The sequence below is a fragment of the Neoarius graeffei genome, chromosome 17 (assembly GCF_027579695.1).
Source record: "Neoarius graeffei isolate fNeoGra1 chromosome 17, fNeoGra1.pri, whole genome shotgun sequence".
NCBI lineage: Eukaryota > Metazoa > Chordata > Actinopteri > Siluriformes > Ariidae > Neoarius > Neoarius graeffei.
This window is the reverse complement of record NC_083585.1, coordinates 41,295,346-41,402,589: the sequence shown is the minus strand read 5'-3', so window position 1 is coordinate 41,402,589 and position 107,244 is coordinate 41,295,346. Positions and strand designations below refer to the sequence as shown.

General features: G+C 41.2%; 5 protein-coding genes across 11 annotated transcripts; 2 read left to right on the top strand and 3 right to left on the bottom strand.

Annotated features, from left to right (window-relative positions):
* The first annotated feature begins 13,900 nt into the window (after positions 1 to 13,900).
* On the top strand, positions 13,901 to 26,122 carry slc46a1 (solute carrier family 46 member 1). Of its 2 annotated transcripts, XM_060944232.1 has the most exons (6): positions 13,901 to 14,326; positions 19,538 to 19,929; positions 20,090 to 20,550; positions 22,399 to 22,482; positions 22,588 to 22,744; positions 22,968 to 26,122. In XM_060944232.1, the coding sequence occupies exons 1-6, from the start codon at positions 14,012 to 14,014 to the stop codon at positions 23,020 to 23,022; spliced, it is 1,464 nt and encodes a 487-aa protein (XP_060800215.1). In that variant the 5' UTR covers positions 13,901 to 14,011; the 3' UTR covers positions 23,023 to 26,122. The 2 variants fall into 2 exon arrangements, with proteins under 2 accessions (XP_060800215.1, XP_060800216.1); XM_060944233.1 differs by lacking the exon at positions 22,968 to 26,122 and having other exon boundaries at positions 22,588 to 22,748.
* Positions 26,123 to 30,903: 4,781 nt separating this feature from the next.
* On the bottom strand, positions 30,904 to 39,162 carry sarm1 (sterile alpha and TIR motif containing 1). 2 transcript variants are annotated; one of them, XM_060944230.1, is made up of 9 exons: positions 39,005 to 39,162; positions 38,164 to 38,770; positions 37,043 to 37,661; positions 36,464 to 36,676; positions 36,158 to 36,249; positions 32,338 to 32,664; positions 31,947 to 32,136; positions 31,745 to 31,866; positions 30,904 to 31,188 (listed from the first exon to the last, which is right to left on the bottom strand). In XM_060944230.1, exons 2-9 carry the CDS (start codon positions 38,616 to 38,618, stop codon positions 31,047 to 31,049), a joined length of 2,160 nt encoding a protein of 719 aa, XP_060800213.1. In that variant the 5' UTR covers positions 38,619 to 38,770; positions 39,005 to 39,162; the 3' UTR covers positions 30,904 to 31,046. The 2 variants fall into 2 exon arrangements, with proteins under 2 accessions (XP_060800213.1, XP_060800214.1); XM_060944231.1 differs by having other exon boundaries at positions 38,164 to 38,586.
* A 7,532-nt stretch (positions 39,163 to 46,694) lies between these two features.
* Positions 46,695 to 59,347, top strand: vtna (vitronectin a). The gene is made up of 8 exons (XM_060898137.1): positions 46,695 to 46,755; positions 54,449 to 54,568; positions 54,693 to 54,926; positions 55,258 to 55,397; positions 57,143 to 57,299; positions 57,422 to 57,574; positions 57,653 to 58,144; positions 59,226 to 59,347. The coding sequence occupies exons 1-8, from the start codon at positions 46,695 to 46,697 to the stop codon at positions 59,345 to 59,347; spliced, it is 1,479 nt and encodes a 492-aa protein (XP_060754120.1).
* Positions 59,348 to 61,697: 2,350 nt separating this feature from the next.
* Positions 61,698 to 74,197, bottom strand: scarf1 (scavenger receptor class F, member 1). Of its 2 annotated transcripts, none has more exons than XM_060944228.1 (11): positions 73,877 to 74,197; positions 73,570 to 73,628; positions 73,317 to 73,418; positions 70,198 to 70,729; positions 68,108 to 68,326; positions 66,279 to 66,407; positions 66,086 to 66,189; positions 65,881 to 65,989; positions 65,639 to 65,763; positions 63,498 to 63,623; positions 61,698 to 63,402 (listed from the first exon to the last, which is right to left on the bottom strand). In XM_060944228.1, the coding sequence occupies exons 1-11, from the start codon at positions 73,984 to 73,986 to the stop codon at positions 62,324 to 62,326; spliced, it is 2,694 nt and encodes an 897-aa protein (XP_060800211.1). In that variant the 5' UTR covers positions 73,987 to 74,197; the 3' UTR covers positions 61,698 to 62,323. The 2 variants fall into 2 exon arrangements, with proteins under 2 accessions (XP_060800211.1, XP_060800212.1); XM_060944229.1 differs by having other exon boundaries at positions 73,570 to 73,602; positions 73,877 to 73,983.
* A 197-nt stretch (positions 74,198 to 74,394) lies between these two features.
* Positions 74,395 to 106,421, bottom strand: rilp (Rab interacting lysosomal protein). 4 transcript variants are annotated; one of them, XM_060944224.1, is made up of 8 exons: positions 105,722 to 106,421; positions 95,986 to 96,112; positions 94,109 to 94,230; positions 91,013 to 91,207; positions 82,632 to 82,792; positions 81,471 to 81,593; positions 81,289 to 81,375; positions 74,395 to 76,759 (listed from the first exon to the last, which is right to left on the bottom strand). In XM_060944224.1, exons 1-8 carry the CDS (start codon positions 106,031 to 106,033, stop codon positions 76,633 to 76,635), a joined length of 1,254 nt encoding a protein of 417 aa, XP_060800207.1. In that variant the 5' UTR covers positions 106,034 to 106,421; the 3' UTR covers positions 74,395 to 76,632. The 4 variants fall into 4 exon arrangements, with proteins under 4 accessions (XP_060800207.1, XP_060800208.1, XP_060800209.1 ...); XM_060944225.1 differs by having other exon boundaries at positions 95,986 to 96,109; XM_060944226.1 differs by lacking the exon at positions 105,722 to 106,421 and adding an exon at positions 104,401 to 104,534.
* Between the last annotated feature and the right edge of the window lie 823 nt (positions 106,422 to 107,244).

Below are 107,244 nucleotides of genomic sequence, written 5' to 3'. Positions count from 1 at the left end.
ACTCCTTGCATGTTGATAAGAGTGTATTTCACCAGCCATCAACTTGTGGCACAGTTATTACAAGAGGCAGATTTAGTTCCTTGATGTTTAGCCTTTAATAGGCTTTACAGAACATGAGTAATATCTTATTGCCTTGTGAAAAATAGCTTAGCTTCTTGTAGCCCTGGAAATATCAAGTTCAAGGTGAGTCTAAATCATCTAATCCTCAAATCCAAGTCAAATCCAAAGTCCATAAACAGCTATTTAAGAAGATTAGATACTGAAGAAAGAGGGCAAAAAATAGAAAACTGTGAATGAATTATCTAAATGCCGACCCATCAGTGACGAGGAATAAACTCATCTCATCTCATCTCATCATCTCTAGCCGCTTTATCCTGTTCTACAGGGTCACAGGCAAGCTGGAGCCTATTCCAGCTGACTACGGGCGAAAGGTGGGGTACACCCTGGACAAGTCGCCAGGTCATCACAGGGCTGACACATAGACACAGACAACCATTCACACTCACATTCACACCTACGGTCAATTTAGAGTCAGCAGTTAACCTAACCTGCATGTCTTTGGACTGTGGGGGAAACCGGAGCACCCGGAGGAAACCCACGCGGACACGGGGAGAACATGCAAACTCCACACAGAAAGGCCCTCGCCGGCCACGGGGCTCGAACCCGGACCTTCTTGCTGTGAGGCGACAGTGCTAACCACTACGCCACCGTGCCGCCCTGAGGAATAAACTGTAAATTAAATTGTATTGGATATTAAATTACCAATTATTAAAACAAAAGAAGCCTAAATGTATAAACAAAACGAATGGGGTAAGTGAGTCATGGCTGTGTGTGCCTTCTCATTCAAAACCGATGCATTACTCATGGAGCGCATTTATCAACACTAGTTTTCACCCACAAGTGGTTTATTAATTGCGACCAGCAGAAAAACAGAACACAGTGGCACAATTAATTATTTAACCAGCCATTAATATTGCACATGTGCACTTGTATCCCAATTGCTACTCTTATGACTATTGACAAAATCTAGTGAAAGTACATTTTCTGTACAAGGTATATGAACCAAGTAGCTAAAATATAAAATCTGCAGTATAAAAATCACTCCCTCAACAAATTTTAACAAAACATGTTCTAACAGCATAATAAAGCCTTGGATTTACATTTTTCATAAACTACAAACCCATCCATCCATCCATCCATCATCTGTAGCTGCTTATCCTGTGCAGGATCACAGGGAAGCTGGAGCCTATCCTAGCTGACTATGGGCGAGAGGCGGGGTACACCCTGGATAAGTTGCCAGGTCATCACAGGGCTGACACATAGAGACAAACAACCATTCACACTCACATTCACACCTACGGTCAATTTAGAGCCACTAATTAGCCTAACCTGCATGTCTTTGGACTGTGGGGGAAACCGGAGCACCCGGAGGAAACCCACGCGGACACGGGGAGAACATGCAAACTCCACACAGAAAGGCTCCCGTCGGCCACTGGGCTCGAACCCAGAACCTTCTTGCTGTGAGGCAACAGTGCTAACCACTACACCACCGTGCCGCCCTGAGGAATAAACTGTAAATTAAATTGTATTGGATATTAAATTACCAATTATTAAAACAAAAGAAGCCTAAATGTATAAACAAAACGAATGGGGTAAGTGAGTCATGGCTGTGTGTGCCTTCTCATTCAAAACCGATGCATTACTCATGGAGCGCATTTATCAACACTAGTTTTCACCCACAAGTGGTTTATTAATTGCGACCAGCAGAAAAACAGAACACAGTGGCACAATTAATTATTTAACCAGCCATTAATATTGCACATGTGCACTTGTATCCCAATTGCTACTCTTATGACTACTAAAATATTGACAAAATCTAGTGAAAGTATATTTTTTGTACAAGGTATATGAACCAAGTAGCTAAAATATAAAATCTGCAGTATAAAAATCACTCCCTCAACAAATTTTAACAAAACGTTCTAACAGCATAATAAAGCCTTGGATTTACATTTTTCATAGACTACAAACCCATCCATCCATCCATCCATCATCTGTAGCTGCTTATCCTGTTCAGGATCACAGGGAAGCTGGAGCCTATCCCAGCTGACTATGGGCGAGAGGCGGGGTACACCCTGGATAAGTTGCCAGGTCATCACAGGGCTGACACATAGAGACAAACAACCATTCACACTCACGTTCACACCCACGGTCAATTTAGAGTCACCAGTTAGCCTAACCTGCATGTCTTTGGACTGTGGGGGAAACCGGAGCACCCGGAGGAAACCCACGTAGACACGGGGAGAACATGCAAACTCCACACAGAAAGGCCCCCGTCGGCCACTGGGCTCGAACCCAGAACCTTCTTGCTGTGAGGCAACAGTGCTAACCACTACACCACCATGCCACCCATAAACTACAAACCTAAATACATAAATAGAAATACATAAAAAAACAAACAATCTCTGGTTTGAGAAAATGTTACCTGTAAACATGTAGTAGAATTTAGCTAGAAGTCATTTACCACATTAGCAATGTATAGTGTATTTCTGATTAGTTTAAAGTGATCTTCATTGAAAAGAACAGTGCTTTTCTTTCAAAAATAAGGACATTTCAAAGTGACCCCAAACTTTTGAACGGTAATGTATATCTTTAAATAGACTTTAAAGGCTGGTATTTTACACTGATGCATTAGTTGTCGATGAGAATGTTACTGGAAAGTAAACATCTAAAAATATCTAGTAGGTGAACACAGATAAGAAATTTCAACAAAAGCCTTGATCTGATCAGCCAAGAGTGTTGAGGAGAGATAGCTTGAAATGATTTATCCTCAGAATGCTGACGGGGAATAGATTGTGGCAAATAGTTTGGCACCTGATTGTGGCATGACAGAGCCTGAGTACACAGCTCTCTGATAAAGCCGGTGAACTCAGACAACACTCACAGATCTCTCATTCTCAGTAACTGCACTGCAACATGTTAACACCGCTGTTGCATGTTTAAACTGACAATTTACAACAGGGTGGTGAAATATCAGTAAATAAGCACACTTCTTTCCTACAGTGTTTGAACATCTTCCATTTGGTATCGTGTGCTGACAGAAACAAATATATTGGCATTTCTCTGACTTCAGATTCAGGTATGCAGAAGATGGATATAAACATCAGTTCAATTAAAAATGATTTATGGTTTCATGAATCATAAAATTATCCTTGCAGCAGCTGGATTTATGAACTTGGTGATTCACTTTCAGCTCAAGGTGAAATGAATAAAATATTATGTAGCTTTTAAAAGAAGTCCAAACAGCTGCCAGGATGTGCAGCAAAACTCCTGAATGAATGAAGTCACAATAACAAGAGCATCCATGCCAAAGACAACTTGTTTTTGACTCTAAGATTCCCGTTCTTGGTTGGCAGGAGTGGAACCCAATGTGATCTTCTGCTGTTGCATGCTGAAACGCTTTTCTGCAAACCACGGTTGTAAAAAGTGATTATATGAGTTACTATATCCTTCCTGGCAACGCGAACCAATCTGGCCATTTACCTCTGACCTCTCTAATCAACAAGGCATTTGTTTCCACCCACAGAACTGTCGCTCACTCAGTGTTTTTTGTTTTTCGTACCATTCTGTGTAAACTCTAGAGACTGTTGTGTGTGAAAACCCCAGGAGATCAGCAGTTTCTGAAATACTGATCTCCATCTGGCTCAAACCAACACCGATGCCACAGTGAAAATCACATTTTGAGATCACAATTGTTCCCATTCTGATGTTTGAAGTGAACATTAACTGAACCTCTTGATTTGTGTCTGCATGATTTTATGCATTGTGCTGCTGTCAAGGGATTGGCTAATTAGATAACTGCATAAAACAGCGGGTGTATGGGTGTTCCTAATAAAGTAGCTGGTGAGTGTTCATATACTGTCCACTCTTTTTTAATCTGATTTGATATATAACAGCTGACCTTATATATTCTGTTTAGTTGTATTCATCAGCTTCTTAAACCTAAATATTTATTGAACATGTATTATAATATCCCTGACTTTGTGACAATGTTATTTGTTAAAATGTTACACAAATAAAACTAATTAATCCTGAGCTCTGTCCCAAAGTTCTGTGCAGGCTCTTGCTGTGTCTGTTTGGGTTTCCTCTGGGTTCTCCAGTTTCCTTCCATCTCCCAAAAACATGCCATTACCCCTAGTTGTGAATGTAGGTGGGTATAGTGCCCTGTAATGGACTGGCCTCCATGATCTAGTGTTCCTGGGATAGATTCTGGAGTCATGGTGATATTGGATAAAGTGGTTACTGAAGCTGAGATGAAGTGAACTGAACTGAATTGAATTGGGGCAGTGTGGTGGTGTAGTGATTAGCACTGTCACTTCACAGCAAGCATGTTCTGGGTTTGAACCTGCCGGTCAACTTTGACCTTTCTGTATGGAGTTTGCATTCTCCTCATGCCTGAATGTGTTTCCTCTGGGTGCTCCGGTTTCCTCCCACACTCCAAAGACATGTTGATTAGGTTAACTGACTACTCTAAATAAACCTATGAGTGTGAATGGTTGTCAGTTTCTCTGTGTTAGCCCCATGATAGATTGGCAACCTGTCCAAGGTGCATGGCACCTCTCACCCAATATCAGCTGGTATTGGTTCCAGCTCACCTGCAACCTGCAATGGATAAGCAGTATAGAAAATTAATGAATTGAATTTACAGTAGTATACAGTTTGAGATCCACTTCTTTGGATTTAAAATGAAAGTGGGTATTGCTGTGTTTCAATTTACTTAAATTTATTTATATACGGCTTTTAACAATGGACATTATCACAAAGCAGCTTTAAGGAAACCTGGATATCCAGTATTGTGCAAAAGTCTTAGGCACATGTAAAAAAAAATGCTGTAGACCACAAATAGCTTAAAAAATAATGAAATGAAATGTTTCAACATTAAAAAAAATACTATAAGCAGCAGTAAGTCATAATAAATGAAACAAAGTCAATATTTGGTGTGAGACGGCCCTTGCTTTAAAATAATAGTAATCTCTGGTACAATGAGTGCAGTTTTATGCAGAAATGAGCTGTAGGTTTTACTGAGCATCTTACAGAACCAGCCACAGTTCTTCTGGACACTTTGTCTCACACACTTCTTAATTTTGCACCAAAACCCAGTAGCTTTCATTATGTTTTCTTTTTTAATCTGAAAAGTGCTCTCTTATGTAATATTCTGCTCAGATGCAAACATTTTTTTTCTGCAACATCTAATTTTGTGCTGGAAAATGAACATTTGGACTCTAAATGTAGATAATGTAGAAGTCATAAAATAGATATCTATAACAAAGTTTGTATAAAAAAAATAGGGTGGCTAAGACTTTTACACAGTGCTGTAGATTTAAATTTGTCCCTAATGAGCAATTCAGAGGAGATGGTGGGAAGGAAAACCTCCCTGAGAGGTCATGAGGAAGAAACCTTGAGAGGAACCAAACTCAAAAGTGAACCCCTTCTCTTCTGGGTGACATTGGATCGTGCAATTATGAGTCATTGCTCATTCCCAGCTGTATACTATCGAGTCACCCAGTGCTACATTTATTGAAAAGATTGAGTTTGAGCATCAGGATCTTTTTTTTTAACTTGTTTCATTTGAATTTTAAATTTAACTGTACAGTATAATATCAAAGTGATGTTATTTACTGTTCACTGATTGAGACTTGAGCGTAAAATGTTTTTAGCAAGTGCAGGCTTTATGCATGGTTTTTTTTTGTTTGTTTGTTTTGTTTTTTGGCTACCCAAAGAACATGGTACCATCCACAGCAGCAGCGAATGATTCTCCAGTGAAGGAGTGTTTTGTTTTTTGGCCCCCTCTCTTCAGCCCTCCCTCCAAACCCATGAACATGAATGCACAATGCCTGATTACTGCTGGAGGGCAAGCCCAATGAGACAGAGCGTTGGAGAAGGAGAGTGGTGCATCACTGTCGTATCCCACTACCTCATGTCTTATTCACATGTAAGAAAACACCTAACATTATCATAATGAATGTATACAACAAACATGGCTATAGCAGTACAACCCCGATTCCAAAAAAGTTGGGACAAAGTACAAATTGTAAATAAAAACGGAATGCAATAATTTACAAATCTCAAAAACTGATATTGTATTCACAATAGAACATAGACAACATATCAAATGTCAAAAGTGAGACATTTTGAAATTTCATGCCAAATATTGGCTCATTTGAAATTTCATGACAGCAACACATCTCAAAAAAGTTGGGACGGGGCAATAAGAGGCTGGAAAAGTTAAAGGTACAAAAAGGAACAGCTGGAGGACCAAATTGCAACTCATTAGGTCAATTGGCAATAGGTCATTAACATGACTGGGTATAAAAAGAGCATCTTGGAGTGGCAGCGGCTCTCAGAAGTAAAGATGGGAAGAGGATCACCAATCCCCCTAATTCTGCGCCGACAAATAGTGGAGCAATATCAGAAAGGAGTTTGACAGTGTAAAATTGCAAAGAGTTTGAACATATCATCATCTACAGTGCATAATATCATCAAAAGATTCAGAGAATCTGGAAGAATCTCTGTGCGTAAGGGTCAAGGCCGGAAAACCATACTGGGTGTCTATGATCTTCAGGCCCTTAGACGACACTGCATCACATACAGGCATGCTTCTGTATTGGAAATCACAAAATGGGCTCAGGAATATTTCCAGAGAACATTATCTGTGAACACAATTCACCGTGCCATCTGCCGTTACCTGCTAAAACTCTATAGTTCAAAGAAGAAGCCGTATCTAAACATGATCCAGAAGCCCAGACGTCTTCTCTGGGCCAAGGCTCATTTAAAATGGACTGTGGCAAAGTGGAAAACTGTTCTGTGGTCAGACGAATCAAAATTTGAAGTTCTTTATGGAAATCAGGGACGCCGTGTCATTTAGACTAAAGAGGAGAAGGATGACCCAAGTTGTTATCAGCGCTCAGTTCAGAAGCCTGCATCTCTGATGGTATGGGGTTGCATTAGTGCGTGTGGCATGGGCAGCTTACACATCTGGAAAGACACCATCAATGCTGAAAGATATATCCAGGTTCTAGAGCAACATATGCTCCCATCCAGACGACGTCTCTTTCAGGGAAGACCTTGCATTTTCCAACATGACAATGCCAAACCACATACTGCATCAATTACAGCATCATGGCTGCGTAGAAGAAGGGTCCGGGTACTGAACTGGCCAGCCTGCAGTCCAGATCTTTCACCCATAGAAAACATTTGGCGCATCATAAAACGGAAGATACGACAAAAAAGACCTAAGACAGTTGAGCAACTAGAATCCTACATTAGACAAGAATGGGTTAACATTCCTATCCCTAAACTTGAGCAACTTGTCTCCTCAGTCCCCAGACGTTTACAGACTGTTGTAAAGAGAAAAGGGGATGTCTCACAGTGGTAAACATGGCCTTGTCCCAACTTTTTTGAGATGTGTTGTTGTCATGAAATTTAAAATCACCTAATTTTTCTCTTTAAATGATACATTTTCTCAGTTTAAACATTTGATATGTCATCTATGTTCTCATCTCATTTTCATTATCTCTAGCCGCTTTATCCTGTTCTACAGGCAAGCTGGAGCCTATCCCAGCTGACTACGGGCGAAAGGCGGGGTACACCCTGGACAAGTCGCCAGGTCATCACAGGGCTGACACATAGACACAGACAACCATTCACACTCACATTCACACCTACGCTCAATTTAGAGTCACCAGTTAACCTAACCTGCATGTCTTTGGACTGTGGGGGAAACCGGAGCACCCGGAGAAAACCCACGCGGACACGGGGAGAACATGCAAACTCCGCACAGAAAGGCCCTCGCCGGCCACGGGGCTCGAACCTGGACCTTCTTGCTGTGAGGCGGCAGCGCTAACCACTACACCACCGTGCTGCCCCTCATCTACAGTATGTTCTATTCTGAATAAAATATGGAATTTTGAAACTTCCACATCATTGCATTCCGTTTCTATTTACAATTTGTACTTTGTCCCAACTTTTTTGGAATCGGGGTTGTATGTTTGCAATACAGAATGTCTTCTGGAAGCCTCTGGTCGCATGCAGTGAGGTAGGCAGGTAGGTAGACAGGCGGGTAGGTCACCCAATCATTTCTTTAGGACCAAATGAAATGACTGTGTGGCTTTTTACATCCCTGTGACGGCCAGAGTATTTGATTTATGAGAATGTTGCTGGGATGTAAAGAGATTTTTTTTTTAAATAACAAAAATGCTTCTTATTACCGACTCTAGCTTAATTATTTGTGCATTTGAGTTTGGGATAATCCAGCCTTTACATATCATACAGTATAGCCTTCTGTATTTTTAAAAATGTAAATGTTTGTAAAGTTTTATTAATGTCTTACTTTTAGTAAAGTTATTTGTAAATGATTTCAAAGGCCAAACAGAACTAAAAATCCCTCCAGATTTATAGTTTTGATAATGCTGATTTTCTTCATGGAACTGTTGGTAAATGCCAATCAGTCATAAATGGCCAAGCACATTCATGGCACAGATTACTTACACTTACTGATGCCCACAACACTCAATAAAATGCATTCATTTAGTGTAACAATTGAAATTAATTATTTTAACGATTTGTAATAATCTTACTTGAACTAAAATTAAAGGTCTCACTTAGTGAAACATAAAATAGTCCTGATCATGCAGTGGAGTGACGTGGCATGTCACTTGACACCTGGTTACACTAAGAACACCATTAAGCATTAAACACAGAGGCAGAGTTTGTTCTTCTGTACTTTTTTAAATTGGTTTAGTGAAAATTTAGCACATGGTGTGAAGCAGTTTTATCAGCGAGACACTTTGGGACATTGCATTAGTGATCTCACTTCTGATGACACCTTTGTTGTTTATTTAATTCAAAGGCAGCATGTTATTGCTACACATGAGGAATGACTTTGACCTCAGGGTCCTAGCCAGTCATTACCGCTTGACTATGGTTCACTTAATCTGCAACAGTAGCTACTTCTGGACCCACAAAGCTATAGTCACAGTAGAAGCTAGAGACAATAATCAGTGACAATAATTATTAGTGCTTTAATTCTAGTGTATGCTGCTTTAGTACAAGTGTGTCAGATGCAGCAGCACTGCTGGGGTATTCAGTAACGAAGGGGGAAGCCATGGCCTAATGGTTATAGAAGTAGTTTTGGGACCAAAAAGGTCACTGGTTTGATTCCCTGGACCAGCAGGAATGGCTGACATGTCCTTGAGCAAGATACCTAACTCCCATCTGCTCTGGGTATGTTGTATGTCACTCTGGATAAGAGCATCTGCTAAATGCCATTAATGTAATGAAATGGATTATTTCCTACAAGAAAGAATCACAATCTTTTTACAATTTTTACAAAAACAGAGGTCTTCTGTTTTAGGTGGTCTATTTTTCCAAGGCTATAGATAATGGAGGACTTGAGAAACAAACAAACAAGCAAGCAAATATAAAACTATTTCTTTCTAACCTTTGTTTGAGTAAGACCAGCTACTAATATCTCACAATCAACCAAAGTTAAGCCCAGTCATATAGGGTCTAGGGGCCACTGGTTTTAAGTCTCTGCTATTGCAATACCTGGCCCCCTGATGGGACAGTGGAATGTAATTTTGCTAGATCTGTTCCTCTAGCCACAAAAGTTGTACAATTTTTAGAGCCAGTACGACTCACTCACCTGTAACTCACCTGCCCAGATTTCACATGCTGAAGATTATCCACAAGGAGGCACTATTACCCTGTAAGTATCCTTTGTGTGGCTTGTAGACAAAACCCACTGGAAAACCAGCAGATGTAACATCAGTCACAGTGTGTACTCATATACACCGATCAGCCATACAATTAAAAACGCTGACAGGTGAAGTGAATTATGTTGTTACAATGGCACTTGTCAAGGGGTGGGATATATTAGGCAGCAAGAGAGCAGTCAGTTCTTGAAGTTGATGTGTTGGAAGCAGGAAAAATGGGCAAGTGTAAGGATCTGAGTGACTTTGACAAGGGCCAAATTGTGATGGCTAGATGACTGGGTCTGAGCATCTCCAAAATGGCAGGTCTTGTGGGTTGTTCTAAGTAGGCAGTGGTTAGTACCTACCAAAAGTGGTCCAAGGAAGGACAACCGATGAACCTGCAACAGGGTTAAGGGCGTTGAAGGCTCATTGATTCACATGGGGCACAAAGGCTAGCCCATATTGGTTCAATCCCACAGAAGAGTTACTGTAGCACAAACTGCTGAATCAGTATCAACTTTTGTTGTATGTCACTCTGGATAAGAGCATTTGTTAAATGCAATGTGATGTGTCCTGTATTGGATTAACATCTCATCCAGGGTCTATTCCTGCCTTGGCCCTTGGGGATGGGCTCTGGCTCCAAGGAGACCAAACCAGGATAAATCAGTTTATGAAAGTGATTGAGTGAGTCTTTATGTTTGTCAGGTCAGGATAGGTAGATCTGTACTTTATTCAAATAGATTTGGTGTTAAGTACATTTTAAAGGAGTCGTCTGTAATCTTGTAATGGAGAACCTGAAGCTCCAAAGCTTGCTTTGAAAACAATGAAGTAGTGCTTCCAAAAGCAGTGATTTGAAGCTTGTACTGAAGTGCCAAAGTCACGTGATCAAGTGATGACCAAAGCTTCATTTTGTACACACCCACATGTGTACAGTGATTCAGAAGCATTTAAACCTGGTTCAAACCACTATTACCCCTTTTCGACCAACAGGGCATGGGTTCTTGAGACGGTTCCGTTCAGGATTCATTGAACCTTGGTGCCAAGTAGTGAATCAGCCCACGTTTTCACCAGTTTTGAGTGGAACCATTGTAATCAAGGATGCATCATGAACAGAGGGCATTGCATAATGCACAACAGGAGTAAACAGTAGTAGCAAGATGGCAGAGCACATTGATTACCTGCAAACTTTTGTTCTGTTATTGCAGATATTTGTTTTCAGTCCATTTTTTTCTGAAGATGTATCCTTTTCTGTTGCGTTCTCCATCACCGTGCTCTGCTTCCTCTCCAAACTAATGATACACCCACTGATGTTGTCACAATTCGCACTGGAAAAACCAGCTATAGTTTGGTTCTAGCTGGGAACCAACTTTTCAGGTTCCAAACCAATTTATTGTTTGTTGAAATGCTCTGAAAGGTTCAAAATTTGGTGTGCGTACAAGAACCACCCTTATCAAAAAGAAGTATACTTAAGTTAATTTTATTAAGCATACTTAAGTAAAGTTAAAGTATATTTTCTTAAGTATACTTTTGTGTACCAAGTATACTGATATCAATGTACTTACAGTATACTTGTAAGTAAACTAATCTAATACTTCTTGGGACTAAATTGGCCCACTTTTAGTTTATAAAAAGTATACTTTAAGTCTAAGAGAAGTACATTTTGAGTATACAACTAGTATTTTTTATTTTGTACTGCAAGTATACCACAAGTAAACTTATATACTAATAGTTTACTAGTTCTATACTTGTAGTCCACGCTTTAGTTTACAAAAGCATACTTCATAGTGTACTGGAAATATACTGTGAGTTTGTTTTATACTTCTAGGCCACTTTTTAGTTTACTAAAGTATACTTTGTAGTATACTGGAAATATACTATTGGTTTACTCGTTACACACTTCTAGTCCATGTTTTAGTTCATAAAAATATACTTTATACCATATTGGAAATATACTATTAGTTACTGTTTATATACTGTACATCTAGTTCACCTTTTAGTTTTGAAGTATACTGCAATTACCCTTCTAGGTATACTATTAGTTTTCTAGCCCTAACCCTTACCTCATGCACACTACCAGTAGACAACTTAAGTGTTTTGTGCCTTAAGTTATAATGAAGTTATAAAGGTAAGAATTCACAAAATAACAACAGATACTCAGGATTAAGAACATATTCATTTTCTTTAAAAATCAAAATTTAAAGCAACATTGTATTAAATGCCAAAGTATAAAAACATAGCAATGATGACTGAAATTGACATCCAAGCTCTAAAGAAAAAGAAATAAATTAAAAAATTTAATTATCCCACTCAGGAGAAATAAAAAAAAAAACTTATATGGAACCACAGACATACTTAAGAGTCAGCAATGTTGAAGCATAACTACAGGACAAGTACACTTAAAGATAAGGCACAAATATTGTAATACTTTATTACACTTTTGTTACGTATATCTTGATCAAACATTTAAGTATAAGCTTAATATACTTAGATTTTTCAATATACTTTTCAGTATAAGCCAAGTATAACTTCCCATCCCATCCCATTATCTCTAACCGCTTTATCCTGTTCTACAGGGTCGCAGGCAAGCTGGAGCCTATCCCAGCTGACTACGGGCGAAAGGCGGGGTACACCCTGGACAAGTCGCCAGGTCATCACAGGGCTGACACATAGCCACAGACAACCATTCACACTCACATTCACACCTACGGTCAATTTAGAGTCACCAGTTAACCTAACCTGCATGTCTTTGGACTGTGGGGGAAACCGGAGCACCCGGAGGAAACCCACGTGGACACAGGGAGAACATGCAAACTCCACACAGAAAGGCCCTCGCCGGCCACGGGGCTCGAACCCGGACCTTCTTGCTGTGAGGTGACAGCGCTAACCACTACACCACCATGCCGCCTCAAGTATAACTTTATTAAGTATATCTCTGATAAGTAAATAAAAAATAAACTGAAAGCATACTCTCTTATTTTTAGTTTAAAAGAAGTATACTAGAAGCACACTTGAATAAACATTTTTTGTAAGGCCGAACCTGTTCCCTGTTGGTTGAAAAGGGGTATATGTGGCGTTTGCATGTGTATCAAGTGCTTTAGTTTTACTAAAGTTTTACTGATACAAATGAAACAAACTAGTCTCCTCTGTTCCATGTGAACATTTTTTTTCAAGGGCAGGGGAGATTGTTAATAAGAAAAGGAACAGATTGAGCCCCAAGACTGTTGAATAAATACTTTTCTTAAATAACATGTCCTACTGTCACACAAGCAAGTTTATCCATCAGCCCCATAAGCAGAATATATTCTGTTTTTACTTATGTTAAATCAGTCACATATGTGAACAGGAACAAAAACTTATGTATTGGCCTCTGCTATTATTTATTGTACCATTAGGGGCCGCTAGCGTGCACTGTGTTAAACAAAGCTTCGAGTAATTAATTTTTTTCAGAATGAGAATCACTTTAATAATCCTGAGGGGAAACTGAGTACATCTGCAGTTGCTCTTACACTCAAGTAAAGAAAAGAAATTACAAATTATGTAAAACAGATATGTAAAACGCATGACATATAAACTGTGACTAAACTCCAGCTTTAAACATAATGACCTTACACAGTCTTTGTTTTGTGTTGTTGTACGTGTATGAGTTTTGATTTCGATAATACTCAATAAATACCCAGTAGGTACATTACAGCTGTTAAAGTTTGCTCTTTTCTCCTTCTTTATTGTCAGAAGTTGCATCACGTGAGCTTCAGGCCATTGTCACGTGACCTGATAAAGCGCACTATATTGCAGTGTGTGCGTCTTTGAAATCATGTGGTTAAAATAGACTTAGAAACACGTTAAAATATTACAAACTGTAGTTTTAGAAAATTTATAATGACCTTATTTTGTATATAGGTGCGGGGGGGTTGTTGTTTTTTTTTTTAATAAAATGTATTTTAATTGAAAGTCAGTTTAAAATTAAAACCTGTCAGTGTAAAGTATTAACCAGAATACACAGACTGGGAAAACTAGATTTATTGTTGTCAAAGAGGTTTTCTGTCCTTTACTGTTTGTCACGTGACCTGCCAAAGTACAGCTGATAATAGAGCGGTTATAAACAACTGGAGTTTCTGCAGCTGCAGAGAGAAACTTTAACTTTGGAAGGAAGGAAGAAGGAGGAGGAGGAATAATAATAATAATAATGGTTGGGTTAAAAATAGTATGAGGCGTTACTAAGGGACATATGTAGGGAATGTTTTGAGTGGCTGTGGTGTATAATCATGGAGGAAGACTCGGATACAAGAGAAATTCTGTCGCCCGAGTCTTGGAGGCCGCTGGAGGAGCAGCAGGAAGAGCAGGAGGAGGAGGAGGAGGAGGGAAGCCGCTCTGGCTGTTCGGGCTCTCCGCCGTTCCCATGTCCGTTCTCGGTGACTGTCGAACCCGTGCTCTTCCTCTCCATGTTCTCGCTGGCACTGCAGATGCCCCTTTACACGCAGTACCTGTGGGCTCGCATCAGTGAAGATGTGGGCTATAACGACACCAGAGAAGGAGGAGGATGTAGGAACTCTTCTACTGAACACGACCCGCTCCAGAAGGTAGTTTCATGAACAGACGCATGCGCATAAGTTACGCAGACTGACGCACACAGTGCACTTGGGCTCACGAGCGCCGTGGCGTCTTCACACCTGGTCCCCTTTAAAGGAACCAGACTCAGTCCTCTTTAAGTGGACCAAAAAGTGGACCCACAGAAAAATAACTCAGTTCTTTTTGTGTTCACACTGTGAATTTATTACAAAGAGGACTGGGTTCTCTTTCTGGTCCAGTTAAGCTTTGATGGGGCCTCAGTCCTCTTTCTGTTCACACCAGGTCCTCTAGAGCCCTCAGACCCCTAGTGCACGGAATTCTGGGTAATTTTCTCTTGAATCAAAATGTCTGCTGCCATGCTTGCCCTGCTGTATTCTTTGATCAAAATATTGCGGATTAAGGAAAATAAATTTATTTATTTATTTATTTATACAGTGGTGCTTGAAAGTTTGTGAACCCTTTAGAATTTTCTATATTTCTGCATAAATATGGCCTAAAACATGATCAGATTTTCACACAAGTCCTAAAAGTAGATAAAGAGAACCCAGTTAAACAAATGAGACAAAAATATTATACTTGGTCATTTATTTATTGAGGAAAATGATCCAATATTACATATCTGTGAGTGGCAAAAGTATGTGAACCTCTAGGATTAGCAGTTAATTTGAAGGTGAAATTAGAGTCATGTGTTTTCAACGAATGATATGACAATCAGGTGTGAGTGGGCACCCTGTTTTATTTAAAGAACAAGGGTCTATCAAAGTCTGATCTTCACAACCCATGTTTGTGGAAGTGTATCATGGCACAAACAAAGGAGATTTCTGAGGACCTCAGAAAAAGTGTTGTTGATGCTCATCAGGCTGGAAAAGGTTACAAAACCATCTCTAAAGAGTTTGGACTCCACCAATCCACAGTCAGACAGATTGTGTACAAATGGAGGAAATTCAAGGCCATTGTTACCCTCCCCAGGAGTGGTTGACCAACAAAGATCACTCCAAGAGCAAGGCGTGTAATAGTCAGCAAGGTCACAAAAGACCCCAGGGTAACAACTGAAGGCCTCTCTCACATTGGCTAATGTTAATGTTCATGAGTCCACCATCAGGAGAACACTAAACAACAATGGTGTGCATAGCAGGGTTGCAAGGAGAAAGCCACTGCTCTCCAAAAAGAACATTGCTGCTGATCTGCAGTTTGCTAAAGATCATGTGGACAAGCCAGAAGGCTATTGGAAAAATGTTTTGTGGATGGATGAGACCAAAATAGAACTTTTTGGTTTAAATGAGAAGCGTTATGTTTGGAGAAAGGAAAACACTGCATTCCAGCATAAGAACCTTATTCCATCTGTGAAACATGGTGGTGGTAGTATCATGGTTTGGGCCTGTTTTGTTGCATCTGGGCCAGGACGGCTTGCCATCATTGATGGAACAATGAATTCTGAATTATGCCAGCAAATTCTAAAGGAAAATGTCAGGACATCTGTCCATGAACTGAATCTTAAGAGAAGGTGGGTCATGCAACAAGACAACGACCCTAAGCACACAAGTCATTCTACCAAAGAATGGTTCAAGAAGAATAAAGTTAATGTTTTGGAATGGCCAAGTCAAAGTCCTGACCTTAATCCAATCGAAATGTGGAAGGACCTGAAGCGAGCAGTTCATGTGAGGAAACCCACCAACATCCCAGAGTTGAAGCTGTTCTGTACAGAGGAATGGGCTAAAATTCCTCCAAGCCGGTGTGCAGGACTGATCAACAGTTACCGGAAACGTTTAGTTGCACAAGGGGGTCACACCAGATACTGAAAGCAAAGGTTCACATACTTTTGCCACTCACAGATATGTAATATTGGATCATTTTCCTCAATAAATAAATGACCAAGTATAATATTTTTGTCTCATTTGTTTAACTGGGTTCTATTTATCTACTTTTAGGACTTGTGTGAAAATCTGATGATGTTTTAGGTCATATTTATGCAGAAATATAGAAAATTCTAAAGGGTTCACAAACCTTCAAGCACCACTGTGTGTGTATATATATATATATATATATATATATATATATATATATATATATATATATATATATATGATTCCGCGCTTATGGGTACTAAAATGGGGACATGAACTTATTTTTAAAAATTCACCTAAAACCATCAGGTCACAAAACATGTAATCTTTAATGAATGATATGTTAAAAGATAACTTTAATTTTCTGAGATGTAATAAAAACATATTTATATGCCAAAGTCAAGCCTATGAGTTCCAAAATGATGTCTGTTACATTACTTCTGTTACGATTGTCCATCTCGCGTCTGTTACAAATTAATTACAATCTAGCTATATACCATGTTAATCTTATTGAAAGAATGTGTATGTTTATTCTACTACACATGTTTATTAATTATATTTCCTAAAACATCACCTTCCTATGTTTCAAAAAGTAATTCTACATTGTTAAAATTGAGAATATATATGTCCACAACACTTCTGTTACGTTCTGACTTTGGCATATAAATATGTTTTTATTACATCTCAGAAAATTAAAGTTATCTTTTAACATATCATTCATTAAAGATTACATGTTTTGTGACCTGATGGTAAAAAAAGAAATGGTTTTAGGTGAATTTTTAAAAATAAGTTCATGTCCCCATTTCAGTACCCATAAGCGTGGAATCACTCATATATATATATATATATATATATATATATATAGTTACATTATTGTGGCCGACTCGTCAGTCAGTAAGTTCAGAGAACTGTAAAGCGGCTGTGGTAAGTTCCAAAAGGAAGTTGAGTTTCCCTGCTACAGTCACGTGACCAACTACGGCAAACGAAGAAGGTTAAACTACAGTGAAAAAGGCGAAGTGAACCCGGTGCGCTCTTTGTTCACAATGCGCAGATTAGGCGAACCGTACCGTTGATTTTTAGCGAACCGTACTGAGACCACCTCCTGAGGTGGTCTCAGTTCGGTTCGCTTTAAAGGGGTCTGGGTACGGTTGGAGTGTTCACATATGCGCAAAAAATGCTGAGTCATCGATCTGAGTTCGGTTAGATGGCTGAAAGGGACCAAGTGTGAAAACACCCTCAGTTTAAGCGCACTATATAGTGTGTGAAAGCATTTTTTTCCTGCACTCTATTATGGTCTGCTGTAAGACCACTGAAGAGTAATTTGTGTTGTTGTTGTGGGCGGCACGGTGGTGTAGTGGTTAGCGCTGTCGCCTCACAGCAAGAAGGTCCGGGTTCGAGCCCCGTGGCTGGCGAGGGCCTTTCTGTGCGGAGTTTGCGTGTTCTCCCCGTGTCCGCATGGGTTTCCTCCGGGTGCTCCGGTTTCCCCCACAGTCCAAAGACATGCAGGTTAGGTTAACTGGTGACTCTAAATTGACCGTAGGTGTGAATGTGAGTGTGAATGGTTGTCTGTGTCTATGTGTCAGCCCTGTGATGACCTGGCGACTTGTCCAGGGTGTACCCCGCCTTTCGCCCGTAGTCAGCTGGGATAGGCTCCAGCTTGCCTGCGACCCTGTAGAAGGATAAAGCGGCTAGAGATAATGAGATGAGATGAGACTATTGAAAGATCACCAGTACCAGAGCATATTTTGTGGCTCTCTCAAGCGCTTGTTAGTAAAGGTGACCTATTGAAAAATAAACTCTCTTAGACCTTTACAAACTGAGATCAAGTACAAGTTAAAAAGGCATGTTTGCAACCCCACACTGAATTCAAAGTCAATTCAAATTTTGTCACATACAGGTACACAATCCTGCATAGTACGACATGCAATGAACTGCTTAGTGCAATAATGCTCTGAAAGTAGTATAGCTGGGGGAGGAAAGAAACAGTAAAATAGGATATAATCTCATCTCGTTATCTCTAGCCGCTTTATCCTGTTCTGCAGGGTTGCAGGCAAGCTGGAGCCTATCCCAACTGACTACGGGCGAAAGGCGGGGTACACCCTGGACAAGTCGCCAGGTCATCACAGGGCTGACACATAGACACAGACAACCATTCACACTCACATTCACACCTACGGTCAATTTAGAGTCACCAGTTAACCTAACCTGCATGTCTTTGGATTGTGGGGGAAACCGGAGCACCCGGAGGAAACCCACGCGGACATGGGGATAACATGCAAACTCCGCACAGAAAGGCCCTCGCCGGGCACGGGGCTCGAATCTGGACCTTATGCTGTGAGGCAACAGTGCTAACCACTACACCACCGTGCCGCCCTAGGATCTAATAAATAGAATAAAAATAAAATGGGAACAGACGATTCTGCATAATATACAAGGAAATACACACACATACATACATTATATAGATATAAAATACACACACACACACATATATATTGTGCATGTATTTTATATATACACACACACACACACACTCACTGTGTGGGCGGCAGGGTGGTGTAGTGGTTAGCACTGCCGCCTCACAGCAAGAAGGTTCTGGGTTCGAGCCCAGCAGCTGGCGAGGGCCTTTCTGTGTGGAGTTTGCATGTTCTCCCCGTGTCCGCGTGGGTTTCCTCCGGGTGCTCCGGTTTCCCCCACAGTCCAAAGAAATGCAGGTTAGGCTAATTAGTGGCTCTAAATTGACCGTAGGTGTGAATGTGAGTGTGAATGGTTGTTTGTCTCTGTGTCGGCCCTGCGATAACCTGGCGACTTGTCCAGGGTGTACCCCGCCTCTTGCCCATAGTCAGCTGGGATAGGATCCAGCTTGCCTGCGACCCTGTAGAACAGAATAAGCGGCTACAGATAATGGATGGATGGATATACAGTACACTGTGTGTGTGAGAGAGAACTATAATAAGATGCACAGAGATAGTTTGCAATAGAAATGTACTGTATATATTGCACTGTAATGAACTGAAATGAAATTGCATGATGAGGTGAGAGAGATGGGGGTTGATGATGAGGGTGAAGTGTTGACGAGACCTGCACACACCACACCACGCTGCACCTTTTTATGCCAGTGTCAGTGGGTTGCATTGAGAAAGAAATTATCCAAAAACCTCATGAAAATGAATGAACTGTATCTTGTCTGTGTATGTACCTGATGCACAGTTTGAACATTTTAAAGTATTTTTCTTTTAAATTGTTGGCTGCAGAATAAGCAGAGATCTGTAGGATCCCCACAAACTAGCCAATTAAACCAGGCTTCAGCAGTGCTGAAAATGGAAACAAGGAAACAAACACTGTAATTAATGTTTGTTTTTGTTTTTTTCCATTCAGAAGGTGGAAACTCTAACTTCACACTGGAACTTGTACATCAGTCTGGGAGGTTTTCTTGTGGGCCTTTTCGTTGTGATCCTTGTCGGCTCGTGGAGTGACCGAGCAGGACGGCGTCTCGTCTTGATTCTTCCCAGTATAGGCCTGGCTGTCCAGGCTACTGTCTACCTGATAGTCATGTACCTGAAACTGCCTGTGGCCTGGTTCCTATTGGGACGAATCTGCAGTGGCCTGTCTGGGGATTTCAATGCCATTCTGGCTGGCTGCTTCGCTTATGTGGCTGACATCAGTGACAAGCATTCTCGCACGTTTCGTGTGGCAATACTGGAGGCATGTCTGGGCATCGCTGGCATGTTTGCAAGCATAATTGGGGGCAAATGGCGACATGCGCAAGGGTAATGTCTGTTTTGTTCAGTGTAGTTTTTTCAAATAAACTGTTCTGTGCCTTAAACTACAAAGTAATTTTAATGAAACTCCCTCATAGATCGAGAATTGGGTTTTGTTAAAAACATTAAATATTATGTTTTTATAAACAAGTTTTGTTACTGATTTTAGGTACATCAACCCCTTCTGGCTTGTGCTGGCAACAAACCTGGCTACGGCCCTCTATGCTTACCTCTTCGTACCCGAGTCCGTGACTCCTGACCCTGGGGTGAAGCTCTTCTCCACCCGGCACCTCAGAGCTGTCTATAATCTCTATGCATCTGGAGGGAAGGGAGGACACAGGACCAGACTCTGGCTCTACACCCTCTGCTTCTTTCTGGTGATCACTGTGCATTTCGGCTCCCGGGAGCTGTACGTGCTCTATGAGCTGAGCACACCTCTGTGCTGGGATTCTGAGTTGATTGGGTATGGCTCAGCTGCTCAGCACATGACCTACCTCACCAGTCTGCTAGGCCTGAGGATCTTGCAGTGCTTCCTCGATGACTCCGGTGTGGCCATCCTTGGCCTGGTGTCCAACATGGCTGGTTTGGTGGTGTTTTCAATGGCAAATACTACAGGTCTCATGTTTACAGGTAACATTTTCTCAAACCAGAGATTGTTTTTTTATGTATTTCTATTTATGTATTTAGGTTTGTAGTTTATGGGTGGCATGGTGGTGTAGTGGTTAGCACTGTTGCCTCACAGCAAGAAGGTTCTGGGTTCGAGCCCAGTGGCCGACGGGGGCCTTTCTGTGTGGAGTTTGCATGTTCTCCCCGTGTCTACGTGGGTTTCCTCCGGGTGCTCCGGTTTCCCCCACAGTCCAAAGACATGCAGGTTAGGCTAACTGGTGACTCTAAATTGACCGTGGGTGTGAATGTGAGTGTGAATGGTTGTTTGTCTCTATGTGTCAGCCCTGTGATGACCTGGCAACTTATCCAGGGTGTACCCCGCCTCTCGCCCATAGTCAGCTGGGATAGGCTCCAGCTTCCCTGTGATCCTGAACAGGATAAGCAGCTACAGATGATGGATGGATGGATGGGTTTGTAGTCTATGAAAAATGTAAATCCAAGGCTTTATTATGCTGTTAGAACATGTTTTGTTAAAATTTGTTGAGGGAGTGATTTTTATACTGCAGATTTTATATTTTAGCTACTTGGTTCATATACCTTGTACAGAAAATGTACTTTCACTAGATTTTGTCAATAGTCATAAGAGTAGCAATTGGGATACAAGTGCACATGTGCAATATTAATGGCTGGTTAAATAATTAATTGTGCCACTGTGTTCTGTTTTTCTGCTGGTCGCAATTAATAAACCACTTGTGGATGAGAACTAGTGTTGATAAATGCGCTCCATGAGTAATGCATCGGTTTTGAATGAGAAGGCACACACAGCCATGACTCACTTACCCCATTCGTTTTGTTTATACATTTAGGCTTCTTTTGTTTTAATAATTGGTAATTTAATATCCAATACAATTTAATTTACAGTTTATTCCTCGTCACTGATGGGTCGGCATTTAAATCATTCATTCACAGTTTTCTATTTTTTGCCCTCTTTCTTCAGTATCTAATCTTCTTAAATAGCTGTTTATGGACTTTGGATTTGACTTGGATTTGAGGATTAGATGATTTAGACTCACCTTGAACTTGATATTTCCAGGGCTACAAGAAGCTAAGCTATTTTTCACAAGGCAATAAGATATTACTCATGTTCTGTAAAGCCTATTAAAGGCTAAACATCAAGGAACTAAATCTGCCTCTTGTAATAACTGTGCCACAAGTTGATGGCTGGTGAAATACACTCATCAACATGCAAGGAGTTGCATAACCAGGCTTTTTAGATTCATACACTACTGTTCAAAAGTTTGGGGTCACTTTGAAATTTCCTTATTTTTGAAAGAAAAGCACTGTTCTTTTCAATGAAGATCACTTTAAACTAATCAGAAATCCACTCTATACATTGCTAATGTGGTAAATGACTATTCTAGCTGCAAATGTCTGGTTTTTGGTGCAATATCTCCATAGGTGTATAGAGGCCCATTTCCAGCAACTCTCACTCCAGTGTTCTAATGGTACAATGTGTTTGCTCATTGCCTCAGAAGGCTAATGGATGATTAGAAAACCCTTGTACAATCATGTTAGCACAGCTGAAAACAGTTGAGCTCTTTAGAGAAGCTATAAAACTGACCTTCCTTTGAACAGATTGAGTTTCTGGAGCATCACATTTGTGGGGTCGATTAAATGCTCAAAATGGCCAGAAAAATGTCTTGACTATATTTTCTATTCATTTTACAACTTATGATGGTAAATAAAAGTGTGACTTTTCATGGAAAACACAAAATTGTCTGGGTGACCCCAAACTTTTGAACGGTAGTGTACTTCATACATATTTACTCCACACTGCTATCAATATGAACTGTGTGAATCTCTGTTTTCCAGGATATGGCCTGTGTTTTCTCATTATGGCTTCAACCCCAGTCCTGAGATCCAAACTGTCCAAACTAGTGGACCCGTCAGAGCAAGGTAGAGTGTAAATCTGAACCAGAGCACAGTGTGATGCCAATAAAAGATCAATTAGAATTAAAGTGTCTTTGTTCTAGGAGTGATGATGTGTGTAAATGCTCTTAGGTGCTCTCTTTGCATCGGTGGCTTGTGTAGAGGGTCTCTGCTCACTGGTAGCCAGCGGAGTCTTTAACTCGCTCTACCCCGCCACCTTACACATGATGAAGGGCTTTCCTTTCCTCTTTGGAGCCATACTCCTTCTCCTTCCTGCTGGAATAATTGGGTAAGATCAAAAGGGAGGTACGACTGCACCTTGGCACAGAAAATAATCAAGTGCTTCATTTCCCCTCTGTGATCTGTGTCCGGTAATGGATTTTGATTATGGTCTGGTTAAAACTGTACTCTGTCATAAAAGGGTTAAAAGATGCTGGAATCACTGTTTGGTTAAATTATTGCACTGTTTCATGCCACTTCAGCTGTATATTTGTATCCTTGTATCTTCTCAGGGCCTTGTGGTACAGAGAGAAGAGGATGAACAGTGGAGAAACTGCAGTGAACTGACACTGGCTGTGCAAAATCCTTGACCTTAAAAAGGAGGGCTGGTCTACACACACCTGTTAAAATGTCCGTTTTTGTGACTAGAGGGGGTTAAACCAAGATAAAAAGTTATCATTTATAGCGTACAAAATGAAGTGGAAAACAATCAGAAAATTTTTAGAGAAAAATACGAAAAAGTTACAATGGTAGTATAAGTGTGCACACCCTTTTTAGCTCCTCTGGCTGTAAGGCTGATGAGCTGTTGCCATGGCATGGCATCCGTCCATCCGTCATCCACAATTCAGTTAAATCATATCTCCTCTGTCAATTCTCCACGGATTTCCGTTCCGATTTATTTTGTTTGAAATAACTCCTCATTCTGCACAAAACCTTGTCATTGTTTTGTCAAATTTTTTGCTAATGAGTTAGTAATTAGGCCAAATTAACAAATTTCCTAAGCCTCTCACTAGAATTTTATCTCCTCTCTGATTTCTCATCCGATTCCAGATCTGATCGATGTTCTAGGTAAGTTACTCAGCTTTGCATCAGGCCTCATCACAGCATCCCATCATGGATTATTTTCGTATAACATCACACCCCATGGTATTTTATTGCTTACGTGTTACCCAATATTCCATATGATATGAAGTCATTGGCTCATGAGCACTATAATGGAGCTGTAGCATTAGAGTCTGGGATTACAGAGTTACACGGTGTCTGAGTGCACGGCCTGTACAAGTCCCTTAAAGAGACTCAAGTGACAGCGGGAGTCTCAGCACAGAGCACAGGTTTCCTCAAACACAGAGGTCAGCTCTCGCTGGGGTTGTTTTTAAGGCAACAACATGGATCATGATCATCTGCCATGTCGACTTGTCCTATTTGATCAGTACAGAATTTCCAGTTCTCACAAGCTCAGAGAAGGAGGGACAGTTTCATAAAGTAATTGAGCAAAAATGCTGTGTGCAATAGGTGTAAAAGTGAACTCTCTGTTGATAATGTGGAAACGAAAGTGCCTTTGCTTCCTGTTTGCTATGAAAGTATAACCACACTGTAGAATAGAAACAAGACTATATCTAAGCAACATGCATAAAGCTTTCAAACAAACTCAGGTCTAGAAACCAATAAGAGTAATTCCGTGCCAAATCACCAGATTTTAGAGAAAGTTCCCGACTGACCATCTCAGATTTTGTTCATATTTTTTATTTTAATGTCCTTGTTACTAATAACTGCTGTGCAAAATTTTAGGCCAATATCTCCACTAGTTTCAGAGATATTAAGCCTTCAAAAAGGGGGCATGGTCCCATATTTAGCATAAAAACAATGATTCTTTGATATAATAAGGCTGTGTACACAGAAGGAGAGCTTTGTATGTAACATATTTGCAGATTTATGGCATGCCAAATATGGCTTCCTGGAATGTGCATTTGTCCATGGTAGCACTTTTGGCTCTCTATATCTCCAGATTTAATGACACCAGATGTCTGATTCTTTTTAATATATGAGACGTTATAGTATTGTCTCATCTCATTATCTCTAGCTGCTTTATCCTGTTCTACAGGGTCGCAGGCAAGCTGGAGCCTATCCCAGCTGACTACGGGCGAAAGGCGGGGTACACCCTGGACAAGTCGCCAGGTCATCACAGGGCTGACACATAGACACAGACAACCATTCACACTCATGGTCAATTTAGAGTCACCAGTTAACCTAACCTGCATGTCATTGGACTGTGAGGGAAACCGGAGCACCCAGAGGAAACCCACGCAGACAACATGCAAACTCTGCACAAAAAAGCCCTCGCCGGCCATGGAGCTTGAACCCGGACCTTCTTGCTGTGAGGCGATAGCGCTAACCACTACACCACCGTGCCGCCCCGAAAACGTTATATCTGTGACAAAAATTATACTTGTCTCATATATAGGCCCCTAAAAATGGAAAAAAGCTTGTCACGTCTGTATTTTGAATGCTTATAGCAAAAATCTGACAAGGTCTACCAGAAAACAAATTAGATCCGTGAAAAGAGCAAGGTTTAATTGATACATTTACCAAATATGAAGTTGGTGCTGTGAAGAAAACTATTTTATTCAAACTGTTGAATATAGAAGGTTTTATGACATGTGAAAATGCCATTCACAAGGTTACATCACATGCTACATCATTATTAATTAAAATTCTCTTGACTATACATATATGTAGTATATTTGTCATCTCATCTCATTATCTCTAGCCGCTTTATCCTGTTCTACAGGGTCACAGGCAAGCAGGAGCCTATCCCAGCTGACTACGGGCGAAAGGCGGGGTACACCCTGGACAAGTCGCCAGGTCATCACAGGGCTGACACATAGACACAGACAACCATTCACACTCACATTCACACCTACAGTCAATTTAGAGTCACCAGTTAACCTAACCTGCATGTCTTTGGACTGTGGGGGAAACCGGAGCACCCGGAGGAAACCCACGCAGACACGGGGAGAACATGCCAACTCCGCACAGAAAGGCCCTCGTCGGCCATGGGGCTCGAACCCGGACCTTCTTGCTGTGAGGCGACAGCGCTAACCACTACACCACCATGCCGCCTAGTATATTTGTAAATATGATAAATGATTTACAAATCTCACAAAAGTCATTTACACAAATTTAATTCTATTTATGTAGACTTAGCACGTCTATTTGAAGTGTTTGAATAACTGGTCAATTTCTTTCACCACACCAGACGGAACTACATATTGTCTACCAATTGATGTGATTGGTGCATCTATGATCTTTATGATGTGTATCAGTGGAACCCAACATATATCTTCTCTTCTGGGCCAACTGTAAGACTTTGCAGGACCATGAGGGCACATAAATTGTACTTGCACATCCTGTAATTATTAAATAACAAAAATTATGGCACTCAGAAGGTATGGGCAAGTTAAATGTGTGCCTCAACTATGTCCATAACAAATGTGTGAAACCTATTAGTACAGTTGTGTATATACAAAACCTGCTGTGTGACCTTTGTAGGTCAACATGTCAACATGTGATGACAGAGTATAAACTTTTCTTTAACTTACCATAACTAGGTTTTATGCTATGTTTTAATCATTAAATTACAGATCTATTTTTGATAAGCATGCAATTAATTTAACATACTTAGAATCAATAAAAAATATGTTTAATTTTGATATATAAATGTATGCATACTGATTAAGTTAAACATTCAATTTAAGCAAGTTGTTACTTTGGTACAATAAGTGTCAACCCTCCATTCCAAAAGAATTTTTTCTGAAATTTTTGTTCGTTAATAAATTAATTAAAAAATTTAAACATGTCACTTTATTAGGGAGCTTCAAATGAAGTCAATGCTGATCAGTCAGTAAACCACGAACATACATTTATACCACTACAGTGGTGCTTGAAAGTTTGTGAACCCTTTAGAATTTTCTATATTTCTGCATAAATATGACCTAAAACATCATCAGATTTTCACACAAGTCCTAAAAGTAGATAAAGAGAACCCAGTTAAACAAATGAGACAAAAATATTATACTTGATCATTTATTTATTGAGGAAAATGATCCAATATTACATATCTGTGAGTGGCAAAAGTATGTGAACCTTTGCTTTCAGTATCTGGTGTGACCCCCCTTGTGCAGCAATAACTGCAACTAAACGTTTCCAGTAACTGTTGATCAGTCCTGCACACTGGCTTGGAGGAATTTTAGCCCATTCCTCCGTACAGAACAGCTTCAACTCTGGGATGTTGGTGGGTTTCCTCACATGAACTGCTCACTTCAGGTCCTTCCACAACATTTCGATTGGATTAAGGTCAGGACTTTGACTTGGCCATTCCAAAACATTAACTTTATTCTTCTTTAACCATTCTTTGGTAGAATGACTTGTGTGCTTAGGGTCGTTGTCTTGCTGCATGACCCACCTTCTCTTGAGATTCAGTTCATGGACAGATGTCCTGACATTTTCCTTTAGAATTTGCTGGTATAATACAGAATGCATTGTTCCATCAATGATGGCAAGCTGTCTTGGCCCAGATGCAGCAAAACAGGCCCAAACCATGATACTACCACCACCATGTTTCACAGATGGGATAAGGTTCTTATGCTGGAATGCAGTGTTTTCCTTTCTCCAAACATAACGCTTCTCATTTAAACCAAAAATTTCTATTTTGGTCTCATCCATCCACAAAACATTTTTCCAATAGCCTTCTGGCTTGTCCACGTGATCTTTAGCAAACTGCAGATGAGCAGCAATGTTCTTTTTGGAGAGCAGTGGCTTTCTCCTTGCAACCCTGCCATGCACACCATTGTTGTTCAGTGTTCTCCTGATGGTGGACTCATGAACATTAAAGCAGAGAATGCGCGCACATCAGTAGCACAGGTGCTGGACCAAACAGAAGATAACTAAAAGAAAATAAAGGTTCGCAACACTGTTATATGCTCCCATTTTTATTTTTAATAGCACGACGTTTTGGACGCTCAGTCCTTCATCAAGTGCAAGGTTACACTTGATGAAGGACTGAGCATCCGAAACATCGTGCTATTAAAAATAAAAATGGGAGCATATAACAGTGTTGCGAACCTTTATTTTCTTTTAGGACTCATGAACATTAACATTAGCCAATGTGAGAAAGGCTTTCAGTTGCTTAGAAGTTACCCTGGGGTCCTTTGGGACCTTGCCGACTATTACACGCCTTGCTCTTGGAGTGATCTTTGTTAGTTGACCACTCCTGGGGAGGGTAACAATGGTCTTAAATTTCCTCCATTTGTACACAATCTGTCTGACTGTGGATTGGTGGAGTCCAAACTCTTTAGAGATGGTTTTGTAACCTTTTCCAGCCTGATGAGCATCAACAACGCTTTTTCTGAGGTCCTCAGAAATCTCCTTTGTTCGTGTCATGATACACTTCCACAAACGTGTTGTGAAGATCAGACTTTGATAGATCCCTGTTCTTTAAATAAAACAGGGTGCCCACTCACACCTGATTGTCATCCCATTGATTGAAAACACCTGACTCTAATTTCACCTTCAAATTAACTGCTAATCCTAGTGGTTCACATACTTTTGCCACTCACAGATATGTAATATTGGATCATTTTCCTCAATAAATAAATGACCAAGTATAATATTTTTGTCTCATTTGTTTAACTGGGTTCTCTTTATCTACTTTTAGGACTTGTGTGAAAATCTGATGATGTTTTAGGTCATATTTATGCAGAAATATAGAAAATTCTAAAGGGTTCGCAAACTTTCAAGCACCACTGTATATAAATGATGAATATGCTAACTCCATGTGACCCGTCTATCTTCAAGACAAAAATTCGCCTGTTAATATTTATCTGAGTAATTAGTACATTCGGCTTTTCTCATTCCCCGGCCTGAGCTACCCTATCATATGGTTAGTGAAAGCGTACACTGAACTTTATCACTCAGAGTAAAACTAGGTCACGCAAAGTGATTTCATGTCATAGTGTCCTTGACCTCATTAATATTGACCTAATTAAAGGCAGCTGCACATCTTTGACCTGTCCCCAACAGAAATCTATAATGGATCATTAACTAGGATTAAAATCCTAGGAGTTTTATGCCAAAGGAAAGAGCAGAAGAACAAAAAGAATAATAAGAAACTGTGCAATTACAATGTATTTTGCCTTTTAGAAGGCAAAATACAATGATATAGCATGTGATGTAACCTTGTGAATGGCATTTTCGCATGTCTTAAAACCTTCTATATTCAACAGCTTGAATGAAATAGTTTTCTTCACAGCACCAATGTCATATTTGGTAAACATATCAATTAGACCTGGCTCTTTTCACTGATCTAATTTGTTTTCTGGTAGACCTTGTCAGATTTTTGCTATAAGCATTCAAAATACAGACGCGACAAGCTTTTTTCCATTTGTAGGGGCCTATATATGAGACAAGTATAATTTTTGTCACAGATATAATGTTTTCCTGATAGTACTATAACATGTTTCATATATTAAAAAGAATCAGACATCTGGTGTCATTAAATCTGGAGATATAGAGAGCCAAAAGTGCTACCATGGACAAATGCACATTCCAGGAAGCCATATTTAGCATGCCATAAATCTGCAAATATGTCACATACAAAGCTCTCCTTCTGGTGCACAGAGCCTTATTATATCAAAGAATCATGTGTGAAAATTTGAACCGTTTAGTGTGAACAGTTCAAAAGTTATTAGCCATCAAACTGTGGATGTTTGATTGTAACACATGGTAAATATGGGGCCACGCCCCCTTTTTGAAGGCTTAATATCTCCAAAACTAGTGGAGATATTGGCCTAAAATTTTGCACAGTAATAATTAGTTACAAGGGCATCAAAATAAAAAAAATATGAAGCAAATCTGAGATGGTAAGTCGGGAGCCTTCTGGTGATTTGGCACAGAATTACCCATAAAGGGATGTTTAAAAAAATTTATTGTCAATGATTTCTGAGCAGAAAATAGATAGTGTAGTCATTTCTTGATCACTGGGCCTGTTCTCTCAGATGTTTTCTACACCATTCATTCATTTAATATATAAACATGATCTTTTTTTTTAAATATTAAGGCAGCAGGCAGCAGCCCAGAAGAGGGTAAAGCTACGAACACTGTAAGAGATGTTAAGATGACTGACTTTGTGTCTTTAAGAGTTACTCAGTGCGTTTACATGCACATAGAGAAAATCGAATTTCTGCCATAGCTCGACTGAAATCGAAGTTCTAAATGCCATGGAAACACCTTAGCTCGGTTGAAATCGAACCGAACTGGATTTCTCGTAATCGAGCTACGCGACCTAGATTATGCGATTGTAGCCGAGCTACTTAGTGCATGTAAACCCTATCAAGCTACGTAGTCGAGCTACTTACTTCAGCACTGCCCCTTCCGGAAGTGACGAGACCACAAGCGGGAAACACAACAGCCTCGGTCGGCATGACAACAGTAGTAGAAACGTGCACTTCTGGAGCAATGAGGAGATAGAGTTCATGCTCATTCAGCTTAAGGAGTTGAATATATATCTCGATGTTGCTGTCCTCGTCGTCGTTCTTCTTGTGAACACGGAACTGATAACTTTGTTTACACTCTTGAATAGCTCTTCTTCATGACGACAACCGGAAGTGTACCAACACGATGGGGCGTGTAGCGCCCCCTGTGGCTCGGGTGCACAATGTACCTCACACAATAGCTCGATTTCCTTACGTGCATGTAGGATTGGATTTCTCTGGCACCCCTGCTGGGACCCTTAGCTCGATTACCGACAGTAGCTCGATTTGGATGTGCATGTAAACGCACTGACTGAAATGGTATGAAGCAAGTCTAGACAGCAAATGTCCAACTTTGCCATCAGGTAACTGTCCCTTGGGCTGTAGTGAGAATCTAATTTGCAATACTGTGTGATATTTTAGCTAGATCTAAGTCAAGTAGCCATTTTTAGCTTATTATTTTGCAAAGGAAGTAGGAATGTGTTAGAAAGCTTCATGTTTTTAAACTGATCCAATTCCTGCAAAGGGGTATTGTTTCAACTGTATAACAAAAACGAAAGTTAGAGTTTCATGCTAATTTTACTAGGTATAGTATCGTAGCAGTCGTGATCAGCACTGGTTTTTCATCCATTAAGCCAGTAACACAAGCTGTATTTACCTAGCAATCAGGTGTTCTGCACTAATGCCCTTAATATTTATTATATTCAGTGCAAGAAACAACTCAAGAAGGTGAATAACCATACAACATACTGATACCAACTGTGATTTTAAACTGATTAAGGAACATCTGTAATGAAAAGTTACAAATAGTTGCTTACATAGATATGCTTAGGAACAGATGCTGTATTTGTATTCCTGAGTGATTAAGTAGTGATATAGCTTTTATGTGACATATTAAGGCTCAAAAGGATTACAGATGATATACATTTACAGTACTTTTTTATTTCTTCCATGTATCGCTTATTTTATTCCTACCACGCAAAGTAATAGCCTTAATAGGCCTAGCAGAGGTTAGTAGTATGGTTTGGTCACATCGCTGGGTGTGCATATGATCAGTGGGAAAGCTCAGCATTGGTGAGTGATAGGAAGAACGTTCTGCTCTGGCTCCATGCAGGTCTTTGAGCTGTCCAGCTGCTCTTGATTGGGGCCTCCTTTCAAAAAGCGGAGAATCTTTTCTATTGAGGCTTCCTGATACTCATGGGACCACCTGCAGCATCGAAGAGGTCAATATTATCACTAAGCTTATCAAATTAGCTCAGCAATTGTCATTATTTGGGATATATAAGTGCAGTAGCCACGTCCTTAACAGGAGTTACAGGAACTGAAAATAAACCAGAATTAACCCAGCAGCTGAGGAGATCAAAGTGACTAAGCAATGACATGGTGAAAGAAATGAACGTTTGACAAATTTTTGCTGACTATGCCAAATGTCATTTAAAAAATAAACTAACTGCTTTATCTGTTAAAAGAAATATTTCTCAAAAACTGATTTTTAATCTTATAGCATTGCTGTTAACAATGAGGAGAGAAGCATTAGAAAAACAGGAAGATCAATTAAATTAGCTGCTATCTTTATCCACTGAATTGATTGATGTTAAATGTCATTATGTTGTGTAATGAAAAGGATAATTGAATACAGTAAAAATATAAAATTAACTTGCTTAAACCTCAGTCCTTCAGTGTTTTTGCCATAGTAAGCCATCTTCGATACTCTACTTCTTATAATAACTGTGCGCCTGTACTGGTTGTGAACGTTGACTCACTTGATGCCGTTAAACGTGAGAACGGCTCGCATGTCCTCAGGAAGAGAGTTGGGATCCGGCCACTGAAAGTTGTCAGTGACGGGAACAATGTTCTTCTTCCCTTTGAGAGCGGTGACAATCTCCTGCAGATCACATATACCACCATGTCAGGACTTCACTAGTACATGTAAATCACACTGAAAGTAGAAAGGAATAATCTAACCTTATGAACCCAGTCTTTCATGCCGGTGTCGCCCATGCATTTGTCCAGAGCGTTGGCTGACAGCACCAGGATGAAGTTACGCGCTCTCTGCACGCTGGTTATCAGCTTTTCCTCAAACTTGCCTGCCTCCAGCTTCTCCACATCGATGAAAACGCTGAAGCCACGCACCTGCAAGTGCACCTTCAGCAGACTGAAGGAAAAGAGATACTTTCGTTTTCAATAAAGATTCAAACATTTTCATGTCAAGAAAATTCAGCTCTTTAGTCACAAGTTATGAGTGTTCATTAGGATACAAACATTTTATTGTACAACAAATTACCATCACTGCTCAATCAATTATAAATTAATTTGAAGTAATCTCATGTTCACAATTCTAAATGTTAGTTCTGACCTGGCAAGCTGAGATCCAGTGGTGCGCCTGTAGCTGATGAACACATCTGGACCTGTGCGCTGCGAGTCAGTGAAACAGGGCCTGGCAGGCCGGCGAGCAGCAGCAAGGATCTGAGCCCTGTGGATTCCGTTCTCTATATGGCAGTCCCGCTGCAGCTGCTCATCTGTTATCTGGAGGAGGTTGTTACGATCCACACCAGACTGCACCATACTGTAGGTGTACTGACGGAACTGTGGGTCCAAGTCCGCCAACCAGTCGGCGAGATTTTTAGGATCACACATGGAGTAGTTAGCATAGGTCTTCAGTACCCGCAGGTCTCGCATAAACCTGACAGTGAACATAACAGAAGACATTGCATGAACTATGACTCAGCCCTTAATCTGCCATTTAATGACTCGCTTCTGCTAGGTATCCAATCATTACAGCCAACTATAAAGTATCGAATTTTCTCTCACCAAGGGGAAGGCTGTTTGCTTTAACGTAATGAAACATACAGTACTGTGCAAAAGTCTTCGGCACCTTTTATTTTTCATACAAACTTTGTTATAGATTTCTATTTTATGACTCCTAGTCCGGCGGCACAGTGGTGTAGTGGTTAGCGCTGTCGCCTCACAGCAAGAAGGTCCGGGTTCGAGCCCCATGGCTGGCGAGGGCCTTTCTGTGCGGAGTTTGCATGTTCTCCCCGTGTCCGCGTGGGTTTCCTCCGGGTGCTCCGGTTTCCCCCACAGTCCAAAGACATGCAGGTTAGGTTAACTGGTGACTCTAAATTGACCGTAGGTGTGAATGTGAGTGTGAATGGTTGTCTGTGTCTATGTATCAGCCCTGTGATGACCTGGCGACTTGTCCAGGGTGTACCCCGCCTTTCGCCAGTAGTCAGCTGGGATAGGCTCCAGCTTGCCTGCGACCCTGTAGAACAGGATAAAGCGGCTAGAGATAATGAGATGAGATGAGATGAGATGAGATGAGATGAGATGAGATGAGATGAGAGACTCCTAGTCCTACATTATCGACTCAGTTCAAAAACATTTTAGAGTTCCAAATGTTCATTTTATGCTCAAATCCCAATCAATGAACAGTAGATAACATCACTTTGATATTATACACTTAAATTTAAAACTCTAATGAAATTAAAAAAAAAAAAGATCCTGATGCTCATCTGCAATCCTTTCAATAAATGTAGCACTGGGTGACTCGATAGTATACAGCTGGGAATGAGCAATGACCCATAATTGCACGATCCAATGTCACCCAGAAGAAAAGGGGTTCACTTTTGAGTTTGGTTCCTCTCAAGGTTTCTTCCTCATGACATCTCAGGGAGGTTTTCCTTACCACCATCTCCTCTGCAGGCCTAGACATTAAGCATTTACCACTGGTGGCCCATTGGGCCAGTGGAATTGAAAAGTTACTGGCCCAAATGGAAAATGTGGTGGCCCGAATGCGCGCAGTACCCGCATTCGGGCCACTACATTTCATACAGTTCATAATACACTATGATAATTGATTTTGGGCTAGAAAAGTAGATTCTAGGGGTATATGTTGTTGCCGAGCACAGCGAGGCTGAAAATTTTTGCAGAATATCCCCAAGCCACATCATTGTAGGAGGCAATAATCTCCTCATCTCCATACAAAGTAGTGTCACTTTTTCATGACCCCCCCCAATAAATTCATAGCCCCCCCCCATAAATAATGACCGCCCCTAAAATTAAAAAGAGCCTTCTCAAGATTATCACAACTTATATTTTGATTTTGTACCTGAAAACAATACTGACAAAAGACAGTAACTCAGTCCAAATGACCAGCAATGGACTCAAAAACAGTCAAATCAAATTGAAATAAATATATAAAATGTTTTTACTTCTGAAAATGTGCACTGCACTGAAATAGCAATAAAGTCAATTTAAGGTTTATAGTTTAGTGCAATAGCTTTCCTCTTCCACACTCTCATCTAAAATCTAGAAACGACTAGAATCTATCAAATACTAGAGATATTTGTATTTTTTCACACATATTCCTCACCTCTGTTCACAAAAACTAAAAAAAAAGGCTATTTTCTTGCAAGCTTGTAATAACTTTTACCTAGCACATGTTGTCATTGAATTTTCTTGTTGTTCCACAATGTTTCAATTTAAAAAAAATATTTTTGAGACATATTTCTCACCTCTGTTCACAAAAACTAAAAAACATGGCTTTTTTTCTAGCAAACTTGTAAAAACTTTTAAACTGGTGCATGAAATCATACCAGATGTCTACCAGGACCAGGCATAAATACTCACTTGTCAGCGACATCAGGATATTTCCTGCAGATTGAACACCATACGGTGTTTGTCTCGGCGTCATGGTGCAGCCATGGCCATCTTTGTGTCCATGAGGGTACAAACTTTCTCTTTCTCTCATACTCTGCCTTCCTCTCCTTCACTTCTTCATCTGGCAGCTTTCTCTTTGCCCCAATCCCCTTGGCAAACTGTTTACCTGGCCTTTGGCCAGGTTGGGGAGCGTGGAGTTTGGACATATTTGAATTTCACCGTTCTGATGGTCTCCTTGCCGCAACCGTCTTCGTCTACAAGATGCTATTTTCCCGCCAAAATGACGCTTCCGAACAGCGCCGAACATCTCCGAAGATGCACGAAGACGACACACTCCTGCCGCGGAGCGGAGCGTGACGAAAACAAAGATGACGGACCTCATATCGAAAAGGTGCATTTTTACGAACAATTTCTTTACAATTCTGGGTAAAATATGAGTAATAAAATTTGTTAATTTGTATCGAAAACGTACTGGCCCGCCCGGGCCACCGTCTGGCCAAATTTAGTGGCCCGAACTGGCCCGAAAGACGTAAAAAACACCGCCAGGCCATCAGGCAAGTGCTAATGTCGAGCCCTGCCTCTGAATTGCTCATTAGGGACAAATTTAAAACCAAAGCACTGTGTAAAAGTCTTAGCCACCCTATTTTTTTCATACAAACTTTGTTATAGATTTCTAATTTTATGACTTCTACATTATCGAGTCAGTACAAAAACATTTTAGAGTTTCAAATGTTCGTTTTCCAGCACAAAATCAAATGTTACAGAAAAAGAAGTCTGTATCTGAGCAGCATATTACATAAGAGACCACTTTTCAGCTTAAAAAAAAGAAAACATAATAAAGGCTACTGGGTTTTGGTGCAAAATTAAGAAGCGAGAGTGACAGTCAAAGTGTCCAGAAGAACTGTGGCTGGTTCTGTAAGATGCTCAGTAAAACCTACAGCTCATTTCCTTATCAAACTGCACTCACTGGACCTCAGACTACTTTTTTTTTTTTTAAGCAAAGGGTTGTCTCACACCAAATATTGATTTTGTTTCATTTATTATGGCTTACTGCTGTTTATAGTATTTTTTTTAACTGCACTCACATTTCATTATTTTTAAGCCATTTTTGGTCCACACCATTTCTTTATATGTGCCTAAGACTTTTACACAGTACTGTATGTGTGGACTTTAATATACATGTCCCATTTCCACCATGTGAATGCCTTTGCACTCACTAGCGAAACTAATGAATTAACCAGAACTAAGTAAGTATTTGTTATTAATCAAATGTGTGAAATGCATTTTTATATCAGAATTAATTGTCCTTTATGTAGCATTGTGCAAATGTGTTTAATTAGCCTGGAATTAACACTGATTCCTGGAACATGTATTCTTTTTCCTTCCCCATGCACGGTGGCTTGATGGTAGGGAAAACACTGGGCATGCTATTATTACCTACACACAAGATACCAAATCGCATTTTTTTCAAAACTATTCTTTACACATATCTACAATTTGCATGTTTTAAGAGCAACCTCTTGCGGGTGATCCCAGAGGTCATGGCCAGGTCGTTAATCAGGTTCTCCTCAGAGATGTTAAGTAGTAGGTCTCCATCCACCTGTAGCTCCTGACAAACACATACACCAAATGCACGCAGATAAAAGTCAGTCAATCAGAATGCTATGATCTGCACTACCATAGTAGAAATGACCTCACTGTTAAAATGGTATAGTTTTAGTATCTTTAGGATCTGGTCATATGTTACTACCATACTGGTACTCTACATTCATATTATGTATGTGTTCTTATCTATAACGTACAACCAAATGCTGCTCACAAACCTGGAATCGATCACTGAAGGCACTAAAGCCAATCTGTTGCAGCCATGTTTGTACCTCCACCGTTTTCCAGTTAGGAACAGAGGAGAGTATGCGACGTGGAACATCTTCACCCATCATCCTCAAGGCCCTTTTAGCCAGAGTGTGTGTGGTGGCATTGCTTGAGTACATGACAATCCTCTTTAAACTCTGAACTGCCCCAATCTCCTGAAATATCTGAGAAAAGAGATGCACAAATTGCAATGAACAAATCATTCTCTTCCAACCGACGCCACCCTCTCTGTTAAACCTTCAGAATATATATGTTTTATAAGGAGTTGTATACTTTGATTTCTCTAAATTTAAACTGATACATGATGCACATAACTGCAAACAGAAGTCTGAAATTAAAAAAATAAGAAAAAAACCTAGAAGATCCACTGCATGCCATTACTGTCGCTCAGAGTTTTCAAGATAGCTTTGAAATTATATCATTATTGTTGGTTTTGAAACACTTCTAAAAACTACATATTGCACATTTAAAGTACATCCTGCAGTGCATGCAGCGCAGGGCCATCTGGTTAATTTCCCACTCTGCCTCACCTTGGTGTTGCGCTGCCGGGACTTGATGCCACTCTCTACACAAAGATAGAAAGCAGCGATGCACTTGCCCTCAAGTCGCGTCCCATCCAGAAGGGGCAACAGATGCTGCAGATCGGCAGCAGTGCGACCCTGAACACTGTCAGCACTGTCCTGCAGGCTGCGCGCAAACTCATCCGGGTCGAGAGAGGCGATGAACGGCTCCACTAGCTCCAGCGTACCCGACTTCACCACCTCGCTCTCCAGCTCCCTGTTAGCAGCCAGCACAGCCACAGCCAAGCATGCATGGAAGCGGATCAGCTCATCCTCCTTGGAGAAGGCCAGTGGGAACAGCCACTCCGCTGCCTGCTTCTCGATCATCAGCCGCTGGCACCGGTGCCCACCATACATGGCACAGTTGGCCAGAGCCACAGAACAATGTCGCAGCACAGTGGGATCTGTACCACGGCACCAGAACAGCAACGTGTCCAGGGCTCCGTCTCCAATGAGCTGGGCTGACGTCTCCTCCGTGTGCTTGAACATGTGCTCCAGGATGCCAGAGATGCTCCGCGCCAGCTGGGCGTCCTCCTGCTCACGGGTCAAGTTCAGGATCACACCGAGACCCATGCGTGCTACATAGTCTCTGTAGGAACAGACCTCTCAGTTCACAATGCAGGAATTAAAAAAAAAAAAAAAGGAAAAAAAGAAAAAAAAACAACTCAGGAACCCATAAATCTCTCATCTCATTATCTCTAGCCGCTTTATTCTGTTCTACAGGGTCGCAGGCGAGCTGGAGCCTATCCCAGCTGACTACGGGAGAAAGGCGGGGTACACCCTGGACAAGTCGCCAGGTCATTACAGGGCTGACACATAGACACAGACAACCATTCACACTCACATTCACACCTACGGTCAATTTAGAGTCACCAGTTAACCTAACCTGCATGTCTTTGGACTGTGGGGGAAACCGGAGCACCCGGAGGAAACCCACGCGGACACGGGGAGAACATGCAAACTCCGCACAGAAAGGCCCTCGCCGGCCACGGGGCTCGAACCCAGGACCTTCTTGCTGTGAGGCGGCAGCGCTAACCACTACACCACCGTGCCGCCCGCCCATAAATATAAGAAGTGATATTGTGGTGTACCTGTTCTCAGAGATCAGAATCTGCTCAAGCAGCTTGGCGGACTCATACGTGATGTCCTCAGCAGGTGTCCGCAGTAGCTGCAGTAGTGACTCCAGACCTCCATCCAGTCGTATTCTGTTGCAGATTTCCTCTGCCACTTGCCGGCCAACCGCAGGCAAAACCCAGGCCTCTTCAACAAGTTGGAATATCTCGGCGATAGCCTGACGAGTCTTTGGCACATCCCCAGTGTCTTTTGAGGACTTGAGTGTTTTCAGAGAAGTCCGAAGTGCTGGAAGTGAGCTGTCCAGCACGATCTGGACATCGGCATGAAGGCCAGGTGAAACAGCTCTTGGGTCAGAGGTCAATCTGCGCGGCTGAAGCCGGCTGACCCGCTCTGGAACAGTGAGTCTGTCTGAACTGAACATTGGGAAGCGTCGATGTATACTGCCAAGGCAAACAACAAGAGACAACAGCATCTAAGAAACTTCTGTTGTTGCCTTGGGTTGGAAATTTGTAGCTATACTCTGCTGTAACACTTCCAGGGCACAGTGGATTGTGTTCAGCTGCAAGGATAAATAAATCAATAATGAAAGTCTTCTTATCCAAACTGCATCAGTTGATGATGTCACTGTGGGGCAAAAGATGCATAAGGGTAGAGGCCTAGACAGTTATACATCATTACAAATAACCAACTTAACATTAACTGGCTAAAAAACAGAGTTATTATAGCAATGGATGTGAGAGGAAAGAAGAGGAGCACACACACACACACACACACACAAGAAGAAAACATTTCCAGAAGCTACATTACTGAGCACTGTGTTTATATTTGTGATAACAAAACCCCGGTGTTTTCTGTTACCTGTCAGCCAAACACGGCTCTGCGTCATGTAGCAAAAGTCCACACCGGCTCCTTTTCGATATTTATTTCGAAAGTGTCGAGTTTATGCGGAAAATAAAAATGCTTTTCACTGGCAGTTCTCCTCAGCGCATCTTCACCAGGAGCGCGCGCCCGACCGTTTCCTCCTCCTCAGCAACAACGCAGCATAGCAGAGAAACTGCAGTGTCGCCCTCTGCAGGCCGAGAGGAGAAACACAGCACAGAAGCTGCAGTGTCGCCATCTGCAGGCCGAGATGAGAAACACAGCAGGCATTTAAGCAGAGACGATGATTTTAATCAACAAATCCATCTCGTGGGGCGGCACGGTGGTGTAGTGGTTAGCGCTGTCGCCTCACAGCAAGAAGGTCCTGGGTTCGAGCCCCGTGGCCGACGAGGGCCTTTCTGTGCGGAGTTTGCATGTTCTCCCCGTGTCCGCGTGGGTTTCCTCCAGGTGCTCCGGTTTCCCCCACAGTCCAAAGACATGCAGGTTAGGTTAACTGGTGACTCTAAATTGACCGTAGGTGTGAATGTGAGTGTGAATGGTTGTCTGTGTCTATGTGTCAGCCCTGTGATGACCTGGCGACTTGTCCAGGGTGTACCCCGCCTTTCGCCCGTAGTCAGCTGGGATAGGCTCCAGCTTGCCTGCGACCCTGTAGAAGGATAAAGCGGCTAGAGATAATGAGATGAGATGAGATGAAATCCATCTTGTATCATGCAATAAATAACCGATTTAGGTGTTCATAAAATAATCAGTTGATTTATGTGTACCAGTAACTGCTTTGATTTGAATGTTACTGAGATGGAAAATGTGCGCATGCGCCTCGTGATGCATTCACGAAGGTCAGGCCAGTGTATCATGTCCATCCATCTATTATCCGTTGCCGCTTATCCTGTTCTACGGGGTCACAGGCACGCTGGATCTTATCCCAGCTGACTATGGGAGAGAGGCAGGGTACACCCTGGACAAGTCGCCAGGTCATCACAGGGCTGACACATAAATACAGACAACCATTCACACTCACATTCACACCTACGGTCGATTTAGAGTCACCAGTTAACCTAACCTGCATGTCTTTGGACTGTTGGGGAAACCGGAGCACCCGGAGGAAACCCACGCGGACACGGGGAGAACATGCAAACTCCACACAGAAAGGCCCTCGCCGTCCGCTGGGCTCAAACTCAGGACCTTCTTGCTGTGAGGCAACAGTGCTAACCACTACACCACAGTGCCGCCCAGTGTGTCATGTGATGCATTCACTAAGGTCAGGCCAGGCCAGTGTATCATGTCCATCCATCCATTATCTGTAGCCACTTATCCTGTCCTACAGGGTCACAGGCATGCTGGATCTTATCCCAGCTGACTACGGGCGAGAGGCGGGGTACACCATGGACAAGTCGCCAGGTCATCACAGGGCTGACACAGACACAGACAACCATTCACACTCACATTCACACCTACGGTCAATTTAGAGTCACCAGTTAACCTAACCTGCATGTCTTTGGACTGTGGGGGAAACCGGAGCACCCGGAGGAAACTCACACGGACATGCAGAGAGCATGCAAACTCCTCACAGAAAGGCCCTCGCCGTCCGCTGGGCTCAAACCCAGGACCTTCTTGCTGTGAGGCGACAGCGCTAACCACTCCAGTGTGTCATGTGAATGAACAAAATATAAAGAATCTGACAGGGGGGACATTGGCCTAGCTGTATCAGCACTTTAGATACCAATTCATCATTATTGTTGATAATTTTAGGTTGAAAAAAAAGAAAGAAACAAACAAAAGCACAACTTTATTCATCACACACTTGTGAAATTCCTCTCTGCATTTGACCCATCTGAAGCAGTGAACACACACATACCCAGAGCAGTAGGCAGCCATGCTAACAGCACCCGGGGAGCAGTTGGGAGCTAGGTGCCTTGCTCAAGGGCACCTCAGCCCAAGGCCATCCCATATTAACCTAACCTCATGTCTTTGAAGGTTAGCAGTGTAGCCAAATCATGCTTTAAATTGATTATGTGAATGCCTTGAAATTTTAGATTTGTCTTTTTCCCCTTCTTTCTTGGAATGAAACTCTTGGAATGACACCAATCATTTCCAACAAACCTTGAAAACAAATTGGCTAGTGGTTTAAGTGGTTAGGTTTTCTAACTAAATCACAATTCAAATCCATCCGTAGCCACTTATCCTGTTCTACAGGGTCACAGGCACGCTGGATCTTATCCCAGCTGACTATGGGCGAGAGGCGGGGTACACCCTGGACAAGTTGCCAGGTTATCGCAGGGCTTACACGGGAGACAAACAACCATTCACACTCACACCTATGGTCAATTTAAAGCCACCAATTAACCTAACCTGCATGTCTTTGGGGGAAAGCATTCAGAGGAAACCCACACAGACACAGGGAGAACACGCAAACTCCACACAGAAAGGCTCTTGCTGGCCACTGGGCTTGAACCCAGAACCTTCTTGCTGTGAGGAGACAGTGCTAACCACTACACCACCATGCAGACCCCAATTCGAATGTAATTATATTAGTGCTGTCAAGCGATTAAAATATTTAATCACGATTAATGTCGCGACTGTCATAGTTAACTCGCGATTAATCGCAATTTAATCGCACATTTTTGTCACATGAAAAACCATTGTAATTCTCTTATCAGCATAAAAAAGTGAATTGCGTTTTGTTTTTCTTTACATTTTAGTGTCCCAACATTTTTTTGGAATTGAGGTTGTACCTATATCATTATCATTGTCATTGTCAATGCTAAACTGATCGCCGTTCGAACTACGGGGGTACTCGGGGGATCCGAGATCCCCTGAAACAGACATGAGATCCCTTGAAAACATGATTTGGGAAATGTTGGGGGGTCTCTAAAATATTGGCAAAATGATGTTTATTGACATAGCAATCGTGTGTAACGGGAAGCATTTGCATATCCGAAGTGAGCGCGCGATGGAGAGCTCTGAGACGCTCTGAGACAAGCGCAAGCACCCCCCCCAAGGGAAAATAAGGGACCCCCCGAAAATATCGGCATAGTTCGAACACTGGTTGTACCAATGTTTTTTTTTTATTGCAGAGCATAACAAGTCTTGTCACAGCCACTGCAAAGTGGGGCTGGAGCCGCCGATGGGAAAACGAAACCTAAGCCGAGCACCGTGGCTCTTCGGGGGAGGGCAGAGGACTCTGGCTGTGCAGGGCGTGGCATCATGTCACAGAGCGTTAATCTCGCGATAAAAAAAATTATCGCCGTTAAAATTGAGTCAAGTTAACGCGTTAATAACGCGACATTTTTGACAGCACTAAATTATATACGATTATAACGATATACAGGGGCAGCATGGTGGTGCAGTAGTTAGCACTGTTGCCTCACAGCAAGTTCTGTGGTTTCCTCTGGGTGCTCCAGTTTCCCCCATGGTCAAAAGACATGCAGTTAGGTTAACTGGCTACTCTAAATTGCCCATAGGTGTGACTGTACAGAAAGGAACTGGCCACCCTACTGCTGTAATTCTGGCCAAGTCAACCAAACATTGTTCACCTCAAGCCTGGATCAGTTTAGCATTGACAATGACAATGATATAGGTACAACCTCAATTCCAAAAAAATGTTGGGACACTAAAATGTAAAGAAAAACAAAACGCAATGCTTTGCAAATCATTTTTAACCTGTATTCAACTGAAAACAATACAAGATATTTAACATTCTGCCTGATCAATGTTTTTGGTTTGTTTTTGTAAATATACAGTCATTCTGAATTTCACGTATGCAACGTGTTCCAAAAATGTTGGGACAGGGGCGTGTTTTCCAATGTGTTACATCACCTTTTCTTTAAACACTCAATAAGCGTTTGGGAATTGAGGACACGTCTTCTTGTATGTCAGATGTAGTTGACCCTTTACTGCGGATTTATTACCTAGCGCAGGAGAGCTGCCCAAGGTGGACGTCAAGGACGTAGAGCAGTTCCCACCCAACCATTCACACACATGGGCAATTTAGAGTAGCCAGTTAACCGAACCTCATGTCTTTGGATGGTGGGGGAAACCAGAGGACCCAGAGGAAAGTCACGCAGACACAGGGAAAACATGCAAATTCTACACAGAAAGGCCCCCGTCAGCCATGAAGCTCAAATACAGAACCTTCTTGCTATGAAGCAACAGTGCTAACCACTGCACCACCCACTGAGGACACTAATTGTTGGAGTTATGAATATGACATTTTTTTCCCATTCTTGCTTGATATACAACTTCAGTTGCTCAACAGTCCGGGCTATTCTTTGTTGTATTTTGTGCTTCATAATGTGACACCCATTTTCATTGGCAGGAAGGCAGGCCAGTTTGGCACCTGCACTCTTACTGCAAAGCTATGCTGTTGTAACATTTGCAGAATGTAGCTTAGCATTATCTTGCTGGAATAAGCAGAGATGTCCCTAAAAAAGTGATCATCTGGATGGCAACATACAACCCCAATTCCAAAAAAGTTGGGACAAAGTACAAATTGTAAATAAAAACGGAATGCAATAATTTACAAATCTCAAAAAATTATATTGTATTCACAATAGAACATAGACAACATATCAAATGTCGAAAGTGAGACATTTTGAAATTTCATGCCAAATATTGGCTCATTTGAAATTTCATGACAGCAACACATCTCAAAAAAGTTGGGACAGGGGCAATAAGAGGCTGGAAAAGTTAAAGGTACAAAAAAGGAACAGCTGGAGGACCAAATTGCAACTCATTAGGTCAATTGGCAATAGGTCATTAACATGACTGGGTATAAAAAGAGCATCTTGGAGTGGCAGCGGCTCTCAGAAGTAAAGATGGGAAGAGGATCACCAATCCCTCTAATTCTGCACCGACAAATAGTGGAGCAATATCAGAAAGGAGTTCGACAGTGTAAAATTGCAAAGAGTTCAAACATATCATCATTTAGAGTGCATAATATCATCAAAAGATTCAGAGAATCTGGAAGAATCTCTGTGTGTAAGTGTCAAGGCCGGAAAACCATACTGGGTGCCTGTGATCTTCGGGCTCTTAGACGGTCCTGCATCACATACAGGCATGCTTCTGTATTGGAAATCACAAAATGGGCTCAGGAATATTTCCAGAGAACATTATCTGTGAACACAATTCACCGTGCCATCCGCTGTTGCCAGCTAAAACTCTATAGTTCAAAGAAGAAGCCGTATCTAAACATGATCCAGAAGCGCAGATGTCTTCTCTGGGCCAAGGCTCATTTAAAATGGACTGTGGCAAAGTGGAAAACTGTTCTGTGGTCAGATGAATCAAAATTTGAAGTTCTTCATGGAAATCAGGGACGCCGTTTCATTCAGACTAAAGAGGAGAAGGATGACCCAAGTTGTTATCAGCGCTCAGTTCAGAAGCCTGGATCTCTGGTGGTATGGGGTTGCATTAGTGCGTGTGGCATGGGCAGCTAACACATCTGGAAAGACACCATCAATGCTGAAAGGTATATCCAGGTTCTGGAGCAACATATGCTCCCATCCAGATGACGTCTCTTTCAGGGAAGACCTTGCATTTTCCAACATGACAATGCCAAACCACATACTGCATCAATTACAGCATCATGGCTGCGTAGAAAAAGGGTCCGGGTACTGAACTGGCCAGCCTGCAGTCCAGATCTTTCACCCATAGAAAACATTTGGCGCATCATAAAACGGAAGATATGACAAAAAAGACCTAAGACAGTTGAGCAACTAGAATCCTACATTAGACAAGAATGGGTTAACATTCCTATCCCTAAACTTGAGCAACTTGTCTCCTCAGTCCCCAGACGTTTACAGACTGTTGTAAAGAGAAAAGGGGATGTCTCACAGTGGTAAACATGGCCTTCTCCCAACTTTTTTGAGATGTGTTGTTGTCATGAAATTTAAAATCACTTAATTTTTCTCTTTAAATGATACATTTTCTCAGTTTAAACATTTGATATGTCATCTATGTTCTATTCTGAGTAAAATATGGAATTTTGAAACTTCCACATCATTGCATTCCGTTTTTATTTACAATTTGTATTTTGTCCCAACTTCTTTGGAATCGGGGTTGTATGTTGCTCCAAAACTTGTATGCACATGTCAGCATTAATGATGTGCAAGTTACCCATGCCATGGGCACTAACAAACCCCATACCATCACAGATGCTGGCATTTGAATTTTGTGCTGGTATTAATCTGGAAGGTCTTTTTCCTCTTTAGCCCAGAGAACACAACATCCATGATTTCCAAAAACAATTCAAAAGTTGGACTTGTCAGATCACAATACAGTTTTCCACTTTGTGTTCGTCCATCCCAGATGAGCTTGGAGCCAATGAATTTGGCGGCATTTTTGGATGTTGTTGATATATGCACTTTCAATACTTTGTTTCATTCATTCATTTTTTATACCACTTATCCATTTTGGGTCATGGGTGAGCTGGAGCCAATCCCAGCTGACATTTGAGAGAGGCAGGGTACACCCTGGACAGGTTGCCAATCTTTTGCAGAGAAACAGATGGACATTCACACTCACACCTATGAGCAATTTAGAGTAGCCAGTTGGCCTAAGCTGCATGTCTTTCGACTGTGGGAGGAAAAAGGAGCATTTGGAGGAAACCCATTCAGGCCCAAGAACATGCAAACTCCACACAGAAAGAACCTGGTTAACTGGCAGATTAAAATTCAGAACCTGCTTGCTGTGAGGCAACAACGCTAACCACTACACCACCGTGCTGCCCCAATATTTTTCTAGAGTAACAATTTACACATGGATTAGCAGGCGATCCAAATACATGGCTACCCAGATTATTTATTTTCAAATAAATTAAAAAAAAGTGTGTGATTGTTAAAAATGTGTGATATTGTGAAGTGTTCTGTAAAGACACTTATTTAGAATTTATTAAAGAGGTTTCCATTATCAGGACTTTGTTACCATCAGCAAGGTAAAGCTGTAATTTTAAACTTACTGACACAGAAAGGGTACAGAGGGTATTGAGGTTAACATGAGAAGTAGCTTTTTGTGTGTGTTACTTCAAGAGAGAATTAAAGATAGAGAGAGAAAATAGGCTAGTGTTTATAACTGTTCCCGCATAAGTAACATGAACTAACTTTCAACATACAATTATATAAATGGGAAAAAAATGTTCTTTAGTAAATGAAAAATTGAAACTGTTGACAATTTGCTATAGTATAAGAGGACTGCTTCTACACTACACTACTGATTTGTATGAACAACTCATTGGAGGCTACAATTAAGGAAATGAAATGTCAAATGTTTGAAATGCCTTTTCATTCAGTTCTCTGTAATGTTCAATGAGTTTACATTAAATCATTTCATGTCTTCTTTTATTAAAAGCAACTTATAGTAAGTGAGGCAGAATCCAATCCAAATAAGCAGTCAATAATATTTATTTCAACTTTGTCAGAACAAGCCCTAGTGAAACACTATGTCTGTCTCAGACAAATTTAGTTTCTTTTCATAGATGTTTAGTAAATTAACCTTAAAAATAAAAGCTTTCTAATTGAAGTGTAACTTACTGTATCTCTGTTTAATGATTAGTTGTTCTGAACTCGCTCTGACAGGTCAAGTAAACAAGATGAGTGACATCTAGGTGCACTGATCAGCAGGCCTCAGTTCCTCTGATCGCTCAGTAAGTATTTTAGTTTTATTCTCGGTGACAGACATGAAGCCTGAGCTGCTGCTCCTGCTGCTGGCACTCCTGCAAACCTGCCACACCGCAGAGGGTACGTTCATTTTCATTACACTGCAAGCCTGTTAAATATCGTATTGCTTTTAACATACCATTTTGTTTGGAAGTATTTCAGTGATCCTTTAGCTCATTATAGATTAAACTAGGGCCACCAGAACTCTAAATAATCCATTGCAAAATCTTACAAATACAGAAACAACTTTTTAACCTGGCAAACACAAACAGTTCTGAAACAGTAATACAATGCAAATAACACATAGATGAGTATACTTTCATGTAATTCTGAGAAATGTAAGAAAACACAAAACATTTTAAAGGCATGAGACCAGAGGTTTAAAGAACTCGAGACCAGAGGTTTAAGCTGTGACACGTGGAACATGGGGTGGATGCGTCGCATGGTGAGTGGTAGTGCCAGTCTGACGGAATATGGGTTGATTACCTTTTTGATGAGGAAGGGTCCTAGGTACCTGGGAGCCAGCTTGCGGGAGACGGTTCTGAGTGGCAGATGGTGTGTGGAGAGCATGACTTGTTGCCCCACCCGGTAAGTGGGCGCCTTAGAGCAGCGTTTGTCGGCCTGCCTCTTGGATGCTAGGGCGGAGCGAATGAGCTTTCTCCGGGCAAATGCCCAGGTCCTCCTGCAGTGGTGTATGAAGGTCTGGGCTGAGGGTACGGCGACCTCCTCTTCTTGGTTGGGGGAAGAGTGGTGGTTGGTAGCCTAGGGAGCACTGGAAGGGTGAGAGACCTGTGGCAGATGAAGGAAGAGTGTTATGAGCATACTCGATCCAGGGTAGGTACTTACTCCAAGAACTGGCATCCCTGGACACCATGCACCTGAGTGCAACCTCCAAAGCCTGGTTCGCCCATTCTGTCTGGCTGTTGGTCTGTGGGTGGAAGCCTGAGGTGAGACTACAGGTGGCCCCAATGAGTTTGCAGAAGGCCCTCCAGAACTGTGCAGTGAACTGAGGGCCCCGGTCAGAAACGATGTCCGTGGGTAGTCCATGTAGGCGGAAGACGTGGTGGACGAGTAATTCTGCGGTTTCTTTGGCTGACGGGAGCTTGGGCAGAGGAATGAAATGGACAGTCTTGGAGAAATGGTCAATGACAGTGAGGATGCATGTGTTGCCACCTGAGTTGGGGAGTCCTGTGACGAAGTCCAGGGCGATGTGAGACCAAGGTCGATGTGGAGTCGGGAGGGGTCTTAGCAAGCCGGCAGGGGGTCGATTGGTTGTCTTGTTCTGGGAGCATGTCACAGGCTGCCATGAACTCCTGGACATCCTCCTTGATGGATGGCCACCAAAAGCGCTGCTGGATGTGTGCCAGGGTTCAGGCGGCTCCCGGATGACAGGCCAGCTTGGAGCCATGACCCCACTGCAGCACCTGGGTTTGCACAGGACAGGGAATAAACAGATGGTTAGGAGGAATGTTGTTGGGGTTACTTTCACCAGGGTCCTGCTTCAGGGCCTTCTGCACGAGCGTCTCAACCTCTAGAATGGTGGCTCCCACCAGGCAGCGTGAAGGAAGCATGTTCTCAGGCGGCTTAGGCTCCTCTTGGTGGGAAGAAAACATCCTGGACAAGGTGTTGGGTTTGCCATTCTTGGAGCCTGGGTGGTAGGAGAGCGTGAAGTTGAACTGGGAGAAGAAGAGAGACCAACGGGCTTGACGGGAACTAAGGCGTTTAGCGGACTTGAGATACTCCAGATTCTTATGGTCGGTCCAGACTAGGAAGGGGAGCTCCGACCCCTCGAGCCAGTGCCTCCACTCCTCCAAGGCTAGATTAACAGCCAATAGTTCTCGGTCACCGATGTTGTAATTCCATTGGGCTGGGGATAGCCGGCAGGAGAAGAAGGAGCATGGGTGGACCTTGTCATCACTGGCCCTCTGGGATAGTATTGCTCCAACCCCTGACTCGGAAGCGTCGACAGGGGTGAAAGTAACTTTTATTTCTTGCCGGTACTATTATTTTGAGTCATAGTGCGCGCGCAGCACTCGCCGAAAAATACACCTAATTATTTATTATTGTCTACTTATCAAGCATTCACTAGGATTTCTTATCACTCAGTAGTACTAGTATAGTACTTTATCACACTATCACTCTTTCATCCACCTGTATCAGTTTTTGATTATAAATAAATTGCAAACATCATTTCAACAACACAATCATTTTAATAAACATTTTTTTTTAGCTGAACAGTAAGTGCGTGTGTTCTCAGTGCGCATGCCATGCATTGGTAGCCTAGTTACTCTGCTCGCTCCAACCAGACAGTAATCTAGAATCTTTGCCCCAGCTTCCACTTGATTTATGAATTCTGATCAAAGTAATTTTTAAATAGGCTATCATGAAACATTAACGTTTCTTTATATGCCTTTTTATTTGGGAGACTTTGCAACTAACGTCTGTCTGCTAAAACACTTTGATTACCAGCTGCGCACGTTATAGCACAAGATCTGGTTAAGTCGTATGCACGCTGTAGCTCGCTCGTTGTTTGTCCAGCGAAACACTGCACACATAATAGAATATAGAAACATTAACATATGTTTCTGTATATGTTGTTTTTATTTGGAAGATTTTGAAACAAACGTCTGTCTACTAAAACACTTTGGATACCAGCTGCGCACGCTGGCGCAAGATGGTTAAGCAGTGGGCTATGCGCACTATCTCGCACGTTGTCTGTCGAGTGAAACACGGAAGGAATTCACTTCAGACATAATTCAGAGACAGGTCAGAACGAGTTATATGCAATGTATATTGAGGAAAACGTGTTGCTTTTGGTAAATTGACGTTAGCAGGTGTGTTATGCTGAAAGTGCTTTTTTTTTCAGAGACAGTATATTTTTCTTTCCGGTATGGCCAAATCTTTTAGTGGTACACCGGACCGGCCAGGACCGGCTTACTTTCACCCCCGAGCATCGACCTTGACAATAAACTGCTTGGTAGGATCGGGTATGGTGAGAATGGGTGCTGTGATAAACCTGTGCTTGAGCGTGGAAAAGGCTTTCTCTGCTTCCTCCCCCCACTTGAATTGGGTCTTGGTCAAGGTCAAGGCTAAGAGAGGTCCGGCCACCATGCTGAAGTTGCGAATGAAGCACCTGTAGAAGTTGGCGAATCCTAGGAAGCACTGGAGTTCTCGTCTTGAAGATGGGGTGGGCCAATTGGCAACTGCCTCAAGCTTGAGGGGGTCCATCTGGATCCTTGCTGGGGAGATGATGAATCCCAGAAACGAGACAGAGCTCTGGTGAAATTTGCTCTTTTCCACCTTGACAAACAATTTGTTCTCTAGCAGGCGCTGGAGGACCTGCCAGACGTGACCCCGATGTTCCTCCAAGGAGCAGGAAAAGATCAGGATGTCATACAGGTACACAAAAACGAAGATGTGCTTGTCCCTTAAGACATCGTTAATGAGTGCCTGGAAGACTGCGGGCGTGTTGGTCAGGCCAAAAGGGACCACGAGGTACTCGTAGTGACCAGTGGTGGTGTTCAAGGCCATCTTCCACTCGTCCCCCTCCCTGATCCTGATGAGATGGTATGCATTGCGTAGATATAGCTTGGTGAATACCTTGGCTCCCTGGAGTAGTTCAAAGACCATGGTCATGAGCGGTAGTGGGTAGCAGTTCTTGAATGTGATGGTGTTGAGCCCCCGATAGTCAATGCAGGGGCGGAGTGACTTGTCCTTTTCCACGAAGAAGAATCCCACCCCTGCTGGGGAAGAGGAAGGATGGATGGTCCCAGCTGCAAAAGATTTGGAGATGTACTTCTCCATGGCTTGCCTTTCGACGGAAGACAGCGTAGAGTCGTCCTTTGGGTGGCGCTGTCCCGGGTAGGAGGTCGATTCCACAGTCATAGGGTCTGTGAGGAGGGAGGGACAATGCTTGGGTCTTGCTGAAAACAAGTTTGAGATCCTGATATTTCAAAGGCACGTGAGAGGGGTCGGGGAACTCGCTGGCTGAAGGATGCGGTGGTTTGGCGGGAGGCAGAGCAGAGTTCAGACAGGAAGCTAGGCAGGACTGGCTCCAGCCTAGGATGGTGTTGTCAGCCCAGTTAAGGTGGGGGTTGTGCTGCATTAACCATAGTAATCCTAGGACGATGGGTACGTGGGAGTTGTTCATGACGTGAAGCTGGATGGTTTCTGAGTGGTTACCAGAAATCCTTAGGGTGAGTGGGGCGGTAAGTTGGGTGATTCTGGTCAAGCCGATGCTACTGAGTGTCAGGACAGTGAGAGGGACGTCGAGAGCAAGTAGAGGGATTCCCAGATGCTTGGCGGTGGCGGAGCAGATCAGGTTCCTGTCTGCCCCCGAGTCGACGAGGGCCTGGAGGTGGTGATGCTGGTTGTCACGGATAATGATGACAGGAAGTAACGGACGATTAGCGGGGGACTGGTTCTGAGCATTGCCCACCAGGGCCCCTTGATTCACTGGTGGGCTCGTCCTTTTAGCGGGCAGGTTCAGCAGATGTGTCCCAGCTGACCACAGTAGAAGCAGGCCCCCGTGCTCCGCCGGCGATGTCATTCCTCCACTGACACCCGAACCCGGTCTACCTGCATGGGTTCGACGGACGCGGCGGGAGGTGGAGAGGAGGTGAATCTGAGGCGGTTCTTCTCTCTCCTCCATTGCTGGATCCGAGCGTCGATGCGGTTGGCGAGGTCCATGAGGCTGGAGAGGTCTGACAGCAGTTCCCGCGATACCAACTCGTCCTTGATGGCGTTGGACAAGCTGTGCAGGAATGCGTCGATCTGGGCGTTCTTGTTCCAACCGCATGAAGCCACCAACGTCTGGAACTCGAAGGCATAATCCGAGGTAGACCAGGACCCCTGCCTCAGCTCCATGAGCTCTCTGGCTGCCTCCCGGCTGGACAGAGAGCAGTTGAAAGTTCGCCTCATCTCCTCAGAGAAATCCTTGAAACTGGAACAAAAGGGTGCATTGGCATCCCAGACCGCAGTTCCCCACTCTCTGGCCTTGCTGCTGAGGAGCATTATTGTATATGCTACCTGGGAGCATTCTGTGGGGAAGACCAGAGGTTGCAGTTCTAAGGATCAACGAACATTGAGACAGAAACGATCTGCAAGTACCTGGTTCTCCATTGTAGGACTGAGGTGCTGGAAGTCTCAGTTCGTGGAGAAAGGCGGTGACAGGAGCTGAAGTAGGAGACGGCTGAGCAGGGGTAGGCACGGCTTGACAGTGCTGCATCTGTGTGGTGAGAAGGTTGAGTGCATTGGACAGGGTGGCGAAGTTCTGCGTAATTTGTTGTAGGTCTTGTTGGTGGGTCCCGAGGAGAGTCCCTTGCTGCTGGATGGCCGTTCTCAGATGGGCGAGTTCCGCTGGATCCAGGCTGGCCAGAACGTACTGTTAGGGCTGGTGGAGGTATGGTGAAGTTAGGATCCAAAAACAGAACACAGACAGTAATCCAATAAATAAGATGATTTAATACAGGGAAGAAAGGGTGTGGCAAAAGATAAACAAACAGGATGAAAAATAAATAGCAAAAATAGTCCAGGCAAAATGAGAACAAACAACTTGACAAAAACAGGACAGGCAAAGACAAAAAAGTGAGCGCAAAAAAACATAAAAAAGAAAAGACCCTTAGTGCAAGAAACCATGAACCAGAAAACCCTTAGTGCAAAAACCATGAACCAGAAAGAACCCTTAGTGCAAAAAACCAAGAACCAGAAAAACACTAGTGCAAAAACCATGGACAAGAGAAAATCACTAGAGAAAAAAACCATGAGGAGCAAGAGAGGCACAGAAATGGCTAGAGAAGCAAACAAGATGTTCTGGCAAAAGCAGAGTCTGAGAATGGCCTTTATATAAGCAGCAGTGAAAACCAGGAAGTGAGTTCAGGGGAGAAGGAATCCCTGTCCCGGATCCAGATCGGCGCTGGCGTGAGAGATCCGTAATCTCCGGAGTGGATGTCTGGGGCAGAGCATGACACCTATCACTTTAAAGGTTTTTTTTTTTTTTAATTGTGACACAAACAATAATTAAGATGAAAAAACAGAAATCTGGAGAGTGCATAGGTATTCACCCCCTTTTGTATGAAACCCCTAAATAAGAGCTGGTCCAACCAATTCACTTCATAAGTCATATAATGAGTTGATTAAAATCCACCTGTGTGCAATTAAAGTGTCACATGATCTGTCACATGATGTCTGTATAAATCAACCTGTTCTAGAAGGACCCTGACTCTGTAACACTACTAAGCAAGGAACATGAGAACCAAGATGCACTCCAAACAGGTCAGAGACAAAGTTGTGGAGAAGTATAGATCAGGGTTGGGTTATTAAAAAAAAATCCCAAACTTTGAATATCCCACAGAGCACCATGAAATTCATTATAGCAAAATGGAAAGAATATGTCACCACTACAAACCTGACAAGAGAAAGCCACCAACCAAAACTCAGGCAAGGAGGGCATTAATCAGAGGCATAACAAAGGCACCAAAGATAACACTGAAGGAGCTGCAAAGATCCACAGTGAAGATGGGAGTATCTGTCCATAGGACCACTTTAAGCCATACACTTCACAGAGTAGGGCTTTATGGAAGAGTGGCCAGAAAAAAGCCATTGCTCAAAGAAAAAATTAAGAAAACACATTTGGAGTTTGCCCAACAGCATGTGGCAGACTCTCCAAACACATGGAAGAAGATTCTCTGGTCAGATGAAACTGAAATTTAACTTTTTGGCCATCATGGGAAACACCATGTGTGGTGCAAACCCAATACTTCCCATCACCCTGAGAACATCATTCCTACAGTGAAGCATGGTGGTGGCAGCATCATGCTGTGGGGATGTTTGACTTTGGGGGGATGAATACCTATGCACACTCCAGATTTCTGTTTTTTCATCTTAATTATTGATTGTATCACAATAAAAAAAAAAATTGCACCTTTAAAGTGGTAGGCATGTTGTGTAAATGAAATGGTGCTAACCCCCCCAAAAAAATCCATTTTAATTTCAGCTTGTAATGCAACAAAACAGGACAAACACCAAGGGGGATGAATACTTGTGCAAGACACTATATATATATATATATACCATGAACCAATCAACCAATTACAACACCAGTTTAAAAAATTAAGATAAATCATAGGATGAGAAAAGTGTTAAGGTTTTGAACTTGTTTATTCAATTCAGGATTAATCTATCTAATCTAAAAAGCCTCTTTAAGTTTGAGTTCAAAGGATGTTTTAGCAGAATCTAAGATAGTGAAGCAAGCAGGCGTATACTGATTTTTACTTGTAGAAAACTGGGAAAGATGTTTAAAAATGTGGGCATTTTTATCGGTCACTGTGTGCTCTTTTATCCTAGTTGAAAAATGTATATAATTCTGATTCTGATGAACAATGTTTCACTTTAGGACTTTATTTCTTGTCCATTCGTTTTGGTAAACCATACAATGACATAGAAACAACATTGCAATAATGTCATGTGATATTTATATACAATAATATTATATTAATATATGACATTTATATATAATTAATAATGTTTGGACACAAAAGAGGTACATATTGTCCTTGTTATGGTCATATATAACCATGTTATTGATACTGATGTATGTGACTGTAGGTTGGTGTAAGCAGGAAAAAAAAACACTTTTTAAACATTTTCAATATTGCTTTCAGAGGCATATTTGGTCTATATGTTGGTAAAGTGTTCAGTGAGTTATTTAATATGGGTTTAAACAGTCTCGTATCATATCCATATGATTTCTCTTTGTTCTGTTTGTGCATGTTAGAGTCTTGCATTGAGCGATGTGATAGCGGCTTTGATGCGACCAAACAATGCCAGTGTGACTCTTTATGCAAGTACTACAGGAGCTGCTGTACTGATTATGAGTCACTCTGTGACAATTTGAGTAAGAGTGGAATCATTACTTCACCTTCCTTTTCATTCCAATTTTATGAAAGAAAATCAAAAGAAAGTCAAGAGTTCTGAATGGAATAAAGGACTGCGAAAGTATAACTGTTGTCCACCCACAGCCCGTGGAGACACTTTCCCGTCTTTCCCTGAGGATGAGGAGAACAGCACAGATGTGGCACCTACACTCAGTGGCGAGAACATAAACACAATGACCCTGTCTCCATCTTTTATCAAACATCCGACTTTATTCACTACAGCTCCACCAACCTCGGACCCTGATGCTGAGGTGTGCAGTGGCAGGCCATTTAATTCCTTCATGCAACTCAAAAATGGCTCACTCTATGCTTTCAGGGGTGAGTGGTGCAAAGCTCATGACTTTAACATACAAAACCAAAACCCACACATTGTTGTTGTTTAATTATTGCTATTTAATTATAGTTGTAGCCCTGTGATGACCTGGCGACTTGTCCAGGGTGTACCCCGCCTTTCGCCCGTAGTCAGCTGGGATAGGCTCCAGGTTGCCTGCAACCCTGTAGAACAGGATAAAGCGGCTAGAGATAATGAGATGAGATGAGATGAATTATAGTTGTCGACATTGTTCAAGTCATATGAACAAAATGGGTTTACTTTGTGATTTTTATTCTTGGAATCTTTATATTACTATATATTTTTGTGTGTTAACAGGAAAGTATTTCTTTGAACTGGATGAGAGGTCAGTGTTGCCAGGTTATCCAAAACTCATCGAAGACTTTTGGGGGATAAAAGGTCCTATAGATGCAGCATTTACACGCATAAACTGCCAAGGAAAAACATACATCTTCAAGGTTTGGAGTCCTGGAAACTACTAGCAGCATTTTTCAAATATAACAGAGGATTCCGATTGAACATAAATATATTTGCTATTTAATCATCTTGATTATTTCTTGGCTTTCCACTTTTACATTTTCCCTAATGTTCCAACCAGAAGTGCAATACAAGTGCAGATAGACAGATAAATATAGCAAACCATCATGGAATTACATATGTAAACACCAACAGGGATGGGGTGCACATTTCATTATCTGATGAGTAGCTATAAAAGACAAAGAGAGATTAAAAGAGAGAAAGAGCTGGTGGAAAGGTGGAGGAGGGATAAAATGTTATGCTTCAGTGGTTGAAGGTATACAGAGAGATGTATGAAAAGGCTAAGGAAGTGTTTTATGCATAATTTGGTTTTGTCTTTCCAATTGTGTAACTTTTTTTGCAATAGTTACTCATCTCATCTCATCTCATCTCATCTCATCTCATCTCATCTCATCTCATCTCATTATCTCTAGCCACTTTATCCTTCTACAGGGTTGCAGGCAAGCTGGAGCCTATCCCAGCTGACTACTGGCGAAAGGTGGGGTACACCCTGGACAAGTCGCCAGGTCATCACAGGGCTGACACATAGACACAGACAACCATTCACACTCACATTCACACCTACGGTCAATTTAGAGTCACCAGTTAACCTAACCTGCATGTCTTTGGACTGTGGGACCGGAGCACCCGGAGGAAACCCACGCAGACACAGGGAGAACATGCAGGACCTTCTTGCTGTGAGGCAACAGCGCTAACCACTACACCACCGTGCCGCCCATAGTTACTCATATTAATATGAAATGTTTAAGATGTTTAGATATTGATCATGTGGAAATGTCACCATAAAGAGATGAGACATACAGTAAATGGATGCTACGATTGAGGTATGTTAAGGCTCGGGAGTATGTATTACTGTGAATTCCATGCAATACAGTTGATGGGTTCAATAAAACATGAAAGGGGGGTTGCTACAGGAAAATAATCAACAATGGGGTTTTGTAATGTGCCCCGACATGAAGCATCCTGAATGATTTATTCCCCTCATACCACAGCAATTTTCCAAAAGTACCATTTTTTTAAAGAACAACATGTTTTATCCACTTTTATAGTTACATTTATTATTGTAGAACACTCATAAACATTTCCTCACCAGTGTCCTTTTTATTGAAGACAAAAACAATGAAGGTGGTAATATTACTAAGAAACTCCAATGTCCATAAAGAATTTCCAGTGTTGGAAAATTTAAACTCAGAGCTTTGCCTTTGTCTCTTACAAAACGCAAATACTGGAGCCTCATTCAAAAATACTAAAGGTTTCCTCACAGAAAACTTCACCATATCAACAATTACACACATTTCATCATGTGGAGAAAAGTATGTGTTGACATCAAACTGTCAGATGGCATTTGAAAATGTTAAGTCCATATTTTGTGTATGTGGAGGGTCACCCATGAAAAGCTTAGTAACTTACCGTTACAGTAAGTTAATCAACATCTTCTGACCAATCAGAATTAAGAATGAAATAATGATGTGGTATAAATTGTATTGATTGACTTTTGAATTAGAGGTCATGAAAAAATGTCATAATTCACATATATTTTCCCAGTTGTTGTTGAATTGTTAATTATTTATGTAATCAATCCATTTCTTAACAGGAAATTATATTATGTTTTAAACAATGCGTTTATCACGTCTTCTCTAATCAGAAGATATGCGCTACTTTATAGGGAAGCAAGTACTGGAGGTTTGACAATGGAGTCCTGGATGAAGATTTCCCAAGAAATATCTCTGTAGGATTTGAAAATATCCCAGATCAGTTAGACGCTGCCTTTGCGATCCCTGCTCACATTCACAATGGCAAAGAGAAGGTCTACTTCTTTAAAGGTTAGAAAAATGAATTTCATAAAAAATACTTTCCATAAAAAAATATTTTCATAAAAATATGATTCTACTTTGTAATATGTACTCCTTTGTGTTGCTCTTATTCAAAATACCCCTTCCCTTAGGTGATCATTATTATCAGTATGAGTTTAAGCAACAGCCATCCCATGAGGAATGCATTCAGATATCTCGGATCTTCCCCTCTGCGCTCTTTAGAAGATATACAGACTTATATTATGATCGCTGGGCAGAGCACTTCAGTCAGCTTTTCAATGGATGTAAGCTTGTGAAATTGCATGTAAAAGCAGATAAAGCTTATAACACAAAATGTAATATGTTGTGTTTCCTTCTTCCAGTTGAAAGCCAACACGGCATCAATCATTTCATTAGTAAAGACTGGATTGGTATCAAATCCCCAGTGGATGCAGTGCTGGCTGGAAGGCTGTATGTCTCACCTAAATATTTACAATGGCCCAGTAGGAGGCGGCAGGATCAACTGGGGGGTCAGCATTGGAGTCAGCAGTGGAACCAACAGCTGAACCAACAGTGGAACCAAGAATGGGACCAGCAGCGGAACCAGCAGCAGAACCAGCAGCAATGGGGCTCGCAGCGTAGACAGAACCGATCTCCTATCTGGGACATTATGGCTGAGAGAGGTGTTAGCATCAGGCAGGAATTTAGCCAGAGGTTTGGCCAGGACAACTGGAGAGATCAGGACAGACGCAGGAATGGCTATCAACAGCAATATGACAAGGATTATGACTACAGATACAACCCTTCTGAGTATGCAACGTTCAAACGAATCCGTTGGAGCCGGCCACTACAGAGCGTCTACTTCTTCAAAGGAGGTACTGAGTTTACGCTCCCAACTTTCATTGTAATGTGTTTACTGTGATGGTGTGTACAATATATGCACTTCAGGGACAAAAGACTGGTCTTCTAACTGGTCACATTAATTGATAATAGGCACATAAAATTGAGCCATGCTCTCCATAGTATGGTGTTGTACTAAACAGCTCAGTGATGTTCAATGTGCCTCTGTCATAGCATGCCACCAATCCAATAAGTTAGTTCCTCTTATTTCTGATAGATAGATAGATAGATAGATAGATAGATAGATAGATAGATAGATAGATAGATAGATAGATAGATAGATAGATAGATAGATAGATAGATAGAGCAGTGTCTTGAGGACAGAGGGTTTTGTGGTTTCTTAGTAGCATAAGCTGCATTTTTTTGTCTTATTAATTTCAAGTAAGAGTAAACAGAGGTGTAAGTAGTAACAGGAACTAACTTGTCTCATGGACATTCCACAACATTGAATGTAACTATAAATGGATAAAAATTACTAGTATAATGTATCATTCTTTAATAAATAAAATTAGCATTATCAGTGCTATAACAAGAATAAAACACTTCAGGACATGCTGTTATAGGACACTAATCAACTTCAGACATGAACCCTTTGTTGAATATTTCCCTAAAATAGCTTCCCCTTGTTCCTTACTTAATCACTATTAGTGCCACAATTATTCATTTAAATAAGAAAGAATATGCAACATTTTTTGTGTTAAAGGACTTGTTCACTAGCAAGCTGCTGATGACATCTAAATGAGCGTTTCATTAAAGCCAGATGGAGGGTAAATCAGTAATGCTTGTCAATAATCGAACGATAGGCAGTGCTACAATCAGTTATTAGGCAAATCTACAGTATATACAGTAGTGTGCTAAAAAAAAAGGTGTGATCACTTGGATCTGGAATTTTTTAAGAATTTCCATATGATTCACATGAAGTCACCTAAACACATTACTCACTTTTTGATTTTAAATTATTCAGTTGTGAGAAATTTAATCAAGAATGTTAATATTGGATTTTACCAGCATGTATATTACAGGTCTTTCTCTCTTTCTGTCCTGATTTGTCTACAGATCAGTACTACAGATTCAATTTACAGACCAAGCGAGTTGACTTTGCCTTTCCTTCATACCCCAGACCAATAGGCAAATACTGGCTGGGCTGCAGAGACACACCAGGAGCAGAGAAGAGATAAGTCTCTGTAACATGAATATAGTTCAGTAGTTCCTGTACGTAGCAAATGATGAATAAACATGTACCATTTTATGACATGTAATTAATGTAAAGCATAGCATTCTTTATAGAACATCATCAGTACAATTTCAGTAAGTAAGTGACCAATTTCTGAACCCAAATACATCTAGTTTATATGGAAAAATTTCTATTATTTTTATCATAAAAATGGAAAAGAAATGTTCAAATTCTGATCACAGATGGTCTGAAAAGGTCAAACTTTATTCATAGTTGATCATTCCTAATTTATTAGAAGTGCTGTAAATATATTTGTCCATCTGTGATTATGGTTCTGTGATTTGCAGTGATACAGTGGGGCAAAAAAGTATTTAGTCAGTCACCAATTGTGCAAGTTCTCCCACTTAAAAAGATGAGAGAGGCCTGTAATTTTCATCATAGGTACACTTCAACTACGAGAGACAGAATGAGGAAAAAAATCCAGAAAATCACATTGTCTGATTTTTAAAGAATTTATTTGCAAATTGTGGTGGAAAATAAGTATTTGGTCAATAACAAAAGTTCATCTCAATACTTTGTTATATACCCTTTGTTGGCAATGACAGAGGTCAAATGTTTTCTGTAAGTCTTCACAAGGTTTTCACACACTGTTGCTGGTATTTTGGCCCATTCCCCCATGCAGATCTCTTCTAGAGCAGTGATGTTTTGGGGCTGTCGCTGGGCAACACGGACTTTCAACTCCCTCCAAAGATTTTCTATGGGGTTGAGATCTGGAGACTGGCTAGGCCACTCCAGGACCTTGAAATGCTTCTTACGAAGCCACTCCTTCGTTGCCTGGGCAGTGTGTTTGGGATCATTGTCATGCTGAAAGACCCAGCCACGTTTCATCTTCAATGCCCTTGCTGATGGAAGGTTTTCACACAAAATCTCACGATACATGGCCCCATTCATTCTTTCCTTTACACGGATCAGTCGTCCTGGTCCCTTTGCAGAAAAACAGCCCCAAAGCATGATGTTTCCACCCCCGTGCTTCACAGTAGGTATGGTGTTCTTTGGATGCAACTCAGCATTCTTTCTCCTCCAAACACGACAAGTTGAGTTTTTACCAAAAAGTTCTATTTTGGTTTCATCTGACCATATGACATTCTCCCAGTCCTCTTCTGGATCATCCAAATGCTCCTAGCAAACTTCAGATGGGCCTGCATGTACTTGCTTAAGCAGGTGGACACATCTGGCACTGCAGGATTTGAGTCCCTGGCGGCGTAGTGTGTTACTGATGGTAGCCTTTGTTACTTTGGTCCCAGCTCTCTGCAGGTCATTCACTAGGTCCCCCGTATGGTTCTGGGATTTTTGCTCACTGTTCTTGTGATCATTTTGACCCCACGGGGTGAGATCTTGCGTGGAGCCCCAGATCGAGGGAGATTATCAGTGATCTTGTATGTCTTCCATTTTCTAATAATTGCTCCCACAGTTGATTTCTTCACACCAAGCTGCTTACCTATTGCAGATTCAGTCTTCCCAGCCTGGTGCAGGTCTACAATTTTGTTTCTGGTGTCCTTTGACAGCTCTTTGGTCTTGGCCATAATGGAGGTTGGAGTGTGACTGTTTGAGGTTGTGGACAGATGTCTTTTATACTGATAACGAGTTCAAACAGGTGCCATTAATACAGGTAACGAGTGGAGGACAGAGGAGCCTCTTAAAGAAGAAGTTACAGGTCTGTGAGAGCCAGAAATCTTGCTTGTTTGTAGGTGACCAAATACTTATTTTACCGAGGAATTTACCAATTAATTCATTAAAAATCCTGCAATGTGATTTCCTGGATTCTTTCCCCCCATTCTGTCTCTCATAGTTGAGGTATACCTATGATGAAAATTACAGGCCTCTCTCATCTTTTTAAGTGGGAGAACTTGCACAATTGGTGGCTGACTAAATACTTTTTTGCCCCACTGTATATTCGTTTCATTTTATCCTGGTGATAGAATTATTTGTCAGTAATCATGTTGGTTCTGTATTAAATTCACTTAAAGCATGATTGAAAGAATAAAACCAATTAATGTCTATTCATATGGATTTTAAGCACCAGGTAATGATGCACAATATCATGGTATTGTCTTCTATCCTTTCTGACACTAATTCTGATAAAAAGTAGTTGTATGTTGAGTTTGGTAAGACACCTAAGAGAGCTATTTAAAGCAATTTGCCTATAATATGCATCTGTATTAGTAGTTTCCCCATTAACACCACAAAGACTAAACAAAATAATGGAAATCTTTCAAGTGTTTTTATTCCAAGAGTTTTTTTTTAGACTATTTATATCAGTCAAGAATTTAAAAAAAACACCATTTCTGTGGAGCTGAGTTTTGAAAAGTCAGTCATTCTAAAATACTGTTTTAAAACTTAATATCACATATCAAACCTTCTGCATTATCGGCTGATATTTATGGATTAAGTTGTCCTATTCTAAAGCACTGAAAGCTGAGCAACGAGATTAAACTAATACAACACCTTTCTGTTCAGAGTAGGAGCTCAAAACACTTTTTGAATCTAATAAAAGTTTTCTTCAAACATCCCATGTGTATTGTTGCCACCTCACATAAACAGTGCATGAAATTCAGACACTAAACATAAAGATTCCTGAGTCATATTTGAATCAGCTCTGTATAACTATTACTACTTGAAAATAATTCGATATTCATAATCAATAATACACCTATTAACATGTGAACTGTTCTTTATTGCCAAATAAATTAGAGATGCTTATAAAAGCACTCCAACAACTGTTTTGACAGCTAATTTTGGAAGAATTATAAAAAAAATAAGTTTAAAATACATACAGAGGGGAGAAAACAGCAATCCAAGAAGTACTAGAAGTAGGGGAAAGTGTGAGAGTGTGTTTCATCTGGCATACAATAATACGGAAATAGATATATACTTTATTCATTAATCAATTTAAACATATCAGCATATTGACTACTCAGTCTCATGAATGATTTATATAAACATTTTCATATTTGGGCTCTTGATCTTGCACTGTCAGAGTGTCATTAGTGATAACCTCTGATGAAGTAGACACCTCATCTGATACAGCCACTGTCTCATAGATAGCCTCACTCTTAGTGTCTGATTCAGAGGTTCTTCTTGTGTCCATGTCCCCTGGTGAGACCTGCGTCATGCTTTCTGGGACACTCTTGAGTATAGAGGACAGAGGTCTCTTGGGGGCACTGTTTTCCTGCAGTGAAACCGTAGCCCCTACTGTACATGGAGTGCTAAGGGAGGTGTGTTTTCTACGGCTGGGCTTCCTCAGGACAACATCTGGCTGTCCTGAAACAGCCGCCTGCTCCCACAAGCTGGCCTTTGCCCCGACTTTCCTGCGTGGGGGCTTTGCCACAGCAGTCCCCTTACTTTTGGGCTGTGCTGCTTCCTCTCTCTGTCTTTGGATGCTGCCCAGCCTGCGTAGCATGGCCTGCACCGGCCCCTCGGAGCTCAAGTCTGCCTTTGATGCCCGCAAAGGCTTGCCTACAGTTACATAGACAGTGGACACCTTCTCTGTCCCTGTATCCATCTCATGCTCCTCAGACGAGGGCTGTGGCTGTAAGCTTTTCCTGGGGTTGGATGGAGTGTGCCGCCTGCTGCCTGGTACAGTTAAATGAGTCCTTGATGGGGTGGAGTCGTACCTCTCCAAGTCTGCTTCGGGTAAGGAGCTAGCTGCTTGTTCCTCTGAGGAGGCTTTTGTCTCATCACTTGTTTCATTGTTTTCTCCTTCTGTCTGCTCATGGCTCCCCTGCGCCCCCTGCAGGCTGGAGAGGATCAGGACTCCCCATGGAGTTTTGGATTTGCGGGTAAGCTCCTGAGTCGAGCCACGCCGCTCTTTCGGGCTGAACTTGGTGCCTTCTGCAAAAGAAACAGAAGGTCGCTTGGATTTGGCAATACTAGAGGTCCTTGGTATGCCGAAAGCCAAAGACATGTCCTCGCTGCTGAACGTCGGTGGCTCGGATAAGAAGTTACACTTTGAACCCATTTCCTGGAACTGGAGCTCACCTCCTGCCACAGCTGGGATGTCTTTAAAAAGCAGAAAGTAGATTATTTAATCAAGTGATCATTCTGGGGGAAACTGAAGCCATGGGATTAACATAGTGTGGACAGAACCCTTGTACCTTCTCTGGGAGGGACGCAGTACACAGCCTCTCCATCCTCATCAGTCTCAAAAGAGTCTGAGACCCAGCCTGAGGGGGGCTCGATGAAGCTGTGGTTAAAGGTGAGCTCTGGATCATGGTGAGAAACTAGCACCACAACAGGGAACATTATCAGTCACTTACACTGAGAAATTGATACTTACTGAAGTCAGACTGTGGAGTGGTCCACTTCAGTGAAGGTTTTACAGTTAGGGCTGTCAGTGTAAATCAGACACTAGCCAAAATTTTAAAAAATGTAACCAACAATACAGGTGTTGTAAACACACCAAATCGACTCCTACTGTACATTCATGATGCAGTAGTCTCTACATTTTCAGTAATAAAGGTAACAAACTGTACTTTTCCATGTTGTTGGGATGGTGCTATCAAGGGGACATTATCTGTAGCTTTAGTGTGTATATTTTAGCTGGAAATATTTTAAAATATTTTAAAGGTACATAACTGGACCTTAATGACCACTTATTTAAAAGCTAATAAATGGTACACAAAATGCCATTTCCAAGATACAAAACATGCACCCTTGATAGTACCACCCCTGAGACAAGAAAAAGTACAGTTTGGTACATTTATTTCTGATAGTATAGAGGGTGGCACGGTGGTGTAGTGGTTAGCACTGTCATCTCACGGCAAGAAGGTTCTGGCTTCGAACCCACAGACTTTCTGTGTGGAGTTTGCTTGTTCTCCCCATGTCTGCATGGGTTTCCTCCAGTTGCTCCAGTTTCCACCACAGTTCAAAGGCATGCAGATTAGGTAAAAATACACAGCCACTGGAGTTGCACAAGCCAGGGCATACTTAGTGCCGGTCCCAGGCCCGGACAGATTGGAGAGAGTTGCGTCAGGAAGGGATTCCGGTGTAAAACCTATGCCAAATCAAATATGCAGAACAGATCCACTGTGGTGCCCCCTAACAGGAGCAGTCAAAAGAACAAGATGATTTCTGATAGTATAGAATGAGAGCTCCTTCCTGAAGTCCTGAAGGTGGAATTACATTTTGAAAGTAACTGCCTCGAGGAGGATACCTATTTGGAATGGAGCATGGGGACCATTTGTTGACTCATTCCAACCACTACAAAAGGAAGCTATTAAGCCAAATACTTTATTACAATAGGAAAATTTTGCCAAATTTTTTCCAGTGTATTTGAAGTGAGTACTACTCCACTAGAGTTAACTAGCAGCAGTGACCTATTTATGTCAGTGCTCGTAATTTGTTATAAAAAATTGATATAATGCTGTGCTACAGAATACAATATATATTCATATATTTGTGTTATGTCTTCTGATGACACAAATAACATATCGCACGTTAGTTTCATACACGGATGCTTCTTAAAAGTGACAGACACTTAAACAACCCTATTCTTTAATGTTGCCACAGGCTTATAGCATGTGCCCAACGATAATGGTAAAAGATTCAATTGTTTAAAACTAGACTAGAGGACTTGCTTATTAACCATAATTATCTCAGAGATTACAGTGTATTATATGAAAATAAAATTGGAAACTATGTTCACATGTTCTGACCATAATAATAATCCATCCATCCATCCATCCATCATCTGTAACCATCCTGTGCAGGGTCACGGGCAAGCTGGAGCCTATCCCAGCTGACTATGGGTGAGAGATGGGGTACACCCTGGGCAAGTCACCAGATCTTCTCAGGGCTGACACATAGAGACAAACAACCATTCACATTCACACCTATAGTCAATTTAGAGCCACCAATTAACCTAACCTGCATGTCTTTGGGCTGTGGGGGGAAACCGGAGCACCCGGAGGAAACCCATGCAGACACGAGGAGAACATACAAACTCCGCACAGAAAGGACCCCATCAGCCACGGGGCTCGAACCCAGGACCTTCTTGCTGTGAGGTAACAGTGCTAACCTCTACACCACCGTGCTGCCCCCATAATAATAATAATTAGGGGGAAAAAACAGAAGAGAGGTTAGTTTCTTGAGCAAATCAAAACACTGATTAATTGCAGTTAATTAGATAAAATTATTTGGTTAAATACAGTTACTTGGTTAAGCATTTGACAGCCCTAGCTATAAAATATCACTGCATGTCCAAATGTTTTAAAGGCTTTTCATAAAAGTATCTAACCTGTAACCCTGGGAAGCCCAGAGGACCAGAGAGTGAGACACGGCATGGCTGAGCTCATGTTGGCTAGCACTGTGTAGACATGGTGCTTCATTCGACCCGTCGTGCTCCCATCCCCTACTGCCACTCTGCAATTTTAACAGAGTGTTTTAAACCGTGTCCACACTGACAGGATGAATACTAAATGGAACTGTTCTTTGGGATAAAAAAAAGCATGTTGTATTTATCCAGGTCAAAACTCTAACCTGTCCTTCCCATCAGCTGGACTTCCACAACAGCAGCAGCAAAGCAACAAGGCAAGTATGAGAACCAGCAGAGGAATCAGAAGTCCTGCTAGAAGCCCCGCCCGCCTGTCTGCAATACGTACGCACACAATGCTTTTGTGTAATGTATAGATTTTCACTTTAACAGCTCAATGTTTTATACTGGCAAAGGGTTTTATGGACATACTGTAGGGACATTGTCCAGTGGTAGGATGGCATGCATCGCCACCACAGTCACAGGCTGATGAGCAGTTTATTCCATACATCTTATCTGGACATGAACTGTTACAGCTGCATGAGCAAGAGCTTTGAGTCAGTTCTGTTTCAATCACTGTAGTTTACAAGCAGCAACACTCTCAAATCATTTTCAGCAAACTTACCTCTCACCCCGAAAGCCAGGATGGCAAAGACAACTTCCTGTCACATGATCACAGCGACCATGATAGCAAGGACTGCACAGGAAACGGCAGCTTTCCCCAAAAGTACCATTGGCACACATCTGGTCACACCTGAAAGGGAAGTGAAAATGATAATACAGAACGTCCAGGGCAACTCAGTCATATGTACAGTACATTTAATTTTTTTTAAGATATGTAATTTGTACTCTCTGTCTCATCTCATCTCATCTCATTATCTCTAGCCGCTTTATCCTGTTTTACAGGGTCGCAGGCAAGCTGGAGCCTATCCCAGCTGACTACGGGGGAAAGGCGGGGTACACCCTGGACAAGTCGCCAGGTCATCACAGGACTGACACATAGACACAGACAACCATTTACACTCACATTCACACCTACGGTCAATTTAGAGTCACCAGTTAACCTAACCTGCATGTCTTTGGACTGTGGGGGAAACCGGAGCACCCGGAGGAAACCCACGCGGACACGGGGAGAACATGCAAACTCCGCACGGAAAGGCCCTCGCCGGCCACGGGGCTCAAACCCGGACCTTCTTGCTGTGAGGCAACAGCGCTAACCACTACACCACCGTGCCTCCCCTGTACTCTCTGTATTGTAATATACTCTCGTTTGACATTTTATTATGTACATGAAGAAAAAGAAGAAGCTTTTAGTTGTCACACGTACACTCAAGCACAAACTTAAGCACACAGTGAAATTCCTCCTCTGCATTTAACCCAGCTGAAGCAGTAAACACATATGAGCAATGAGCACACATACATACCCAGAGCAGTGGGCAGCTATGCTGCAGCGCCCAGGGAGCAGTTGGGGGTTAAGTGCCTTGCTCAAGGGCACTTCAGCCCAACCTCAGGCCATGGCTGCCCCATATTAACCTAACCACGTCTTTGGACTGTGGGGGAAACAGAAGCACCCAGAGGAAACCCACGCAGACACGGGGAGAACATGCAAACTCTACACAGAAAGGCCCCCGCTGGCCACTGGGCTTGAACCCAGAACTTGCTGTGAGGCAACGGCGTTAACCACTATACCGCTGTGACTCCTAGCTTTTTTAATCAGATATACTGTACATACAGGCACAAACTGTAGGTATATAATTACTGACTGTACACTGTCAGAAATAGGGGTACAGTAGGAGTCCATTTCTGTCCTCCAAGGTACAAGCTACACTAATGTACCCCCTAGGGTTTATTATTGGAGCTCAAGGTAATTATTTGTAGACTTTTAGGGCCAAAAAGGTGCATATATGTTCCCAAGCAGTGCATGAAAGGTACAAATAATTACCTTAGAGGGCACTTCCCCAGTGACAAGTCATTGTACCCCTAAAGGTACAATAATGCACTTGATTTTCTGAGAGTATAGTTCAACTGTTGCTATGCACAATGTGTCAGTCCTTCTTTACTCTGTTCATCAATGGTGGATCAGTTTCTGTACAGCAATGACACTGACATGGTAGTGTAAGGCTGGAGGAAAATCAACATAAATTGTGCACAGAAAAATTAGCATATGTTTAAAAAAGTGGTAATACATATGCATAATACAGTGCAGTGCTGTGCTGAAAAGGATACACCACCCAAGTCATATCAGTGCAGTGGTCATCCAGTGGATGTCCCTTTCCACTGATGGGTAGACTCAAGGGGTCTGACAAGTTGTGCATCACAGCATACGAGCTACACTCAGTAACTGTACACCTACAAAGTGCACCTATGACCTAGTGTACAATACCAATGATATATAAATAAAATAATACTAGCACTGAAAGCTCATAGATGCAGCATGCAGATGCACACTGATACCTGGGTCCAGTCCAACCAGGTTCGCAGCGTGCACACATTCCTGTTACAGCATGGCATGTTTCCCCCTTCCTGCATTGAGGACACACTTCCTGGCATCGAATGCCATGGTAACCTGACGGGCAGGGCTGATCACATCGTGTCCCGTTCCATCCTGGAGCGCAGGAGCTGCATGAGCCGTCCTGTTTAGAACACGGTTTGCCTCCTTCACAATGTCCACAGCTGTATACAAACACACACAGAGTAACAAACATACAACACATGTACATGACTTAAGAATCTCCATAGATAGATAGATAGATAGATAGATAGATAGATAGATAGATAGATAGATAGATAGATAGATAGATAGATAGATAGATAGATAGATAGATAGATAGAGACTGACAAATTAAATGAATTAAGGAGCAACCACAGCCTGTCCTAGATAGACAGCCAAACAAAATACAACCCCGATTCCAAAAAAGTTGGGACAAAGTACAAATTGTAAATAAAAACGTAATGCAATGATGTGGAAGTTTCAAAATTCCATGTTTTATTCAGAATAGAACATAGATGACATATCAAATGTTTAAACTGAGAAAATGTATCATTTAAAGAGAAAAATTAGGTGATTTTAAATTTCATGACAACAACACATCTCAAAAAAGTTGGGACAAGGCCATGTTTACCACTGTGAGACATCCCCTTTTCTCTTTACAACAGTCTGTAAACGTCTGGGGACTGAGGAGACAAGTTGCTCAAGTTTAGGGATAGGAATGTTAACCCATTCTTGTCTAATGTAGGATTCTAGTTGCTCAACTGTCTTAGGTCTTTTTTGTCGTATCTTCCGTTTTATGATGCGCCAAATGTTTTCTATGGGTGAAAGATCTGGACTGCAGGCTGGCCAGTTCAGTACCCGGACCCTTCTTCTACACAGCCATGATGCTGTAATTGATGCAGTATGTGGTTTGGCATTGTCATGTTGGAAAATGCAAGGTCTTCCCTGAAAGAGACGTCATCTGGATGGGAGCATATGTTGCTCCAGAACCTGGATATACCTTTCAGCATTGATGGTGTCTTTCCAGATGTGTTAGCTGCCCATGCCACACGCACTAATGCAACCCCATACCATCAGAGATGCAGGCTTCTGAACTGAGCGCTGATAACAACTTGGGTCGTCCTTCTCCTCTTTAGTCTGAATGACACGGCGTCCCTGATTTCCATAAAGAACTTCAAATTTTGATTCGTCTGACCACAGAACAGTTTTCCACTTTGCCACAGTCCATTTTAAATGAGCCTTGGCCCAGAGAAGACGTCTGCGCTTCTGGATCATGTTTAGATATGGCTTCTTCTTTGAACTATAGAGTTTTAGCTGGCAACGGCGGATGGCACGGTGAATTGTGTTCACAGATAATGTGCTCTGGAAATATTCCTGAGCTAATTTTGTGATTTCCAATACAGAAGCATGTCTGTATGTGATGCAGTGCCGTCTAAGGGCCCGAAGATCACGGGCACCCAGTATGGTTTTCCAGCTTTGACCCTTACGCACAGAGATTCTTCCAGATTCTCTGAATCTTTTGATGATATTATGCACTGTAGATGATGATATGTTCAAACTCTTTGCAATTTTACACTGTCGAACTCCTTTCTGATATTGCCCCACTATTTGTCGGCACAGAATTAGGGGGATTGGTGATCCTCTTCCCATCTTTACTTCTGAGAGCCGCTGCCACTCCAAGATGCTCTTTTTATACCCAGTCATGTTAATGACCTATTGCCAATTGACCTAATGAGTTGCAATTTGGTCCTCCAGCTGTTCCTTTTTTGTACCTTGAACTTTTCCAGCCTCTTATTGCCCCTGTCCCAACTTTTTTGAGATGTGTTGCTGTCATGAAATTTCAAATGAGCCAATATTTGGCATGAAATTTCAAAATGTCTCACTTTCGACATTTGATATGTTGTCTCTGTTCTATTGTGAATACAATATAATTTTTTGAGATTTGTAAATTATTGCATTCCGTTTTTATTTACAATTTGTACTTTGTCCCAACTTTTTTGGAATTGGGGTTGTAAAACAGAAAAGAAAAGCATCCCATTTCTCACATTCTCACCTCTCCAAGCAGCCACTGCCATAGTACCCCGTGTTGCATGGCTTATGGCAGGTGGGGCTCTTGTAACCCGGCTGGCACACACATTCTCCTGTGCTGGGGTCACAAGTGCTGTGGCTCAGGTTACAGATGCACCGCTGATCACAGTTGGGTCCCCACCAGCCACTTGTGCACTGACACTTGCCTGAGTATTGCTGGCATGGTGACGTATAACAGTTACAGCGCTGGCTGCACTTATGACCCCAGTAGCCCTCGTTGCAGAGGCAGAGGCCTGTGGCAGGGTCACATCTGGAGGTACTGCGGTGGCACAGGCACATCATGGTGCAGGTGGAACTCCACCAGCCCTCGTCACAAGTGCAGTTGCCGTAGACGGAGTCACAGCGGCCGTGACGTCCACATTTGCAGCTATTCTGGCACTGATTGCCCCAGTGTGTAGGAAAGCACTTGCACACACCTGTAACAGGGTCACAACGGCCGTGAGGGTGACACATGCACTGCTCACGACAGTCTGAGCCCCAGAACTCAGGAGGGCAGGCTGCAGAGAACATGGGTTGAATTAATGGAGTATGTCCATGTACTTACTGTACATCATGAAAATAAGATTAAAGTGTGTTCTGATCGACTATGTAAACATGGGGGAAATGTTTAAAAGAGTAAACAACTGTGTTTGCTAAAGCTGGACTTGACTTATTATTATAAAAAGGGATTATTTTGGTTCTAGAAACTGATTGGCTGAGCTGAGTTCAAAGTTGTTCCAAAATACTAAAAATAATTGAGTTCCTAATCATTCCCCATTATTGTATGTTGTTTAGCAATCGAAGCTTATTTTTAACAGACTACAGTGCATGGTAGAAAAAATTGTCTATTGTAAATGTTATTAATAATAAATTAAATGATTCATTGTCCACAGAATTTTATCATATTGTTTTTGCCACCATTTGATAAAAGCAACAAGTCACTCAAGGTTGTGTGTTACAGTGAGTTTATCAGAAGTAAGGGGGTTTTAAGCACTTTGCTTTACATTGTGCCTAAGAATATCCTCATCCTTACCCATGATAAAATCACTGTAAAGGATATCCTCTGGTGGCTTACTGCTGGTGGCTTTTAAATGATTAAGTCTTCTCGGAGTGGATTGTGTTACATATATTGGCATTTGGGTCAAATTTATTGCCACAGCACAATTTCATAAACTTTCTCGGTATTTATGTGAAAAAAGAACACATTTAGTTACCAATTCTGTGTGCTAAGCTAATTTAGCTAATGTTCGTAATAAACCAATTTGTTTAGAAGGTAATTTTGTAGTTTGTTATATACAGTACTGTGCAAAAGTCTTAGGCACCCTATTTTTTTCATGCAAACTTTGTTATAGATTTCTATTTTATGACTTCTACATTATCAAGTCAGCACAAAAACATTTTTGAGTTCCAAATGTTCGTTTTCTAGCACAAAAGTAAATCCATCCATTATCCGTAGCCGCTTATCCTGTACAGGGTCATGGGCAAGCTGGAGCCTATCCCAGCTGACTACGGGGGAAAGGCGGGATACACCCTGGACAAGTGACCAGATCATCGCAGGGCCGACACATAGAGACAAACAACCATTCACACTCACATTCACACCTACAGTCAATTTAGAGCCACCGATTAACCTAACCTGAATGTCTTTGGACTGTGGAGGAAACCGGAGCACCCGGAGGAAACCCACGCAGACATGGGGAGAACATGCAAACTCCACACAGAAAGGCCCTCGCCGGCTGCTGGGCTCGAACCCGGACCGTCTTGCTGTGAGGCGACAGTGCTAACCATTACACCACCATGCCACCATTACAAAATTAAATCTCATCTCATCTCATTATCTCTAGCTGCTTTATCCTGTTCTACAGGGTCGCAGGCAAGCTGGAGCCTATCCCAGCTGACTACGGGCGAAAGGCGGGGTACACCCTGGACAAGTCGCCAGGTCATCACAGGGCTGACACATAGACACAGACAACCATTTACACTCACATTCACACCTACGGTCAATTTAGAGTCATCAGTTAACTTAACCTGCACGTCTTTGGACTGTGGGGGAAACTGGAGCACCCGGAGGAAACCCACGCGGACACGGGGAGAACATGCAAACTCCGCACAGAAAGGCCCTCGCCGGCCACGGGGCTCAAACCTGGACCTTCTTGCTGTGAGGTGACAGTGCTAACCACTACACTACCGTGCCACCATTACAAAATTAAATGTTACAGAAAAAAAGTGTTTGTATCTGAGCAGCATATTACATAAAAGACCACTTTTCAGCTTAAAAAAGAAAACATACTCAAGGCCACTGGGTTTTGTTGCAAAATTAAGAAGCAAGTGTCCAGAAAACGTCAAAGCGTCCAAAAGAACTGTAGCTGGTTCTGCAAGATGCTCAGTAAAACCTACAGCTCATTCCCTTATAAAACTGCACTCATTGTACCTGGGACTATTATATTTTTTAAGCAAATGGTCGTCTCACACCAAATATTGACTTTGTTTCATTTATTATGGCTTACTGCTGTTTATAGTATTTTTTAATGTTGAAACATTTCATTTAATTATTTTTAAGTCATTTTTGGTCTACAGCATTTCTTTACATGTGCCTAAGACTTTTGCACAATACTGTAACTCACAATGACATGACCATAACGATGCTGAGACTCACTGAATTTCTTGCTTGTGTCTACCTGTGACAAATGTGCGCTAGGTGAGTTTAATAGCATTTAAACATTGCTCGCTATGTGCGATGGCAGGAGGAGACAAGACTGGGGAAGTGATGGACTGGTGTAAAATCAAGGGTGTATTCCCACCTTGTTCCCAGTGTTCAAATGAATGAATGAATGAATGAATATGAGGGAATTTCCAAAGTGCATACTCAGGCGTATTCAAAGATTCTGGTATTTTTAATAAGGTTGAGCGTGTAGATATATTCCTATGTGCATTTTTTGTTGTCGTTGCTGTTTTTATCATTATTCTTGAGCTTTAGACTTACATGAAGACATTCATTATTGTACATTCGTTTTATTTTAATGATTGGATAATACCAGTGATACTAAATCAGTTAAAAAAAATAACAAGGACTGTTAGTGTGTATTGCTTTTAGTTAGGACTTACGATTTTTGCACTGAAATCCATAAAAACCTGGTTTACATCTGCACACTCCAGGATACACACACACCTCCTTTTTCATGCAGGCATTCTGTCCTTCACAGAGTGCTACAAAAAGATCAGAGTGAAGGTCAAAGTCCCAAACCTAGTCATGTATGCCGGTAGACAGTTTCAACATCAATAGACTAAAGGGAAAATACTGTATTTCTTTTAAAACAAGGACATGATATGAAGCAATCTGGTAGCAATGTTTACTCACGTATTGTGCACTCATCACCCTGCTGGGCCCATCCTAAACAACACACAAGAGCCGAGTCCCTGTTTATGAAGGAACAAGATATACCTTTTACTAAATACTGATATACATAATAGAAAGGAAAGGTAGGTTTGGGTGGCTGTCCTATATGGTATGTGTATATAAAAGTATATGTACGTAATATTGTCTGGCTTCATTTATAGTCACTGAAAATTAGTTTAGACAGGATAAACATCAGGATTTCACAAAATAACACAAGAAAAAAGCAAAATAAGGTATTAAAAGCTTAATAAAGGTCGAATTCTTGTACCTTGGGCTGAGGCAAACATTCCTCCCTGTTGATGAGAGTTTCTGAGTGAAGGCCAGTGAGCAGAGGAAGAGCAGTCCTACGCAGGAAAGGACAATGTTCAGGCACTCCATAACTCTAAACTCTCTAATCTCCAGCAGAGCATACAGACCACAAGCTTCAGTCCTGGTTTAGGACAAAGCTAGTGCTCAACCATGTGGCTCCTATCCCGAGCTGTACCGTGGCTCCTCTTCCTCGCTCTCTGTATGTCTGCTCCAGGCCTGGCACTAAAACTAGGCTCTGTGAAACCTCTCCGCTTCCCCTATGAGTTTCCTGGGGAAGTAAAGCTAGCTTCCACCAATTCAATCAGCCACTGGCCTGTTTAAAGACACAACCTAGAATTCTGAGAAGAGGAGCATTTTTTTTTTCTTGTATGGGGGTGAGCACACCAGATGTCTACACACCCTTTCACTATGTAGTCAGGATTATAAATCAACACAAGGCAAGAACAGAATAAAAAAAAGGAAGTTCCAACACAAGGCTGCAATCAGTTATGAAAGATTTATTCAATTTATATCTCAAAGACATGTATTATACATATGCATACAAAAATAATCTGAGCAAATGATAAGTGCTGAAGTATGTTTAAACTGATATACCTCTGACAGGACAGAGGTACACTACCGTTCAAAAGTTTGGGGTCACCCAGACAATTTTGTGTTTTCCATGAAAAGTCACACTTTTATTTCCCACCAGAAGTTGTCAAATGAATAGAAAATATAGTCGAGACATTTTTCTGGCCATTTTGAGCATTTAATCGACCCCACAAATGTGATGCTCCAGAAACTCAATCTGCTCAAAGGAAGGTCAGTTTTATAGCTTCTCTAAAGAGCTCAACTGTTTTCAGCTGTGCTAACATGATTGTACAAGGGTTTTCTAATCATCCATTAGCCTTCTGAGGCAATGAGCAAACACATTGTACCATTAGAACACTGGAGTGAGAGTTGCTGGAAATGGGCCTCTATACACCTATGGAGATATTGCACCAAAAACCAGACATTTGCAGCTAGAATAGTCATTTACCACATTAGCAATGTATAGAGTGGATTTCTGATTAGTTTAAAGTGATCTTCATTGAAAAGAACAGTGCTTTTCTTTCAAAAATAAGGAAATTTCAAAGTGACCCCAAACTTTTGAACGGTAGTGTAGTCTTGGCATCTTTGTTTCTGAACACCAGACTATTCTGTCTGATTGTACCTAAAGAAAAGGGAGGCTTCCTTTCAATTATATCACACAAATCTTCTCCAATGTACTCAGTAAACCTCACTTTTCTGAAACTCTTTAGCCTTCCAACAAACGTTTAGGTCTTTTAACCAGCAGGTTCTTCACCTAACCAGTGATCAATACATATAAGCTGGCAAACTGCTTTCATACAAAATTTTAAGGATGAAAGCTATCCTTTATATAAGCTTATCTTTTATCCAGGTTCTACTGCAGTTAAATGCAAAGACCATTTCAACAAAATGCCTCATAAACTAAAAGAATTAAATTTGTTTAAAGAAAGCTATCGAGTCTGAACACGAATGGTTAAAAGCATTATATATAATTATACAAATTAGTGATTTACTATTCCAGACATTAAATTAAAAAAAACATTAAAATAACACCATCTTCAAGCAAAGACATTTCACAAACACAAACCAATTGTCCTATGAATTAGCTGAAAATTAACACCAAAAAATAAAACACTGAAATGCCCCCTGCTGGCAGCAAAGAGTACCAGGGTGATTATCTTTGCTGATGGTTCTGTTATAAGCTGGCATCTTTGGCTTTAAAGATCATACAAGAAAACACACACACATAACACATTAAGCTCTTGTATAACACTAATGTTGTTTCCTCATATACATTTATTGTGTATATCATATTAACACTAAAATAAAAGTACACTATCAGTTACAAATTCAGATGTTTCTCTCATCTCATTATCTCTAGCCACTTTATCCTGTTCTACAGGGTCGCAGGCAAGCTGGAGCCTATCCCAGCTGACTACGGGTGAAAGGCGGGGTACACCCTGGACAAGTCGCCAGGTCATCACAGGGCTGACACATAGACACAGACAACCATTCACACTCACATTCACACCTACGGTCAATTTAGAGTCACCAGTTAACCTAACCTGCATGTCTTTGGACTGTGGGGGAAACCGGAGCACCCGGAGGAAACCCACGTGGACACGGGGAGAACATGCAAACTCCACACAGAAAGGCCCTCGCCGGCCACGGGGCTCGAACCCGGACCTTCTTGCTGTGAGGCGACAGCACTAACCACTACACCACCGTGCCGCCCATACAGATGTTTAGTACACAAAATAAAACATTGTTGCTAATTTCCAGTGCTTTCTTTTTATGTTTGATTAATAAACACCATTTCTGAGACAAACGTAGTTATTATTACTGATTATTGTATGATCTATATTCTCTTCTTTTCTCCATTTTCTTAGAATAACTTGGAAGGAAGCTCAGTCAGAGCGTCTGTACATTGATCCTAAAAAGTTAAAATACTGGGGACGAGCTATATCAGTCCAGCAGCTCTGGGGTCTGAAATTACAGCCTTTTGGCACAAAACAACATTAACCCTTAACTAATTTGCTTGTTTATGTTTAATGTTTAGCCTGTTGAGCTATACAGCTCTGTGCATATGTTTTTATTTAGTTGGTTAGGTCCACACTCTTCGCTGGTGCTGTGAATGGGGAAAAACTTAATGCTGTGCTTCGGTTCTCAGTGAGAGCCTCCACGTCCATTCTCTACTTCAGGTACGGGCCCGTCTGCGTTGATGATTTCCCATGCAGAACTGTTGATCTGATGACTACTCCGATCACTGCCCGAGCGGCTCAGGTAGCCAAAGCTGAGAGAGCAGGCAGAAAACACACAACTTTAATCAGTAATGAGGTCAGAGTGAGGGAGAGGAATTTCCTCCGAGCACAAATACAGTTTAAAATAAAACTTTTCATACTGTCAACATGAGATAAGAGACCTTCAGTCAAAGGAAATGACCTACAGATTGTCTTTCGAAAAAGAGGGAAGAACATTTTGTTCACATCTACAGACATTCACTTCAGGAGTTTACAGCAAGTATATGCAATAAATTCAAATCTACCCCAGTTGTTTTTGCCCATATTATTATACAGTAAAATCATCAGTGTTGAATTAACACTTCAGTAAATGAACAGGGTGGCACAGTGGTGTAGTGGTTAGCGCTGTCGCCTCACAGCAAGAAGGTCCGGGTTCAAGCCCCGTGGCCGACGAGGGCCTTTCTGTGTGGAGTTTGCATGTTCTCCCCGTGTCCGCGTGGGTTTCCTCCGGGTGCTCCGGTTTCCCCCACAGTCCAAAGACATGCAGGTTAGGTTAACTGGTGACTCTAAATTGACCGTAGGTGTGAATGTGAGTGTGAATGGTTGTCTGTGTCTATGTCTCAGCCCTGTGATGACCTGGCGACTTGTCCAGGGTGTACCCCGCCTTTCCCCCGTAGTCAGCTGGGATAGGCTCCAGCTTGTCTGCGACCCTGTAGAACAGGATAAAGCAGCTACAGATAATGAGATGAGACAAAATGAACACCCACAGTGTTTCGCCCAGCTGCAAATCAGCTGATGATGTTTATCTTCCTTCCACACATACTAATTATTCTAGAATATACTTTAATTACTCTATAATTACTCTGATACTGGTAAGACTAGCTAAAGTTAGAAAATTGGCTGTTTTGTGTTTTGTTCACATTCACATGTTTTAACTTGATATTTTTGATATATTTGCCATATTTATCAATATACAAGGTGAAAGATATGTTTGACGATATCACACTGCTAGGTAATTAAATAATTATTTGTATTTAAGGACTGTTTCAGCATCCATGCTTGTATTCCAATGGGTTTCTTAATTGGTGTTTTAATACAATCAAATGCACTTGTTTGGTGAAACAGTTACTGTAAGATTATACAGTACCAGTCAAAAGTTTGGACACACCTTCTAATTCAATATTTTTTCTTTATTTTTATTTATTAATAAAAGTCACTTCATATCTTAAAGTAATGATGGATGTCGTTTCTCTTTACTTAGTTGAGCGGTTCTTGACATATTATGGATTACTACAGTTGTGGAACAGGGCTATCGGAATAGGGCAGCACGGTGGTGTAAGTGGTTAGCACAGTCGCCTCACAGCAAGAAGGTTCTGGGTTCGAGCCCAGCGGCTGGCGAGGGGCTTTCTGTGTGGAGTTTGCATGTTCTCCCCATGTCTGCGTGGGTTTCCTCTGGGTGTTCTGGTTTCCCCCACAGTCCAAAGACATGTGGTTAGGTTGAGTGAGGCACCTAATTCCCAACTGCTCCCCAGGCGCTGTTAGCATGGCTGCCCACTGCTCTGGGTATGTATGTGTGTGTGCTCATTGCTCATGTGTGTGTTCACTGTTTCAGATGGGTTAAATGCAGAGAGGAATTTCACAAGCATGTGATGAATAAAAGTTGTTGTTGTTTACTGTATTTTTATTATTTACTGTTTGCTGTTTGATCTCAAACGCATTAAATCGTCAAGAAATTGCACTAATTAACTTTTGACGAGGCACCTGTTAATTGAAAAGCATTCCAGGTGACTACCTCATGAAGCTGATTAAGATAATGCCAATAGTGTGTAAAGCGTCATCAAGGTAAACGGTGGCTACTTTGAAGAATCTAAAATATGAAACATATTTTGTTTTTGGAGGGTTATTTTACACTTTTTTTGTTTCCCACATAATTCCATATATGTTCCATATGTTATTTCATAGTTTTGAGTATTGTTCTACAATGTAGAAACTAGTCAAAATACAGAAAAACCTATGAATGAGTGGAGGTGTACAAACTTTTGACTGGTACTATATACCGGTATACAGATTTGAATTAAGTACATTCAGTGAATTTTTTTTTCAGTGTGTAAGCCTAGATTTGTACTACATAATATTATACAACCCCGATTCCAAAAAAGTTGGGACAAAGTACAAATTGTAAATAAAAACGGAATGCAATAATTTACAAATCTCAAAAACTGATATTGTATTCACAATAGAACATAGACAACATATCAAATGTTGAAAGTGAGACATTTTGAAATTTCATGCCAAATATTGGCTCATTTGAAATTTCATGACAGCAACACATCTCAAAAAAGTTGGGACAGGGGCAATAAGAGGCTGGAAAAGTTAAAGGTACAAAAAAGGAACAGCTGGAGGACCAAATTGCAACTCATTAGGTCAATTGGCAATAGGTCATTAACATGACTGGGGATAAAAAGAGCTTCTTGGAGTGGCAGCGGCTCTCAGAAGTAAAGATGGGAAGAGGATCACCAATCCCCCTAATTCTGCGCCGACAAATAGTGGAGCAATATCAGAAAGGAGTTCGACAGTGTAAAATTGCAAAGAGTTTGAACATATCATCATCTACAGTACATAATATCATCAAAAGATTCAGAGAATCTGGAAGAATCTCTGTGCGTAAGGGTCAAGGCCGGAAAGCCATACTGAGTGCCCGTGATCTTCGGGCCCTTAGACGGCACTGCATCACATACAGGCATGCTTCTGTACTGGAAATCACAAAATGGGCTCAGGAATATTTCCAGAGAACATTATCTGTGAACACAATTCACCGTGCCATCCGCTGTTGCCAGCTAAAACTCTATAGTTCAAAGAAGAAGCCGTATCTAAACATGATCCAGAAGTGCAGACGTCTTCTCTGGGCCAAGGCTCATTTAAAATGGACTGTGGCAAAGTGGAAAACTGTTCTGTGGTCAGACGAATCAAAATTTGAAGTTCTTTATGGAAATCAGGGACGCCGTGTCATTCGGACTAAAGAGGAGAAGGACGACCCAAGTTGTTATCAGCGCTCAGTTCAGAAGCCTGCATCTCTGATGGTATGGGGTTGCATTAGTGCGTGTGGCATGGGCAGCTGACACATCTGGAAAGACACCATCAATGCTGAAAGGTATATCCAGGTTCTAGAGCAACATATGCTCCCATCCAGACGACGTCTCTTTCAGGGAAGACCTTGCATTTTCCAACATGACAATGCCAAACCACATACTGCATCAATTACAGCATCATGGCTGCGTAGAAGAAGGGTCCGGGTACTGAACTGGCCAGCCTGCAGTCCAGATCTTTCACCCATAGAAAACATTTGGCGCATCATAAAACGGAAGATACGACAAAAAAGACCTAAGACAGTTGAGCAACTAGAATCCTACATTGGACAAGAATGGGTTAACATTCCTATCCCTAAACTTGAGCAACTTGTCTCCTCAGTCCCCAGACGTTTACAGACTGTTGTAAAGAGAAAAGGGGATGTCTCACAGTGGTAAACATGGCCTTGTCCCAACTTTTTTGAGATGTGTTGTTGTCATGAAATTTAAAATCACCTCATTTTTCTCTTTAAATGATACATTTTCTCAGTTTAAACATTTGATATGTCATCTATGTTCTATTCTGAATAAAATATTGAATTTTGAAACTTCCACATCATTGCATTCCGTTTTTATTTACAATTTGTACTTTGTCCCAACTTTTTTGGAATCGGGGTTGTATTAACTGTAAGACAATTATATGTTGTTTGCTACTCCACTGTAAATAGAGTGATCCAGATCAGCCTTTGCTGGTTAGATTTTACGATTTTTTTTTTCAACAACAAACTGAAGTCACAAATATTTCTCAGTTCACTGATTTTCTAATTCTAGAGTATGGAACTTGAACCCTCTGGTATAAGTTTAACCGAAAATATTAGTACAAAGAGTGTAAAAACCTGCCTCTATGTGTAAACTGATAAAATGATCAAGCACAACAATACTATTTTCTTCTTAAATTGGCTGAATAATTTTTGATTATTGAATAAAATAATCATGCAGCCCAAATAAGAGTTGATATACCATTCAGAATTTTGGTGTGTAAAGTGCTTTCACATGAGAATGCAGCATGATATGTTGTTCAGGCGGTGTTACAGGTTCACATACTGATCTACGCTGTCATTTTCAGAGTGTTGGTAAAAATGAAAGCCATTTTTCTACAGTCAGTGTCCACTGATCTCTCAAAACCAACTCGTGTTTCCACCGGTAGTTCAAATGACAACGCTTATTAACCCCTTCGATGTCCTTGGACGAGTCATGTACCGTACATCATGGACTTTTTTACTGCTGTGCCTTATGACGGAAGAATGTTTTGGGCATTGACTGTAATTCATATGTGCCACTGTGAAATAAAAGTAACGTGCCATGTAAGGTACATAAAAGGAGGTGTTTATGACGAGTAGCGTACGCCATAAGGCACAGCGGTAAAAGATTTCATGACGTACGTGACTCATCCAAGGGCATTGAAGGGGTTAAGACACTATTCTTAGTGTTTAATCGCAGGTAGATGAGTAACTTACAGGGTTCTGATGCGTGATTCTGGAGTTCTGCTGTCAGGGCAGTCTTCACCCTTTCTCTTCTCAAACAACGGTCCTTTCTCTTCATCACTGTGGGATACAAATACAAATGTTGAAAATCACATCACAGTAACTGCAGAATGTCACAAAAAAAGACTCTTATTATGACTCAGTTTCTGTTCTACCTGCTGCATTCCTCCTCTGGTATACCCAGCATTTTGGCCTTAATGACGGTCCTCTGTTTCTTTATAGCGCCACGCACTGCTTCCAGTAAGAAGCCAGGACATCTCTCATCATTCAGGATCTCCCTGTAATTTCACACACATGAGGATTCCAGTTAATGTCTCATAAGTAACAGAGAGCCGACTGATTAAAGAGGTGTACAAATGTAGAGAAGTCATAATACAGACATGCATTGTGCTTTGTGTGTCCATTTAAACAAATCACTTTCACACAAAGAGTTCAATCCAGTTGCACAAATGCAAAGTGAATTACCTTTGAAAAGATTAAAAAATTGCCCAGAACATATATTTATCTTTGTTGATCTGGCTGTCTTGTGTAAAAAACAGTAACATGTCAGCGGGATGCTAGTGTATTTATAGTGAATGGAAGTTTAACCCAAGACTAGAGAAAACATTTTCATGCACCCAAATAAAATAATATTATAATATTCATAGTTTCTGAATGATGCAGTGTTACGTAAAATATGACACTAAAATGTTAAAATGATACTAAAACATACTCTATTATAATGCAATTAAACAAATGCATGAGGAACTTATGCCCATCTTTGTAACCTAAAATTAGAAATGCTGTGTCCAAAACGAACAAGTAGACTGATGAAAATTATTTTTTAATGTTTTTGTTTTGTTGCACATGTTGGAATATTCGTACAACATTATATATTACTGTGAAAACTGGTGTCTAGCAGAATTATTTTCATGATGCTGTCTTACTCAGGTAATAATAACAACACTGTGAGGTGCGGTTCTGTTTATTTTCTAAATCTACATTTAATTTTAGTTCATTATTGATTATCGCAAACGTGTTTTAACTATTTCAAGATCAGAAAAATAATGCAACACCCTTTAATCTGTCCTTAGAACTAAATTATATATAAATAAAATAAAAATATCTCTAAAAATCTACTAAATTTCAATTGAATGTAAACCAAAACATGCTAAAGCTTTTACTAAAGTTAACTAATTTGATGAACTTCCTGTCAGTACTTAATTAAAATAACCCACACACCAGAAACATTCAGGTCAATACCAAAATATATATATTTTTGATCAAACATTTTATTATCTATAGAATTAGTGTGTGCTAGCATCTCTCTCTCTCACCGCTGGTAGAAGGTGAGCTCTTCTTGCACCAGGAAGAGATTGGCCTTTAACTCATTCCTCTCAAATAAAATGTCTCGCACTTCCTGTTTTGTGAAACACGGCCTATTCGGGTCCCGCAGGTCAATGATCATCTTATAAGTCATGTCAAGGGCTGGACTGTTCTGCAATAAGAAGAGACAATAAACAGTGTTGGATTTTAACGTTCAAACCACTGTACACTGCGTACATGAAAGACAGCAAGTCTGTAGTAGAATGATACAGCAATGTTTTCATAATATGTGACTAATTCATGTCAGCTGACTTGGCAATGATTACACCGAAACGATCCCTAACATCATCCGAGCCTGGACTGACTCTATACAGTGCTCTCCATAATTACTGGCACCCCTTTTAAAGATTAGTAACTAAGGGTTTGGGGGGGGGGGGGGGGGGGGGGGGGGGGGAATCCACCTTTTGGTGAAGTTGCTTCATCTCGCACTGAAAAAAAAAATGAGAAAAATCCAACCTTTAATTTAAATAAATGTATTCAGAGAAAAACAAATCCCTCATCAAAAAAATAATTATTTTCAACAAAAACGCATGTGCCACTCTTTTTGGCACGCCCGGAAATTATCCCCTTCGGATATAATGTGTATAATTGTACACATGAAGTTCCACAGCATTTTTCCTTGTGTCCAAAGGGGTTACATGCTTCAATTACACCATGTAATTGAAACATGTTTCCCATTTAAATTGTACAGTTTGTGGTTGATTAGAGTGTATAGGAACTTTCAAGCTGTAATACAGGACTTCCTGATTAACTGGGGGAGAAATATGAGGTGATACACAGAGGTCAAATTCCCTGAGTCATGCATCTATATGGAAAAGATAAGAGAAAACACAAACCAAATGAGGGAAAAGTGTGTTGACCTTCATAAGTCAGGGAATGGTTATAAAAAAATAATCACTTGCCTGAAAACGTCCATTTCTACTGTTAGAGCAATAATTTAATAAAAAAAGTGCACACCAACTGGAACTGTTACAAATTTGCCTGGAAGAGGACCCAAGTTTATTTTGCCCCCACGTACAATAAGGAGGATCGTAAGAAAGGCAAAAAATAAAAACAAATCCCCAAGCATCACTGTTGGTGAATTACAAGAAAAAGTAAAATCTTGGGGTTACCAAGTCTCCAAAACCACCATTAGATTAGATTAGATTAGAACTTTATTGATCCCTTTGGGGGCTGCACGGTGGTGTAGGTTAGCGCTGTCGCCTCACAGCAAGAAGGTCCCGGGTTCGAGCCCCGTGGCCGGCGAGGGCCTTTCTGTGCGGAGTTTGCATGTTCTCCCCGTGTCCACGTGGGTTTCCTCCGGGTGCTCCGGTTTCCCCCACAGTCCAAAGACATGCAGGTTAGGTTAACTGGTGACTCTAAATTGACCGTAGGTGTGAATGTGAGTGTGAATGGTTGTCTGTGTCTATGTGTCAGCCCTGTGATGACCTGGCGACTTGTCCAGGGTGTACCCCGCCTTTCGCCCGTAGTCAGCTGGGATAGGCTCCAGCTTGCCTGCGACCCTGTAGAACAGGATAAAGCGGCTAGAGATAATGAGATGAGATGAGATGATCCCTTTGGGAGGGTTCCCTCAGGGAAATTAAAATTCCAGTAGCATCATTATAGGATAAAGAGAGAATAGAATAGAAAAAAGAGAGAACTAGATAAATTAAGTCTTTAGAAACTTCTAGATGAATAAATGAAGTATTTACATATACAAATATATTAAAAATATATGAAAAAAAAGTCCAGCAGGAGAGGTATTGCACATTTATATTGCACATTGTCCAGTATTGCTTTTTGTCAGGCTAGGCTGCTGCTCCTTCCCATCCTGTCCTCCTGTTACCCCTCCTCCCCCCAGAGAGGAGTTGTACAGTCTGATGGCGTGAGGGACAAAGGAGTTTTTGAGTCTGTTCGTCCTGCACTTGGGAAGGAGCATTCTGTCACTGAACAGGCTCCTCTGGTTGCTGATGACGGTGTGCAGAGGGTGACAGGCATTAGACTCCACCTCCATGCCAACAGATTATTTGGAAGGTATGTCAGAAAAAAATAGACTTTTCTGTCAGTTAACCACAAACATAAGCACCTGAAGTTTGTGAAAGGCTACAACAAGTTTGACTGGAACCGTGTTTTATGGTCTAATGTAACAAAAAATGGAGCTTTTTGGCAGTAAACACTCAAGGTAGGTTTGGGGTAAAAAGAAGGATGGCTATAATGAAAAGAACCCAATCCCAACTGTAAAATATGGTGGAAGTTCTGTGATGTTTTTTCCTCCAAAGGCCCTGGAAACCTTGTAAGGGTACATGGCATCATGGACTCCATGAAATATCAGGACGTTTTAAATCAAAATCTGGCTGCCTCTGTCAGGAAACTAAAACTGGGTTTTCATTGGATCTTCCAGCAGGACAATGATCCAAAGCATATGTCCAAATCAACACAAAAATGGTTAGCGGACCACAGACTCAAGCTTCTGCCCTGGCCATCTCAGTCCCCACACATGAACCCCATTGAAAACCTGTGGGATGAGCTGAAGAGGAGAGTGTATAAGAGAGGGCCGAGGACCCCGGATGATCTGGAGAGATTGTGTAAAGAGGAACGGTCTCAGATGCCCTGCTCTGTATCTCCAACCTTATAAAATGTTATAGGAGAAGACTCTGTTGTTTTACTGGCAAAGGGAGGTGTACAAATTATTAAATGCAGGGGTGCTAATAATTGTGGCACGTGTTTTTGTTGAAAATAATTATTTTAATGAGGGATTCGTTTTTCTCTGGATAAATTTATTTTAATTAACCCCGCCGACAGTAGTCAGAGGGGTTATTATTTTCACCTGCGTCAGTCTGTGTGTGTGTGTATCTGTCTGTCTGTCTGTCTGTCTGTGTGTCTGCAAGATATCTCAAGAACCAATGGATCGATTTGGACCAAATTTTGTACATGTGTTGCCAATCACCCAGGAAGGAAACCATTAAATTTTGGAGGTCAAAGGTCAAAGGTCAAGGTCATGGCAGAACTTCGAAATTTTCGCCCAATGTATTTTAATAGGGAAAAGGCAGGGTTTGCACTCATTAGAGTGTCCCTGTCTAGTTAAAGGTTGGCTTTGTCTCATTTTTTCAGTGGGTTTTTGTTTCATTTTTTCAACAAAGGGTGAATCTTTTTTTAACCCTTTTTACTAATCTTTAGAAGGGCTGCCAATAATCATGGAGGGCACTGTATATACAGTGGCATGCAAAAGTTTGGGCACCCTTACTGAAAATGTCTGTTACTGTGAATAGTTAAGTGAGCAGAAGATGAACTGATCACCAAAAGGCATGAAGGTAAAGATGACACATTTCTTTTCAGCATTTTCTGCAAGATTTGTGTATTATTTTTTGTTTTGTACAACTGGAGAGTGGGTGCTCCGGTTTCCCCCACAGTCCAAAGACATGCAGGTTAGGTTAACCGGTGACTCTAAATTGACCGTAGGTGTGAATGCGAGTGTGAATGGTTGTCTGTGTCTATGTGTCAGCCCTGTGATGACCTGGCGACTTGTCCAGGGTGTACCCCGCCTTTCGCCCGTAGTCAGCTGGGATAGGCTCCAGCTTGCCTCCGACCCTGTAGAAGGATAAAGCGGCTAGAGATAATGAGATGAGATGAGACAACTGGAGAGTGAAAAAAGAAAAGGAACACCATGCGAAAGTTTGGGCACCCTAATACATTGAGTTCTCAGGTAACTTTTACCAAGGTTCCAGACCTTAATTAGCTTATTGAGCTGTGGCTTGTTCAAATTCTTCATTAGGAAAGGTCAGATGATGCAGATTTCAAAGCTGTATAAATTCTCTGACTCCTCAAACTTGTCCCTAAAATCAACAGCCATGGGCTCCTCTAAGCAACTCCCTCGCATTCTGAATAATAAAATAATTGATGCTCACAAAGCAGGAGAAGGCTACAAGAACGTAGCAAAGTGTTTTCAGGTAGCTGTTTCCTCAGACTGTAATGTTATTAAGAAATGGCAGTTAACAGAAACAGTGGAGACCAAGGTGAGGTCTGAAAGATGAAGAAAACTTTCTGAAAGAACTGCTCATTGGATTGCTAGAAAGGCAAATAAAAACTCCTCTTTGACTACAAAAGACCTTCAGAAAGATTTAGCAGACCCTGGAGTGGTGGTGCACTGTTCTACTATGCAGCGACACCTGAACAAATATGACCTTCATGGGAGAGTCATCAGAAGAAAACCGTCACTGCGTCCTAGCCACAAAATTCAGCGTCTGAAGTTTGCAAATGAACATCTAAATAAGCCTGATGCATTTTGGAAACAAGTCCTGTGGACTGATGAAATCAAAATAGAACTTTTTGGCCACAATGTGCAAAGGTATGTTTGGAGAAAAAAGGGTGCCAAATTCCAGGAAAAGAACACCTCTCCAACTCTGAAGCATGGGTGTGGATCGATCATGCTTTGGGGTCGTGTTGCAGCCAGTGACACAGGGCACATTTCATTGGTTGAGGGAAGCATGGATTCGAATAAATACCAGCAAAATCTGGAAGCAAACATCACACCATCTGTAAAAAAGTTGAAGTTAAAAAGCGGATGGGTCCTACAATAAGACGATGATCCAAAAACACACCTCAAAATCTACAATGGAATACCTCAAGAGGCACAAGCTGAAGGTTTTGCCCTGGCCCTCACAGTCCCCTGACCTAAACATCATTGAAAATCTGTGGATAGATCTCAAAAGAGTAGTGCATGCAAGACAGCCCAAGAAACTTGTAGAACTGGAAGCCTTCTGCAAGGATGAATGTGTGAAAATCCCCCAGGTAAGAACTGAAAGATTATTAGCTGGCTACAAAAAGTGTTTACAAGCTGTGATACTTGCCAAAGGAGGTGTTACTAGGTACTAACCATGCAGGGTGCCCAAACTTTTGCTTCGGGCCCTTTTCCTTTTTTGTTATTTTGAAAATGTAAAAGATGAAAATAAAAAATTGTTTTTGCTTTAAATATAAAGGGAATGAGTCATCTTTAACTTTATGCCTTTTGGCGATCATTTCATCTTCAACTTGTTTAACTGTTCACACTAAAAGCAATTTTGATCAGGGGTGCCCAAACTTTTGCATACCACTGTAGGTGTATTTGATGTGCCCCAAGATATCATGAATTATTTATTTACCTGCTTTATAACACTTGTGTTGTGTTTCAAACATTAGATGCTGCACTATTTTTACTGTCTTAGAGCTACTTCACTAATTTCTTTTTACTCGTACTCAAGTAAACTTGTAAAGAGAACAATGTACTTTCACTTTGCTATCGATGTTTTTCCTGTTTTCAGTTCTAATGAATGTTCTGCTCATTTTATTCACTAGAAATTCTTGAGCTCAGTCAGTTCTCCATTGACACTGAAACGAAGTTTGACTTTGCCAGCCACGTTAAGGTCCACAGACTGACTCATGAAGGCAACCAGCAGCTGAACAGAGACAACGCGTCCATGGCTGCATACCAAACAGTTATTGTGCTTTAATGCTGCCTAATTGCCTACATGTCCTGAAAAACATGGATATTTCAACTTTAAAAGTATGCTAAACTTCATGAAATATATTGCAGTATTTTGTGGTTGTGTCTATTATAACACTAACATTAGCATTGTCACCTAGATATCAAACAGAGACACACGTGTCACTCACAAATGAGTCAGCTCATCTATTTTTAGGTGAATGTTGAGCACCAGCTCACAACAACTTTTTTTTTTTAGATCTAAGTAATGCCTTTAAGTTGTAATTTAATCAAACTTTTCCATGCAAACCTCTTTTCCACAACTGAGCTGTGCCGAGTTTCCCAAAAGCATTGTAGCACAAAGATCATTAAATGGTAGAGCAAGCCGCACAATGAACACTCTCTCTCCTAGTTAAGATGCCTTTAGCATTAAGAGGCTTTTAGGAAACCCACCATTGTTCGCAGGTATGAAAGGCGAGTCCTGTGACTAACTCTGGCTACGTTTACATTACGTCGAATCAGCGGATCATCAGATTAACGTTCTTAAAACGATTCGCGTTTACACTAAAACCGTTAGCCGTGCACACAGCAACACCAATACGCGGATACGCTCGGCTCCGCAGGCATCCTGCGCTCCAAATCACTCCGCCCTGAACAGCGAGTGCCCTCTGGAGGGTGTGCACTCCGGCCCTGCGCAGCTCACAGAGCGCGCGAGTGAAGTGAACAAGCCACGATTCGGGACTGAGCCGCTGTGTGTGAGATCCCAGCGCATATCACTTATTACTTGCAAGTGGAAGGATGGCAAGCCTAAAGACAATCATAACTACACAATGGGCAGTATTTGCATCAGTATTTGCAGTATTTTCATACTTTTATACTCTTTAATGAAAGGTGATACAAGGCGGAAGTCCGCGCCGTTTTTCAGCAGTCGCGTCACATGACCAACGCCAGCGAATCAGGAAGGTGGATGTCACAGTGACGTTGTCCAATGAGACGCCAGCTAGAGCTCAGCACAGCGTATTCGCGTATTCTCAATGTTTACACAGCACCGGAGCTGATACGATCTAGATTGAATACGTGGACCCTGGCGGATTCCCATTTCCCCGCTTTTTCAGGGGGGTTAATGTAAACGGACAGTGCATCCGCGAAGAAAACGAGACAGATACGGTCTAGTGTAAACGTAGCCTCTGAGTTGCATGTATGAAGTAGCAGGATAAGGAGGATCCACTGCACTGCTGCTTTTTGATGTACATTATGTGGTTAATGTATTAGAAGAGGTGACTATCAGAATAAATCAAAAATAAATCTTCTTAATGAAGAACAGACAGTCCGTGGACAATAACATTAATAACATGGTAAAAAATTATATTTGTCAATGCACATTTGTAGCACCTTGCTGATTTACCATTTATAAAATACAGTGAAAGGTAGTGTTAATTTCTTAATTAGAATATAAAGATTTCATGAAGCAATATCAGTCACAGTTTGGAAAAAAAAAAAACACTAGTGATGACATCATAAACTTTCATGAAGAAAAATGGTAATGAGCCACTTGTGAGCTAAAAGAGTCTGCAAAGAGATTGAATTATCAACAATGCAATATATGTTAGGTTAGTGTAACTGCATAGACCAGAGCTTTACCATCTTTATTATACACTATTATACACTATATAGCCAAAAGTATTTGGACAACTTTCCTAAACTGTTGGCACAAAGTTGGAAGCACTCAATTGTCCAGAATGTCTTTGTATACTGTATGAAGATTTCCCTTCACTGGAACGAAGAGGCCCAAACCTGTTTCAGCATGACAATGCCCCTGCGCACAAAGCAAGCTCCATAAAGACATGGTGTGCCAAGGTTAGAGTGGAAGAACTTGAATGGCCTGTACAGAGCCCTGACTTCAACCATATTGATCACTTTTGGGATGAACTGGAACACTGACTGAGCACCAGGCCTCCTCATCCAACCACTCTTGTGGATGAATGAACACAAACCCTCCTAGCCATGTTCCAAAATGCAGTGGAAAGCCTTCCCAGAAGAATGGAACTTACACAGCAAATTCCCCAGTGTTGAATTAACACCCAGAGTGTTTATATTGGTCCAATTGGACCAATATAAACACTCTGGGTGTTAATTCAACACTGGGGAATTTGCTGTGTGTTATAACAGCAAAAGAGGGACTACATCTGGAACGGTATGTTCACCGAACACATATGGGCGTGATGGTCAGGTGTCCACATACTTTTGGCCATATAGTGTATTTAGTCCATGGGTTTGATGTCTCAATTTATTTACTCAGAGTGGGTTTGATCCGATTACCATCATTACCACTTGCTCTGAAATTTAAACCCATTTCTGTTTAACAGTAATACAATGCTTATACTTAAAAACCTTTTTGTTTTTGTTTTTTGTTAATGATGTCACTTTGAGTCGTGAACTTGAAATGTCACATTGGCTGTTAGAAAGGTGCTATATAAATTGAATGTATAAATGCTTGAGTAGCCTTTTAATAACTTTTTCAAATTATTAAAATCCCATGGAAGCCATGGCCTAAAGGTTAGCGAAGCAGCTTTGGGACCAAAAGGTTGCCGGTTTGATTCCCTGGACCAGCAGAAATGGCTGAAGTGCCCTTGAACAAGGCACCTAACCCCTAACTGCTCCCCAGGTTGCTTTGGGTATATTGTATGTTACTCTGGATAAAAGCGTCTGCTAAATGCCTGTAATGTAATATTTGACCACAAGACGTGAGCTTTCCTGTATTTTTACTTTATGAAGATTTGTAATCAACTTTGTCATCTATTTAAAATTATTTTTATAATTTTTTTGCTTTCTGCTTAATGGCTAACGTACAAAACAGGCAACACACATACACCCACACACACCAGTAGTTATTACCGTGTTAGGAGCAGTGTTTGCCTTGGCCTGCTCCAGCTGCGTGACGAGTCTCTCGATCTCTTTCTGTTTCTCACACAGGTCAGCCTCGAGGTCTGCTTTCCTCTCTGCGGTGCTCTTCAGCTGAGCCTGCATCATGCTCTGTTTATTCCTAAGCTCTCCGTTCATCTTCATAAAGCGATCCAACTGCTCCTGAAGCTGTCACACAAAAAACACCACCACAATATGTGTACATTTATTTTATGTTTATAATCAACAATATGTTACATATATTATAGTGAACAGGAAAACATGTATGATATCATACAATCATACAATTCTTTTATAGTAATGCTATATTATAGATAGTCAGTTCTAATCTGAAGTTTAAGCAATTGAAGTTGGATTACTCACTGACTAACACTGGATTACTCGCTGCAATTTTTATGTTTGCACTCAAAAAAATAAAACATTGGATTTACTTAACCGAGTTATGGCAACCGGTCCAACGAAACTGTGTTAATTTAGATGTATTGAATACAGTTATGTGTTGAAAAACTCAACATAACTGTATTCAATACATCTAAATTAACACAGTTTCGTGGGACCGGTTGCCATAACTCGGTTAAGTAAATCCAATGTTTTTTTTTTGAGTGTGTGTCGATTTTTAAAAACACTGAGAGAGTGCTTTATGAATGCTGCATACCAACCATTTCTGAAAAACACATTGTGCAAATGTCGGAATATTTGACAAAAATAAAAAGTAAATAAGAAAAAAAAATATCACAATCTGTGTGGAGATGACTTTTGTTCAGACTCGTTTCTTTTCAAAGGTGTGGCAGGCTACAGTTTAGCTTTTGGCCTTTGACTGTGTTATATTGCCAGGTGTACAGTAACCTGAGAGTTTATCATCTGCTTCTTACAAAACACACTGCTGGCTGCGAGACAGAAGCTGAACTCATCTGAAATACATAACACATTACAGTACAGTACAGTACAGTACAGTTCAACAACCATCTCACACATGAGCCTTTGATTCCTGGGGTAAGGTGAGCCAACATATTCTTCATTAGTGCTTGACTTAGTGACATTTGGGGTTTTTTTTTAAATAGCAGTCTTTATGTGGGAGTTTTTTTTTCAGATATGACTAGCTGATCTTGATATTCTGGTTGGTCTGTTCAGATAATTAAGGTTTCTTGTGTGTCGTTCACACCTCAGTGGTTGCGCCGTGGTTTTTTTACATGGTGCACAAAACCAACTTTAGAACAAGTATTTGTCTTCAAGCTAAACTTGTCAATTTTCAGAAAGGAAATGCCAAAAGTAAAAAAAAAAGTGAATGGTTCAAACTGATCACACTTTTTTGCAATCAATAAAAGCAAGAGAGAATTTTGGAAAATACATTTTAGAATATATTTAGGCTGAAAGTCATGGACTCTCCTAGTCAATATGCAAATAAGTATCAATTAAATAACCTTGAATGAACACACATTAATGCCAGCCCGTAAGGTAACACCGATAGCAGGGTGGTTGGTTGGTTGGTTGGTTGGTTGGTTAATTGTCTTTTTTTTTTTAATTCATTACAAACTAGAATTCCTGCCATCAAGACCTGAAGTGTTTATTTGTACTTTGTGTGTTCAGTTCTTGGCTCTTTACTAAAGGTAAATTGGTTAAAAAGGTTTAATATTTTTTGTGTATTTACATTGCTCAAAACATTTTTTCAGGGGGGAATATTGTGATGAGAACAAACAAACAGTCAGCTAGTGATACTAAATTTACAGCTCAAGGAAGTTCACCAATAACCAGTGGTTACTGGTGAACCAATAACATGCAAAAATTATGTACTTGCATGAACTCATAGTTACCTTGGGTCACATGCTACTGCAGTAAAAACAGAAGTCATTTATTTCCATTTCTACTTGAGCTAAAGTACAAAGGTAGCTGCTTTTTCCTGTACTTGAGCATCAAATGTAAAATTACTGAGTTATTTTAGTTATATTATTCTGATTACCAGTTTCTACAGACCTCTCTGACCGCAGACCAAAACATGATGGTACGCATCTAACGCTCACCAGTGCCTTGCCATCTGAGGGGTGCGTCAGGCTACAATGCAGGACATGAACGAACCTGTCAATTATGAAATCATGGATTTCAGATTAATCATCTTCTTCTTCAAGTCTGCTACTCTTGTAAACTTAGTTCTAAAAAGGCATTCTGAAGTAAATATTTTTGTGAACTATGATATGGTCACGGTTATGAAATTAAAATATATTTTTTTTCTATTTAAGCAGGTATTCCTGCATGCATGACATACATTCCCATTCAAAAAAAAAAGTACTCATCGATAAGATGAAACGCTCGAAATTATCTGCAACGTGCATCTGAGAAAAAAGAGGGCTGTTGGAAATATTTGCATTTAATCTCTGTATATATCGTTGAGTATTGTTTTTAAATAGCACATTTTTTAAATAGCATATATAAAATGCATATGATTGGAGCCACTGTAAAAAGACAGCCATTATAGCTTTCTCAGCCTGTGAAAAGGTGCGTATGGTTGTTTTGCTTCAGTTTGAAAGTGTGCCATGTTCAGGTATTTTATCCAATCCAATTTTCTTCAACTTCAGAGTGATAAGTAACAACTGGCATGCTGCTGAAAGTAACGGAGTAAAAGTAGGAAATTATATCATTGTAAAGTCTGCAAAAATGATAATAGGACGCATATTTGTAACTGTTCACACTGCCAATAACTGAGACACACCTTTATCTGGAGCAAACTTCACTCCATGCATACTCCTCAAGCACAACTGCCCAACCAGCACTTCAGTCTGTAGTTAATTCTGAGGTCTAAATTTTGCTTAACTAAACTCTGAATACACACTGAAAAAAATGGCCTGTTAAATTAACACAAAAAAATCTTGTACATCAGTTGCACTTATTAAAATCATATCCACTAAGACCAATTAAGTCATGTTCAGTCAAACAGAACATGACTTAATTGGTCTTAGTGGATATGATTTTAATAAGTGCAACCGATGTACAAGATTTTCTTGTGTTAATTTAACAGGCCATTTTTTTCAGTGCAGCCCTCATGGTGTATATTTGAGTGTGTGTTTATTGCCATACCGCTTCCACCTCTTTAGACATCTTGGATATCTCCAGCACTTTGGCTCTGAGCTCGTCACGCTGTTTATCCACCACGTCTTTAAGTTTGAGCATCACCTCTCTCTCCTGACGCTGTGTACGGTCTGAGGAGACAAGGTAAAACACTGTTAACAGAAATAATGCCAAGTGGGCTCAGTGAGAGAAATCAGTATTATTACACCCATTATTACACCCACAGTTCCAGGGTCCCTGGTTCAACCTTGAGTTCAGGTTAATGTCTGTGTAGAGTTTTGCATGTTCTCCCAATTTTTATGACCACCACATTTTCCAGGTTCCCTCACACCTTCCAAAAACATGCCAGTAGGTGGATTAACTATGATAAATTGGCCCTAGGTGTAAATGAATGTGTTAATGTGTGTGCGGTGCCCTGAGATGGACTGGGGTCCCATCCAGGGCGTCTACCATGACCGTGATCAGGATAAAGTAGTTAGTGAAGATGAATGAATGAATGAATGAATGATACACTTGTGTATAATTCTAATTTTTTCCCCTGTAACTATCAATTAATAACTGAACAATCTGCATGTGTGCAAGTGAAAAACTCTCACTCACATTTAAGAGGAATTTCACTGTGCTTAAGTGTACGTATGATAAATAAAGTGGTTGTTGGTGTTGTTGTTTTTCTTCTTCTTAAAAACAGCTACATTAAATGAACAACAACCTTAAAGGAATGCTCCAGCATTAATAATCTAATCCTTATCCACTGCATCTCTAAAATATTTTACAGTTATTCCATGAAATCGAGTTGTACATGAGCTGATAGCTGACGAGTGCATAGCGCCAAGTTGGCTATAAACCATGTACGACGAGATTAAGTGGAATAACTGTTTTTTATTCTATCCACATTTACTGGATTTTGAGAAACAGAGCAGTTTTATCTTTATTTTTTGCAAATTCAATAAATAAAAACTTTAGACAAAATGTCCTACAAAATAATTTCCGCTTAGAATGTAAGCAAACCAGCAAAATAACAGTAGCAATTTGTGAAAAAAATGCTATAATAATAATTCTTTAAAAAAAAAAGATCCATTCTTACCATCAAATACTTTTATTCCATATTTTGTTGATTTTTAAAAAATATTTTTGTTGGTTTTGTTTTTGAGTAGAGTTTTTATTTCGTCCTCGGTTGGTGCAACACGCTCCACCATTTCGTTTTCCTCTACTCATGGTATATGAGTTGATAGCCTAGTAGTAGATTAGCCAATCAGAGTGCATGATTGCTCATATCCAATCAGTGTGGATAAAATAATTATGATTATCACAGAAAACAATTTCAACATTGTCCTGTACTAAGAAAAAAATTTATTTTGTTTTCCTTTAAATTCACTTATAATGAACATCTCAGAGCTGTTGTTAAATTCCGTCAGTAAATACTGAAAACTAATAATAGTTAAACTAATGATTGCTTTGAATAAGAACTTGATAACATTAGATATTCATGCAAAGTTAGAAGAGCTTTCTGGAGTTTGGTAAGTCGCTTTGGTGAGTCAAGACCTACACACCTTACTCATGTGACTAAACAACTAGCAGTTAAAATATATTACCAAAGCCCACACAGTGAATATCAGGGCATGTTATGCTTGTGCAATTTGATTTTTTTTTCTTTTTTAATCAATTGCTCTTCAAGGAAATACAGTTGTTTTACAACTGCAGTCCACCGCCAATTCACCTTCTCCAGAAGACTAAATGTTTGCCAAAAACAAGATTTCAAAAAACCTAACCATATCTAAACACTGTGTAATGCAGCAGTGTTAACACTGATTTCTGTCCTAGAAGCGTAGAGTGTGTGTGCGTGTGATTGGTGTTAGTAGTGAAAATGTATCTTCTGTCCAGTTCACCTTCTTTAGACAGGGAACTCTGCAGACGACCCAGCAGTTCTTGGTTCTCCTCCTGTAGCTGCAGCATTTCCTTCTGCAACGCCTCCAGCTCCAGCCTCCACTTCTGCTCCTTCTGCTGCCATTCCTGCTGCAACACACACACACACACACACACACACACACACACACACACACACACACACACACACACACACACACACACAGTCAGTCAGTGTCGGAAAACACTCTTGACAGAAGATTCAAGCTGCATGACTTTGAACAATTTTCACATGCTGTGTATGCCTCGCAGATCACACCGAATATTTTGAGTTTAGAATTTGAAACTTCCAGTATTGGGATTTTAATTTGTCCTGTGGAATTTTTTTTTTTTTTAACTCGTGCCACATGTAGAATTTGTCTGCAGGCTGGGGGTTGGGCTATTTGCATATATTACTTCAGTGGTATTGAAACTGTGAGATAACTGCTCAAGGGAAATAACCAGAATGTATTTTTAGCTGAACTTTCTTGAGAACAAAATTACACATTTAAATATATATTAAAATACTATACACAATTTGCATTATGTTTTGACATATTTAACCCCTTAAACCCCCAGCTTATAATTTATTCAATTTACTGAATAATTAATACAATTCATCTCAAAGCATGTTCGATATTTTGAAACTAACATTAAAGCTTTGCTATGAGACAGAGAAACGTAAATCTGATCAAGGGGGATTCAGGGGATAAAATTTATGATATAGGTTTCTATCAATATTTCCAGTGTTTAGTCAAGGAAAAGAGACCACGTATGTGGGTTATGAACAGACATACACATGCACAACAATTTATAGTGATGAAGAAATTTCTGATAGACAAACATCAGAATTAACTCAAAAAGTAATAACAAAAACAACTGCAATAAAGAAATAACATCAATTATATAAAAGGGATTTATCGCAACTCAGTAATACAATTTAAGTCAAACAGTAAGCTGATTTATGATTCCAAAGAGTAAATGGATTGTTTATTATAGACGCATGTTATGGTGATGATTAGAACATACTGAATAAAGTGTAATGAATAAAGAGATTAAATGTATTGATAGAAATAAGAGACTGTAACTGCAGTACTATACTATATTGTACTAGAGTACTATTGTTGTATTGGGGTGTACACAATAAAACAACCAAAATAAAGTTAGAAGTATGTTTTCTATGAAAATATACCGTATGCAAATTCTAAAAAATGGCTGGTAGTTTGTTCTAATTCCAGCAGGTAAAATGCCAGATGTTTGGAAGTGTTTTTCCGACTGTAACACTACAAAGAAGTTGGAATGGGTATAGAATATGGGACATTCCACCGAATGGGTGCCATTTGCTTGTTGTACCACTCCCAAATTAAACTTAATTTGTTATATCTTTTCAACACTGATTATAATAACACACATATTTAACTATTCAAAATGTGTATTGGTCAACCTCAGGCTACATTATTTATTTTTTTACAAGGTTTGGAAGTCAAAGATGGCTGCATTTTTTTCATTTGTTACTCTTTATATGAGTAACAGGACTGAAAGTAACAGGACTGAATTTTTAGCCTAGGATTAGCTAATACATGGAATTAAGCCACATATGGCATCATCGCTAATAGCATGACCACACTTAGCACATTCTAGTGATTTACCAAAAATCTGTATTTTTAAAATAAACAAATATCATCTAAGAAATAATTTAAGTAACAGGACAGTATGTTGACATTGACCTTATCAGTCAAAGTTAAAAAATCATCAAATATACAGAAAAGTAAATGAGAGAACTAACTTTTGGTCTTCCCATGGCCTTCAGAAGACACAGCTGATGTAACTTCCTGTTGAGCATGTGATTTATGGAATGTCCGAAATTTGTCAGATGGGGTAATATGTTTGGGTAACAGGACTGAGTAAAAACCCAGGGACACGACTAAAATGTGTATTTTAACTAAGATATTGTGGATTTCTTATGAAAAAAATATATATTTAAACCATGGATAGGATATGGAGTCACACAACAGTGACTCTACAGACCCTGTAGAAGGATAAAGCGGCTAGAGATAATGTGATGTGATGTGTGTGAAGTTGAGAATTAAAAGTGTAAATGAGATTTAAGAGGGTCATGTGTTCATTTGTGATATTAGCTCGTTTTGGGGTTTGTTTGGGTGTTTGTTTGTTTTTAGCTATCACTTGTACACACAAGATAAATAAACTTGTGCTCCCAAGATAATGATTTGTGCGTACAAGATTTATTATTTTTTTCCAAATCACTTTTTACGATTTCAGGGGATCTATATGAAAGCAACCCTTCTTCCTCTTTCAGCTGCTCCCATTCATTCAGGGTCACCACAGTGGATCTGTTCCACATATTTGATTTGGCATAGGTTTTACATCAGATGCGCTTCCTGACGCAACCCTCCCTAATCTATCCAGGCTTGGGACCAGCACCAAGTACGCACTGTCTCGTACAACCCCAGTGACTGGGTATTTTATCTAACCTGCATGTCTTTGAACACAAACTCCACACAGAAAGGCCCTGTCAGCTGTGGGGTTCAAACCCGTAACCTTCTTGCTGTGAGGCAACAATGTTAAACACTGCACCACCATGCCACCCCATACAAACACAAACCAGTGAGCAAAAATCAAGCAAATAGCACAAATGACCCTCTTAAATCTCATTGTTTGTTTGTTTTGTCTGTAACCGCTTATCCGTGTGGGGTCACGGGGGGAGCTGGAGCCTATCCCAGCTGACCATGGGCGAGAGGCAGAGTACACCCTGGACAAGTTGCCAGCTCATCACAGGGCTGACACACACATAGAGACACAAACTACCGTTCACACTCACGGTAAATTTAGAGCCACCAATTAACCTAACCTGCATATCTTTGGACTGTGGAAGGAAACCCACGCTGACACGGAGAGAACATGCAAACTCCACACAGAAAAGCCCTCATCGGTCTCTGCGAGCCTACCACACAGATTTAATACTTGTCATTTTTAGGGCATACCTAACAACCTGTGTTTTCTTTCTCTCTCTCTTCCCCCCCCCCCAATCTGTCCCTCTGAGTTAGATGTTGATCCTGGGATTGAGATGCTGGCCTCTTCTGCCCCTCGGACCTGCTTGATCCATCCTGGTGCCCTGTGTCTGGTCGGAGTTTTATCGCACCGCTCCTGTGAAGGACGGCCCCATGAGGACAGTTGAGGGTTATACCTGTTAAAACTGTTAATATTATAGTCAGGCTGTCTGTTGTTGCCCAAATGAGGACGGGTTCCCTTTTGAGTCTGGTTCCTCTTGAGGTTTCTTCCTCATGTCGTCTGAGGGAGTTTTTCCTTGCCACCGTCGCCACAGGCGTGCTCATTGGGGATAGATTAGGGATAAAATTAGCTCATGTTTTAAGTCGTTCAAATTCTGTAAAGCTGCTTTGCGACAATGTTTATTGTTAAAAGCGCTATACAAATAAACTTGATTTGATTTGATTTGATCGGCCGATGGATTTGAAGCCAGAATCTTCTTGCTGTGAGGCGACAGTGCTAACCACCGTGCCCTTAAATCTCATTTACACTTTTAAATCTGAACATTATGACTATTATTGACAAAAGTATTTCAGTATTTACTACTGAAAATGATTTTCAGTAGTAAATACTGAAATACAGAGCATGTTGAAAGGAGAATGTTGAGGATGGAGCTGCCAGGCACAGGAAAACGAGGAAGGCCGAAGAGGAGATACATGGATGTGGTGAGAGAGGACATGGAAGTGGTAGAGAAGGATGCGGAAAACAGGGAGCAGTGTAGACGAAAGATCTGCTGTGGCGACCCCTAATCGGGAGCAGCCAAAAGAAGAAGACTACTGAAAATTATTTATCTTGTGTTCTCACAGGATAATTAAAAAAACATCACTTTTTGTAACTTTGGCTGCTCTGTACTTTTTTTCATGCAGACCTGACAGCCTGAACATTATGCTTTTTGGCTCAGGCTCTGAATTCAGTGGACTTGTTTTGTTTATTTGATTTCTTGCTGCTTGATGGCTACATTTGACATTAAAATCCCACACAGTTATCCAGTGGTCATGAGTTCAAGTTCAAAGTGTTTATTGTCATATGCACAGTAAGGACATGTCCACTTGCACAATGAAATTCTTAGTTTGCTGTCCACCATGAATGCCAATTACCAGAGGTGGACAGTAACGAAGTACATTTACTTGAGTACTGTACTTAAGTACACTTTCTGAGTATTTGTACTTTACTTGAGGTTTTTTTTTTTAGAAACTTATGACTTTAACGTCACTACATTTGAAAGACAAATATTGTACTTTCTACTCCACTACATTTCTTTCAAGGTCCTCGTTACTCGTTACTATGAAGCAGCTTTGAAAGTAGATGTTTTTTCTTTTCTTTTCTAAAACGTGATTGATTTTTTCGCAGGTGACACTGAGACAGACTACCAGTAATCACTAGGGCCACGCCACGTCCATAGACTGTATAAAATCAAGTTCAGTGATTTCTCAGCAGCATTATTTGGCATGATCAGTTGATGGCAGAATGGAAGGAGGCGGTTCTTTTGGGGAATGTACGCACCCATGGTTCTATAGCTAGAACCCATGTTTCAGTTTTCTGAAAGGAATAAAGATTCGTTTCATTTTAAATGTTTGCCGAAAACAAACCACAGCACGGCCTACAAAAACTCGCCTTCCAACCTGCAGAAGCATATTGAAGTATATAAAAGTTTTGTTCCAAGATAAAGCTTGCAACAAAGTTGTCTGTGCTTTTAGAGCTAGCAATAATGTTGCAAACGTAGCTATGCAGTCTGGTTAGTCAAATGACTTTCTATAGATTTGCCCGCCAAGTTGCCATAGCCTTGTCCACGGCTAACGTTTACACTTAGCTAGTTAACTTGGACACTGTTAGTTAGCATGTAAAAACAGAGTTACGCTAACGTGAATAACGTTAACTTATTTGAAGTCCTTTCAGAAATATGTTTTAGCATAAGCTTGCCAAATGAACAGAATGTCGAAATCTTTCTTTTCTAGTAGTGTTAGCTACCCAATATTATTTTAAGTTTGAAAAGAGTTTGCTAGCATGTCAGGTGGAGCTTCACTGACTAGCTAGCTTAACGTTAAACTACCATGATGGCACAGCATGCATTCATTTTCTGAATTCACATTTCTATCTTTGGTTTTGTAAGCGTTGTGGCAATAATACAACAATGCGTTGACAGAAAATGTACTTTTAATACTTAAGTATTTTGAAAGGCAAGTACTTCAGTACTTTAACTTAAGTAAAAATTTGACTGGACAACTTTCACTTGTATCGGAGTCACATTTGACCAGTGGGATGTGTACTTTGGGGGTGGCACAGTGGTGTAGTGGTTAGCACTGTTGCCTCACAGCAAGAAAGTCCTGGGTTCGAGCCCAGTGGCTGGCAAGGGCCTGTCTGTGTGGAGTTTGCATGTTCTCCCCGTGTCTGTGTGGGTTTCCTCCGGGTCCTCCGGTTTCCCCCACAGTCCAAAGACATGCAGGTTAGGTTAACTGGTGGCTCTAAATTGACTGTAGGTGTGAGTGCGAACGGTTGTTTGTCTCTGTGTCAGCCCTGCGATGACCTGGTGACTTGTCCAGGGTGTACGCCGCCTCTCGCCCATAGTCAGCTGGGATAGGCTCCAGCTTGTTTGCGACTCTGTAGAACAGGATAAGCTGTTCTACAGCTTAGTGTACTTTGACTTAAGTAATGAAGTGGGGTACTTTGTCCACCTCTGCCAATTACAAATAAATAAATAGGCGGAAGAACAAAGAAAAAGAAAGCACAACTTTATTCATCACACACTTGTGAAATTTCCTCTCTGCATTTAACCCATCTGAAGCAGTGAACACATACATGTGAGCAATGAGCACACACACATACCCAGAGCAGTAGGCAACCATGCTAGCATCACCTGGGGAGCAGTTGGGAGTTAAGTGCCTCGCTCAAGGGTACCTCAGCCCAAGGCCATCCCATATTAACCTAACTGCATGTCTTTGGACTGTGGGGGAAACCGGAGCACCCGGAGGAAACCCACACAGACACGGGGAGAACATGCAAACTCCACACAGAAAGGCCCTCATCGGCTGCTGGGTTCGAACCCAGAATCGTGCTAACCACTACACCACCATGCCGCCCAGTAAAGACAATCTCATCTCATTATCTCTAGCCGCTTTATCCTGTTCTACAGGGTCGCAGGCAAGCTGGAGCCTATCCCAGCTGACTACGGGCGAAAGGCGGGGTACACCCTGGACAAGTCGCCAGGTCATCACAGGGCTGACACATAGACACAGACAACCATTCACACTCACGGTCAATTTAGAGTCGCCAGTTAACCTAACCTGCATGTCTTTGGACTGTGGGGGAAACCGGAGCACCCGGAGGAAACCCACGCGGACACGGGGAGAACATGCAAACTCCGCACAGAAAGGCCCTCGCCGGCCACGGGGCTCGAACCTGGACCTTCTTGCTGTGAGGCGACAGTGCTAACCACTACATCACCGTGCCGCCCTCATAAAGACAATATAGTGCAAAAATAAAAGAGCAATTCCAGCGTTATGGACGTGACACTTGAACTCAAAATGGCAACAAATGACCCAGTGCATGTTTTATTGTCTCCCAGTATTTAAACAGGTGTTGCATATTTTAAGGCTGTACCATACTGGAGAAGTGATAGAACAAGAACAATTCCCATAGTACATCTAGGGCATGCCAGAAAATCCCAATAAAAGATGCGTTATGGATGTGACAGAAAAAGTATCACTTTTCTTGGGTGACTGTACATTTTTATCAAACTCTGTGAAATTGTAAACCTAATGTCGAAATGGAGATATCCATTTGATAAAGGGGTCCAAGGTGAATATTAAAAAATCTTTGTTTAAAATATTTTGTATTTATGCAGAGTTTCGGAAGGAAAAGTCAGCGTTATGGATGTGACGAAATTCTGTTATGGATGTGACGCGTCTGAAATAGACATGGCATATGTTTAGAAAATCAGCAATTTAACCACCATAACCCTTTGAAAAACTCTCTAAATATCAGCTAAAACTATCAAAGTTCTTAAATGATATTTAGGATGGCTATTGTTTTGCTGTTTTGTGGATTTTAGCATACATTTCTGTGGCTTGTGGCAATAATATAGAATTGTACATGATCAAAGTTATTCGTGTCATTAGCTAAAGTAGTGAAGGCGAAGGGAACAATTCTTGTGACAAATTGGTTCAACTTATTCACATCTGTAAAATACAGGCCTAGGTGATATCTCTGGGAGTGGTTTTGATGTATTACATGTTGCTTTATTTTTGCATGGTGAGGTTGACATTTACATGGAATTGCCCAAAAGCAAAAGCAACAAAAACAATAACACCCAGTATAGTACAAAACAAAGGTAAATGTAGTGCAAAATACATAGTCATCTCATCTCATTATCTCTAGCCACTTTACCCTTCTACAGGGTCGCAGGCAAGCTGGAGCCTATCCCAGCTGACTACGGGCGAAGGGCGGGGTACACCCTGGACAAGTCGCCAGGTCATCACAGGGCTGACACATAGAGACAAACAACCATTCACACCTACGGTCAATTTAGAGTCACCAGTTAACCTAACCTGCATGTCTTTGGACTGTGGGGGAAACCGGAGCACCCGGAGGAAACCCACGCGGACACGGGGAGAACATGCAAACTCCACACAGAAAGGCCCTCGCCAGCCACGGGGCTCGAACCCAGACCTTCTTGCTGTGAGGCGACAGCACTAACCACTACACCACCGTGCCGCCGCAAAATACGTAGTGTAATACAAAAATAAAACAATGATCAGATGTGCAAACTAGGGCTGCACGATATCAGAAAAATATGCGATATTCGATAACATGACTGAATATCTCGATATCGATATGTATCACGATAATTAAATATATAATGTTTTTCTTACCTCTACTCGCCGTTCTGCCCTGTATCTAGCATTTAAAAAAAACACCCAATGCATTGCTTCCATTCCAACATTATTTTTTATTGGAAAAACATGGCTACACCTGCAATGGTGTCCATCAATCATCTTTAAATCTCTTAATTTTTTTGAGCACAGCAGAAAATGTCTTAAGTTGAAATAAACAAAAAACTGAAAACTACATTACATTAACATAAAGCATTCAAAATGGCAATTTCAGCGGCTCCCGGGAGATGAAGGTGAGCGACACAGATTCACCATAAACTCAAACACAATCTGTTAATAACACATGCGGGTGAGAGAGTGGTAGTGTGTGTGTGAGAGTGAGAGGTAGTGTGTGTGTGTGAGAGAGAGTGAGAGAGAGCGCGGTTTTATGTTTTTATGCTGCTGTACATCAGTGTTTGTCCCAGTGAGCCGCCCCACCACTGTTTTACATGTCTTGCAAAGTACCTGAGTTTGCAGTACATCATCCCTCCTGAATCCAAAGTACTTCCAAATAGCAGACGTGCATTTTTTTTTTGGAAACCAGTTCCTCCTCACACAAGTTTGTCTCACCACACTTGCTACCGCTTCCGCCATCACCACAAGGCTTTTACTTGTTTTGCAATAGGGGGTGGAGTTATCCCGCGGCGCTTGTTGACATTCAAATGTGATTGGACGGCACAGAAAAATGTGCCTTTTATCGAAATTTGAGTAATTTTTGCGGTACGTGTATCGCAAACTATGATATCGCGATATCGATACTTTTTCGATATATTGTGCAGCCCTAGTGCAAACAATGTAAGTCAATAATAACGCAATATATGTTAATTTCACTCATAACTATGGGAAGGAGGGAGAAAAAAAACCCAGACTGGTTTGCTTTGGAAACACTATTCCGAGTTAGTAGACACTTTCAACCTGCTGTGTGTAAGATACACTACCGTTCAAAAGTTTGGGGTCACCCAGACAGTTTTGTGTTTTCCATGAAAAGTCACACTTTTATTTCCCACCATAAGTTGTAAAATGAATAGAAAATATAGTCAAGACATTTTTCTGGCCGTTTTGAGCATTTAACCGACCCCACAAATGTGATGCTCCAGAAACTCAATCTGCTCAAAGGAAGGTCAGTTTTATAGCTTCTCTAAAGAGCTCAACTGTTTTCAGCTGTGCTAACATGATTGTACAAGGGTTTTCTAATCATCCATTAGCCTTCTGAGGCAATGAGCAAACACATTGTACCATTAGAACACTGGAGTGAGAGTTGCTGGAAATGGGCCTCTATACACCTATGGAGATATTGCACCAAAAACCACACATTTGCAGCTAGAATAGTCATTTACCACATTAGCAATGGATAGAGTGGATTTCTGATTAGTTTAAAGTGATCTTCGTTGAAAAGAACAGTGCTTTTCTTTCAAAAATAAGGACATTTCAGAGTGACCCCAAACTTTTGAACGGTAGTGTATTCTTCTGAATGATGAAAAACTTGTAAGCAGCAGCTTGTAAAAAAAAATAGTGTTCACACTCAACAGGACTGAATCCAATATGGCTCCCTACTCTACATTACAGCCTGGAAAACTGAGCTTATTGTGTCATAACCTATAGAGTGCACATATTATATAGGTAGTAGAGAGAGCCAAGGCTAGGCTAGGCTAGGCTAGGCGAGGATAAATTACATTTCTGTCGTGACATGGGCACTTGAGTGTGGGCTACAGAACAAAACGTGGCTGTCAAAGTGTAACCATTTTTGTGGAGGAAGAGAGAGAGAGAGAGAGAGAGAGAGACTTACTCGAGTGTCTGTCTTATAAGAGTCCTGCTGTTGAACCTGTAGTGTTTCAAACGCCCTCAGTAGATCCTCTTCTTTACATTTCTGTGTGTAGTAGCTGGCTGTGAAACTCTCCAAGAGCTCCAGGACTTTCACTATTTTAGGCACCAAACTCTCCACACTCGTCTTGCCATAGCTGTCGATGAGCTTTTCCACATCCGAGCCGATTAACTTGGCAATGTCGTACACATCGTCCACGGTGAGAGCTGAAATGGTCCTCTCTAAACACTCAGGAAACTTCTTGACGTCTTGATTCTCAGGCTTGATGCTTTCCATGGCAGAGTCAGAAGACCAGGAGTCGAGAAGAAGAAACTAAATTCCCCCAAACACAAACGCAGCAGGATGACATTTCAGTGCTGTTCCGAGAATGTGCTTGTTTTTTTTTTTTTTTTCTTTTTTGGTTTCAGTTTGACCCGACTACACTGCAGTAAAACCAGACGCTGGTTTATATGTCCCTAATAAACTCTACCAGCCTGCTGTGTGTCCTGCTGATCTGATGTGATACCTGATCCAGTGGACACGCTGTAACATGTGATCCACAGCTTTACACCTACACAGCTCTGCTCCAGGGTTTGCATACTGTAGTTCACTCCGACATCTCGATCTGGGAGCAATAAGGACCTCCTGGCTTATTTCCCTATTTCTGGATCCTCCTTCTTTCCTTACCAGTGCTACTGAGTGGTGTGTTCAGATCTGTCTTCTGTGTCACAGTATGATAGGGAATGTGAAGGGTTTTTTTTTGTCTCATTCTCATCTCATCTCATTATCTCTAGCCGCTTTATCCTGTTCTACAGGGTCGCAGACAAGCTGGGACCTATCCAAGCTGGAGGCGGGGTACACCCTGGACAAGTCGCAAAGGTCATCACAGGGCTGACACATAGAACTAAGTTTTGTATATACATAATATAGGGTGGCACGGGGGTGGCACGGTGGTGTAGTGGTTAGCGCTGTCGCCTCACAGCAAGAAGGTCCGGGTTCAAGCCACGTGGCCGATGAGGGCCTTTCTGTGCGGAGTTTGCATGTTCTCCCCGTGTCCGCGTGGGTTTCTTCCGGGTGCTCCGGTTTCCCCCACAGTCCAAAGACATGCAGGTTAGGTTAACTGGTGAAATTGACCGTAGGTGTGAATGTGAGTGTGAATGGTTGTCTGTGTCTATGTGTCAGCCCTGTGATGACTTGGCGACTTGTCCAGGGTGTACCCTGCCTTTCGCCCGTAGTCAGCTGGGATAGGCTCCAGCTTGCCTGCGACCCTGTAGAAGGATAAAGCGGCTAGAGATAATGAGATGAGATGAGGGCGGCACGGTGGTGTAGTGGTTAGCACGGTCACCTCACAGCAAGAAGGTTCTGGGTTTGAACCCAGCAGCCAGCGAGGGCCTTTCTGTGTGGAGTTTGCATGTTCTCCCCGTGTCTGCATGGGTTTCCTCCGGGTGCTCCGGTTTCCCCAGGTTAATATGGGATGGCCTTGGGCTGAGGTGCCCTTGAGCGAGGCA

Bases quoted from the DNA above. Each gene is read 5' to 3' on its own strand.
- scarf1 (XM_060944228.1), bottom strand. From the start codon at position 73,986: ATGGAGTGCCTGAACATTGTCCTTTCCTGCGTAGGACTGCTCTTCCTC. The intron at 70,730-73,316 runs GTAAGTCCTAAC...TGTTCTCTGCAG, and splicing joins TGGATTTCAGTGCAAAAATC to CCTGCCCTCCTGAGTTCTGG. The intron at 63,403-63,497 runs GTACAAGGGTTC...TGCTTTTTAAAG, and splicing joins CTGCGTCCCTCCCAGAGAAG to ACATCCCAGCTGTGGCAGGA.
- slc46a1 (XM_060944232.1), top strand. From the start codon at position 14,012: ATGGAGGAAGACTCGGATACAAGAGAAATTCTGTCGCCCGAGTCTTGG. The intron at 19,930-20,089 runs GTAATGTCTGTT...TACTGATTTTAG, and splicing joins AAATGGCGACATGCGCAAGG to GTACATCAACCCCTTCTGGC. The intron at 22,483-22,587 runs GTAGAGTGTAAA...AAATGCTCTTAG, and splicing joins AGTGGACCCGTCAGAGCAAG to GTGCTCTCTTTGCATCGGTG.
- rilp (XM_060944224.1), bottom strand. From the start codon at position 106,033: ATGGAAAGCATCAAGCCTGAGAATCAAGACGTCAAGAAGTTTCCTGAG. The intron at 96,113-105,721 runs GTAAGTCTCTCT...TGTGTGTTGCAG, and splicing joins CTTATAAGACAGACACTCGA to CAGGAATGGCAGCAGAAGGA. The intron at 81,594-82,631 runs GTGAGAGAGAGA...GTGAAATTACAG, and splicing joins GAGCTCACCTTCTACCAGCG to GGAGATCCTGAATGATGAGA.
- sarm1 (XM_060944230.1), bottom strand. From the start codon at position 38,618: ATGCTGTTGTCTCTTGTTGTTTGCCTTGGCAGTATACATCGACGCTTC. The intron at 36,677-37,042 runs GTGAGGCAGAGT...CTCTTTTCTCAG, and splicing joins CCCGGCAGCGCAACACCAAG to ATATTTCAGGAGATTGGGGC. The intron at 31,189-31,744 runs GTGAGTCAACGT...TCGATGCTGCAG, and splicing joins CTCACGTTTAACGGCATCAA to GTGGTCCCATGAGTATCAGG.
- vtna (XM_060898137.1), top strand. From the start codon at position 46,695: ATGAAGCCTGAGCTGCTGCTCCTGCTGCTGGCACTCCTGCAAACCTGC. The intron at 46,756-54,448 runs GTACGTTCATTT...TGTGCATGTTAG, and splicing joins AACCTGCCACACCGCAGAGG to AGTCTTGCATTGAGCGATGT. The intron at 55,398-57,142 runs GTTTGGAGTCCT...GCTACTTTATAG, and splicing joins GAAAAACATACATCTTCAAG to GGAAGCAAGTACTGGAGGTT.